The sequence below is a fragment of the Neofelis nebulosa genome, chromosome 15 (assembly GCF_028018385.1).
Source record: "Neofelis nebulosa isolate mNeoNeb1 chromosome 15, mNeoNeb1.pri, whole genome shotgun sequence".
NCBI classification, from domain to species: domain Eukaryota; kingdom Metazoa; phylum Chordata; class Mammalia; order Carnivora; family Felidae; genus Neofelis; species Neofelis nebulosa.
This window is the reverse complement of record NC_080796.1, coordinates 26,088,481-26,231,308: the sequence shown is the minus strand read 5'-3', so window position 1 is coordinate 26,231,308 and position 142,828 is coordinate 26,088,481. Positions and strand designations below refer to the sequence as shown.

The 142,828-nt window shown below is 45.4% G+C and overlaps 2 protein-coding genes and 1 long non-coding RNA gene across 16 annotated transcripts; 2 read left to right on the top strand and 1 right to left on the bottom strand.

Moving 5' to 3' along the window:
* Window positions 1–21,136: 21,136 nt before the first annotated feature.
* On the top strand, window positions 21,137–51,181 carry LOC131495236 (quinone oxidoreductase-like protein 2). 8 transcript variants are annotated; one of them, XR_009253846.1, is made up of 11 exons: window positions 21,182–21,537; window positions 21,622–21,730; window positions 23,809–23,905; window positions 25,866–25,924; window positions 26,481–26,546; window positions 27,330–27,439; window positions 28,222–28,303; window positions 32,922–33,103; window positions 37,094–37,322; window positions 38,239–38,385; window positions 38,524–47,940. XR_009253846.1 is itself a non-coding variant. In XM_058699977.1 (11 exons), exons 1-11 carry the CDS (start codon window positions 21,197–21,199, stop codon window positions 51,103–51,105), a joined length of 1,374 nt encoding a protein of 457 aa, XP_058555960.1. In that variant the 5' UTR covers window positions 21,182–21,196; the 3' UTR covers window positions 51,106–51,181. The 8 variants fall into 8 exon arrangements, 6 of the variants coding, with proteins under 6 accessions (XP_058555966.1, XP_058555965.1, XP_058555960.1 ...); XR_009253847.1 differs by having other exon boundaries at window positions 38,239–38,390; XM_058699977.1 differs by lacking the exon at window positions 38,239–38,385 and adding an exon at window positions 51,055–51,181 and having other exon boundaries at window positions 47,852–47,899.
* A 14,492-nt stretch (window positions 51,182–65,673) lies between these two features.
* Window positions 65,674–120,563, top strand: SEC16B (SEC16 homolog B, endoplasmic reticulum export factor). 7 transcript variants are annotated; one of them, XM_058700117.1, is made up of 28 exons: window positions 65,674–65,918; window positions 78,943–79,080; window positions 79,457–79,936; window positions 82,029–82,382; window positions 83,948–84,060; window positions 84,830–84,920; window positions 85,663–85,771; window positions 87,134–87,278; window positions 88,195–88,346; window positions 88,719–88,780; window positions 90,142–90,277; window positions 90,746–90,980; window positions 96,750–96,843; window positions 98,757–98,838; window positions 102,863–102,980; window positions 104,183–104,294; window positions 106,161–106,266; window positions 107,927–108,067; window positions 109,119–109,229; window positions 110,261–110,330; window positions 111,673–111,945; window positions 112,683–112,747; window positions 115,732–115,884; window positions 116,056–116,151; window positions 116,486–116,591; window positions 116,721–116,800; window positions 118,753–118,851; window positions 119,487–120,563. In XM_058700117.1, the coding sequence occupies exons 4-28, from the start codon at window positions 82,087–82,089 to the stop codon at window positions 119,553–119,555; spliced, it is 3,114 nt and encodes a 1,037-aa protein (XP_058556100.1). In that variant the 5' UTR covers window positions 65,674–65,918; window positions 78,943–79,080; window positions 79,457–79,936; window positions 82,029–82,086; the 3' UTR covers window positions 119,556–120,563. The 7 variants fall into 7 exon arrangements, with proteins under 7 accessions (XP_058556100.1, XP_058556094.1, XP_058556097.1 ...); XM_058700111.1 differs by having other exon boundaries at window positions 110,258–110,330; XM_058700113.1 differs by lacking the exon at window positions 65,674–65,918 and adding an exon at window positions 72,906–73,428 and having other exon boundaries at window positions 110,258–110,330.
* Window positions 95,678–100,533, bottom strand: LOC131495294 (uncharacterized). Its single transcript, XR_009253874.1, has 2 exons — window positions 96,366–100,533; window positions 95,678–96,135 (listed from the first exon to the last, which is right to left on the bottom strand). It is a non-coding gene; the product is annotated as an uncharacterized LOC131495294 (long non-coding RNA).
* Window positions 120,564–142,828: the final 22,265 nt, after the last annotated feature.

Sequence of the window (142,828 nt, the reverse complement as noted above, 5' to 3'; positions counted from 1 at the left end):
GTCACTTCCCCCTCCCCTCCTAACAAATGACTCAAAACCTGCTGATAGGGAAAGTACAAGCCACCCAACGACAACCAACTCAACTTCCCACCACCATTTCTAAACCCTGACCCCCCACCACGCCTATCCCATCCTCCTGGGTAGAACCCAGGGTTTGGATTCCAAACCTGCTCACTTTCTCAGGAATCTTGAGCTATTGATATTTCCCCCTCTCTTCTGTGAACACCTTTCCCTCACTCACTAAATCCATTCATCGATATTAAAATGCTTAAATCTCTGGTTAATGGATACAAACAAACAAACAAAAAACCCAAACACCATCCCATGACCCCTGCTTTTTTTTTTTCTTTTCCCCTTCTCTGCCACAAGTCTTAAGGAATTGTCTACACTCGGGGTCAATCCTTTTTACCTCCCACTCCGCACCCCACCACATCTAAGTTTACGCTACCAACGCTTCTCTCAGTGTGGACATTAAGGACACCAATGACCTCCTAATTGCAAAATCCTGGGGACACTGCTCACTCCATTTATTTCTTCACCTCTCAGTATTTGACACTATAGTTAACTATTTCTTGAACTATTCTCTTTACTCAGCTGAATTTTCTTTTTACCTCTTTGGCTGTACTTTCTTCTTCTCCTTTTTTAAAGTTTATTTATTCATTTATTTTGAGAGAGAGAGAGAGAGAGAGAGAGAATACAAGGAGGGGAGGGGCAGAGAGAGAGAGGATTCCAGGCTGGGTCCACGCTACCAGTGCAGAGCCTGACATGGGGCTTGAACCCATGAACCATGAGATCATGACCTGAGCCGAAATCAAGAGTCAGACGCTTAACCGACTGAGCCACCCAGGTGCCCCGGTACTTTCTTCTTTTTAAGCTCCTCTTCTACTGGCTATCCCTTTTCTTTGGGTTCTATCCTGAGGTCTCTGTATTTCTCAATTTTTTTTTTTTTTAAATTTTTTTTTTCAACATTTTTAATTTATTTTTGGGACAGAGAGAGACAGAGCATGAACGGGGGAGGGGCAGAGAGAGAGGGAGACACAGAATCGGAAACAGGCTCCAGGCTCCGAGCCATCGGCCCAGAGCCTGACGCGGGGCTCGAACTCACGGACCGCGAGATCGTGACCTGGCTGAAGTCGGACGCTTAACCGACTGCGCCACCCAGGCGCCCCTGTATTTCTCAATTTAGACACTTCCCCGGGGTGGCCCCATCTTCTCCCTTATCCTCAGTTACCATTTATTTGCGTGGGACTTCCAAATCTCTAATTCTGGCCTGGATCTCCCTTCTGAGCCTTATACTGAAATACATATCAATCTGTCTCCCCAACATTTCCACTTAGATATCCTATAGACACTTTACTTCATGCTCAAACTCAGCTGTTCCAAACTCACCTGCTTTTCCCTCCCAACCTGTTCTTCCTGCTGGTTTTCCCGTGCCAGCAAGGAATGGTCCTACCATTCAACCAGTTGCCTAAGGCAGAAATGTGGGTGTCATTCTCAGCTACTTCTCCCTTATTTGTACCCCATTTCCAATCAAGTCAGATAATTACACCTTTATTTTTTTTATTTAAAAAATTTTTTTTAACGTTTATTTATTTTTGAGACAGAGACAGACAGAGCATGAATGGGGGAGGGTCAGAGAGAGGGAGACACAGAATCTGAAACTGGCTCCAGGCTCTGAGCTGTCAGCACAGAGCCCGACACGGGGCTCGAACTCACGGCCCGCGAGATCATGACCTGAGCCGAAGTCGGCCGCTTAACCGACTGAGCCACCCAGGCGCCCCGATAATTACACCTTTAAAAGAAGATCTGCAAAAAACAATTCCCTTTTTAAAAAGGTTTATTTATTTTGAGAGAGAGAGAGAGAGAGAGAGCAAGTGGGGAAGGAGCAGAGAGAAAGGGAGAGAGAGAGAGAATTCCATTCAGGCTCCACACTGTCAGCATGGAGCCAGATGCAGGGTTCAAACCCACAAACCACGAGATCATGACCTGAGCCAAGATCAAGAGTGGGACACTTGACTGACTGAGCCACCCAGGCACTCCAAGCCTGAAAATTGTACCTTTAAATATCTCTGAGGGCACCTGGGTGGCTCAGTAGGTTAAGCGTCAGACTTTGGCTCAGGTCATGATCTGAATCCAACCCCACATCAGGCTTTCTACTGTCAGCATGAAGTCCACTTCAGATCCTTTGTCTCCCTTTCTCTCTGCCCCTCCCCTGCGCTCTCTCTCTCTCTCTCTCTTTCTCTCTGAAAAATAAACATATATATGTGGAATCCACTCTCTTATTTCCATTTCCACTATTGCTGCCTAGGCAAGCCCCAACCTCCTCTGACCAAGATGACTGCAATCATCCCCTGATTGGTCTGTCTGCCTCCAGTCTTGTCCTTCTCTAATCCATTCTCTCTCCTGCAGCCAGAATAAGATAAGACCCAAACTTCTTGGCATGGCATTCATGGCCTTTTGTGACCTGGCCATCTGTTACCAAGCACTCCTCGCTCCCACATCCCCCACACAGTCTTCTATCTGGCCTTGATGCACTGATAACTGGATTCCCTGCTAGAACTCTGTCCTTAGTCTCAATCTGACTAACTCCTCCTCTGGGACATCTCTCCTTCAATAACCTGTATGTCTGCATATGTTTCTACCAGCGTGGACTGGGCTGAAGTACTTTCTAGGCATGGTTTTCAGTCCCACACAAAGCTGGGAATTTGGTTAAAAATGTATGTCATGGTCATGTGTAGTGTGGATCAATATATCAAATACTGCCTGCTTTCCTACACTTCCTTTGATCATAGTACATTTGTCTGTTTTCTCTCTTTAGACCTAAGGCACTTGAGACCATGGCAATCAAGTACAAGGGTTAAGAACTCAGGCTCTGGAGCAAGATGGTCTGGATTCAAATTCAGACTCTGCAACATCCTGGGTCTGTGATGTTATACAGCTTGCTAACTTGTGCCTCAGTTTGGCCATCTGCAAAATGGAGATCCTAACAGTATCTATCTTCTGGAGCTGTTGTAAAGACTGAATGAGAAAAGCTACTAAAATATTCCAAGTAGTGTCTGGCATACAGCAAGCGTCAAAAAGAAGGCTGTTGGGGCCCCTGGGTGGCTCAGTCGGTTGAGCGTCCGACTTTAGCTCAGGTCACGATCTCGCGGTCCGTGAGTTCGAGCCCCGTGTCGGGCTCTGGGCTGATGGCTCAGAGCCTGGAGCCTGCTTCCGATTCTGTGTCTCCCTCTCTCTCTGCCCCTTCCCCGTTCATGCTCTGTCTCTCTCTGTCTCAAAAATAAATAAAACGTTAAAAAAAAAACTAAAAAAAAAGAAAAGAAGGCTGTTATTATTTTGAAGGCAAGTACTGTATCATTTATCTCTATAGAGATATTCACTAAACATGTATGAAATGAATACATGAAGATGTTTGTATCTAAACTTGTCACCCAAGTTCTTAAGGTTAACCCAAAAGTGAATAGTAAATACATTACTCAGAGCACTCTGCATAAAAATTACACCAATATGGTCGCTGGTCTCTTGGAGCTTTTTGGAAATGAGGTCATTCTATTTCTACCCAAGCACTCAGGGAATTATACTCTCTTGAGAAGGGAGGGATGTAAGAATCAAACAGGACACCTCAAGGTTCCTGAAGGTGGCGTGACTGACTGAGGTAATGTCTTCTTTACATAAATGTGAGGCTTAAAAGCAAGGAAACATGAAGGTAACTGTTTTAACTTGTTTTCCAGTAATTTAAGATGCCTGGGCCCTCCGTTCTCCCAGTGTAATAGACACCTGTAATCTCCCTCATCCTGTTCAAGGAGAGGGCTGTGTTCTGTGGGTGCCTTTCCTTTTAGAGTCATACGAGTAGGCTTCCTTCGGGGCAAGCTTGCGTGACTTAAAAGTCGATTGTTTAGAGGCACTCGGGTGGCTCAGTCGGTTAAGCATCCGTCTCTTGATTTCGGCTCAGGTCATGATCTCATGATCGTGAGATGGAACCCCGCGTCAGGCCCTGCGCTGACAGTGCAGAGCCTGCTTGGGATCCTCTCTCTCTCTCTCTCTCTCTCTCTCTCTCTCCCTCCCTGGCTTGCACGCATGCTTGTGCTCCCCCCCCCCACCGAAAATAAATACATAAACATTTTAAAATTAATTTTTAAAAAGTCAATTTTTTAGAAGTAGTGCCACCAGATGCTTAGTTCAGTCAGGCATGAGACAGAAATAAAATTGTTTCACAGGATAGGTTTGTTTCCCCAAAAAATAGTCCCAGGGGGAATGGAGGTGACCGAAGAGAAGTTTTCAGAGTATGAGAAAACGCTGGACCAGATATATGTGTGGTGCCACGCTCCATATATATACATGTACATGTATATATATGTGTGTATATATATTTATGTATATATTTATACATTTATATATGTAAATAAATGAATACGCATCCCGCTCATCACTGCTTACCTTCCTCATTGGCTTGCCGCCTCTTCTAGGGATAGACAGACACTGACACAGTATTTCTGTCTTCATAAAGAAAGGCTAGCATCTAGGGAAATAACCTTGATAGACTGAGCTATAAATATACTCTTAATCAGAGCAATTTGCTCTTGAAGTGTGCCCCCTTTCTCAATATCCCAAAGCAACTCTAGGAGAGAGGTAAAAAAGCACAATCACTAGCCATTTAATGAGTGTGCAAGTAAAGGTCAAAAACCCCAACAGGAGGGAAATTACCAGAGTCCTGTCTCTGGAGAAAGTGATTTCTCAAATCCTCTAAATCCAAAGAGATCCGGCAGGCAGTGCCCCTTTGCCGAACAGTCCTAGTCTCCTAGAGCAAGGTACTAATGAAACAAGGTTAGCAGTTTAATCCACACATAACGAATCACCTCTGCTCTCTGCCAGAGTGATGGGCACCACCCTGACTCCTGGGCCAGCCGTCTTGCAAATGGCTGTCCTCCAGAATGTCTGGGGCAGGAGACTGGCTAAGGATAAGTACCAGCCTGTTGTCATTAACGGGAAAACAAAGTAGCAATTCACTGTGCCGGGCCCGTTGACACGAAGAATGGCGTGTTGCATTGATTTGTTCTGTACTCTCATTGGACCTGAGCATTGTTTTTCAGGCCAAATGAATGCTCTGTCTCCTCCAACACGACCAGTCCTCTAAATGTCCCCACAATAAATGTCATCAAGTGGACATTCTACCCGGTGAAAAGACTATGTTGGGTGTGAAGGTTGAGCACCGAAAGGGGAGCCCCTTATTCCTCCTTGCAGAAGAAAGCGGCTCTACGGCCGGCCGATTTAGCTGCTATTTTACAAGTCAAAAGGTGGCCTTTCAACCGCCAGCACTGGTCCCTCCACGTGAGACTAAGAATTGAGCTGCTCTCTCTCCGCCTCTAGTGACCTGCTGAGTAATAAAGGTTTGTGGAGTTGCTTTGTTTCTTTCTCTTTTTTTGTTTTTAAATGAGAACTAAGCTGACAGTCTTCCTGACCGTGGGGAGGGCGAGGGCAAGTTAAAATCCTCCTCCAGCTCTGCGGGGAAGGAAGACGATGAGGCTCATTCCTGTCAGCAGGTGTGAGTCAGACACACAGGGAGCAGCAAAACTGAGTAAGTAGGTGCCATTTTGTCGCCAATGTTCCCACCCCCACCACACAGAAATAAATAGTTTGAGAAAATGATCCAGGATGGCTGGGAGTCAGACTGAATAGAAGGTTCCCGTTGAATGCGGCTTCATTATGCAACTTTCCCTTTCATTGAGGGATTCCAACTCTTGGTGGAACCGATTATGATGAGGAAGGGCTGACAGCCCTGGGAACCAGCAAAGCTGGCCTTTGATTTGTCGCTTTGAGGCCCAGTTTTATCACTGAATTGTTAGTTGAGTGTAAGCATGCGAACTTGGCCTGCTTGAGTCTCAGTTTTTCAATCTAGAAACTGGCACCCGCAACCTTTACCATTAACGTTTATAAATAGTGGCTGAGGTGACGATATCATCATGCCATTTTTTAGTCAGCCCCCAAACCTCCCTGGAGATACTCTTGTCTCCCTGTTTATTTTACACCAAAGGCTTACCTTTCCCTCTGTCCTCCTGTGGTCACTGCAAGAGGACGGTGCTTGGCTACATGTATGCATAGCCCACACTAGGTGAGCCTCAAAGGAGCCCACTCAGGACACAGCTGTCCCATAACCAATCTTCTAGTGCGAGAGATTGGAATTGAACCTCGTAGCTTTATTCTATATCATCTATCATTTCTGTACGCTTAAGCTTTGTTTCATAAGCTATATGCAGTTCATTCTGAATAAGTTTTAGAAGGAGGAGTTGCAGTACTTAGTTCATTGCAGAGAGGGAGAGAATTGTCTATGAACCTTTTCACCCGTGGGGCGCCTGGGTGGCTCAGTCGGGTAAGTGTCTGACTTGGAATCAGGTCATGATCTCACAGTTAGTGAGTTCGGGCCCTGCGCCGGGCTCTCTGCAGTCAGCGTGGAGCCTGCTCGGGATCCTCTGTCCCCTCTCTCTGCACCCCTCCCCTCTCTCTCTCAAAATTAAATAAACACTGAAAAAAAAAAAAAAAAGCCCTTTCACATGTCTTATCATGAATTTCAGAATTTTAAGCACAGAATCACATCAGATATTATCTTACAATTCTGCGATTCTCAAAGTATACATCAAATACAGGGGCACCTGGGTGGCTCACTCGATTAAGCTTAAGCATCTGACTTCGGCTCGGGTCATGATCTCACGGTTTGTGAGTTTGAGCCCCACTTTGGGCCAAGCCTGGAGCCTGCTTCCGATTCTGTGTCTCCTTCCCTCTCTGCCCCTCCCCTGCTCACACTCTGTCTCTCTGTCTCTCTCTCTCACAAAAATAAATAAGCATTAAAAAAAATTAATTTAAAAAGTGTACCTGAAGTACAGACTTTTGGGCCCCACTCCAAATCCCCTAAAGCAGAATCTCTGGGGCTCTTGGGCAAACGTAATTGGCCAATCTGCCACCATGTCATTCTGAAAGGCACACTTGGACAAGAACCACAGAAAACGTTACTTAGATTAAATCCCTCCCTCCCTGCCCCCGCCCAGGGGCCCTGGTGCAGCCTTCCCTTTTCTCAGGTAATGCTGATTTCCTTCTGGCAGCTATGCAGGCCCAAGGCCTCAGTATTGCCCTTGACTTAACTTTTATTCTCACACCCCATTTGGGATCTATCAGCCAATCTTGTAGGTTCTGTCTACTTCCAAAATAGATCCAAGGGATAAAATAGATGTTTATATACTTAGGATTCATCACTTTCGCTGATACTCTTATATGGCCTTTTTTTTTCTTTCTCTCCATAGCAGCCAAGGTGACTCTGTTAAAACATAAGTCTAATTATTTCATTCCTTGGCTACTCCTCCTGTGGTTTACTTCTTTCATGCAGAGTATCCTTAGCCCAGCGTTCGGGGCTCTTCAGACCTGCCACCTGTCTGCCCTCTCCTCCTGTACACACGCTCCTACTTCAGCCGCACCAGCCTCTTTGCTGTTCTAGGCATGGTTTCACCTCAGGTCCTTTGCACGGGCTCTTCTCTCTTCCAGAAAGGCTGTCCTCCACTGACATCCACATGGCCAATTCCATCACCTCCCTCTAATTGTCCAATGGTCACCTTCTCAATGACCACCTCCTGACTACTCTGACCACCTATTGCAGCCCGCCTCCTTTACTCCCAACTCTCCCAATTGCTCTTTGATCTACTTTTTCTTTTTCCCCGAAGCACTTATCACCCTTTCATATCTTACATAATGTATGAATTGTATCTTCCCTGGCTAGAATATAAATAAGCCCACAAGCGCAGGAATCTGTGTTTGTTTCCTAATATATCCCAAGTACCCAGAACACTACCTAGCACATAGTAAATGCTCAATCAATATTTGTAGCAGTTCATGAATGAAGACTCTCGAATCCCAACAGAACAAACCAGGAAAGCCATCTACCTTCCAGAATGCTGTCTCAACAAAGTTTGATTCTAATTCTGTTTGCCACTGTGGCGACAATCAGAGCTTATATGATATTTTAAGAACTTTACAGTGCAGTGTGAGACACCGTATAAGACACTATTCCTGTTTTTCAAATCAAGAACTGAGAGTTGTGGGACTCCTTCTAGGATGACAACAAACAGCTAAATCAAAATAGTTGCTAGAGTGAACTATACTTCCATTAAAAATAAAAATAAAAAAATTTTTTAAATAGCTGCTAGAAATTTCACATTGGCCGCAGGCCTGCATGTTATTATGTGAGAAATGGGGTGAAACAGAATATGGCATTAGTCCCGTGACCTCCAGCTTGTACCAGCTAGGTAGGGGTTGAAAGCCAAACTGTTGCGGGGGGTTGGGGGGAGGGGGCTCCTTTTCTGAAATGAGTTAGTAACAGAAAGTCAATTCGTTGCAGAGAAAATGCTAAGAAAGCTGAGAGAGATCCCACTTCACATATCTATTTTTATTTTATTGGACTGTATCACAATCTCCCTGCGGTTAGCTCTGCAGGCCAGAGAGATCGAGAACATCCCAACAGTGGTCCGAGATGGTGGCTTTGACCCCTGGTTGGAAGCCGTGTCTGGAACCTCCCCCATCACAGGACAATGCTCTTCATTAACCCCCTGCCACATTTCCCAGAGAACAAAAGCTCCCCACCCCGCACCGGAAAAGCTTTTCCAGGAGGTATCTCGTTGGGGAAGCGCCAGGCACACCATGGGGAGAGGAGAACATACAGGCTGTTCTGAGCTCTGCAAAGAGACACAAACTGTGGATTCTCTGGGGACTCGCAGAGGTTAGCGGCACATTTTATTTCCACGTGACAAGCGTGTGCTTCACACACGCTGAGGTGGCCAACTTCAGAGGGCCCCTTCTCTCCTCCCTCACCCTCAGCTGCTAGCTGGCCCGGGTTAGGAACCTTGGGGCAGAGGAAACTCGAATAATCTTTAGAACCGAGCATCGGCAGGAGCAGTAGGGAAGGAACGGGGAGTTTATTTCAGGTGACAGACATTGAGCAGGCCCCTGTTTTTTCCTGAGACTATAATAATATTTCTGGAATGGGGATGCTTGAATCATATGTCTCTTCACATCACTGTGTGGGAAGTCTCAGTTATGAGCCCAACAATTGAAGAGAGGGGGGGTGCTTTGTAGGACGTGGTGGGGGACCATGCAAAGAGTCCGGAAGCTGGGGGCGGGAGGGGAGCTGGGTGCCAGCAGAGAGGGCAGGTCAGGGGGAAGGTCTGCCTCACCTGAGCCTGTCTGGGGGAAGAAAAGTCTTCTCTTCACAACAACTTTGCTTCCCTTACCCTCCCCTCCACAACCTCCTCCATTAAATGTGTATTTTGAAAAACACAGAGGAAAAAAAATCTTGTTGAAGTGTCTCTTCCTGAGTAAGTCCACCGTCAGGAAAGGAAAATCCAAACGCTCCAATATTCTATTTTTGTGCCCAAGGCTCCAGGCCCTGCACACAGACCCTTCCTTACTCTGAAGGAGAGGAAACTGGGCATGAGGCCTGCTGTCCTTACAGAGGCTGGAATTGAGGAACCTGTATTACTCGAAGGCCTGTTCTCCACAAGTCTCCGTTTTAGGAAATAAAGATAGAGTGCAGGATGCCTGGGACGGGCCTGAGGGTGGAGTTAGTAAGGAGAAAAAAAAAAAGTGCCACTCTGATTGTTCTCTAGGTAAACGATTGTGGAGCTAGACTTTAATTGGAGCGTTCAATCAGCTGCATTAGCATTCTGCTTCTTTTGGTCATTTAGGTTTGCTGCCTTCACCTGCCTCTCCGCTGCCATGTACATAAGGATGGGAGGCCTGCTTAAGGGTTCTACGGTTTGATGTGTGGGCCAAGTGAAAGTAATAAGTCAGTAATAAGAGCAATAAAACAGCAGTTACCCAGGCAGATAAGGCCTCTCTTTGTACATTTTGCATGAATTTTGTGCCTCGATTCACAGGTCTGTTGTTTCCCCTCTGGATTGCCTTGAACCAGCTCAACGGTGGTGCTTCCAGCCTAGGAAATGGGGTTCAGACCACTCTTCCTTTCGGTCTGGTGTGGCCCTTCCCCCCTCCTCCACTTTGCCAGAGATCGCCTTTTGTGAGGACCATGGTGCATGCCGAGGATGACTGTCCAGTTTGTGACAGTCACGTCTTTTAGGTTATTTCTGCCTCCTCTATTATCTGGCATGTGAAGCAGACCTTAAAAAGAGACCTCCATGTTCCAAGGGTTTCCTGGGAAGCTGGCAATCGAGGATAGAGGAAGGAAACGAGAAAGTTCCAATTAAAGAAAGAGACTGATGCCTCTGGCTCTGTTAGCTTATGAATACACTGAGGTAGCCCTAACCCTGGCACAGGCACAGCCTCCTAAAAGGCAGATCTGGTCACGGCACTACCCTGCTCACAACCCCCCAGTGACTCCCCAGTGCCCTTAGGGTAATGTCTGGATGTCCCCATGAGGATTTACAAGGCTGTGCGTGAGCTGGCCCCTGCTTGCCTTGTGACCCAGCCCCCACCCTTCTTCCCCACCACTCCGCCAGTTCTACTGAATTTCTTTCAGTTCCTCAAATGTGGTCTGCGTCCTCTCTTCCCCAACTTCCAAACACGCCTTTTCTTGCTGCTCCTAACTCATCCTTAACTTTTTACATTGAACATTTCTACCCCAGGGGAGCCATCCTTCACCCCGCTAGCTCCGGATTAGTTTTCTCTAGGAGCTTCCACAGACCTCCTACTGAACCTATCACTTACACGCTACTTTGTAATTACGCGTTTGCTTGTCTGTCTCTCCCCCTGGATTGTAAACACCCGAGGGCAGTGCTAAGGCATCTGCCTTGCCCACTGCTGTCTTCCCAGTGCATGGCCAGTGCCCGGCACATGGTAGCGCCCCACAAGTGTTTGTTGAATACGTGGGCATTATGCCAGTATGACAATAGAAGTCCCAGTGGTCCTTCCCATGTTTGCATTGGCCATGTTTATTTTAGTTAAGTCCCTGCTGACACATAAGGAAGGGCCCTGAATTAGAAAGGCATGTTGTAGTTGGGCTGCCCGGACCTCCATTCTCCTTTCCTTCTCCCATCCCACCTTTTTTTCCATGGTGCCTTCCCAAGGATCCTTGGTCTTTCCAAGTTATCTCAGCTAGCTTAGGCCCCCTGTGGAGTTCCTTGTTCTCATATATACTGGCACCTGTCTCAGATTAAGTTATTAGCTATATTTTTTACTAATTTGAAAATTAATATCTTTAAAATTTTTTTAATGTTTATTTTTATTTTTGAGAGAGACGGAGCACAAGTGGGGGAGGGGCAGAAAGAGAAGGGGACACAGAATCTGAAGGAGGCTCCAGGCTCTGAGCCGTCAGCACAGAGCCGGACATGGGGCTCGAACCCAAGAACGGGGAGATCATGACCTGAGCTGAAGTCAGACACTCAACCAACTGAGCCACCCAGGCGAGCCAAAAATTAATATTAATTACAAATATTTTTAAGTGATTTCATATTTATGCCTCATCTTTCCCACATTTTTCTTGAGAGTAGGAAGAATGTCTTATCAATTCTTCCAATCCCTAATGTTGCGGTACACAATTTGTAAATATTTAATGAATAAATGTAGGATGATTGGAAGTCTAATTTTTCTCTACAAGTTGAATTTATTACAGCACCACTGTGGAAACGCATGCTAGATGTGTTTGGTGATGTGGCAATTGGACTACAGTTTCTTAAAGGAAACTGTGGTTCCAGGATGGGCTTGGAAACTGTAGCCCAGAACTCTGTGGGCGCAGCAGCCCTGCTTGGTTGGCAGGAGCAGAGAGGCCACAGCCTGGGAAAAAAATGTTGTTCCAGGGTGCCCTCTAGTGATCCAAGGCACCACTAGGTCATAAACCAGGGCCAGAGGCTCTTGAACTTCAGCAGGAAGCCAAATTATGGTGGGAGCTGATAAAGCTAGAGATGCCAGGATGCCAAGCCAGAAGGGAGACTAATCCTTTTAATCACCATCTTTTTTTTTTTTTTTTAATTTTTTTTTCAACGTTTTTTATTTATTTTTGGGACAGAGAGAGACAGAGCATGAACGGGGGAGGGGCAGAGAGAGAGGGAGACACAGAATCGGAAACAGGCTCCAGGCTCCGAGCCATCAGCCCAGAGCCTGATGCGGGGCTCGAACTCACGGACCGCGAGATCGTGACCTGGCTGAAGTCGGACGCTTAACCGACTGCGCCACCCAGGCGCCCCCTTTTAATCACCATCTTCAGGGACCTGATGCACAGTCTTCAGATCACACTGTGAAATACCGAATAGGTGATGCCCAGCAGAGAGAATGTTCCAGATAGGTAATCTGAGGACACCCAATCTCGTTCTTCTGCTTATAGGGTTGTATCACAGACTCCTTGCTCACTGCTCAAGTGTGGCCTTCAGTGAGAAAGAGAGAGTACAGATACACAAGAGCAGGAAGCAGCATTTTTAGCTGGACCGTTGAGCAAATGTCCTAGAAAGGATTGTGTTACCTTCTTTTGATGTCTGTTCTCTAATCGAATAGAAGGAAGCCCCCCTTCCCTTTTTGTGCCCCCCTTTTGTGTGTGTGTGCCCTTTCTTTTTTCCTCTGTTGAACACATGTCCCATGGCCAACACTATGTCAGACTATTCACGCATATCGTCTTTGGAAATCCCTGGAATCATCACAAGTGAAGCATTCCTTATGCCATATAAGCAGAGGGAAGGATTGCCAGACAACTGGTTCAAGCATAGTCAACAGCTAGAATTTGCTTTCTTGTGTTCTGTACCTAGGCCCCATTGAGCAAACACCTAGAAAGATAAAGCAACAATCCCATCCTTTTCTCTATTGTAAAAAGAGCTAATTCCTGCTCAGAAACCCAGTAGACAATGTCTGTCAATGACTGAAAAAAAATTGTATCTCTGAATCACCACCCGTACTTCCTCCTGCTTGATAATTTCAGTTGAAGGCTGTTGCTTTAATTAGGGGCTGTTAGCACATTAAAATGTTTGTTGAACCTTGAAAGGTGAGAAATTACTCTGATTTGCAGTCTAATACTCAAGTCTAATTATTTTATGTGCTTTTTCACGTACTAATGGCACCCACTGAATTCAGTTAAATGGTAAAACCACATTTATAGAGTGTCTACAATGTGTCTGGACACTGTGTTGGGCTGTGAAAATATAAAGGAGGCTAGGTAATGCTGAGGGCCTACCTCACTGGGGTCAGAGCTTAGAGGGGACACTACCTCTGATGCAATGTAACGAGTACCTTTCCAGAAACATGAACCCAGAGCTAAGATAGCACAGAACAATGATGTCTCTCCATGGGAACCAGTTGATAGAGAGATGCTATCACAGGTCCACCATAATATTCTAATAATTGATGCACATTAGTATTTGCATAAGGGATGGTAAACCCATGTCATTCATTTTAAATTGTCTTGGGCAAAAGAGTTATCATATCTCTCTTTTCACAAATAACAATGTTTTCTTTCACACCCCACCCCCATGATTATATCTTTAAAACAAAACATGAGGTGCTGGCCTTACGCCATGAGATTTCAGCCCTGCTCATTTGCTTGCCTGGAAAACTTTAAGCATAGGCTCACAGAGCCCTTAATGAGAAAGCTCATTAAAAAGCCGTCTGAAATGGGGAAACAAATTGCATGCACAGCACAGTCCCCTCTTTCCTCTTCGTTTCCTTCTCCCCCTCCCAGTGTTATAAATGACAAGGCGAAGTGAGTCATCAGGTCAAAACAAAGCACTGCAGAATGGGTTTGTCTCTACCTTGTTGCTTTGATGACATTTATCTTGCTTCCCCGCAGCACTAAAATGTTGCCCAAACAGCAGGAGGGCCTCGTGCGTGTAATGATGGCCTTGGTAAAAGCCTTTGATTGTGTGTATTTGGGTGGAACTGGAGCTTGTAATTGGATGCACGCTTTGTCTGATTTCAGAGCCTCTCCCTAGAAAGCTTGTTTATTCCCCGTGAAGGGGGAGGGTTCCTTCCTTCCAGGTGTATCTGTGACTACCTTATGAAGGTTTCCTCAGGAGGCTCACTTCAGGATGGTAGTGATCGTATTCAGGACTGGCCCAGCTGCAAAATGTCATATTAAGTCACTCCCTACCCCTTCTTAAATCAGGAGTTTCATGAGCGAGGAAAGACTTCCTGCCCTCCCGGCCCAAGCGGAAGTGATGATGATGACAGTCCACTGGGAGGAAGAAATGGGAGGTGGGTTTTTTTCCCCCTTCCTTCTTATCCTGTAGTTTGCAAAAGGAAGGCTACAAACACCAAACAATCCTTCCACACCTGGTAGCAAGGCACTGTTTGTGGGGAAAAGGAAGTCCTTCCTGCCACTTTGCCTGTTGATTTATACAATTTGCTGGGGTTGAACATTTCCAGTTACATACTTACAACGTGGCTCTTTTCTGCTCTGAGGTAGAGAAACTGTCTCCTTTAAAGTCAGAAGACGGGGCGCCTGGGCGGCTCAGTCGGTTAAGCGTCCGACTTCAGCTCAGGTCACGGTCTCGCGGTCTGTGAGTTCGAGCCCTGCCTCGGGCTCTGGGCTGATGGCTCAGAGCCTGGAGCCTGCTTCCCATTCTGTGTCTCCCTCTCTCTCTCTGCCCCGCCCCGTTCATGCTCTCTCTCTGTCTCAAAGATAAATAAACGTTAAAAAAAGAAAAATTTAAAAAAAAAGCTTTAAAAAAAAATAAAGTCAGAAGACTCGGGTTTATCACGTGTTAGCTGTTTGATTCTTGAGAATTTGCAAAACTCCTCTAAACCCGAGGAGTTTACATGTCTACCATGTGCCAGGCCCTGAGAATGCAGAAATGGGGAAGTCACTGGCTCTGTCCTGAAGTTGCTCATAGTTTCCTGGGGAGCAGAGCCACAAGAACAGTCTCAACACGACGTGATCTATGCTTTGCCGGAGCTTGGCTGGAGCCAAGAGAGCAAGGGGAGGGGACTATGCGTCTTTCTGAGGTGGGGGAGAAAACCAAGAAGGTGAGAGGTGGGGATACTGTGGTTAGGGAGGCCCCACAGATGGGAAGTTTGAGCAGGATCTTGAAGAAGAAAAGAGAGTTCACGTAGAGAGAGAGAGAAGGGTGGTGGGAGGTGGAAAGGGCATGACTGAGAAGGAGAGGGCTAAGTAGGAGGGAACTCACAGAGACCAAATGCTACTGGAGGCTGATGACTGGTGTCCATTGGACTGACTGGGCATCAATAGTGACTGCAGCAAGAACTTCAGGGCACTTAGGGGAAGATCCCAGAGGAGACCGAATGCAAGGAGAGTAACGGAATAGGGTGTCGGCTGGAGGGGGATGAGGGATGAAGGAAGGTCATTGTTGTTTTTGTCTGTAATTGAACTTGGGCGTGGTTCTATACCCCAGGGCAGGAGGCAGCGGAGAGGGAGCAGTTAAAGGCGAGAGATGGGATTAAATAGGGTTAATTCCTACCAAGTAGAGTTCTTCTGAGGATTAAATGAGATCCCCCTAGGTGAACCCTTTTTGTAAAGAGATACACATGGTGAAATATGATTATCCTGCTATTGAAATAAAATCTCCACACATCACAAGGCTGCTGAGTTGGGCAAATCTCCCTTATCTCCCTTATCACTTGGAGGCTCTGATAGGCAAGTCTCCCTCTCCATAGCCTTTTTGTGCGTGTGCTGCTTTCCTACTTCCTCTTGCCACCGCTTTAGACTTAGAGCCCAGGGATGAATGAGCCCTCCTTGACATTTCTTCCTGCCAACAACACAACTCACCATTCCTCCTGGATCACAACAGGAAGCCGGGGGCTGATAAGTGAGAAGCATTAAGGCAGGGGCACAAGCCTTCTTATTGTTAGGAGGTGGGGCTCACATCCAGACCTCTTGGAACCTTGCTTTGTCAGTTGATCAGCTTTTCATCAACCAGTGATGACCAGTGGCCCCCTTTTCCTTCTTCATTTATTATTATTATTGTTGTTTTTTAAGTTTGTTTATTTGGGAGAGAGAGCAAGTGAACAGGGGAGGGGCAGAGAGAGAGAGGGACAGAGAGAATCCCAAGCAGGCTCTGTGCCGTCAGCACAGAACCCAATGTGGGGCTCAAACTCGAACAAACCTCGAGGTCATGACCTGAGCCGAAACCAAGAGTCAGACACTTAACTGACTGAGCCCCCCAGGCTCTCCTTCCTTCTTCATTTATGAGCTGCAAGTTCCACTAGGGCAGAGATTTTTGTCTGTTATGTTTAGTGCTGTATCCCCAGGGCCTAGAATAGTGTCTGGCACATGGATGGTATCTAATAAATATGTATAAAGTAAATGAATTCGCCCATTCATTCATCCTTTCATTGATTCAATCAAAATGAGGGTGTCCTTTGGACCAACCACCAAGTTCATTCTAGATAAATACTGATAAGTAATACTTGCTATCACTTAAATGTATATTCTCGGTCGGGTACTTTACATACATTAGCTCATGTAATCACAATCACTTTTCAAATGGGGCAACAGAGACTTGGATGAGGATATGTGGCTGGGAAGTGGGTGAAGCTGGGATTCCCGACTGCCCCACTCCAAAACCTATGCCCTTTCTACATCACTATCTGCTTCTGCAGCCTGGTCTCTCAACACTCACCAGCCAGCTCAAGCCATAACTTCAGTCACAGCTGACCACTTACAATTTCTTGAACATGCTACATTCTCTCTCCTGCACTCCTTTGCCTGGGACTCACTTAGCTGTGCCTACTGTCTGCTGAATTCTTCCTCATCTTTCCTCTGGGAGGTTCTCTTGAAATGATGGTCTCCAGCTGGGGGAGGTTGACCTTCCCCTGTGCTGTCCCAGCCCCCTTTGTAGCCCTCTGTCACAGGACCTATCACTGGCATCTCTGATGCCTAATTAAATGTGCCTCGCTCCATTAGATGGTGAGAGGTTCAAGGGCAGGGACTGTCTTCATAGTAGGAGCTGCCATTTATTGGGTGCTGCCATGTCCTCTCTTACCTTGTTTAATTCTCACAAGTACCACCTGAGGTAAGGATTACTATGCTCACTTTACACATGAGTGTATGGAAGCCCAGAGAGATGAAATAACTTGCCCAAGGTCACAATAAGTACATAGCTAAGCCAGGAATCACACGTAGGTACATGTGATTCCAAGGCCCAAATTATTTTTGCTCTGCTGGTCTCACAACCATCCACGATGCTCACAGCTTAGCTGCTGGAATAGAAAGACAAATAAATACTACCCGAACAATGAAATTAGCAAGCTAATACAGGTTTCTACCAAGTTCTTTGGGAAGACATATGGAAGGGAAGAATTTGTTCTCTCTGGGGGAGGAGGGGTTGGAAAAGTTTCATAAAGTTGCCAGAATGCTTGGGAACTTGTAAACTGGTTCCATAATTATGGTTGAAGGTGGAAAATAGATCCCTGCGTCAAGCACCGGTGGTTAGTTTGCGGGGCCATGGCAGCCATTGTCCACGTCATCACTGCTTCCAGATTGGCCCATCCGGGTGCCAGGAATTTAGCCCAAATGCCTGCTGGTACCTGCCTAAGCGATGGCAACCTAGTCAGCACATTGTTTCATTAAAATCCTGTGTGTGTGTGTGTGTGTGTGTGTGTGTGTGTGTAAAAACTATTTCACATAGTCACAGTTTTTATCTCACATGCTATAAATTTAAATGAAATCAATGCATTTTCAAGCTTATGGCTACGCGGAATCGGGTAGTAACTCCTAATTATATGTTCTCTTCCTGCTCTTGTCTCTTAACTCCAGGCATCCCTGGAGGCAGCTTTCTCTATATTCTCTCCCTCAGGGAATTCGTCCATTTTCTAGGCTGGAACTACTGTAAAATTCCTATACAATTAAGCTTAAAACTACAAGCAAAGCATGGCTTTAAAACGTATCGTACAAAATCTCCTTCGTCTGCTCTGGAGGGTGGTTGTGAGGGGAGGCACGGTGGGCGGCTGGATACCCGGATACCATGTTGCAGCTCCAGCATCAGGCAATTAGGAGGCTTCTAAATGGCTCCATTTCCTAACTGCGTGGCCTTGGGCAAGTTACTTACTTAACCTCCTTAAGCCTACATTCCTAATCCATAAGAGAGGGAAAACAGTATACCAGTAGTAGGACTATTGTGAGAGCTAATGAAATAATGCAAAAGCACTTAGCGACTGGTTTGTAATGTTACCAGTTAAGAACGGCAGGGTGAAACAATTTGGGCGACAGTGATTCGCAACCTATGAAATGCTATGAAAATGTGAAATATTATTATGATGATGTATAACGCCAAGTGAATTCCAAAAAGCTCAGTAGAAAGAGAAGCAAACAGGAAATCAGGACAGCCAGATCCTGACACTACTCTTGCCACTAACTCGCAGCGTGACCTTGGACCAGTCTCTCCCTTAGCCTCCTCTTTCTCGCTTGTAAATGAAGCAGTTGGATTGAATTATCTCCAAGATCAATCCCAGCTCTGAAATTCTATGACTCCACGAATGCTGGAGCAAATAAGTGACATAGCAAATCTTACACAGTTCTTGGAATAGAAAGGAAGGTCAATATGTATTATGTGTATCAATAACCAAAGTTCATCTCTGTGGTTGATAAAAGTTAATCCCAACTGCAACAATCAGAAAGAACAATCTGCAGGAATTCAGTGAGAAGGCAAACTACTCCCACACACTTCAGGAATCTTGGAGGATGTACTTGTGGCAGAAGGTAATGATTTATATCTATTTAAAAAAAATTTTGGGGGGGGGCACCTGGGTGGCTCAGTCAGTTGAGCGTCCGACTTCGGCTCAGGTCATGATCTCACAATTCATGAGTTCGAGCCCCACGTCAGGTCCTGTGCTGACAGCTCAGAGGCTAGGGCCTGCTTCGGATTCTGTGTCTCCCTCTCTCTCTGCTCTTCCCCTGCTCACATGCTGTCTCTCTCTCAAAAATAAATAAAGATTTAAAAAAATTTAAAAATATATATTTTTTTACCATTTGTTCATTTTTGAGAGACAGAGTGCGAGCAGGGGAGGAGCAGAGATAGAAGGAGACACAGATTCTGAAGCAGGCTCCAGCCTCTGAGCTGTCAGCACAGGGCCCAACGCGGGGCTCGAACTCATGGCCTTCAAGATGATGGCCTGAGCCGAAGTCAGAGGCCTAACCAACTGAGCCACCCAGGTGCCCCTGGAGAAAGCATTTTAACTGTGGGGACACTTTTACATCTTCAGCATAGTCCTGTTCAGTGCTTTATATTGTTTGTATATCATTTGTCCATTATTCTGTGAAAATATAGCTGTTTGTATATTCAGCTCTGGCTTTCTTCTCCGTCCTCTGTCCTCCAGCAGCTTCTGGATGTTAAATATTATCTCTTCATGTGAGTTGTACCAGAAGGAAGAGTCATCTGTTACTCTTTTACTTCCTAATGAGCCCCTCAAACTGGTTTGCAGGGCAGCTATGGATTTTTTCTTCTCAGAGGACCGATCAGCTCAGATATAGCTGCTTGGTCTTAGTCTTCCTCAGGGCTCAAATTTTATTCTTCCTGTCCACTCTTCCGCTGTACCCTCAATTAAAACAAAATAACCAGAAATGATAACAAAAACTAGATGGAATGGTGTGATGGCAGCACTTTGATGGATAGGCTAAATATTTCTTTTGCTACTATAGCAACTACTGTTGCTGCCCTGTCACTTACCTTTGAAGCTCTTTGGAAATGTGAAAGTGATTTTGCATATAAATGCTTCAAATCACCTCAATTAGTTAAGATACTTTCATCTCCCTTCAAGATTCTTCTTAAAGGGACTTTCACTATTTTCTTCAGATACCGTTAGAAATGTAGAAGGCAGTATTGATAGATTTCCCCAAAACTCACTGATTTTCATATTCTCTGAGAATGACAAGGATATCATGAAAAGCACAATAGAGAAAATCTCCATAAAAATACTTAATCGGAAAGAAAAGACTTGATGCTTAAAGATACTTTCAATTATCTGGAATATTGACACAAGATAATTGAACGCTCATCCAACAATTCATTAGATAAACATGTGTTAAATGCCTAAAAGGGTTGCGTGTGCAAAGTACTTCAAACATAAAGGATATGAAGAAACGGTTGCTGCTTTCAAGGAGTTCAACTAAAAATTGCTTGCTTTATATCTCATATAAATACCTAATATTTTACAAAACATTTTCCATATGTAACAACTCATTTTGTCCTCAGAACAATCGACGCTTGTTTCGCACTTCATAGACTTGAGATTTCTTGTTGCTCACTGTTATTTGGCAACCAGAATGTTTTCTCGTCTTCTCACTTTGTCACCCTCGCTCCTCTTTGGCCTGAGTTTCCTCCTGAGGCGGTCAGAGGCTAAAATGACTTTTCAAATTCTCTGTGAGTGCTCTTAAAATAACAGTGAGTCGCTACTCCATTAGGGATCTAGTTCTTGGATTCCTTTCCCACCAAAGCTTCTAGGCCATAATCTCAGAAGTTCATTGCTACTTCATTTTGGCTACTTTCCCTTTATTCCATTCCTGATCATTCCTTCCAGGTCATTTGCTATCTTGGACCATTATTTTCACCAAAACATAGAGGATTTAGGAATTTGGGAATTATCTGGTCCCATGCTTTCCCTTTGTAGTGGAGGATACTGGGGCCCACAGCCATCAGGTGTCCTACCAAAGGTGGCATGAGACCACAGACAGGTGCTAGAGCCGGGCTTGAAACTGAGAGGCTGTGTTCCTTGACCAGATCTCTTTTAAAGACATCGAGCTGTGTTTAAAAGCCACCTGTCAAATGAAATATTCTTCCCAGGAAAACGTGCTTCTCTTGCTATTTAGTTACTGTTAGAAATCTACCCAGTTTTATAATATTTCACTGATCATATTGTTAAGTTTTCAGTTTTTCCAGAGTATTCCTGTTCACTTAGGAATTCTGTAGTCACTGGGTCAATTATTGACCATCTATGTGCCAGGCATAATACAGGCATCAGGAACATAAAAAACGACCAGCTTTGGGCCTGACTTTAATCGAAAATATTTCTTGGATCTGCGTATGATCACTCAACAATGGATCAACTACTAACCATACAGTTTTATGTTAATAGTCGTGCAAGTGTGAGAAAATTAGTAACAAGAATTGAACTCCAGTAAAGTGCTGATGCAGACATTAAAGCCTTTACCTGCGCATTTAGGATTTCCCATGTGCAGAGGACCCAACAACCGCTATTTAAATGTCACCAAGTGTGCTTTTAAAAGTCTCCCAAATTTGCTAGAAAAATGTGAACGATAGCTTAAGGTCGGATGATCTATTGCTTTTACTGTTTTCTTTCCTCTCCAGCGGGCTCCACCACCAGGGAGCCAGGGGCCTTAGGGGCTCGGACGCCCCGGGGTCCGCGCACCCCGCTCAGACACTTGGGGACGCACGGCGCCCCGCGGGTGGGGTGGCCCAGGGGTGGCCCGGGCGCGGTTCCGGCCACAGGGGTCAGCCGGGTGGGACGCTCTCGCGCGATCCCGGGGGCCAGGGCGGGGCCGGCGCTGTCCCGCGCTTCCTGCCACCCCGGGCCACCGCTCCGCGCCTCTCCGCTCCGGGCCATGGCGGCCGTGGCTTGGGGACGGTGCCTCCCTCGGGTGTGGCTTCGCAGGTGGTGCCCCGACTTCCCCTGCGCTCCGAAAGTCAGCCGGGGGCGGGGGTCTGGGCAGTAACCGACCCTTGCTCTGTGTTGCAGGAGGGCCGGGCCTGGCTGCGGCCGCCACTACCGCGCCGCGCTCTGCGCCGAGCTGAAGCAGCCCCTGGCCATCGAGGAGGTCGCCTCCCGCCCCGTCCGGCCTCACGAGGTAGGATGGTGACTGGCCTGTCCCCGGGATGCCTGACACCCACTTTCGCTCTCCGCTTGGCAGCCACCACACGCTCCGCAGGCTTCCGTCCTGAACGGAGTTCCCAAGTGCTCAGCTAGGGGGAGGCCGGGAGACTGGAGCGCAACTCTGTCTTGGGCGGGAAGGGCCCTTTCAGGGTTCACAAAAAGGCCACAAGTGCTGAAGGAAGATTGCTCCCCCAAATTCAAACGCAGGCCTCTTTCTGAAGGCTCCAGAGCTGTTGCCTTAGAAAGAGACAATTCTGATTTGCACGCGACTTTTCATGACCGCATCAGGTTATTGGTTTAACAAACATAAATGGACCCCATCAATGGCTTCCTCTTCAGCGTTAAGCATTTCCTGATCTGTCCTTTCTCCTCCCCCAGACCAGTCCGGCAACATCTGTCCTATAATTCTTCCTAAACATGTGCCTTGTGCCCTCCTTCGGTGTAGCGCAGTGATTTGGGGTGGGGTTAGTTTAGGATTGTGGGCGTTTCCGGCGAAACGTGGAAGTCACTTTGGCCCTGCCGGGTGACCACGGTGACCACTCTGGTGACACAGTGTCATCTCTAATGGAGAATGAGAACCTCTGACAAGGTGGAGCAAACAGTGAGCCTTACTGTCAGGGATCCCTGGTGAGAGGCAGAAATGCGGCTGCAGCCCAGAAGCATCACTAACAGGGACCCTGTTGCCAAATGGATTATTTGGGCGGGTGTGTGATGGCAGCCTGCTCCCTGGGATTTGGGTGCTGAAAGACATTTATTCTTGACTCATCCCCGAAGCAAGGTGGAGTGGCTTGAGGACCTACGTGTGGCATGCATGTCAACAACTGATGTGTCATGCACGCAGTGTGGGCGGGCTGAAGGCTGGGCTCCTTTGTTCTGTTATTTGCCCAGACACTGCCTGGGAAGGAATTAGCTCATGAGAGTTGGGTCTATGTGAGTTTACTCACCGTTAAATCCTCATACTCTGGAATGGTGCCTGGCACACGGCAGGCGCTCAACACATTGTTGAATGGATGCATTTTGCCCATAGAGACGCCTTCTCACCAACATGGCCACCTCTGCACTAAACTGGAAATGGAAGCAAGCACGTAGACGGATGTCAGCGATTCTGTCTCGCAGCCTTCGTTTCCTCCTGTTTCTTGGCCCTGTTCTCTAACTTCAGCCGGTGTCAAAATCACCTGGGACTTGTTAAAGCAGATTGCTAGGCTTTGTCCCCAGAGTTGCTGATTCCCTAGGTGGGGGTGAGGCCTGAGAATTTGAATTTCTAAGTTCCCAGGTAGCAGTAAAGCTGGTGGTTCTGGAACCAGACTTGGAGAACCGCCGGCTTACAAGAGTGTGGGCTACACTGCTTCAGGCCTGCCTCTGCTCTAGCACGGTCATGAAACACAGAAGCTGGGGATCTAGAACCAGCCTCCAGGGTAATTGCTGATCCCCACAACAGCTGGTCATGTTACCCTTCTGCTTCAAATCCTTTAATGGCTGCCCACTGCTCCTACTGTGAAGACTAAGATCCTCAGTAAAGACTGTGGACCCTTGGATGGTGTGTTTGGTCCCTGCTCTGTAGCCCCATCTCTTTCTCTTCTTTGTGCTCTAAGCTCACTGGTTTTTCTTTTGTTCCCATCACAGGGCCTTTGCACATGCCGTCGCTTTTGATCGTGTCAAGCTTTCCCTCTCCTCTTTTGAATGGTTAACTCTTAGCTGTTCCTAGTTCCAGCGTTATTTACTCAGAGATGTTTCTCCTGACGTCTCCAAAAGGTCAAACCACACCATGATGCATTTTCATAGCACCATATGTTTCTATAAAATTTTTGTTGTAGGAGTTGTAATTTAGCAAATAAATCATCACAATTATTTGTTTGATATCTGTCTTCTCTACCATACTCCTAGCTCCACGAAGGCAAGAACCTTGTCCGGGTTGTCTCATGATTGCACACTGGCACTTCGCATATATACTTGGCATACAGTAGACGTTCAGAAGATATTTTGGTGTAATTGACTGAACTCTGTCTCCATGGATGCACACCGCTCCACTTTGCCGCTGTGTTTCCTTTGTAGGTCAGAGTGGACGTCCATTTCTGTGGAGTTAATTTTGCTGATATTTTGGTCTGCCGTGGTCAGTATCAGGAAAAGCCTCAACTTCCCTTCACACCTGGTGAGTCTGAAGGGACGAAGTGACCGGTTGGGAAAGATGATAACAGAGTTTTCAGAATCATGTGCTTCATCTCGGGTATGACCCCGGTGGTGCTTGCCTGACGACAGTGATGCCTCTGATATGTCAGCCTCACCACTAACTAAGAAGCTCTGGGGGCACTTGGGTGCCTCAGACGGTTAATAATCTGACTTTGGCTCAGATCATGATTACATTTGGTGAGTTTGAGCCCCGCATCGGGCTGTGCGCTGTCAGATCCTCTGTCCCTCTCTCTCTGCCCCTCCCGTGCATGTGCTCTCTCTCTCTCTCAAAAATAAATAAACATTAAAAAAAAAAAAAAAGAAAGGAACTCTGGATAGTGAGCTTCTTGAGGGAAGGTTCTATACCTGTTCTGCCCCCAGTTATATCCCTGTTTTTAGCATTGTGCCTGGCTCATTGTAGATCCTCAATAAAAACGTTAAAAATGAGGAAATGAACAAATGAAGTTTTACATACCATGTCCACCAGAATTCTGATCAGAATCCTCACTGGCCCTCATCATTCCCTTTCATTCCTTGTTAGTGCCTCTGTTTTTTCACTGAAGGATCATAAACATCTGTTTGCAGCTAAAGCTCTCAGTCCTCACAAACACATTCCTAAAGAAATCTAGTATCAAAGAATCAGAAATAAGAAAAAGAGTTTATACATTTCTAGCAGTCCACTGTCTGATTTTAATTATCCCCAATCTGATTACATTTAGATCCTGAATATGTGGACAAATGACTGCTTTTTGTTGTTGAAATTTATTTAAAGAGATAGAAGTATAGCTCACTGTGTATAGAGTACATGTATATTTTATATAGACATATACTGTTAAGGATACAGCGATTGCAAAATAGTTGCTGTGTTTTGGCCTTGGGGTGTTTGGTTGTGTCTCAACATTTGGAACCATTTCCCTCTGTTTGCATTTGCTGACATGCTGGATGGGGGTGGGGAATGTCATACTCAACTGAGTTATTCCTCTTGAAGCTCAAGTGGGGAATATGTGATCATTAAATTCAGAAATTTTGGAGGTGGAAGAGGAAAGAGCAGACTACATCAGTTCATCCAAATTGAGCCAAGTACTTATGAATAAATATAGTTCATGTCCTCATAGCCCTCAAGAGGAGAACCGGAAACAGATAAATGCAATCTGATGAACATTGTAAGTGGGGTGCTGTAGGGAGCCCAAAGCCCCAGTGAGCAGGATCAAAAGTACTTGTGTGCTAGAGGCACCTGGGTGGCTCAGTCGGTTAGGTGTCCGACTTCAGCTCAGGTCATGATCTCACAGTTCATGGTTTCGAGCCCCGTGTTGGATTCTGTGCTGACAGCTCAGAGCCTGGAGCCTGCTTTACATGCTGTGTCTCCCTCTCTCTCTGCCCCTCCCCCACTCACTCTGTCTCTCAAAAAATGAATAAATGTTAAAAAAATTTGTTTAAAGGTTTATTTGTTTTTTGAGAGACAGAGACAGAGCACTAGCCAGGGAGGGGCAGAGAGAGAGGGAGTCACAGATTCCAAAGCTGGCTCCAGGCTCCGAGGTGTCAGCACAGAGCCCGACGCAGGGCTTGAGCTCACAAACCGCAAGATCATGACCTGAGCCGAAGAAAACGCTTAACTGACTGAGCCACTAGGTGCCCCTAAATGTTAAAAAGAAAAAAAGTACTTGTGTACCTGTGATTCTCTGTGCTTTTGCCCATTCTTGAAATTTCCCTTTGTGTCTGGTAAGAATAGGACTGCCATAGCTTTTCAGGTTGTGATCATGAAATCTTAAGTTCACTTTCCTGTGCCTTGGTATGAAGCTCTTCCCCTCTAGCCTGGGTGGTGGGGGAACACTTAAGCCCTCTTAGCTCTAGAAAGCTGACAGGATGGCCTGTTGATCACGCTTTTTTCATCTCCATGGTGCCAGGCTTTATAGATAACCTAGTGTTTAAACAATTTGTCTTAGGAATGGAGTTTTCGGGGACAGTATTGGAGACAGGCACAGATGTCAGCACAGTGAAAGAGGTAAATAAGTTGAAATCCAGGGAATTGATGTGTGTGTAGCTGTGAGAAACGTGCTAACCTCATTTGTAGCTGAAGGGTCTTGCTTCTCTTGGCCTTCGCCAACAGACACCAAAGCGAAAATGAGATGGAGGGGGAAGAAGCTAATTCTGAATTGGAGGCAGGAAGCCAGTGGAAGTTCCTGGCTTTGTAAAACTTTTTATTACTAAAGAAGGCAGCACCTCAGGCTTCAGTTACTGAGAGGAGAGAAAATTCTCAAGTTTCAGCCTCTTGTGGAAAAAAAATAAATAACCCTGGGATTCTAATTCCTATCAACTTTTTCCATACACTGTCCTGTCATTGTCCAAAATGTGCTCCTATTGTCTTGGCATCCTGGTGGGGATATTGAGGAGGTGGCTGAATTATTTACTAAACATTAACTCTGAATAGATGATTAAGGCAAATCTGTGTCTTATGGGGTCAGAAAGAAAGATTGTCTTTTTTGTTTTGGTGCATTTGTGAAGAGGTAAATGGCAAGGCCGTGCATTTGAACGTACCCTTAATGGTATTTTCTCTTCAGGGAGATCGAGTTATTGGCGTGAGTGGCTTTAATGGTATGGCTGAAGAATGCATCATTGATCACAAGGTATCCCCACCTCTCAATATTCATGTTTGGAGATTTTTTTCCTCCTTTCTTCTCTTTAATTTCCACCTAGCTCTCATTTCTTGTTAGCCTTCTTTCCCTCTTTTTTGTATTCGTATTCTCTTTTGTATTTGTATTTGTTTCTCAGCCAAGCACTTCTTTCTTTCGAATGCTAAACCCGTTTTCTATATTGGTGTGACAACCCTTGCACAGAGCTTTGTTTGTGTGGAGTGGTGTAAGGAAGAAGGGCATTTTGTTTTCTGAGTCCTGCCTGGAGCAGCTGGTTGGCTGTCCAATCGGACCATAGGTAGTTTGGGTAGAAAAACTGGTTTGAGGCATTGAGCTTGATACAATAGCTTTCTCCCCTGCGTGAAGCTTGTGAAAGAGTCCTGGGCATGGAGCCAGCCAGGGTGGAGGGGTAGGGTTGTACAGGATGGGAACGGTGGCCCCTAGTGGTGAATAGCATACACTTTTTTTCACAGTTTTATTCAGGTAAAATTTGTATAGAACCTTCCAGTTCATCCCCATGACAGTGTGGTTCCATTCTTTGAAAGTGGGTTCCTTCCTGAGCCAGATGCCAGCCTTAGGATCTTCGAAGACTCATACACCCAAGTTCTGAACTCTGTCGCAGCTTGCTTGGTTTTAACTTCTACCCTGGGCATGGTTCCTGACAAGCTTGGTTTCCTTGCAGATCAGTCAGTCAATCAGATCATAATATTTACTGAGAAGCCTCTGTGAACAGGTACATGTGCTTAATCCCTAAGTTACTGTTATCTCTTTTTACAGACACTGTGGCAGATTCCAGAAGGGGTCCCCCTCCGAGAAGCTGCTACCTTGCCTGTGTCTTATGTCACTGCTATTTTGGCCTTGGAGCATCGGGCCTGTACTCGGCCTGGGTAAGAGACTACGTAGACAACAGAGGGCTAGGTGGTGTCTCTGTCTGATATGAGAAGTGCCCACCAAGGCCTTGCCCCTTCCTCTCTGCTCCCTGTCCAGTCTATGTGAGAAAGGGCCAAAGGAAGGTAGTGACCCAAGAGAAGGGTCTGTTGATAGTGGGGATATCCTTTTGTCTGAGATGGAATGGTAGACTGTGAACTTGGCCAATAGGAATTGGGAGAAATCTGTCTTTCAAGCCTGGCCACTCTGGAGATCACCTCCTAGCAAACCTTAAATTTTAGAGTTGGTTTATGTAAACTCGCTCCAGTCTGGTTTTAACACAGTCCTGTGGCATTTGTTTCTGTGAAGCTTGGTTGTGTGTGCCTACCTGGGGTATTTCAAACTCAAATGTGCAGAATTTTCCCACTTTACCTGAAATAATATGCCTCTTGCCCTTTTTAGAGAGCCTGAGCATTGAATTGAGCAGTGACCATTACATGATCGATGCCTTCTAAAATTCAGCAACGTTTAACGTGAGAATGATTCTAGGGCAGAATTTCTGGAGCAGAAACCTCTAGAGAGATTAAGGAATATTTTTCCTGGGAAGTCTTCAACCAGACCAAATTCGCACAGGTCAAGCAGTCACATACATAACCCATCTCCAAAGTCTGGAGAGTGGGTGTCCATGAAGGGTTGAGTGAAATGGCCTCGAAGTTCTCTTCTGGCTTTAAAATGTTCATGAAATCATACGGTTGCATGATTTTTGAAGCTTTCCGAAGTAATATTCATCTTTCTCTGGCAGAGAAACTGTTTTAGTGACAGCAGCAGCTGGAGCCACAGGCCTTGCAGTGATAGATGTGGCAACAAATGTTCTTCAGGCTAAGGTATTTGCATGTTAGATTCTCTGTTAAAAAAAAAAAAAAAAGTCATCCCTGGGGCGCCTGGGTGGCTCAATCGGTTAAGTGTCCAACTTCCACTCAGGTCACGATCTCGCGGTCCGTGAGTTCGAGCCCCGCGTCGGGCTCTGTGCTGACAGCTCAGAGCCTGGAGCCTGCTTCCGACTCTGTGTCTCCCTCTCTCTCTGCCACTCTCCTGCTTCCACTCTCTCTCTCAAGAAATGAATAAACATTAAAAAAAAAATCATTCCTCCAGTTTTCAAACCTAGATAGAATATATTCATTCGTTCATTCATGAGTATCATGCGCGAGGCACTGAGGAGATAAAGTAACCCAGATTAGGGTCTTGCCATCTGTTTGCCTGCAGACTGATGAGGGGACCTTGGAGTAGATCACTCTTCCTTCTGGTTACCAAAACCTGGCAAAGCCTGACTTGCCCCGTGGCTTCTGCAGATTCCATTTCCTCTACCTGTAATGCTCTTCTGAACTGTCTGCCCCCGCACTTCAAATTTAAACTCAGATGTCATATTTTCAGGGAAGTATTCTTTGTCCCTCAGGAGATGGTAATCTGTCCCCACATCCCAGCCCCTGGCTGTTTGTATATGGTCTCGTAGCATCCTGTACGTCTCTTTCATGGTACACTTCAGTGTGGTCTAGCCTTTACTTTTGTCATTTTTGGATTAGTGCCTCCTTCCTACTTGACTGTAATCCCCATGAAGGTCGGAATAGTGTCTTTTTGGCTCATTTATTGTAGTCCTAGCACCTGCCATGCTACCTAGACCATAGCAGGCACTCAATAGCTATTTCTTACATACAATTTTTTTTTTTTTGAGAGAGAGCAAGTGACCACATGAGTGCATGGAAGGGTCAGAGAGAGAGAGGGAGAGAGAGAATTTTAAGTAGGCTTTACGCTTAGCACTGAGCCTGACGCAGGACTTGATCTTACCACTTTGAGATCAAGACCTGCACTGAAATGGAGAGTCAGCCACGTAACCAACTGAGCCACCCAGGCGCCCCGAATAACTTCTTTAATGAAAGAATAAACAAAGGAAAGAAAGACCCAAGTCCCTGTAGGGGTATCACTCTGAGGCTGTGGGTATCAGATAAGGAGGATTTCTTGGAGAGAGTAGATATTTAAGCTGACTTTTGAAGGACTGGTAGCAGTTGAACGGAGGAAGAAGGGAAGTGAGGGCCATTTTAGTGGTGGAAGGGCAGATCAGAGGACAGAGACATGGAATGTCACATGTTGCATTCAGGGAATTGCTGGTAGCATCTGTGGAACAAAGGGTCTGTGTGGGGAATGGTGGGAGGTGACTCCAGGGAGGTGGGCAGAGACCAGATCATGCACCGCTGAAGAATTTGAACATTTATTGGAAGCCATCGAGAGCTATTAAAGACTTTAAACTAGGAAGTACCATGATTGTATTTGCATTTTGCAAAGTTCATTCTGGTAGCAGGGGGGATGAGGAATGCGGCAAAGTCAGGGGTGGTCTGGAGGCATGTAGAGCAGCCTCTTGGGGGTGATCCAAGCCACAGGTGATGATACTGGAACCGAGGCACTGGAAGCAATGAGTTGAGAGATATTGACGTAGAAAAGAATAGAGTTTGATGCCGGGAGAGCAATCCCTAATACAGTTGAGGGAACAAGGACTTTGAAATTAGTCTGACCTAGGTTCAAATTCCAACTCTGCCTCTCGCTTAATTGCTTCAGTTTCCTCATTGGTAAAATAAAGCTTTCCTCATAGGGTCGTTGTGGGAATATTGAAATTACACGTGCAGCACGCCTATTAGAGGGCACAGCGTGTCGGCGAGAATCTCTTAAAAAGGGATCCGGTTATTATTAGACATTGAGTGGGAAGGAGCAAACTAGGTTAACGTGTGGATTTGCCATTTATTGCAGTTGAGAAGACAGGAGGAACTGGTGAGCTCAGGTTTGGAGGCATTAAATGTGAGGTTTCTGTGGAACGTGCAGTTGGGGTATCCAGAAGGCACCAAGATACACAGGTTTGGAGATAACTGGATTGCCTTGGAATTTCTTCTGGTGGCCCCTCTCCTTTCTCGCATTAAGTTCTTTTGGGGAAGCACATGTGAGTTCTGAAAGCAATCTTAGGTACCAGGAGGCTCTCCATGGAATATTAACACATTTCATGTCAAAGCTAGGGCTTTTAGCACCTCTCAGTGGGGAGACCAAAATTAGTCTCATTGTCTAGAACCACTGACTATTTAACATTTCTTGGAAGATAAAATTGCACCATTTGTTTTAGATCATTATAGTAGGTTAAGTAGAGAGAAAAACTCATTTTGATTCAGATATTAAAATTAACCTAAGCTGTATTTTCTTTAGCAGCCATAACTGTTTTAAGCAAATGCAAACAACAGCAAAATAATAAAAACAACTTTAGAAATCTCATCAGGCCACCTGCTTGTAACGGGTTGTTTTGAGAGCACCTTCCATTCACAGCATTTCATGTTGCTTTCAAAGTGCCTCCACACCAATTATCTTTCCTTGGATCCTAACACACCCCTGGGAGATGGGTAATGTGTTTATTACCCCTATTTCACAGATAAAGAAGGTGAGCCACCAGGGGAGACCATGATTCGTGTCAGGCCTCCCTGGCACCTTGTGAGAAGCGAGATTGGCCTCAAGTCCCAGACCCTAGGCTGGTGTCAGCCCTCTGTGGCTCTGTGTGCTGATGACCGTCAGTGAATTTGCAGCTACTTGAGGGTTCCCCTGGGGAGTATCTGAGCGTAGCTTTTAGTTTCAAAGAGTGGTGGGTGAGTGTGACATATCTTAAGGGCATTGATGTCCTTGTGTGTTTGAATGCATGTTCTGGATGTCACCTTGGGGCCAAACTGCTCAGGCTGGTGGGTGCTATCCAGTGATGCGGCACTTTTAGGCGGTACTTACGTGTTAGAAGTACTTCTGGAGACTTCCAAACCCCAGCCTCCTCCCACTGTGGCCCATGGCCATCTTTGCCAGGCTTTCAGCAGGGCTTTCTCCCAGAGTGGTGGAGTGGAAAAGCGTGGGCTTTGGAGGCAGGCAGCATTGGGTTTGCATAATTGTTCTACCACTTAACTGCCTGGCTAATTCTGGGTTAATTACTCAACCTCTAGATCTGGGTCTCCATCTATAGAATGGGAGGAATTATACCTCCCCCATAATGTTCTTATGAGGTTTAAATAGAATAAGTGATTGTGTATGTGTAACAATAGAGTCAATTTATCTAACACTTTGTCTTCCAAGTGCTTTATGTACAGTATTCCATTTGATTAAAAATTCTTTTTAATGTTTATTTATTTTTGAGAGAGAGACTAAGCATGAGCAGGGGAGGGGCAGAGAGAGAGGGAGACAACAGAACTTGAAACAGGCTCCAGGCTCTGAGCTGTCAGCACAGAGCCTGATGTGGGGCTCAAACTCACGAGTCGTGAGATCATGACCTGAGCCGGAGTCGGACCCTTAACCCACTGAGCCACTCAGGTGCCCCCCATTTGATTTTAAAAATAAATCTTGTTTTATAGATGGGGTAAGTTTAGGGAAGCTGGTGGACAGAATAGAGGTTAAAGCATGAACTCTGGAGATGGATTACTTGGGGTTGGATCCCAGTTCTGCCTCCCATTAACTCTGTGACCTTGGGCAAGTTACTGAACTTCTTTTGCCTTTGTTTCTTTATCTCTAAAATGGGAATGCTAACAGCGTGTATATCATTGGGCTATTAAGATAAGACTAAGTGAGTTATTAATATACATAAAGCATTTAGGATAGTACCTGGCACATAGTAACATTAAGTAAGTATTATTTCTTGCTAAGTAATTTGTCTTAGGTAACACTGCTAGTTAGTAGCAGAGTCAGGATTTGAATTCAGGTCTTTCCAACTTCAGGATCTTTCCACTGAGTCGTGTTTTACTCTCTGGGAAGCCTTTCGTGATCTAGGTCTAGATTGGATACCTCTCCTCTGCACTTCTGAAGCTGTCTGTACTTCCCCATCATCATACTGCTTTATCTTGCTACCTTGACTCTAAGCTTGGGTATCTTTATTACTTGACTCATAGTAGGTATTCATTAAACGGTGGTTTAATTCATATTTGGAGAAGACTTTCAGACTTTTTATTTTTATTTTTATTTTTTTTTGAGATAGAGAGACAGAGCACATGAGGGCGGGTGGGGAGAGAGGGAGGGAGAGAGAGAATCCCAAGAAGGGTCTGCACTGTCAGCATGAGTCCAATATGAGGCTGCAACTCATGAACCGTGAGATCATGACCTGAGCTGAAATCAAGAGTTGGACGCTTAACCTACTGAGCCACCCAGGCGCCCCATTGGGTAAGACTTTCTGAGTGTCCCCTGAACCATCTCCTAGCCAGACTCATTGGCGTTCCAGGATTCCCGGAAATGTGGATCCCATGGCCAGTGGGGGTGGGGGGGACAGAGGGGCCAGTGTGATGGTGCTGCCTGTTGGCCCTGACGTGTGGGATTGAGGCTGATGCTAGGGTAGCAAGGTGACGTTGGCTTCCTTGTTTAGTACTCTTTGTGGTTGGAGGCTGGGTGGGTGGGGTGAACCCCTTTTGATACATATTCTGGATTGTCGAAAGCTTTGTATTCTTTCTGCAGGTAATAGCTGCAGCCGGAAGTGACGAGAAGTGCAGGCTGGCGATGCGGAAGGGTGCACAGTCCATCGTGAACTATAGTCAGGGCAGCCTGAAGGAGGCAGTGAGGAAGCTGGTGGGCAGTGACGGGGTGAACGTGGTCATCGACGCTGTGGGAGGAGATGTCTTCCTGGAGGCTGTCCGCAGGTGCATGTGGTGGTCTTCCCAGAGGGGGCTGGACCTGGGGATCTGCTGAAACCTTTCTAGACCCGTCTTCCTTCTGGCCTTGCTCCTCTTCCATTTTTGCTGCTCACTTTTCCTATAGGCATTGGCATCAACGAGAACAGCTGAGTGGGAGGGTGAAAAGCAATAGAAGCAGAGGGAAAATCAGGAAATGCTTAAATATAGAAAAACAAGATATCCAACTGGAAAATATCCAAAAAATGACTGTAGACTCTCTAGTTAGCAATATCGAATGCTTTAGAAATTATTCATGTGTTAAATTCAGCTATGCCGGCCCCCATTAACTACTTTATATACATAGTGTGGGTAATTCTTGAGATCATCGTTCAGATGTTAGAATGACTGGCGTGGCCGTTCCCTAGCTATCTGTGCACCCAAGTGTGGACTCTTTTGATCTCACTGGTTTCAGAAGCAGCCAGCAGTATAGGTGTCTCCTTGGCTTGTTTTTTTTTTTTTTTTTTTTTTTGAGACAGAGAGAGACAGAGCATGAACAGGGGAGGGGCAGAGAGAGAGGGAGACACAGAATCGGAAACAGGCTCCAGGCTCTGAGCCGTCAGCACAGAGCCCGACGCGGGGCTTGAACTCACGGACTGCAAGATCATGACCTGAGCTGAAGTCGGCCGCTTAACCAACCGAGCCACCCAGGCGCCCCTTGGCTTGTTTTATTAAAAGAAAATCATTGGAGTTAAAGTGGGACTGTTGTATCTACACCAATTATCCTTCTGTTTTTATTTTTATTATTATTATTATTATTTTAATGTTTAATTTTGAGAGAGAGAGACAGAGTGTGAGCAGGGGAGGGACAGAGAGAGAGGGAGACACAGAATCCAAAGCAGGCTCCAGGCACTGAGCTGTCAGCACAGAGCCCGACGCAGGGCTCAAACTCACGGACTGTGAGATCACGACCTGAGCCTAAGTTGGCCGCGCAACCAACTGAGGCACCCAGGCGTCCCTGGTTTATCTCATTTTAAAGTTGAGGAAACAGAAGCAGAGAGAATACCTTACCCGCAGAAGGGACCCAGTTGGTTCTATAGCCCCTGAGCATCACTGCACTGTGCTGGGTACTGTGCTTACAGAAGCAAAGGAAGGGGTGTGTTGACTCAATGGAGAGCTAGGACAGAGAGCTCCTAACTCTTACCTTTCTCTTGCCTTCTAGGTAATGAGTAAAAGTGTTGTGCCAATGACTTCTTACTTCCCTCTAATGAAGAAAAGCAAAAAGCAAAAGCCAAACAAATATATATGCATTTTGGATCAAAGGTGTTTATAAAATGCATTTTTATAACTTCTTGCTTAGTGTGAAACTGTATCATGCTTCTCAGAATGGGCTGGAGGAAACTTGTGTGAATTTTCATAGATTATTCAAAATTCTCTGGAGAAGCACATAACTTTAAGGACTCCTAAAGTAAGTTTTCTTTTTACAAAGCAAATGATGTTTCATTAAGGTACCTATCTTCTTATTCCTGTTCCTAAGTTCAAAATCTTCTGAGTTGTCTTTTTTATTTTATTTTATTTTATTTATTTATTTATTTATTTATTTATTTATTTATTTATTTATTTATATTTGAGAGAAAGCAAGCAAGCAGGGGAGAGGTAGAGAGGGAGGGAGAGAGAGAATCCCCAGCAGGCTCTGCGCTGACAGTGTAGAGCCAGAGGTGGGACTCGATCCCATGAACCGTGAGATCGTGACCTGAGCAGAAATCAAGAGTCAGACACTTAACTGACTGAGCCACCCAGACATCCCTGAGTTGTCTTGAAGTATAGCATATGGAATGTTTCCTTCTATGAAGTAGAGGAGTAGTTAAATAGATAGCCTTAATTCTTTCTTTCTTTCTTTCTTTCTTTCTTTCTTTCTTTCTTTCTTTCTTTCTTTCTTTCTTTCGCGAGTTAGAGCATGAGCAGGGAAGGACAGAAAGAGAGGGAAACACAGAATCAGAAGCAGGCTCCAGGCTCCGAGCTATCAGCACAGGGCCTGACGTAAGGCTCGAACCCAGGAACTGTGAGATCATGACTTGAGCTGAAGTCAGACCCTCAACTGACTGAGCCACCTACGTGCTCCCCTAGCCTTAATTCTAAAGTCGGTCCTCTTATAAAACTGGCTCATTCCTCTGGCCTCCTACTGTCTTGCTTATGACTTATTTTTATGGTTCCTACTGAAGAATGCAGAGTGATACAGGGCAGGTCACCTCTTCCAGTTTGTCAAGTTAAGAGGAATTCCTAGCTGGGGGTTTAATGCATGCTGCTTTTTTAAGTTGTGATAAAATATACATAACTTAGTACTTATCATTTTAAACACTTGTAAATGTACAACTCAGTGACATTAAGTTTGCTCCCAATGTTGTGCAACTGTCCCCAACTGATACTCTATACCTGTTAAATAATAACTGCCCCTCTCCCCTTCCCCCCACCTCCCTGATAACTTCTACTTTTTATCTCTATGAATTAATGTAGATTGCTTTTTTTCATTCTACACTTTTTACTGTGGCTAAAAAAAACCCATAAAATTTGCTATAGTAGCTATTTTTTATATTAACCATTTTTAAGTATATAGTTCCATAGCGTAAAGTATATTTATATTGTTGCGAGGTAGATCTCCACAATTTTTTTCATCTTGCAAATCTGAAATTCTTTACCCATTAAACAATTCCTATTTCTCCCTCCACCCAGCCCCTGGTAACCACCACTTTATTTTCTGTTTTTATGACTTTGACTACTTTAGATCCCTCAAAATAGTGGAAGCCTACAGTATTTGTCTTTCCGTAACTCACTTATCTCATTTAGCATGATGCCCTCAAGGTTCATCTATGACATAGCATGTGACAGGATTTCCTTCCTTTTTTTAAAAATTTTTTTTAATGTTTATTTATTTTTGAGAGAGAGAGAGAGAGAGAGAGAGAGACAGAGTGTGAGTAGGGGAGGGGCAGAGAGAGAGGGAGACACAGAATCTGAAGCAGGTTCCAGGCTCTGAGCTGTCAGCACAGAGCCCGACACGGGGCTCGAACTCACAAACTGCGAGATCGTGACCTGAGCCGAAGTCGGATGCCCAACCGACTGAGCCACCCAGGTGCCCCAGGATTTCCTTCCTTTTTAAAGCTGAATAAGGGGCGCCTGGGTGGCGCAGTCGGTTAAGCGTCCGACTTCAGCCAGGACACGATCTCGCGGTCTGTGAGTTCGAGCCCCGCGTCAGGCTCTGGGCTGATGGCTCAGAGCCTGGAGCCTGTTTCCGATTCTGTGTCTCCCTCTCTCTCTGGCCCTCCCCCGTTCATGCTATGTCTCTCTCTGTCCCAAAAATAAAAATAAAAAACATTGAAAAAAAAATTAAAAAAGAAAAATTAAAAAAAAAAAATAAAGCTGAATAATACTTTGTTGTATGTATATAACACATTTTGTTTATCCATCCATCAGTTCAGGGACATTTGGGTTGTTTCTACCTCTTGGCTATTGTAGATAGTGCTGCTATGAACGTGGGAGTGAAACTATCTCTTCAAGATCCTATTTTCAAGGTGCCTGGTGGCTCAGTTAGTTAAGTGTCCAACTTCGATTCTGGTCATGATCTCGGGTTTCGTGAGTTCAAGCCCCGCGTCGGGCTCTGTGCTGACAGCTGAGAGCCTAGAGCCTGTTTTAGATTCTGCGTCTCCCTCTCTCTGTCCCTCTCCCCCTCTTGTGCTCTCTCTTTCTCTCTAGTAAATAACTAAACTTTAAAAAAACGTTTAAGAAAAAGACCCTGTTTTCGGTTATTTTGGATAGAGACCCAGAATGGCATTGCCTGATTGTATGGTAAGTTCCATTTTTAGTTATCTGAGGAACCTCCATACTGTTTTCCACTTGAACCATTTCACATTCCCACCCACAGTACATGAGGGTTCCAGTTTCTCTACATCCTTGCTAACTAGCCATTCCAATGAATGTGAATATACATTGCTTTGTATAATTTCTTCTTCTCTTTTCTTCCCTCAGCCTGGCCTGGGAGGGCAGGATTGTGGTGGTGGGTTTTGCTGGAGGAACCATTGCTTCTGTGCCGGCTAACCTTCTGCTCCTGAAGAATGTCTCTGCTATGGGGCTGTACTGGGGCCGATACAAAGAGCAGAACTTTCCCGTCTTCTCCAGAATCCTGTCCTCTGCTCTTCAGTACTGCCAGCAAGGGCGCATCCAGCCACACATCGGAGCGGTTTTTAAGCTGGAGGAGGTGAGATGCTCTTAAGGGATGTGATGTGCCTAATGCCAGCACATAATCTGTGTCGAACGACTGGGTAGTTTCTGTCTGGAGCCCATAAATCCTCCTTTTATGCCATGAAAAGGTGAAAATGCAATGCAGAATAATGGAGTCTCACGGGCTGCAGGGCCACAGGATTTCTCCCCATCTTCGGGTTTGTATGGCCGTAGCCTCGGGCCTAGTGAGCCACCTGGGAAACCGAATTTGCGCAGGCCATGAAGAAGCTGGATATTGAGACTGTATGTATGTCATGGGTTTCTTAAACAGGGGGAAGTGATGGTGCTTTAGAAAATAATTTACCCGTGTTTAAATGAACTCTGAACTCCACAACATACAAGCCTAAGAAGCAAGCATTTAACTTGACCTTTGATTTTAGAATACAGACGCTTTAAAGTACAACCAGATGATCTAAGCCGAGGTTCTGAGAACAAAACACTGTATCATGCCCAGCATCATAAGACTGTAATTCATCCATTAGTCACTGTAGTTAATTTTGTTGGCTGTTCACTCCCTTCTTTCATTCCCCCTCAGTCCCATTAATGTGGCTTAGACTTCCTCCCCTGTAATTGTGTGCATGCATATGCAATATAGTTGTAAATGTGAATCTGTTAGGTATTCACTGTGAATTCACTGCGAAGCCTTTTCTTTTCCTTTTTTTTTTTTTTTTTTTGGCTTTATTTGTTTTAACATTCAAAAAACTGTTTTGGTAGCTTGAGTCGGCCCTGGATGGGGCAGCGTTTTGTTCCCGTGCAGATTAGTTGAGCCCAAGCTGTCAGTGCCAGACTTTACTGCTCACCAGCCTTCCATTTTTATTTTTATTTTTTCCTATGCTGGGGCATATTCTTCTCAAACATGGTTTACTTTCTTCTTCTCCTTTTTGGTACGTCAGTCAAGAGGGTAGCATTTGGTGGTAAAAAGAGAACCTGACTGGCCATGGGAAAACTGGTTGGATTCTATTTCCACCTGTGCCTTCAGTTGCTTCTTCGGGGAAGTCTCCTCTGCCCTCCAACCATCAGTCTCCACGCCTCTGCAGCAGGTTATGTACTTCAGGGGCAGCAGTGTGCGGGGGTGGGCAGGTGACCCGAGCTGCCTGGCCTCTGGGACCCCATCTCTGCTGGGGTCTGAGTAGCTGCACATTTTTACCTTTTTGTTCATCTGTTTCTTGCATTAAAAGGTTTTGTGGCTTAAAAAACTTGAAAACCACCAGTTTCCAAAATTGCTGAGTCCCCTTCCGTCTTGTGACTTTTATCATGTGCCTGTGAACCCAGGTTTGCTTTACCTAAAGCTCATGTATACCTGTCGATAGAAGATGAGGACAGTTAGGACAGGTACGGAAACACTTGCTAGTTTAAACAGTCTCTTCTCTCCACTGACATGTTCTAAGTGCTGCTCAGGCATGGGAGAAAGCCAGAGTTGGATTATTGTTTTAATCACTCACACTGAAGTTCTCTGTTCTTTTTTTTAATTAAAAAATTTTTTTTAATGTTTACTTATGTTTGGGAGACAGAGTGCGAGCAGGGAAGGGGCAGAGAGGGAGACACAGAATCTGAAGCAGGCTCCAGGCTCCAAGTTGTCAGCACAGAGCTCGACATGGGGCTCAAACCCACAAACTGTGAGATCGTGACCTGAGCTGAAGTCAGATGCTTAACCGAATGTGCCACCCACGTGCCCCTCTGTTCTCTCTTTTTTAAAAGTTTACTTATTTATTTTGAGAGAGACAGAGAGTGAGCAGGGGAGGCGCAGAGACAGGGGGAGAGAGAGAGAATCCCAAGCAGGCTCCACACTGTCAGCACAGAGCCAGATGTGGGGTTTGAAGCCACAAAACTTGAGATCATGACCTGAACTGAAACTGAGAATCAGACACTTAACTGACTGAGCCCCCCACGTGCCCAAAGTTCTCTCTTCTCTTAAACACAAATTAGCTATCTAATTACTACCCTCCTGTCAGCTTGTCCTCTCCTTTCCAATGAGGGCTCCACATGTAGGGTTTTTCTGATTCTTCCCACACTGCTGACCTTCCTGCTATCACCGGGCCCTCTGAGACCATTCTCCCTAACAATTTCAAACATTTCATTCACACACCGTCCCTTTACTATTTCTTCTCTTTCTCTGTCTCTTTTTTTCAAGATTCAAACCACATAGAGGAATAGTAATAATATAATAATGGCAGCTCCCGTAGGTTAGGTGTATACTATGGGTCAAGAACGGTGCTAAACACTTTTACATGTATTTTCTCATTTCATCTTTGTGATGCTCCCTTGACGTGTGAGCCATTTTTATCACGTTTTACAGATGAAGAAATCAAGACTTGTAGGGGCTAAGAAACCTGCTCGATATTATATAGTAAGTGACAGACCTGGAATCCAGTCCAGGTTGGTTTGAAGCCAGATTCTGGGCTCCTTATGGCTAAGGCAGACCCTCTCCTCATACAAACGAGGAAGTTGCTTCTTAGAAACCTATTCTAGAGTATAAAGTTTGTTCATCTATCAGAGAATTATTATGTGAAAGAGCTATCTTATAGTTAAAACAACCAGGAATCTTGGATTTTTCCAAGCAGTACCGGAATTTATAGATTTTAGGTTTTTTAAAATTTAATTTAATTTACTTCTTAAATTTATTTTGAGAGAGAGTGAAAGAATGTGAGTTGGGGAGAGGCAGAGAGAGGGAGAAAGAGAATCTCAATCAGGTTCTGCCCTGTCAGCACAGAGCCCAAATCAGGGCTCGATCCCACAAACTGGGAGATCACGACCTGAGCTGAAACCAAGAGTCAGACATTGAACCAACTGAGCCACCCAGGAACTCAGGTTTTATTCTTTTAAAATGAAGATGATTAAATGAATATATGTCATTAATTTGACTTAACTGTAAAGCCTGGGTAATATTTTTTATGTAAATCAGTTCATGTATTAGAAAAAAATTATTTATCAGAACCTGTCTGGGCTTGGAAAATGACCTCTGTACGTATATATACCAGTATATACATATAATATCAGAGATGCTAGTGTTTCCTAGTTTGTGTTTTCTCCTGAATATGTGGGCTTATAGATTTGACCTTGGTAGTTGATATTAATATGACCACATACTTTGTACCATAGTCTTTTTAGTAGGCATGGGTATGAACTTCTGTAGCCCTCTGTGCTTTTTGTTCATCTACTCGTAATTACTCGATACTTGTCATTCCTATAGACTATGAACTCCATGTGGGCAGGGGCCGTGCATCTCTTTGTCTCCAGATTCCGGCAGGTACTCATGTATCTGCTGAATGACTGATTGAGAGGAGGGGGCTATAGGGTTAGACCACCTGGGTTCAGATCCTGGCCCTACCTCTTAACTGGCTATGGGCAAATTACTCACATCTCTGTGCCTTAGTTTCCTCATGTGTGATAGGGGCAGCAATATACTCTACATACTAAGGTGGTTATCAAGATCACATAAGGTAACACGTGTAAAAGCACATAACAAACTCTTAATATATTGTTTAAGGCAAAATACCTCGCCATCATAAAATGGTTAGAGTTGAGCTTTTTCACTTCCCATGAACTATAACACATATGTTGACATTTCATGGGCAAGATTAGAGAAACAGCCTTTAGATTTTGAATTTTAACTAGAATGTATTATTTGCTGAAGGGTTGCACCCGTGCTGTGATGGGTGGGCCATGAATGTGTCCCGTGATCTGTTCAGAGGATGGCCTTATTTAGATGTGTCAAGTCTGTGTTCTGTAGGGAGAAGCTCACACACATCTCAACTAGACAATATTTAAACCCTAGAGATCTGAGCTTGATTATTATACTAAGGTCAGGTGAGATCACTACATGAATAGATTTGATATATAGAAATTGTTTACTTGAAGTTTCCTGAGTGTATGTATGGAATATTCTTTTTTTTTTTCCTAAGGTACACTTTCATGCCCAGCACAGATCCCAACATGAGGCTTGAACTCACGACCCTGAGATCAAGACCTGAGCTGAGATCAAGAGTTAGATGCTTAACAGACTGAGCCACCCAGACACTCCTATCTGTGGGCTATTCTCTTTTTTTTATTTGTTAATTTTGAGAGAGAGAGAGAGAGAGAGAGAGGGAGAGAATGAGAGAGAGAGCATGAGCAGTGGAGGGCCAGAGCGAAAAGGAGAGAGAAAGAATCCTGAGCAGGCTCCACACCGCTGGTGTGATGTGGGGCTCGAACTCATGAACTGTGAGATCATGACCTGAGCTGAAACCAAGAGTTTTACACTTAACCAACTGAGCCACCCAGGTGCCCCATATCTGTGGAATATTCTTAAAAATTAAATTACTCTTTAAGTTTAAAAAAATTTTTTTAACGTTTATTCATTTTTGAGAGACAGAGAGAGACAGAGTGCAACCAGGAGTGGGGCAGAGAGAGAGGGGGACACAGAAGCTGAAGCAGGCTCCAGGCTCTGAGCTGTCAGCACAGAGCCCGACACGGGGCTCGAACTCACGAACCGTGAGATCATGACCTGAACCTAAGTCAGATGCTTAACTGACTGCACCACCCAGGCTCCCCTATGTTTAACTTTTAATAAATGACCAACCGTTTATGAGAATGGTTGTATTCTTTTGCATTCCCACCAACAATATGGGAGAGTCGAGTTGTTTGCCATCTGCCAGAACTTTGTATTGTCACCTGTTTTCTTTAATGGTGGCCGTCCCAGTAGGTTTATAGTGGTATCTGACTGTGGGTTTAATTTGCATTGCTCTATTGATCTTGAGTATGTTTTCACATGCTCATTTGTCATCTACCTCTTTTTTGGTAAAATGTATCGGCTGACTCTTAAAAGAAGATTCAGATGAACATGTATTAGAGCAATGACATGAGGAGTATAATGCAACTCTGACGACATATCACTAACTAAGCATTTTTACCTTTTGAAAACAATCCCACTCAGTCCTAGATATGGTCATTCACTCATGAGTTTATTTTCTTCGTCAGCATTCACTGGGTACCGTGTGTATGCCAGTCAATAAAAACAGACTTTAGGCGTTTGTTTTGTTGGGAAGATCTCAGGACAGGGTTACAATAGGGGGAAAGAGTTGGATTCTAAGGAGGTATGAATCAGCATGATATATTTAGGGAACTATAGCTTATTTTGATTATTCCTGCTTGATAAGCTAATTAAAAATTCTAAGAGCAGAACCTAAGACAAAAGCAATATCCTCACCCTGCCCCCATATTATTCTGAGTTGCATATCTCCAGAGACAGATTTAATTATGGCTTCACCCTGTGCGAGGGAGGGTTCTGGGAACAGCCTGGGTGTCTATGTAGGGAGCAGTATGGAACAGCCTCCCTCTCTGGGGGCAGCCTGTAGAATACAGGGGGAAAATGTCCCCAGGCATCTGAATTAGCTATCAAAAGAGTCTGGTCTGATGCCATGCACTTTCCTTCTTACTTTCTCACTCAGAGCCTTATCACACTCTGAGCATCCAGTCCGGGACAGCACTGGTTGCCTGGATAGAAACCACAAGGTAGAAAGGAGACAGAGTTGGATTATTCTTAGAAGTAGCTACAATCACAGCAGAAGTGGCAAATGGACATAGAAGTCCAGAAAAACAGAAGGGAAAATCACAGATGTTCAAAATTATGAGATCCCCAAATCATGGAACAAAAAGTTTGTGTTTCCCACCAATATTATCTTTTCAAGAAGTTAGGTAAATATGTGCTACAGTTCTATACATACATACATAAGCCAAGTGATTAAAAACAAGCTTTCGCACTTAAACGGACAACTTTCTTTGTATGTCAACATTAATCTGTAGGAGATTCCTCATTTCTCTAGGAAGCCAGTAAAAGAGGTATCGCTATCTCGAATCGTGCTTGCTTTCGGAGTATTTCCTATCTTTGGGCTGAGACAGATCTCCGGGAACAGGCAGCTTCAAACTGACGGTGAGATACAGCTAGCTGTAAGTCGCCTGGAGCTGTACCTCTGAGTGATCAACAGGGCAGGGATGCATGTTTCAAAACACGTGTCTTAGACCTCTTCAACCTTTTCTACCTCCTTTGAGTATGTCTAAATTTACGTGGATTGGAAAGGTGTCTGTAAGGCACAAAGCCCTGCAAGACAGATGTTTTTGAAACCAGAGATTTCATGCTGCAGAGAATTGATTTGTTTGATTGATTGATTTGTTTTTCTACTTATTTTTTTCTATGCTTTTTGGGAAGAGTTTCCATGGGAAGGTTGGCTATATTCATATTCCTCATTTCAAAGCCCAGTTTCTTTTTATTACTATTTTTATTTTTTTTACATTTTATTTTTTTAATGACTATGATTTATTTCCGAATTGGCTTGCATACAACACCCAGTGCTCATCCCAAAAAAATCAAAGCACATTTTCATTGTTGGGCCGTCTTCTGCTTTTAGGTCTGTGTATTTCTGGATATCTGTATCTACTTATTCCCTTTATTCTCGTTGCCCACTACCGTTCTCTACTCTTGTTTCCCTCCTCAGAGTCAGTCTCTATAATGTGTTTGATACGTATGCTTGGATTATGTTTCCTTGTAAAACATACTATTTTTTTTGTGTTAGTTGATTTTCAAGCGACACAAATACCTAACAGCATAAGGTTGTGTGGTAGACCTTGTTCCGTTTCTCCATTTTTCACTCAGTGCTGTCTTTTGAAGCGCCACTGATGTTGCTGGTGCTGTGCCCGGTTCATTGCTTCTCACTGCTGCCTAGAAGAGAGCGGTGTGCACCTGCCATAGTTTACAGACCGGCTTCCTAGTGATGCGCTCTGGCCTTGACCTGATTCCCTGCCACCATAATCAACACTATAATACACAGTCACACGGTCTCACAGTCGGGACTGTGCAATGTTGCTTTGGGAGCATTTTCCCAGGAGTAGGGTTGTTGGGTCATAGGATGTATGACAGCAAACCGCTCTCCAGGATGACTCAACTGGTTCACGCCCTCACCAGCAGTGCACGCGGATTCTTCTTTCGCCAGCCCATTGATATGTAGCATTGTCCTACTTTCTGATTTTTGCCAAACTGACGGGTGTAAAGTGGCATCTTATTATTTTAATTTGCATCTCCCTGATTTCTAATCAATGTAAGCATCTCTTTATAGATTTGGTAAACATTCAGGTTTCCACTTCTTTGAATAGCATTTTAAGCCCTTCATGCGATTTTCTGCAGGGCTTCCTGTCTCTTTCTTACTAATTTGCAAAATTTCCTTGTGTAATCTGCAGTTCTCAAATTTTAATGTGAGTATGAATCACCTGGGGATCTTGTTAAGATGCAGATTATGATTCAGTCAAGGTAGGAAAGAGCTCAAGATGGTGCATTTCTAATAAGCTCCCAGATGATACAGAAGCCTCAGGTCCTTGAACCACCCTGTGAGTAGCAAGGTTCTAGATGCTAATTTGAGACTTTGCAGAAGTCTGTCTCTCCAAATTTGTCATTGCTCTGTCATCTCTGTCTAGATTTAATGTAATCAAACACATCAATATTTTGCCTTGTGGGTTAGTGCTATTTGGGACATATTTAAAAAGTCCTTTGTTATATCTGGGTCACAGTGATCTTCTCTATTTTTCTCTACTAACTCTGTACTTTTATTTCATACTATTTCATGCTTTTAATCCATCTGAAGTCTCCTCTGTATTGGGTATACGTTAGGTAAGCAATTTTTAGTTTTCTACTTACAGTGACCTAGTTTTCCCAGACCAAATAGTTCATTGTTTCTCCACTGATTTATGTTGCTACCTTCATCTTATTTCAAGTTCCCAGATACACTCTGTTTTCTCTTCTATTCCCTTGGTTCAGATACCTGTTCCTATAACAGTATCATACTGTTGTTGTCTTTATAGTTGTGAAGTATGTTTTCCTATCTGAAGGGCCACTATTCCAACCTTTGTTCTTTCTTAAACTCCTAAAGATTCTTTGTGAATCTTTATCCTTTTAGGTAAATTTTGGAATAGATTTGTTTAGTTCCTGAAAAATATCTGACTGACATTGGAGTTGCATTGACATTAGAGATTAATTTGGGGGAGGTACTGATGTTTTTACAATGTTGTCTCATTTGCGAAGAGGGATATATTGCCATTTATTCAGATGTTTCATGTTTGTAAATAGATTTCAAAGTTTTTCTCCATAAAGTCTGTGGGTCGTTCTTAATTATATTAATTATAAGTACTTTACTGCTTTTGTTGCCTTTGAGAACACTATTTCATTTCTGTTTTATTTCCTACTTGATTATTTTTTATATAACTGGAGTTGGTGGGTGGGGCCGCAGTCAGCCCTGATGTCTGCCCCCAGCCCACCGCTGGGGCCACAGTCAGACTGGTGTGTGCCTTCTCTTCCCCTCTCCTAGGGGCGGGATTCACTGTGGGGTGGCGTGGCCCGTCTGGGCTACTTGCACACTGCCAGGCTTGTGGTGCTGGGGATCTGGCGTATTAGCTGGGGTGGGTAGGCAAGGTGCACGGGGGCAGGAGGGGCAGGCTTGGCTCGCTTCTCCTTAGGTGATCCACTTCAGGAGGGGCCCCTCTTCCGTGGGCCTCTCGTCTGCGCTTGGCTCCGGAGACTCCGTTCTGCTAATCCTCTGGCGGTTTTCTGGGTTATTTAGGCAGGTGTAGGTGGAATCTAAGTGATCAGCAGGACGCGCGGTGAGCCCAGCGTCCTCCTATGCCGCCATCTTCCAACCCCGGAGTCGATTATTTTTTATATAGATGTCAGTAATTTTTGTTAGCTGATCTCTATCTCACAATATGCTGGCCTTTCTCATTTGCTTATCTGTTGCTTTGATTAGCTTTTCTATGTAGATTATTACATTCTGTGCAAATAATGACACTTCTGTTATCTTCTACTGTTTGCTTTTTTCAATTTTAATTTTGTGCATTTGTTATTTATTTTATTAAAAATGAGTAGACTTTACTTACTTTTTCAACAGTTTTAGGTTTACAGAAAAATTCCACAGAAAGTATGTAGCATTCACATATATTCCTTCTCCCACCACCCAGTTTCCACTAATATTAACATATTGCATTGGTGTGGTACATTTGCTACAAGTGATAAACCGATGTTGATACATTATTATTAACTGAAGTCCATGGTTTACATTAGGGATCACTCTTGTGCTGTACAGGTCTATACGTTTTACCAAAACGAATGTGTACTGTCATGTATCCATCATTACAGTATCATACAGAACAGCTTCACTGCTCTAAAGAATCCCCTGGGCTCCGTGTATTCACCCCTGCTCCCAACCCCAACCCCTGACAGCCACGGATCTTCTTACTGTCTCTACAGTTTTAGCTTTTATAGAATGTCATGTGGTTGGGATCGTATAGTATGCAGACTTTTGAGACTGGCTTGTCTTACTTAACAATACGCATTTAGGGGCGCCTGGGTGACTCAGTCAGTTAAGCATCCTACTCTGGTTCAGGTCATGGTCTCACGGTGCGTGAGTTCAAGCCCTGCGTCTGGCTCTGTGCTGACAACTCAGAGCCTGGAGCCTGCTTCAAGTTCTGTGTCTTCCTCTCTCTCTGCCCCTCCCCACCCCTGCTCACACTCTGTCTCTCTCTCTCTCTCTCTCTCTCAAAAATAAATAAACATTAAAAATTTTTTTGAAAAAAAAAACAATATGCATTTAATGTTCTCCCATGTCTTTTCGTGGCTTGATAGCTCACTTCTTCTTCTTAATTTTTTTAAATGTTTATTTATTTTTGAGAGGGAGAAGAAGAGAGAGACAGAGCAAGCGTGAGGGAGGGTAGCAGAGGGAGAGTGAAGGGAAATCCCAAGCAGGCTCTGCACTGTCAGCACAGAGCCCGATGCGGGGCTTCATCCCACGGACCGCGAGATTATGACCTGAGCCAAAGGCGGACGCTTAACTGACAGAGCCACCCAGGCATCCTGCTCATGCCATTTCTTGAAACGACCGTCCCCTCTGCACTGAGTTTGCCTTTGCTCCTTTGTTAAGGCTCAGTTGACTGTCTTCGTGTGGGCCTGTTTTGGGCTCTCGTGTGTTCCGTTGATGCACTTATTCTCTTGCCAGTATCGCACTGTTTTTGTTACTGTGGCTGATTTTTAATTTATGTTTTATAGCCTTGTACTTCTAAAAAAAAAATAGGATTTGAGATAGATTGCAATTTCGGTTACACTGGAAACAGGACAATTTTAATAAGAAGATAAAAATTGTAAAATATTAAACTATTGATTCTCTGGCAGTGGCTGCATTCTTTCAAGAGCTAGAACACACAGAAATATTACAATAGAGTATGAGGCGGCCTGAGGACTTTTTACCTGCTGTCACTTATCTGACGACATTGAAAATTGTTAGTTTGGACAGAAAAATTCTGAAGTTGGGTTATTCTTAAATATTATTATTTTCCTTTCAGTTTATGGTGATTGTTCAGCTAGCATTGCATAGTTAGTTGTATACAGTTCATTGGAGACATGTCTTAATATTTTAGCTAATTTAAGACTCGGCCTACCAGAGAATGCTTATTGAAATATGCAACTGTGACCATATATTTTTGAATTTTTTTTAGGTCAATGATGCCTTCCTTCATGTGATACAGCGCAAATCCATGGGCAAGGTGCTTATCTCCCTGAAATAAACCCTCACCTCAGCAGCAAATTCAGCATGTCCAAATCTAAGCTCCTCATCTTTCCAAAAAACCTCCTTTACCTCCAGTGTTTCTAAAGGTGTGACTGTTTTCCTGATTAATCCAGGTTCAGAATCTTTTAGAGGCATCTTCGATTCTGTTTTCTTATTCCTAGTAAATAGTGTGACACATACTGTATAGTCCTAGTTTGTCCATATTGGAGAGGAAAAGGAGGCTGTTAGTAATTACACCAGGCAAGCAAGGTGTCCCAGGCAAAGCAGGATGTATGGCCGTTCTGTTCACAATGCCTCAGTGGCCGGGTTCTGTGATCCCCACCTCTCAAGATACCTCTCACCTCCGTATCCTCTTTTCCATTCCAACCAATTATGTTTCATCTGCTAATTCCAGTAACTTTCTGACTGGCTTTCCAACCTTTAAACGTCCCCCACCCCTCCGTCCTTGTGGTTATACCTTGTTGCCATGGTGACCTTCCTAAAGTACAGCTGTGACTGTGTCTCTTCTCAGAAAACCTGCAATGGCTCCCCTTGGTCTACATGGTGGAGTCCAGACTCCTCAAGCTAGCATTTCTTTGTGTCCATGACCTTGCCATGCTCTGCTCTGCAGCCTCAAGTTACACACGCCTCCGGTCCCTCCATGTGTACTTAGATTTCCTGCCAACCCCCCTTTTCTCTGCTCAAGCAGTTTCCTCTGCTCCCTTGTCCCTGTCAAACACGAACCTTTCTGACTTCCAAGACCGACCTCTGCCATGAGCCGGCCCCCTCAGGAGGCTGGTCATTTCTTCCCTTCCTGTAGCTTTTTCCCTGGGATTTGTCACATTCTGCCTGGCACTAGAGGGAGCAGCATGTCTAGTAGAATGAGCACAGGATTCTGAATCTAAGATGTGGGTTCGCATCCTGGTCTTACCACTTCAGAGGTGGTTACTTAAGGTCTGTGAGCCTCCATTTTCTCATATTACAATATCTACCTCACAACGTTGTCGTGGGCAACACAGGCAGCAATTGGGCAAATTATCCGGTGCGTGGTGAGCTATTAGCAAATGCTGGTTACTTTTACTTCTTTCTTTCCTCCTTTCCCAAGGTAGCATAAGTTTTTTGAAAGCGGGTACCATGTCTGATTCACCTTTGTACCTCCCACGATTCCTATCACAGTGAGTAGTAAATACGCCATACATGGAATTGATTTTAAATTGTCTACAAGTCTTAAATTGTGGGAGTAAGTTAAGAATACGCCAGCCTGGAAACAAACCAAATGTCCATCAACAGATGAATGGGTAGAAAAAATGTGGTGTATACACACAACAGGAATATTATCCAGCCTTAAAAAGGAATGAAATTCTGACCCATGCTGCCACATGCTGAACCTTGAAGACGTTATGCTAAGTGACATAAGCCAGTCACAAGAGGACAGACATGGTGTGATTTCACTCCTAGGAAGTACCGAGGGTAGTCAAATTCATAGAGATAGGAAGTAGAATGGTGGTTGCCAGGGGCTGGGGGGAGGACAGACGGGGGGGGGTATTGTTTAGTGAGTACAGAGTTTCAGTTTGGGAAGATGAAAACGTTTGAGGGATACATAGTGGTGATGGTTGCCCAACAATGAAGAATATAATGTCACCGAACCGTACATGTAAAAATGGTTACAATGATGAATTTTATGTTACGTATGTTTTACTACAACAAAAAATGTAAAAAAAAAAAACAAACCCACAAAAAACCCCACAACATATTATCTCACATCTAAGTGAATCCATGCAGAGAAGAGAGCAGAGTGTGAGTTGAGTGCCCAGCTTAGGTTGGTGTGAGCTCCAGTCTCTGCCCATGGCTGGTCTGCGGGGCAAGGTCCTCTACATTTGTTTGTTGTTCTCTACTCGTCCTACTCCATGAGTGATAATTCCCAAAAAAGTGAGTGGTGGGGTGGGGGTAAAACAGACGCCTGACACCACAGGGATGGGGGTACTTTTACTCATTCTTGAGGAGAATAAGTACTTTTATTTGTTCCAATAAATGCGGTAAGAGGCTTTGTTTTCTGATAAGTCCTTCAGGCCATTTGGAAACACCTATCTTCTCAGGATCTCCTCACCAAAAGAGCTCTTGCAAGGACTGAATTGTAAAATCGGGAGTGAACGTTTGGGGAAAGAATTGAAAACCGAGAAAGTAGCAGAAGGTGGGGGGGGCGGGTGTCAGGGAAGCCACCCCTGTGTCTGTTGTGGGACCTTGTGGTGCTTCTGTGAGGGCCAGAGCCCATGCTTCACCTCTTCCTGCAAGCAGGGGAGGGACGGGAGTGGGGAGCAGAACAGAGGATCTGAAGCAGGCTCTGTGCTGACAGCATCGAGCCCGATGTGGGGCTAGAACTCACAAAACTGAGAGATCACAACCTGAGCCCAAGTCAGGCACTCAACTGACTGAGCCACCCAGGCGCTCCCAACCTTACTTCTTCTTAACCTGAGCTAGTTTGTATTTAAATGAAAGTTGGTCTTCAAAAATATCAAGACACCAACTTTGAGGCTAATTTAAAAAATTTCCTGTCACCCCTTGGGATAATCAAAGACTTGCTTGACAGAGAGAAGCACGAAAGATCAGGGTTGGGAAAAGTGTGCAAGCCCAGTGGGGAGCTACCTTTCCTTCGGTTCAGAGCTGATCAGTAGGTGTCACCAGTAATAAAGATCGATTGCCCTCAGCTCACTAACGTCAAAATGACTTAGATTGAAAGAGGCAGTCATTAAAGAGAGCGAGTTTCTTCAGGTTGAACAAGTATTGGTTAGAAGCCCTAATGACTTGCTCCCTGCTCGCTGTGCTCCTGCTTCTTTGGGATGATTTGATTTGAAAGCATTTGACTCATATTTTAGTCACTGTTTGGCCGTTCCAGCATCTGAACCATTAGCCTGAAAAAAGAACCAATGCAGCTCCGAGTGACCATATTTATTCGATACTCAAGATTGTCCCCAGCTCTTCCCCGCCGGCTGGCTGCCGGAGAAATCGCTCCCACACACCTACCTCTTCTTTTTCACCAGCTGTGGGTCTGTCCACCTGCACACACTTGTCTTAACAACTCAAGTGAGGTATTAACTATGGGATGACCTTGTCTCTACATTGTCAGGATATCTGTCCCCGCTCCTTCCTCTGCAGCTGCGGCAAAGACCGCAAAAGATTTGTTACGTAGCAAGCGAAGAGAAATAAACGTGTCCTCACTCCATCGCTTGTGTTCAACAACAACAACAACAAAATTAAATAAATGAAGAAAAATTTGCACTATTACTTCTCCCGCTTCATTTTTCTTCTCGGATTGTGTAAGTGAATCAAAGAGCAGTGAGTTTTCAAAATAGTTATTGTTTATAAAAGGCATGGGAAGGGAAGGCCCAAATTAAACAAATGCTGGCATGTCTAGTTGTTCTCTTCCCCTGGCTTCTTTGTCACAGCTTATTGCTAGATGGAAGCCCTGAGGTGGAAGGATGCCGACTTCTGGAACTTTGCTATTGTTGAGAAATCCTATACAGAGTGATTATTATTTTAAAAAAATTTTTGCTGTATGTAGAAATAGTTTCTTAAACTTCAGTGAATTGCCTCGTTATTTTAAAAACGGTGTTGTTAAAATGATCACAAAACAATCATTGAAAAAAATCAAAGCAGCAAAAAGTTTATGAGTAGAAGTTGTTATCTTATTTTTCTCTAACCTGCCTGCCTTCTTTTTTTTTAATGCTTATTTATTTTTGAGAGAGAGAGAGAGAGAGAGAGAGAGACAGATTGCGAGCAGGGGAGGGGCAGAGAGAGAGGGAGACACAGAATCCGAAGCAGATTCCAGGCTCTGAGCTGTCAGCACAGAGCCCGATGTGGGGCTTAAACTCAGGAACTGTGAGATCATGACCTGAGCTGAAGTCAGATGCTCAACCAACTGAGCCACCAGGTGCCCCATCTAACCTGCCTGTCTTACTCCCTTTCTCCAGGGAAACCACAGTAAGCGGTTGGTGCTGCTTTGGTAGATCCTTTAAACACGTACACACGATGCATACACACAGAGGTTTTGTTTTTGTTTTTGTTTTTAAATAAAGACATACATAGTTTTTAAAAAATAACCAATCATCAGGGCACCTGGGTGGCTCAGTCGGTCAAGTGTCTGACTCTTGGTTTCAGCTCAGGCCATGATCTCCCAGTTTGTAAGTTTGAGCCCCACAACGGGCTCTGTGCTGGAGTGTGGGGCCTGCCTGGGATTCTCTCCCTCCCTCCCTCTTTCTGCCACCCCCACCCCACTCATGCACACGCGTGCGCTCTCTGGCAAAATATATAAACAAATTAATTGATCATAGTATGCACACTGTTCTGTATTGTACTGTTTTTAATCAGTATGTCATAGACATCATTCCATATTAGTAAAATAGACATCTCGTTCTTTTTAACAGCTGTTTAGTGCTCCATAATGAGGATATGTATCATATGCAACCACTTCCTTATTAGTGGGCTTATTCTGCACCGCTCCCTGGTGGTCTAGTGGCTAGGATTAGTGGGCTTATTCATTTATTCACCTTGATGTGATACACGTGGCTGTGCCTCTGTGTGACAAGCTCAGCACAGCACAGGGAATATACACGATTCCCTGTGTATATTGGTGGGCAGAAGTTTACAAATTTAGCGGGGGAGATGGACGTGAATTAAAACCACAAAACCATGCCAAATTAGTGTCGAATAAAGTATAATGGGGGAATCTAACTCAGGCAGGTCAGGAAAGGTTTCCCTGAGGAGAGATCCTTGAAACTCTGAAGACGGAGGCTTCTGGAACATTGAATTCTAGGAATTTAAATAGGGAAGGAAGGGAGGAGTGTTCTAGGGCCCCATGGCAAATGAAAGTCTGTGAGTGAGAGGGGTTGAGAGAAGGAGAGAAGAGGAGTAGGGCTGGAGGGGGAGCAATGGAGGCAGGTGTTGTAACATGAGGCTGCAGACAGGCCCAGATTAGGCGGGGACCTGTGGGCCAGGTATGGTTTGTGCCCTTACCTTAAAAGGATGGGATGCCATGAGGTGCTCTAGGGAGGGGTGGGGTGGGGGCGGCATGAGCAGCACAGCATGTTTGGAAGAATCCTCCTAGCTATAGTGGGAGAAAGTTTTAGAGATGAACAGAACAACGAGGAGTCCATGAAAATCCCAGTGGGAGAGGAGGGTATCTGGGACTAAGGTGGTGATGATGGGAAGGGAGAGAAATCGACAGGACAGAGAGCTCTGCGGGAGCTAAAAGCAAAAGAACAGGCAGTGTTGGTGGAGGGGGAGGGAGGGAAATGTCAGGATGTCTCCTAGCTTCCTGGATAGGTATTTGAGAGGAGGAACATCAGAAGAGAACCGAGTTGTGGTGGTGGCAGGGGATATGATGGGGTTAGATGCACAAAGTGAGGTTGTGCATATATTGAGACATCCAGGAGATGTGAGCTGTGCAGTTTTCTGTACCTGTCTCATGCTCAGAAGAGAGGTGTGGCCTAGAGATACGAATTTGGGCGTCATTTGCATGGAGGTACCATTGGTACCTGTGATGAGATTGTAGAGACAGCACGGAGAGAGAAGGGAAGAGGGTCTAGACTGACTGTAAACATCTTTCCTCTCAGTAGAACTGTAGAATATCGTGACTGCTCTGTGGACCACTCAGAGAGACTTGGACGGGGATAGTTTGGTGATTTCACATGAACCACAAGAGGTTATCAGGAAGGCTGTATTGCACAGGGAATAAAGCACCATTCTCTCAGTAGAGGACCAGCGACTGGGGCTCTTAAGTCCAGCTGTTCGGCCTTGGGCTAGACTCCTCTTTTTAATTTTCTCAGGTAAAACAATGAAGATCATAATATGTTTTTTCTACCTTGCGTGGTTCCTGTGAGGGTCAAATGAGATAATGTATGATAATGCGTGAAAGCACTTTCTAATTGTCATTTTCGTAATGGATTATGAGGTCGTCTAGCACCAGTGTGTTCAAGTTCATTTCAGAGTGGAGCAAAAATGTGTATTTTTTTTGGCATCTGCTGGGCTGATATGGAGCAAAGGAATTGTTTGATTTTTAAAAGTGTCTCTCAAGTATTTCTACACTCTATTGTAGCTGAAGTCATTGTGCTCTTTTATATGGAATAATGGACAAAGCGATGGGAGCCCCACGATCCGACGTACCTCAAAGACATACAGAACCAGACAAGGTCTAAAGAAGGACACCTAAATTGATCCAGAGGGCAGAGGGGGTTCTTTTGTGAGGGATGATGAAAGAATTGGGGCTCTTCATTCTGGAAAGACACAGGCTGAGAGGGGAATATGATTGAAATTTGGAAAATAATGAAAATCATAGGATAAAAATATGAACGTATTAAATCCCAGAGCACAAGAACTAGGGACAACTTCATCGTTTTAAAGAAATAGCTTTAGGGCAAAGTAAAAATAGTACTTCTTTACACAGGAATACTAAGCACATGGAACTTACTACTCTCAAAGATTGCTAGGACCAAAATCAATATTATAAGAGAAAGACATGTATTTCTGGAAGATAGATTCATAGATTATAAAATGAAATTAAAAACAGTTTGGGTAAGTCTCCCCAGTTTTGGACTATGGCACCATGGAGAGTGGCCATGAAGCTTTCCTGTTTCCATCTGGCATCCTTGTCCAGATCAAGATTCCCGAGTGGATGTGCCAGAGAGGACAGAGCACAGAATTTGAGCTCAGAGGGCCTGGCTGCAAGTGACTCTCGGGAATCACTTCTTTTTATTTACTTTATTTATTTGTATTTATTTATTTTTTTTAACGTTTATTTATTATTGAGAGACAGGGAGACATAGAGCATGAGCAGGGGAGGGGCCGAGAGATGGAGAGACACAGAATCCGAAGCAGGCTCCAGGCTCTGAGCTGTCAGCACAGAGCCCGACGCGGGGCTCGCGGGGCTCAAACCCCCAAACTGCGAGATCGTGACCTGAGCCGAAGTCAGACGCTTAACCAACTGAGCCACCCAGGCGCCCCAGGAATCACTTCTTTTTTATGTACCTCCATTTCCTCATCTGCAAAAAAGAAGAAAAAAAGGTAATATCAACATTAAAACCTGCTGCACTATTATAAGAGATTCAACTGAAGGGATGTCTGTGGCAGTGTTTTGTACTTGGTAAACATAGTAGCCGCAGGGGCATGAGAATTGCCACTTTTATTGCTGAATTTCCAATTCTATTTCCTTTAGGTGGGTTGACCTTCACCTTGTCCTTCCTGATCCTGGCCTTGCTGGGGAGCAATATTTGCCAGCTCAGAAATGAAGGAGAACACTGAGGATAGGGACACTCCCTGGTCCTCTAGGGAGGGAGGTAGAGAGAATACAGACATCTCTTCTTTCATCCCTTGTTCTTCCTTGCGAAGGTAGAGAAATAAAGGTGAGGAGGTAAGCAGAGGGGTGCCTGGGTCAGTCAGTTAAGTGTCCGACTCTCTCTCTGTCTCTTTTTAATGATTATTTATTTTGAGAGAGAGAGAGAGAGAGAGAATGAAGGGGGTGGGGGAGAGGCAGAGAGATGCTTAACTGACTGAACCACCCAGGTGCTCCTAGCATCTGACTCTCGATATCAGCTCAGGTTGTGATCTCATGATCTTGCAGTCATGGGATCCACCCTGAGTTGGGCTCCACACTGAATGTGGAGGCTGCTTGGGATTCTCTCTCCGCCCCTCCCCCGCTCACACACGCAAATGCGCACTCTCTCTCTCTCAAACAAACAAACATTATTTAAAAAGATAAGAAGAACTTTGAAAGCATCTCTCTTCTTTGGATGTTTTGGGTGGTGAGATGCCACCCAAAACCTGGGGTATTCTGGTCTCTGGGCAACTTCAAGGGTTCTCACAGATCTTAGGAAAACTAAAAAAGGCGGGTAGAGGGCTGGAGGAGGAAAAACCACGGGGATTGGTTTCTTTTTTTTTTTTTTTTTAATGTTTATTTATTTTTGAGAGAGAGACAGAGACAGAGCATGAGCAGAAGAGCGCAGAAAGAGAGGGAGACACAGAATCCGAAGCAGGCTCCAGGCTCTGAACTGTCAGCACAGAGCCCGATGCAGGGCTCAAACCCATGGATTGAGAGATCGTGACCTGAGCCGAAGTTGGACACTTAACCGACTGAGTCACCCAGGTGCCGCCCTGGGATTGGTTTCTTAATGGCATCTATAGGTTTGGGATTTAAGGGAGAGACAAAAATATGACTGAAATTTCCTTTCAAGATGGCCACTGCTGTTTGCTATGCTGGAAAGCCGATGGAGATCTGGAGGGAAAGAATGTGTCTTGCCTGGACACACTCTGAATATGACGTGTATCCCTAAGGAATCCAACTTCACCAGAGGAGATCCAGGAACAGCAGGAAGAGAGGACTGATGACAAATAGCTTTTTATTTCCTCCATAGCAAATATGAACGGCTTTGCCAGGCTTCCAAGCACCCCACCGTACAACTTGCCCTGACCTCATGTCCCATGGAGAAGAGTGAAAGGAGAATGGTCCACTAGCCAAGACAGCCAACGATTTGAATTGTGGCCTCGGCACTAATTAGCTGTGGGCTCTGCTTCTTGTCCATAAAATGGTGGTAATAGTAACCCCCTTGTCCTTGAGTTGTAATGAGGTCAAAACGAGGTTATATTTGTGAAGCACTTAGCATAGTGCCTGGCACTTCATGGGCCCTAAATAAATGTCAGCCTCTGTCATGACCCATTAGTACCTTCTACTCTAAGGAGATGGATTGCTAGATAATGAGCTCTGTGAATGCGGGAACCGGGTGTGCATTGTGAATTTCTCTGCACCAAGCACCGTCATTCCTTTTCTGTGCAAGTTATATCCATTCAGGGCCCGCTGAAGGCTCATTTCCTCTGTGAAACCAGCTTGGATTGATCTCGCTCTCGTAGGAATTCCCATAGCACACAGTTCAGCCCTTAGAGAGCCATGGATTTGCATAGTCGTCCTGTTGCATTTGTATATATTAGGCTTAGCCTTCAACGACTTTCAACAATTTAGTGAACATTTGCTATGATCATGGCCTTGGGTTAGAGATGCAACTAGGGAATAAGTTCCTCAGTCTCAGGACCTATATCTGACAGGGGACCCAGTGTGGGACAGCATCCATCTTGCTGTTCTCATCTGCTGCTCTGGACACATGACACAGTGGGAACGCTTTGCAGGAACCTCTCCTTTTGAGGTCCTGGGAGGCATATTTTCTGGCAATTGCAGTTTCTTCATTCCTGGTATCTCGAGTTGATGGGAAAGCTGTGCAGGGGGTTTGGATTACTGCTCATTTGTCTCAAAAAAACGTAAAGCGATACTCAGGATGTTTTTTTTCCTCTTGAGAACAGCATTCGCATGTCAATCGGTGCCAATTTCACATTGCAGGTGATTGAAAGATTCCTCTTCCTTTCCTTTTGTTCTGCAATATGCAAACGCCAGTGGCGGAAGCTGGACCAGGTCTACTGAGTTTCTTTCTCCATTACTTCTCTGAAGAAAGGATCAAGGGCGATGTCTTTTTGAAGGCAGGTGTGGGGAAGTAGCACTCGCGCGTCCTTGTCTCCTGTCTTCGGTTTCTGCTCACGTCTTAGGCTCACTTTCTGATGTAGATTCAGGCCACCTTTCTCGGTTCTGATGGAGTCAGGAACCACTGTGGTCCACCGGGGACCCCCTTGCTGCAGCTTCCAAGTGAGGGTCAGTAACCTAGCTGTTCCCATTGAATAGTTCCCTTTTGACTTCAGCTTGTAAAATTTCTGATATGTTTTCATTTTTATCCTCTCCTTTTCTTTAAAGGTTATTTTTAAGTTAAAAATAACCATAAGGAGACCTTGTGATCCTCTTCTCACTGACCCAGATATTTTAAGAGCTGGAGGACTGACAGCAGCCTCTCATCTGGGGACATAGGCTGGCTCTCAGGAGCCAATTAGCTAAATGTAATAATAAAATATTAATCCTATTTCCCACACATAAAACACTCTCCTTTTTTTTCCTTGCCTATCCAAACCCTACTCACCCTTCAAGGCACTGTACAAAAAGCCATGGACTTGAGGATAAAAGACGTGGGTTCAATTCCTAGCTTGGAAACCTACAAGCCATCTGACCTTGGGCAGGTCACTTTATGTGTGTGGACCTTGGTTTCTTCCTCTGGAAAACCCAGATGCTAATGATCTCATAGAGGGAAAGTTGAAGGCTTCGGGCCCAGCTCAATGACTGTGGTACACAGAACAGGCCCCAAGGAAATACTTATCAAACTCCAGAAAGCCCATTTTGAGTAATCCTGGAATCATTAATCTCTCCTATTTTTGGATTTCTGTATTATTGACTCTATCTACACTATAGAATTCAACAGTTAACTATACCTTGTCTTTAATATGTGTTTTCAATCCTCAACTGGTGGGTAGGTTCTTTGCAGGATGGCGCCTTTTTATTTTTCTCTTGTCAATGTTGCAATACTAGGCACTTAATCCCTGATAATTGATTGATAGAGTATATTACCCATCTTACTAAATTTGAGTTCTGTAGCACAATAGAGGTTATTTTCTTTGTCTTTATCTCTCCAGTTTCACTGCCTAATGCTAATGGTGAGAGAGTAGGAAATCTTTTAGGCTTTCATTATCTTGTCAATTTGTAGCTTCTCATCAAATATGTGCTATTCATGTGTTCAAGATATTGCTGACCTGCCATGAACACAAAGTTGATTTGAATTGCTTATCCACTGTAAGGATAGGTTTCCACTAAGTCAGCTTTGTTTTCTCACTTTGGCAGGATTGAGGACAGCCCACTATGTGCCTGGTGAGACCTCCCTTTCCCTGTCCTGGAACTGAGGTCTCTAAAGCAGGCCTATAGCTTGCCCTCTTCTGCAGTGACTGGCTTTCAGTGGATTTAATAGCAGTCCCAAATGCCTGTATTCTCTGGGTGACAACAGTGCCCTGGCTGTCACATCACCTCCACAGATTACCCCACGAATGGTTGTGGGTTGAGTTGTGTTCCCCCAACAAAAAGGTATGTTGAAATCCTAGCTTTCAGTACCCACGACCGTGACCTTATTTGGAGCTGGGCTCTTTGTAAATGTAATCAAGTTAAGACGAGGTCAGACTGGATTAGGATGGCCCTAATCCAATGACTGTCACCCTAATAAGTAGAGAGAGATTTGGGCACAGAGGAGGATGGCCATGTGAAGACAGGCACAGAAATTGGGTTGATGCAGCCACAAGCCAAAGGATGCCTGGGATGGAGGGAGCCACCAGGACCTGGGAAAAGGCAGGGAAGGATTCTCCCCTAGAGTCTTCAGAGGGTGCGTGGCCCTGCTGACAACTTGATTTCAGACTGCAGCCTTCAGAACTATGAGAAAATAAACTCCTGTTACTTTTTTTTTTTTTAACGTTTATTTATTTTTGAGGCAGGGAGAGACAGCATGAATGGGGGAGAGTCAGAGAGAGAAGGAGACAGAATCCAAAGCAGGCTCCAGAGCCTGACACGGGGCTCGAACTCACAGACCGTGAGATCATGACCTGAGCTGAAGTCGGACACTTAACCGACTGAGCCACCCAGGCGCCCTGTAAACTCCTGTTACTTTAAGCCACCAAGTTTATGACAACTTGTTATGGCCGCCTCAGGAAACTAACACACTGCCTTAGAGTCTAAATACAATACAGAAGGGAGGCTTTATTTACAATCAATTACGCATCTTCCCCTGAAAGGCCTTGGTACTAATCCCATCATGCCTTGTGATTACTCTTGTGACTCCCTCAGTTTAACACCCCTGGGCCTCCTCCTCCACACAGCGCTGTCCTATCCTTATTTGACTTTATCTCCCACCCTCTGTCCTCAGCCACTTCTCTAAATGTCCTCCACACCATTCTGCTCTGATACCTGACTCACTCCTGAGGATGGAGATACCCTGCAAGAGCCCCAGGGCCTGATGGCGGGGTAGGTGTCTGCTTTGCTCCTCATGGCCACTTTCAGCCCATTGTTCCTCCCTGACCCTTCCCCAGCAGCTCTGAAGGACAGGCCATCCATTCTCCATAAACCTCCCATGCTGGGTCAGCCACTGACAAGCAGTCACTCCTCCAGTGCAGCCCAGGACCCTGCTGGCTCACGTCCCGGCTTTTCACCACTCCTGTCCTCACTCTTGCTGGTTGGCCTGATTAGATCGGTAAGTTCCAGTCCTGGCTGCACTTTAAAATTATTCGGGGTGGGGCACCTGGGTGGCTCAGTCAGTTAAGCCTCTGACTTCGGCTCGGGTCATGATCTCATGGCTCGTGAGTTGGAGCCCTGGGTCAGGCTCTGTGCAGACAGCTCAGCCTGGAGCCTGCGTCAGATTCTGTGTCTCCCTCTCTCTCTCTGCCTCTCACCCGCTCGTGTTCTGTCTTTCTCTCTCAAAAATAAATAAGCATTTTAAAAAATTTTAAAAATAAAATTATTTGGGAAACTTTTATGTTTAAATGTTTACTTAGAGAGAGAAAGAGAGTGCACAAGTCGGGGAGGGACAGAGAGATAGAGGGAGAGAGAGAATCCTTAGCAGGCTCTGTACCACCAGGGAAGAGCCTCTGACACGGGGCTCAAACCCACAAACCATGAGATCATGGCCCGAGCTGAAATCAAGAGTAGGATACCCAGCCAACTGAGCCACCCAGGTGCCCCTGGGAAACTTAAAAAGCTCAGGCACTTCTAACCCTTCCCTGTCCTCCCAACCCATTGAGCCTGAATGAGAGGATTGGAGGCTTGTGTGGGTTTTGATAGCTCCCCAGGTCATTCTCCCACCTCAGCCGACTAGCCTAACAGTAACGCCGTGTTCCTCATGATTAGCACTTGTAGTACTAATGATTAGTACTACAAGTGATCAGTACTTGTCGATTTCTGGCGCCCCTCTTTAGCCACTGCCTTCTCACTTCTGGCTCACTCCCGCCGGAACCCCACTCCAGCCATTGTTTGGTTTCACTAGGTCCACCAGGCCATCATCCCTGTACCTTGTCACTGTCCATCATGGCCCTCAAGGGCCTTGCCTTCCACCTCGCTCACCTGAGTCCATGGAGCAGGCTCCCTTGCCCCTCTCCCCTCTCCTGCCTTTACCTGGTGAGTCCCCAGATCTGACAACACTCTCTACTCACCTGCTCATGTCTGCATCCAAGCACCAAACCTCCAAAAGCGGCTGGATAAAAATACACAGCAGGCTTCCCGGTCTTAATTTTATGAACCCAGAGCTCAAGTGGACTCTCAGTGCTGCCCGGCAACCCTGCCCTCATTTCCCTAGTTAATTCGCTTCCCTGTTTTTAAGAGGTTCTTTTACACCTTCTGTCTCCAAACCAGCTCCCTCCAGTATCCAGCCTTCTCACTCTTTCTTTAGCTGACCTTGTTCCTGTCTCAAGACATTTGCACTTACAGTTCACTGTGCCTTCCACACTTTTCCCCAGATCTTTCCATAGAACACCCCTCCCTGGATTTATCTTAGCTTCTCAGGGAGTATTCCCTGACTCATCTACCTAAAATACGCCTCCCACCTCCACCCTGACACTCCATTCTCTGATTCCTTCTTATTTTCTTTATAGCACTTACCACAGTCTGATATTAAATGATGGATTTATTTTTGTTTGCTTATCTGTCTCCCCCACAAGCACGCAGGCTTTATGAAGGCAGTTCCCTTCTGGTCTGCCTAGTTCACATCTGAATCCCCAACACCAGGTACAGTGCCTGGCGCACAGTAAGCTGACAGTGAATGAATGAGTGAATGAATGCATGAATGAATGAACAAAGGGATAGGTCTGTGTTGCGTATTTTTTTTTTTAATGTTTTATGAGAGAGCAAGAGAGAGCATGAGTGGGGGACAGGCAGAGAGAGATGAGACAAAGGATCCAAAGCTGGCTCTGTGCTGAGATCAGTGAGCCCAATGTGGGACTCGAACTCGTGAACTATGAGATCATGACCTGAGCTGAAGTCAGACACTCAACCAACTGAGCCATACAAGTGTCTGATTTGACTCTTGCTAGCTGTGAGGTTTAAAGTGCATTACTCACTCTCTCTGAGCTTTGGTTTGCTTTTTTGTAAAGAGGAGAGGATCTTCTTGGTTGGTGAACATGTAGAGATACAAGGAGAGTGGCATACAGGGAGAGGGCATGGAATAATAATAATAATAATAATAATAATAATAATAAATATTATTAGAGTACAGGTATAAACCATGGCCTGAAGCACTCTTCTAAGTGCTTTACCTGTAATGATTCAATTACAGTTGACTCTTGAACATGAGTTTGAACTGCATGAGTTCACTTGTATGTGGATTTTTAGATAAATACAGTACTATAAATGTATTTTCCTTATGAGTTTCTTTTTCTAGCTTACTTTATCATAAAAGTACAGTATATAATACGTATACCATACAAAATACATGTTAATTGACTATGCTATCAGTAAGGTTTCTGGTCAATGGTAGGCTATTAGTAGTTAAGTATTTTGGGGGAGTCCAAAGTTACACAGGGATTTTCGACTACACGGGGGGCTGGGGAGTGGTTGCTACAACCCCCATCCATGTTCTTCAAAGTCCTACTGTACTCTTCACGACAATCCTGGAGGTAGTTACTGTTAACTCTGTTTTACAGGTATAGAAACTGAGGTCGAGGGAAGGGAGATTCAGTGATTTATTTGACATCAATGGATCCAGAGAATGGCCAAGCCAGGACCCCAGCCTGGTGGTGTGGTCCCAGAGCCCACACACATAACCACTGTGATATACCACCTCTGCTCAGTCTTTTTGCCCTGTGTGTCTCTTGAGGAATTCAAGATGCTTTTCCATCACTTGACTCAGTCTTCTGGTGGGTCAACATGAGAATTTTGGTCTGCTGTTTGTAAGTAATTTAGTTGAAGGGGTGGAGCTTGTAATTCTTTCAAGGAGAAACATTTGTACTTGTTTTTGGCCATGAATTTTGGCTCAGCAAACTGAGCCAATACCTCCAATCTGCTGATGATATTTGAATGAATGTGCCTATGAGAGCCAGAAGGTCTGTATTTGGGAGCCTAACAATCTTTGCATTTTCCACTTTCTATTAGTTGTTTAGTTACATACAGGTAAGTCTAGAACTTCCCCAATTTCTCCAAGATGTCTGAGCTAGGCAAAATGCAGGTTTATGAATATATGGATGTATGCTTTTCGCACATTTTCCAAACGTGTCTTTTTTAAGTAAGGGAAAATGAGACTACAAGATTGTCTTCAGATCAGGGTCGTGAGTCCCATGTCAGTTAAGGCCCAATATTGTCAATAACAGCCTGAATAGTATAAGTATTCTCAAGTAAGAAGGCTTGTATTTTGAATATTTTCTTCCATCACTTTTACCATGGTAATTTTTCAAAATTACCATATTTGCCTCTTCCTCTCCTGATCTGTTATAACATTTATTACTGGCATTCCGCATTTGGCATTTATTTACATTCTGCTTTTTGTGGACATTTATATGTATCCTTCATTTTGTCTAGTTGAGTGATTACTATCAAGATGAAAGAGAGCAAACTAATCATCAGGCAAGATAGCAAATGCAGTTCATATTTAACTATTCTTTGCATAAATCTAAGGAGGTGATCTTTGCATACAAAGCAAGAACATAATTAGGAGTGTCTTCTCTCGTTATTACAAGTCAATTAGGCAGGATCTATCCTTTTTTAAAATCTTTTTTTAATGTTTATTTATTTTGGAAAGAGAGAGAGAGAGAGAGAGAGAGAGAGAGACAGAGTGTGAGCAGGGGAGGGGTAGAGTGAGAATGGGAGACACAGAATCTGAAGCAGGCTCCAGACATGGGGCTTGAACTCATGAACCTGAGCGAAAGTCAGACGCTTAACCAACTGAGCCACCCAGGCAGGATCTATTCTTAATATTTACAGCACAATGTTGTGGGATGGTCTCTGAGAGCCAAAGCCCTAAATTCTACCTGTATGTCTTTGGGCAACTTTTTTTTAACCTCTCCAAATCTCTGTTTCTATCTAAAATGATGGGTTGAATTAAAAATCCTTTTAGAATTAAAAAATTTTGGACTTTGGATTATTTTTGTAGTTTTTCAACTAAAAGAACAACACTTCTTTTTAAAAAGTTGTTTTTAAGACAGTTCTATAATTCAGAAATTTTACCTAATCAGTCCTTTTCCTCATTTAAGTTTAAAATCAGGACCTTCCCCACTTCCAGGGTAATGAATAAACACATACAATATATGCCTTCTGATTAATACACATATCTGCTTGATACAGAGCCCTTATGGTGATGGGACGTCGTGAATTTTTTATGATTGCCCCAGTTCAAAAAAACTTCCATCTTGTTGTTTACATAATTAAGATAAGTTAACGTCCAAGTGTATTCATCTATCTCACTTCATTTCAATTCAGAAAATGTGGTCAGGGAATACACAGTGACCTTTCCTGTGTTTTAATTATGTAGATTGTGTTGGTTACTTGGTCACTGATCAATGAGAGCTAATTTCCCAATTTTAGGCTCTGTTGCTGGAGTGTAGGGATTGGTTGGTGGCTTCCAACTTCTCTCTTTTCCCCGATTGGCATTTCCCCAAGTGATCTGTGGTCACCCTCAGGCGCCATCTGAGACACGATGGATTACTGCCCTCTTAGCAACACTGCTGTGGGGTCTTTCCTCTGCACATCACAGAAGGGTGAAGAAGTGACCCGCCTCTGACGCCAACCTCAAGGACAGGAGGGCTGTGTGAGGTCTGGGCTCGAAAAGTGTTTTACATTTCTCTTTGGCATGGCTTGTCTGTTCCACATAAGCCCGAGAACATCTTTAGAATTCTGAAGTGTTTTGGGAACACACAGAGGAAAAAATAAAATCTGTTTAAGATTCAGCACAGGGGTTCAGAAGCATAACAGTCCAGGCAAGTCACCACTTGTCAATAATTTTTACATAATAGAAACAGCTTTATTGTTTCTTTTGGTTACGTAAATAAAAATGTTTCCTTGAAAAAAGTTGAAGCATACATAAAATGATGGAGAATAAAAATCAAAGTCAGATGGCATTCCAGCACCTGGAGACATCTAATGAACACTTCATAAACTTAACATGTGCTTCTCTTTAAGCACACACACCATTCGCATACAGATAATTTTATAGGAATGGGATGTAACAAATGCTGCTTATTGTGAAGGCTTGCAAAAAGTTACTTGCGCCCTCATCCATTGCCCATGCAAATTCTCTCCCTCAAGCAAAGGAAATGTTTTAACTGCCCGGTATGTGTCTTTTATATACTTTTATCTATGCAGATACACAAATACTCATATAATTACATATATATATATGTGTGTGTGTGTGTGTGTGTGTGTGTGTGTGTGTGTGTGTATAAGGTCCCAGGAAGGGAGATTCAGTGATAGCATATTGGATAATATCATCTCAAAGATGTCATAACAACCCGAAATGGGATAATATATACTTTTTTTGCTTGGTTAAATGCTATAGAAACCCCTCCAAGTCAACTGCTGTATCTCTAACTTATTTGTTACTAGATATCCTAATAGACCATGACATAAGTGTTTCATAATATATTCAACCATTTGCCTATTGATGAGCATTCACTTTTTCATTTTTTTGAAATGAAGTTCACTTCACTCCAAGCTCATGATGTTTAAATGAACTAAACTCTATAATACTGATTCAAAGTCTCCAAATTTTACTTTTTCAGTTTCTAATCCTGATTTTTTTTTTTTTTTTTTTTTTTTTTGTCAGTGATGAACTCGCTTTCATGAGTGTTTAGAAAGTCAACCTAATATTTAGACGCACGAAGGAGGACGTGCACTTTCTTTCTCTGATTTCAGGTAGTGGGGTCTTTTACGAAGACCTTCTCAATATGGTGGTCAGATCATGTTTCCAGCCTGAGGATCTACATAGAAAATCATTCCGTTGGGAAACTGCTGCTGAAGCAGAAAGGTTCTGGGCGGCTGACGTGGCATCAGTTCACACTGTCTGCCAGCTGTGCGTAACAGCAGGCTGTCTTGATGGGATATGGCAGAAGCAGCAACAGCAGCCGCTCCTGGTTTAGGGGCAAGAGATGTAAGTACTTATTTTCACCATTAACCAAACCAAACTCAAACTGAAGAATGCTAAGGGGGAATACAATTCCCACGAGAGACTCTTCTAGCAGATTCATTTGAGAAGCATTTGGTCTTAACCAGAGTAGAAAGGCATCAAGCTGGCACATGGTTTTCAGCAAAATGAAGAACCTCACTGGGTCTTGTCTTACAAAACAAACTTCAACTGTGGCTAATGCTGCTTTCAAACTCCTTAAAGTGCCTGCATACTGCCGCAGGGGCTGTCCCCTGTGGGATGGCATGCATTGCTAATGTGCAAAGAGAACCTGGGATTTCAACTTGCATAAAAATTTTAGGCAGGTTTGATTGTGGGGAGATGGAAGGAGCCCTCAGCAGTTACAGTGTTTGGGGCAGAGAAGGGAGCCTGTTAAATATTTTAAGGAGGATTCAGGTTGGTTAGGGCTGACTTGGACGCAATGTGGAAACTTCTGTTCTCAAGCTCTATAGATGCCTTTGGGTGGGGTGTCTGCCAACCCAATGACAAATGAAACCCTGGCATGGACCCCTTAGCAAGAAGTGGCTCTACAGTTGCTGTTCCCAAGGCTTCCACCCTGGAAGGCGTGTCCAGAGTCTCTGGTATTTGCAGAGTTCATAAACCATGTGTTTATGGGTTGGTGATTTTTTTTTTTCTTTCTGTTCTGTTGAGACCTTTTACTCTGACGTTTATCTCTGCATGACCTCTGCACATCTCACAGATGACCAACAGCGGTCCACCCTGAGTGTGGCTAACTGACTAACACAGTTTTGCTTGTCACCTCTCTGCTGGGGACAGCTAAGTGAACTATGTGAAAGAGGTTCCTGGCCCTGCGGAGTTTGCTGCCCAGCAGGAGAAACAGATGTTAGGAGAGGACAAAAGAATAGTGGGTGGGGAGTCAGGAGACCTGGAATCGGGTCCTGGCCTCGATCCCAATTAGCCATGTGGCCCTCTGGGCTTCAGTTTGTGTACTATAAAATGAGTGGGCTGGAAAGGATAACCTCTTCAGTAACTGATTCCTCACCTAGGGTGAGTTTTCCCTTGCTGAACAGATTTTCACACGGCCTTAAATTTGCTCCACATCTAATTTGGGAACAGGGCTGGGAGGGCCTTTATTTATGAAACAGGCCTCACTTATCACCAACCAGGCTTTATCAGATTGTGATTGTTAGGTAATAGAAACTTGAAGGAGCCTCCTGGATGGGCCCACTTACAATGTGATATTGGTAGGAGGAAAGGTTGCTTCCAAGAAAGAAGTCCTAAAGGTGGCAATTCCATACAGATTCATCTTAAATATCTGAGTTTCTATTTTCAAATGGTTATTGATCGGGACCAGTTACCTTTTCAACTGCTGCTGATCTTTGAGGGGGAAAAGACACAAAAGCCTGACACGAAGGAAAACAAAAACTGCTTGAAATAGGTGTGATTCACAGGCTACAGCTTGAAAGAAATTAAACTGAGTGAAAAATAAGCCAGGCTGTGGTTTCAAATAAAATAGAAAAAATACCATTAAAAAAAAAGAAGAAAGAAAAAAATAGAAAATATCCACCATTGGTGACTATGCAGTGCATCCTTAGCTTCCTGAAATCTATCACCATCAGCTCAGTCAGTTTTGGCCTTGGAAATTGTGGGAGTTTCATTAACATGTTTTAATAGAATGATGGATCACATGAATTTCTTTTTTTAAAAAATCAATTTCTTTGATATAATTAGTATGCATACTTTCCCCCCTCCCCCCGCCCCCATCAGCTTTGCCTAGCCTCACTCACAAAATTAGCCACATGGTCATTCTTATGTCCCTCACTGCCCTCTCTCTCCTCAATGGCGTAAGTATACTTCCTGACCCCTGAGTAATCCCTTCTCTTGGGCTATGAACTCCATACCCATTGGCCTCCTGGGGGACCACATCCATCAGTCATTCCCTTTATTACCCCATCTCTTCTGTCTCTTGTCTAACTGGCTTTCCACTATAGTGTCTCCCATTTTATACTAACCATCCAACCAATCAGCCCAGTGAACAACCCCTCAGGGTTTCTCCTCACTGTCTACCCTTTTCAGACCATTCTGCCCACCCTATGGGATCCAGGGAATGCTTTCAAGTTCTTATAGAACTTGATCTCTTACTGCATTTTTTCTCTTTACCTCTTCCTCTTTCTTGACATGCTATCCTTCCTTGATTTTCTTGATGCTGTTCTAACTTATATCTTCTCAGTCCACACGGACTTCTTTTTCTCTGATTTTACCTTAAGTTATTATTATTATTATTATCATTATTATTTGAAATCTGTGCTCTTCCTCAACAGTCTCATCCATATCCATGATTTTAATTATGACTTGGGTGCTGATAACACCTAAATCAAAGCACATACAAATCTTTAGGAAAGAAGCAACATACAAACAAACAAATCTCACCCACCACAAATGTGAGTTCCTGCAGACTTCTCTCAGGAGCTCCTGACTCATTCACTGCCTGAGACACCTTGAGGACATTGTCCGGCAGGCAGCTCCATTTGCCACGGCCACCTCAACTTTCCTTTCCACACAAAACCTGCTTCTTCCAGTTAAATACATTTCAGTCTTCATCAGGGACATCACCAAGCCAGAGCTGTGTAAATTCAACTAACCTCTAAAATTCATTTATTCTGCTTCCTCATTCTCTCTCGAATCTGACACCCACCCCTGCTCACACATGCCTTTCCACCAGCGCTTTAGTTTGGCTTGCATGGACTTTAAAAAGAAGGATGTTGGCAACTGCCTCTTAAGGCTCACCCTGCCTTCAGTCTGGCGCTCCCCAAACCATTCTTTACATTGTGACTTGTGTGATTTTTTAAAAATGCTCCTCATAGTATTCAGCAAAAAATCCCAGACCTTCATGACTCATTCCCAGCTTGGCCATACGGACTCTTTTCTCCCATTTTCCTGAATAGGCATTACCCTCTAGTCCAATTGAATATGGTGGGTCACCAGAGCCTGCCCAGCTGAACATCCCCTCCATGTCCTTGTACCTACTGATTCCTCTTCTGGAACCACCCCCATGCCCCAATTCACCCTGTTAAGTGCTAATTATCCAATAAGGTTTCGTGAATGTTTCTATCTCAGGAAGCCTTGCCTGAGTTGGCTGTCTTTCCCGGATCATATAATAACTTTTGTAACAATTATCATATTTTATTAAAGTGATTAATTTACTATATTTGCCTTTTCAGTTGATGGTAGAAATCTAAGAAATAGAATTGTGTCTTATTTCTGTATCCTATGCCTACAGCAGCATGAGGCACATAATTTTTCTTCAGTAAACTATTATTGAATGAATGAATGGTGGACAGATGGCTGTCTGTGGCTTTAAGCTGATATTCTATTATCTCAGTCAACTCAATGGGAAACACATTTCTTTCTCAATAGTCCAAGCGTAAGTTTGGGGAGGATGCTTCTTGGATGTGTCCCTGGGCATGTGCTAATTGCTGAATTAATCACTGTAGCCAGGGAGCTGCGAGACTCTTACTATCCAGGTATGAATTTTGTTCATTGTTAGAGAGAGGGATATGGTCAGTCCCATACGTGCTATATAAACTGATAGAGGCAGGGAAGTTCATCACAGAAAAACTGATGATTTATTACCAGAAGCCAGAGGATAGGATGCTCGGCAGCTACAGCCCATGTTCGCCATATTGTGTGCAGACAGTCTAGGTATTGGGGAGAGCTGGGGCTGCACTTTGCTCCATGTGGCTGGCTGAGGCAGCTAAGAGAGTCTCTTCAGTCTCAGCTCGTATCACTGCTGTCTTAGTCTGCTTCACCATTAGATGGTGGATTATAAACATATGGGTGGGTTATGAACAATGGGAAATTATTCCTCACAGTTTTGGAGGCTGGGAAAACTAAGATCAAGGTGCTGGCAGATTCGGTGTCCGGTGAGGGTCTGTTTCCTGGTTCATAGGCGACCTGGTTCCTCTGAGTCTTTGTGTGCACTGTGTCTTCACATGGCAGAAGGGGCCAGGGAGCTCTCTGGGGCTTCTTTTAGAAGAATCCTAATCCCATTCAAGAGAGCTTTATCCTGTGGCCTAATCACCTCCAAGGCTCTATTTCCTAGTACCTTCTCGCTGGGGATTAGATTTCAACATACGAATTTTGGGAAGACACAGGCATAGTCCTCAGCAACTTATTTTTGTATTCTAGGCTCCAACCACACTACACATAAAACCCACTGATGATATGCTGAAGACACAGGCCCTCCTTTGTCTCGGAGCCATTTTAATATCCCTCCTTCTGTGGGGAACACATTCTCTCTTGCTCTCCTTCCCCTACTTCCAGGCTAATGTGCTCAGTTTCTCACCCATTTCCTGGTTATTATTAAATAGGAGCAGGGACTCTTTTGGGTTCCTTTGGCCTAGTCCTTCTGTTTTATTAGAGAAACTATGTAGAGTCAGCTGATATAGGAGAAAGCATTTTTATTACAATAAATAATGAACTCATATTTGTCTCACATATTATTTGTTGAATGATGGAAATAATTATTTTCACTCTAGGGGTAAGGCTATATACTCCAGTCAGTTTCATTTAATGACGTCATTCATTCAACAAATGACACGGGGACCAGCATGAGGTCATGGTGTCATACTGTCAATGTCATGGTGCTTGCATCTTTAGCGAGAAAGGAAATATTCTCAGGAAGCTTGTACGGAAACTACATCACAGAAACAATGTCGGGAAAGGCAGTAAGTATTTACTCAGCATGCCAAGACTCTCCAATGCTCATTTATGGGATCCTCCCAGAAAATAATGAACTTTGGCCATCTCCCTTGTGATACCTGCAGACATTTATGCTTAGAAGAGAAACTTCTCCATCATCTTGACATGCCCTTCAGTGTCCTCCAGAAACTGAAGTTTGAACTTTGTTTTTTGGCATCATAAGTGGCTCCTCTGGAAATTGCCCTGATGTGCTAAATTGAGCATTAGAACAGCACTCCTGGGGATCTTTGCTATATCTGCAGTCACTTATTCCAAACTGAGAGAACAGGGACATGAGCGCCACCAAAATACGTGTGTGCACTCACGCTCTGCACAGGCAGAGGCTATTTCTGTCCATGGAACAGTGGGCAGAGGAGGAGAACCAGCAAAGTGTTATGCACCTTTGCTGACTAACAAATGGGACGAGGAGAAAATACAGGAATTAATCTTTGAGTTCTTATTTTTATGACTATATCTATAACAGGTTGAATGAACCTATTTACACGGATAGATAGCTTTGAAGATTGTAATCATTGTATTTCCATAGAATAGATTTCTGAATAATTGCATTTTTGTGTTAAATATGTCACAAGGCTATTCCTAACCAGAATGCTTTTCATTTAAAAAATGTTTATTTGTTTATTTAGGGAGAGAGCATGAGCAAGAATGAGCAGGGGAGGGGAAGAGAGGGAGGGAGAGACAGAATCCCAAGCAGAGGCTCTGCGCTCTCAGTGCAGATGTGGGCCTCGAACCCACAAACCATGAGATCATAACCTGAGCCGAAATCGAGAGTTGGATTCTTGACCAACTGAGCCACCCAGGCGCCCTCTAACCAGTATGCTTCCCCGAGCAAAACTTTGACTAGAAGGCCTGTGGTTGGTTTTCCTCCACTTGATGACGTACTCACACTATGTGAGTTTGGTGAAATCTCCTACACTTTCTGGTTTTGCTTTTATTGTCCTCAAACCAACACACTCTCTACTGATGCCACTGGGTAATGAAAACAATGAACCAAAGATGGGCATCTCTGGGGAAAACACGTTGTGAATGTAATGGATAATTACGGTGAGAGAGAGAGGGAGGAATACAAATAGAAACCAATAGTCTCAGATTCGATTCTAAGCCAATAATAAAGAACAGTTAAGATAAAAAACTAAATATGAACTGCAGTAATGAAGACTCAGTAAGAACATATACCCTGAAGAGCGTAGAGACTAACTCTACTGCTGTTCTCTCTGAAACAATGACATTAACAACAAGCATTTGTTGAACGCTTCATACATGTAGGTGCTGCGCTAAGTGCTTTTCCTAGATCATGCATGTATTTATTCATCAAATATTAATTGAACACCTATGACATACAATGGGCTGTACATTATCTCATTTATCCTGCCACAACCTTGTGAAGATATCTATTATTATGCAATCATTTAACAAACGAGGATGCTTAGCCTGAGAGGTTAAGTAATTGGCTTGACATCTTCCAGCGAGTCATGGAGGTTTTGGGACTCAAGCCCAACTCTGACCACAAAGCCTGGGCTCTTGACTGCACCATAGTCACAAGCATGGCATGTCACGCCTTTAACAAATGTAAGGAACCTGGAAAAGGGAACGGCAAAGATTTTTTGAAAACCCACTTCCCCCTTTAACAATCACTTTGGTGTCTGTCCATAGTTCATTTCATTTCATGCACATTACAGCCCTGTGATGTACTTTCTGGACTTCATTTTAAAGATGAGGAAACTGGGTCTCATAGATAATCAGTGATTTTTCCCCCCCTGAGACACATGGCTGGGAACTGGCATAATTAAACCTAAATCCAAATTTCAATTCCTATTTTCTTTCCGCTGGGCCTTTGCTACTCAAAATGATTGAGGGAAGGAAATTTAATCAGGAAACATCAGTGGGACTGGGGCTGTGTTACCTGGAGAGGAGAAGGGGGCTGAGCGGCATGACCGCTTTCCCCAGTTCAAAGAGTTCAAAGGAGAGCTTGAATCACACATGTGTGTTCTACATCAGGAAGGGCATCTTGACTCTAAAATATTGGGGTGGGTTTCCATAAGGAGCCCGAGGACTCACCTTCATTGGAGAGCCAACTCTTCCTGCCCCAGGTAAACCGAGAGAGTTGCAGAACTCCTGGGCACCCTATGGAGTCTTATGTGGTAGAGAATCTGAATCCAGCCACGGAGCTTGGGGGAGCCAAGGGTCTGCGCTGTGAGTGAGGACTTGGCCTGAGTCCCCCTGGCGTGGATACTGCTTCACCTGCAGGGATGGATGCTTTTTAGAGATTCTTTCCAGCTCATCAGTATGTGTCTGGATGTCTGTTCTTGTTCAGAATGTGTCTCTCAAACGTTTCCAGTAAATGGCAGGGAGCGATCTGGGGGTGCAGGGCATGTGCATGGAAATGTGTGAGCGTGCGTGCATGTGTCTATTTGTCCTACTGCAAGTGTGAAATTTCTTTGGAGTCTCATGCTTCATAGTAAAAATTAATACAAATGTGAGTTTTATTCCTTGATATTCAATAATACAATATTTGTATTTGCTCAAACTTAAAATACACTTTATTTTATTAAAACATTTTTTTAATGTTTATTTATTTTTGAGAGAGAGAGACAGCATGAGCGAGGGAGGTACAGAGAGAGAGAGGGAGACACAGAATCCGAAGCAGCCTCCAGGCTCCGAGCTGTCAGCACAGAGCCAGACGCGGGGCTCGAACCCACGAACTGTGAAATCATGATCTGAGCTGAAGTTGGATGCAACTGACTGAGCCACCCAGGTGCCTCTAAGATATATTTTAAAATTGCTTATAACTTAAAATTGGTGCTTATCCTGTGGCATCCTGCACCGTCGCTGGGGCTGCACGTACTGTGCTGCGGTGTGAGAAGCACTGGGCTGTGCATTGTTGAAGTTTCTAATTCTGATGATCTTGCTTTAACTCATTCCTTTTGTCCTATGCAGTATTTGACATCATTTCTCTATTTTCCCCTGATCTCCTGGCTCAAAGAGGGGGGGGTGGCCCACTGGATTAAGAACCTGTAGATTTCCCAGTGGTAATAGATACTCAATTAATCCCTTACTAATGATTTGTGCATAACAGTTCCTAGGCACTTTACAGCATTTCCAGGAAAATAACATTTATTGAGCATTTACTATACACCAAACATTTTGTAGGTTTTAATCTCATCAAACCCTTATAATACCTCTGTGAGATAGCTTCTGTTATTATCCCCGTCTCACAGATGATGAAAAGGAGACAGACTAACTTGCCGAGTTCACGCAGCCAGGAGGTAGGGGAGCTGGAGCTGAGATTCACTTCCCAGGCAGGCTAGTTATTCTGGGGTCACCGGAATAAGTTGTCCTGCTCCTCTGGGGAATTCGGGTCCTATTAGCCTTGCTGGCTCGGAGAACACACTGAGCATATTACAGCCCTTTCTTCTCGTTAGTGGCTGTGTGAATCACCTCAGCCTGTTGGCACTTGGTGTGAGGTCAGAAGTCACAGATCCTTCTGCCCCCTGGGATTGGGGGCATCAACAAAACGGGGTGGAGGGTTGGAGAGAGGGGAAGGTGGACCACCTCCGCCAGCCCAGGCTCATAGGGAAGAATGGGGTAATTCTTTTTCTTGAGTGATGTACTTCTTGGCTCTTGGCAGTGGAGGTGGATGTAGGGAGGGCCGCCAGTTTGCAGGCAGCCGGGCAGGTGGCATTTAAAGGAGCTCTTGTACACAGTGTTCCTCGCTCCTGTAGGAAATCTGCTTTGTGCCCAAACCTTCACTTCACTTGTGGTAAGAGCAACAGCAACAGTCCCGGGGTTGGCAGGTGGCTCACGGTGCCCGTGCCAGGCTAATTGTCTCTGGCCCTCGGACCACGCTTTCCTGGCATGCGGTCTTCCTGGTAACTGGAACTGCTGACTGGCACGTGCTGTGCTGAAGGAAGGGGTCAAAGCCTTGGCAGCCAATGACCGGCTGCGGCCACAAGGCCCACATCTCCAAGGCTGGCTCCAGGTGATAGCTTTGCCGCAGTCAGGGGGCTGCTCTGTGTCCAACCTTCGCCCCTGGACTCATTCTTAGAGTCACAGCCAGGAGATTCCTGCGAGGAGAGCCTCGGCATCTCAGATGTTGTTGGGGATGCAGGTGTGGACATTATCCAGTTATTCCCGCTGTTACGAAGAGGGTTTTTTGTTTGTTTTTATTATTGTGATTTAATGTTCTTTTTTTTTTTTTTCCACCTCCCCCTTGGAGCACGTCTCTTAAGCATCTGCGGGGACCTCATTTTAACAAGGTGTGCAGATGATTTGCATCGGTTTCTGTCTCCTTTGTGTCCCACATGCCATCCCTTTAACCACTCTCTGGTCAGTCCCCTTAACTCACTGCCTCAACGTTCTCTTTTCCTTTCTCTAGAAAGCCTGTCTCAGAGTTTAGTCCTCTATTCAGGAGGTGGAAACTACTGGGTGGAATCTGACGGTTAGACTACTGCTGCCGTCGGCTTAAGGTGTCCACTCATATACAAAGAAACTCTTGACTGAGCTCGTGTCATGTGTCAGGCACCATGCTAGGCACGTGGATTGTCACGTGGAATGGAGCACAGCTGGTCAGTGTGCCCGTGGAGCTTCAGGTCTAATGACAGCTGCATTTCCAATGTGCTTGTTCCTCTGAGCCCATGTTCCTGTTAAAGCCCACTCCCACTTTCCACACTGGCTGATGCAAACCCTCCTAATGTTTCTCGAGTCTGTTACCAAATCCTCCCTGATCTCCAGCCAATGGAACTTGGCAGTCCATTCCACAGAGAATTCTCCATATCTGGTGCCTTTATGCACAAGCCTCTCCCCATGTGTGCCCATCTCCACCCCCATCCCTTTCTCAAGGAAGAGGTGTCCTTCCTCTTAGCGAGTTCACTTTGTGTTCCTATACTCTGGATCCCATATGAGCAGCCTCTTTGGGGATTTATTCCTTTAGAAAGCGTGTTTCCTTTCTCTGTCTCTATGGGAATCAGCATATAACTCTCTTTGGTCTTGTCCACACTACAACAGCTCTTCAGAGCTGAGTGCCCACGGCAGCCCCAGCTTTTGCCCCTTTTCTTCGCATCCAGTCTTCTACATACACTGATTTGACTTTCAGTCTCCTTTTTCTTACTCTCCACTCTCTGTATGAGTGACTTCTGTGTCGAATACCTCACTCCCTTGACCAGAGTTCTACCGAAGTTGCCCGTGTTATGATCATCAAATCTCCTGGTTAAATCCACTGATGCCAAGAACACTTCTGTCTGTTGCCTTTTTCCACATTTCCCTGAAGTTTGGCATTGTCGACCGCTCTCCTACTTTTGAAGCCATCACCTCCCCTGGCTCCTGAGACACCATCTACCCCTGGCTGTCTGCCTACCGTTCTGACCCTCCTTATTCTTCTTCATGGGCTCCTCTTCTGTATCCAGCTGTGGGGGGTTGGTGTTCCTCAGAGCTCCTTTCTAGGGCCTGTCTTCTAATTCTAAGCATTTTTAAGGCAATACTACCCATGCCTATGGCTTCAATCACCATGTCTCCCTCCTCAGACCTCTCTCTTGAGCTCTAGACTCTTAGTGTCTACTAGTTCTTGACCACTGATTACCTCTGCCCACGGGCCCCTCAGTTAGCAAGTCCGACACTGAAGTCATCATCTCCTTACCAAGCTGGCTCCTCTTCCAAGATTATTATCCCCCCAAAAAAGACAGTGTGGTCCCCTCTCTATGGCCTAGAAACTTGGAATCGTCCTTTACTTCTCTTTCTTCATTTCATATATTCAACAGAGTATCATTTCATGTCGATTCTATTTTATAAATATAAATACATATATATGTATATATACTGTATTTCTCTCCTCTTCTCCATGTTTGGATGTCTACTGCTCCACTGGACTGAAAGCTTCTATAGGGCAGGGATTATATGTTATTTATCTTTATCTCCTATGAATATGACAATGCTGGACATACAGTGGATGTTTAATAAACATTTGTGTAGTGAATGAATGACTTCTGGAATTTTCTTTCCAGAAGAGAAGACTGAGCACAGTTAACCAAACTTGGACACTGCCCCATTTTAGTGTAACTGTTGCATAGGGGTGCATAATTATTGCTGACATTACAATGACACATTTGGGCATAGCACTGATTAAAAATAACGTTAGTTGATTTTTTTCTTTAAAAATAACATGTTTATCGTAGAAAAGTTAGAAGAGAAAAAGAACATCATCCACAATTCCATTATCCAGACAAACAGTTACTGTTAATCTGTTGACATAGGACCTCTCAGTTTGTTTTCTAAATTTTCACTTTGAGTAAAGAAATTGGGTCAAGCCTGAGGCATGTCTCAGCCACTGAGTTGTCCCGTGCAAGAGTAAGCAGTAATTAAATCATAGTGCACACAGCTTCGTGACAAATCTGACCTGGATCTAGGTGGGTGTTCACATCCATCAGCACTAATCTGGTGGGTAGAGATGAACAGCATTATTAGCAGTGATGATACTTTTGTTAGATGTCAAACCAGGGTAGTTATTCCTGTGAAAAGCAAGATTTTCATCAGTGGTCTGGCATTTGGAATGGGGAACAGAGACTGGGAAAGGAAATTCACATAAATTAGCAAGCAGCCCGGGCTCCAATTCCAGTGGATAGTAGGAATGAAGAGCAGGAATCAGACATGAGGACAGGACACGTGGGGAAGGGATAATGTGAAATCTGTAGCTGTTCTAGCATGAGGAAGACTACGGGATGATGCAAGGGCATTGCCAAGGACTTGGGGTGTCAGGACTAATTTTAGCCCACCTCCTGGTGGGGACGAGATGCTAATGTACTGTCAAGCTGGACAAATCTGGTTAGAAACCAGGAGGAATTGAGCAGCCAGGTTGAGAGACTTAGTAACTGTAGATATGTGGGGCTGGTAAATGCAGGGATTGATAAATCCCAAACCTTTGGAGTGGTGAGATCTATTTCATTCTATGATCTATTTCATTCTATGACCCATATAGCTGTTATATGCCATATGTCGATATAAAATAATTAAAGCTAATTAAAATTAATTTTGGTTGGTGAGTGTTTGAAGAGTTTCATAATAACTCTTGAGATAATTAGAGATGCTTTGGGATGTCACAAAAGGAGCATTTGGAATAACTGGGCTAGATGTTTAAACCAGAGATGTGCAATGAAAGCTAGTAACAGAATGATAATTCTGTAGTTGGAAGAACACTGAATCAGGAAGGAGGACTTGGGGGCTGTTCTCCGTATGCTGTTAAAGTGTCCCTCTGAAATCAACAGCAGCCACCTTGCTTTGTAGCATTTGGGGGTTTCTGTGTAAAATTTCCCACCAGGGTGGATTCCAGATTACCAATGGTTTAACTACTGGCTCACACAATTCCTGAATATTTAAGAATCAGCTCTTGGAAGCCTGGTGCAAGGGAACTCCCAACAGACCATTGTAATCCTGACCGGGCATCCAGTTAGCTTTGTGATCTTGGGTAAATCAGTTCACTTCTCAGGATCTTAGTTTTATTATCAGTAAAGTGAAGTCACTAAAATAACCTCAAGGTCCCTTCCAGAGTTGGCATTCCAGTAATGTAGCTGGTGTTAAGGGTAGGACTACCATAGTGTCATAAGCCAAAAGAGTTACATCAGATTTTCATGAATGCTATTGTGATGTGCTGGAACACATAATTTGATACCTGGGTCTGTGTCATAATCAAACCTCTTCTGCTTCCTGCTGTTAATGTGTATGTCCTTCGCTAGTATTTCTTTTTAGGAGGGTTAAACATGGCAGTACAGCCAACAGCTCACCAGTGGGAGTAAGAAACCATTACCAGGGTCAGAGAATTCTACACCCAGTTCGTTGGCAGGCCCTAGGAGTCGGCTGAGGGTCTGAGACAAAATCGTATAGTTTAGGGACATTGCCTTATCTGACCATGAGATCCACCTGGGTGGTCTTCCCTAGACTAACAACAGGAGAGGGTAACCTGCTCTTGCTTTTTGAAGTCAAGGCCTGTGTCTTTCATAGTTAAGTGTCTCAAGTCCTGGTACATAACAGGGCCCCAGTAAGTATTTGTTGAAAGAAAGAATAAGTGATTTGAGGCTTTTAGAACAAATTCTGAATTTTAAAAAATTTTTCCCCAGCTTTATTGAGACGGAATTGAAATATAACACTACGTAACCTTAAGGTGTATAACATGATGATTTGCTGAATTTTAAAATAGTAATTCACAAGTGGACATAAGCTTCTCCGTGTCTGCCTGAAGAAATGCATTTTTTAAAGACAAAAAATTGTTTTCTTTTTGTAATAGAAAACTGACCGGTGCCTTCAGTTCGATACATTTTCCTTCCATCGGACAACACAAGTGATTACACAATCAGAACCCGACAGGGAGAAACATGAATGAGAAAAACCCAAACCAGACAAACCAGCTGTTTACTACCCACCAGTGAGTGTCTGCCTGCCTCAACCAGTGGAATTAGCTTATATTTTTCATTAAAAAAATTTTTGTTTTTTAATTTTGGAGAGAGAGTGAGAGACCACGAGTGGGAGAGGAAGAGAGAGAGAATCGTAAACGGGTTCCACGCTCAGCACAGAGCCCAACGTGGGGCTCCACCCCACAACCCTGGGATCGTGGCCTGAGTCAAAATCAAGACTCGACACTCAACTGACTGAGCCACCCAGGTGCCCCAGCTCATGTGTTTTGAAAGGAAAAGATCATACTTATTTATAAAGCATATATATTTCTCTATCAGGTGCCACTTTACTAACATTTAATCCTCATAGTGACTCCCACAAGTTAAGTATGGTTATTTCCCTTTTAGAGAGGAAGAAACTGAGACTCTGAGAGGTTGAGCATTAGGGCCGACAGTTGCAGCGCCATGAGTCAATGCCCCAAAGGTGGTGCTCTTCTCACAGGCCAGGCGGCCTCAGCCTTTCTGGATTTCCTCTCCCTGCTTTCTCGGTTCCTTGTTTGCTCTGGGATTTGGATGTAAGTCAATCTGGCTCAGCCCATGACCAGGCAAACAGAAGCGCCAGCCTCCGACAGGGTTCCGAGCAAATACGCCAAGTCAGGCCTGTCCCAGGCTGGGGTATCCGGGCTGTACTTTGCCCTAGTGAATCAGCTCCATGGAAGCCAGGCGGTTGCAACAGATAACTGACTGGCTGTAGGTCTGAAGGCCAGGTAAGTCTTGGTAGATGTGGCGCCTGGACTTTGACATTCTCCAAGAGGAGAGAGACACTTGTGGGCCTGGAGAGAGCTGAAGGAAGCCACGCTGACGGAAGGTGGGAAGCCGTCTGAGCAGGTGTGTGGGGATGCTCGCTCCCTTGCTTTCTTTCTCTTGGCTCAGCTGTACTGTCAGAATGGGAAAGTCAACATCACCCTTGCTGGGGCCAGGAGGGTCACTTATGTGAATGTGGAAGTGTGGCTTGTCACTGGAGATGTGATGCCTTCACTTTGAGAATCTTGGGTGCCTTTCATTTGGAGTCCTTTTTTTTTTTTTTTTTAATGTTTGTTTTATTTTTGAGAAAGAGAGAGCATGAGCAGGGGAGGGGCAGAAAGAGAGGGAGGGAGACACAGAATCCGAAGCAGGCTCCAGGCTCTGAGCTGTCAGCACAGAGCCTGACGCGGGGTTCGAGCCCACGAACTGTGAGAGCATGACCTGAGTCAAAGTCAGATGCCCAACTGACTGAGCCACCCAGGCGCCCCTCATTTGGTGTCCATAATTATAACCTGAGGTCTAACCTATGGGAGTTGATATCTCAATGATAGAATGATGTGATTTCAGTGAAGAGATTGGGTTTTGTGCCTTCGTGGTTGGAGAAGGGCTGTCTAGTGAAAATATCTGGGGACAAGACAGGCAAAAGAGGCTTTCTTCTTGTTGAGTTTACTTGTGTCCAAATAGTATTGAGTTCTATAGACCTTCAGGGAGGACCCAGGTGCCCTTTCACTGTGTTGGGGCACTTGGATTTTGCTGGGATTTTTTGGAAAAAGCTTTCATCGCACCTGACTGTTTTCAAAGGAGGGGGCTGACACTTTAGGAAGGAAGGTGGGAGTTTTTCTGAGCTGTGATAGATCTGAGGTGGAAGGCACTTCTGTGCCTTGCCCTTCTGGTATGTTCTGCTTACAGCTCTTGGCTCAGAGCTGTGGACCCTGGCTCCATGGCATTCAAGCAGAGTGATATCTTGATTTCAACATATACCCTTTGACCTTTTGTTCCGATATGATTTTTTTTTTTATATTAGGCTGGGAGTTTCAGGAGTGGGAGCAAATTAACCACATTTGATCCAAGTCTTTCAACCTAAAACAGTTCCCAGGAGAGAAAAAATGAGGTCTGATTGAGGTAATATATCTTCCTGCCATAAGAGAATCCCCAAGTCACCAGTAAGGGCTGACACGTGCTTTCTCTTTGGAGGCAGCTGGATGCAGGTTCTTCTCCATGACACAGGGTGGAGGAACTTGGAAGGCAGTATGTCTTCAGAGCTATTTCTCACTTTGAAGGATAAGTTGGGAAAATTAGTTTGATGCTAGGAGACCTCCAGATTTAAAAGTCTCCAGCCAGGAAGATTAGTGAGACGTGGCTTTCTGGCTTGCATGAAAGCAATCCCAAACTTGTCTCCCCTAGAGGAAGGGCAGGCAGGGCCACATCATAGGGCCCAGTTCTTCTAAGAGGTTAATTTAAGGATTCAGAAAAGATGTCTCTTGAGATCCATTTAAGCTTCTTTTTGTTTAGGAAATGTCTGCATCCATTCATACTGCCCTAATGTTATCTCTGATATCAAACACTAGCTACTTGTTTCATTGAACAATTACTATATACGAGGCAGTGTGTTGGGTACTTTTCATAAGTTGTCACTGACTCTGACAGTAACCCTGCAAATGGGTCGTTATGGTCCCCATTCCATTTCTCAAGGAAACTGAAGCTTGAAAAAAATGAACTAGCTAATAGGTGGCAGAGTTAGGATTTAAACTCTGGCCTGTCTCTGTGCGCACTTACTTCTCTGATAGCAGGGGACCTCCACGGTAATTGTTGAATGAATAATTGCTGGTGGGGATAAATGAACAAACATGTATTTAGTTGGGATACTCTGATGATGTTTTGGAGCTTAATCTATGACTTTTCTCTGTCTCTCCTGCCTCCTACACCTCTAGTTGCTCCAAATATTCTTTTTAATTTTTAAAGCATCATCAGTATAATTGTCTAGCCTGTTATTTATTTCATGTGTCTGCTTGAGATTTCCCCCCAGATATCTCTATATCACTGCCCAGGTGTTTTGTTTCAGATAAAAGATTTTGAGGACTGTAGATGCTTTATTCAGAAAACCTAATCAATCATCATGTTTGGATATAAGCCTAAAATGATGGTTGTTTTTGTTCTTGTTTTTTTTTGTCTGCAGGAACAGAAAATAATTACATAACTGAATAAAAACACGAGGGAAATTCTGAGGGTCAAGGATGGAATTTTGGGCTCCTCAGTGGCCACCTCAGCCATGGGGGAGGCCCACAGCACCATCAAAGGATCCAGACCGAGGGCTTCAGAGAGATGGAAACCATCGGCCCGTTCCTCGCTCTTGGTACAATGGAGAGAGGTACCATCAATGGCAAGACACGCACAGGAGCCCCCAGCCGCAGCAGGACCCCAGGACGGACAACCAGCAGCCCCATTATGCATCCAGGCCTGGGGAAAGGCGTCAGCCTGTATTGGGAGTTGACTATTATGAAGGTGGTTATCCCCGTCAGTTGTATTCAAGGTATGGCTCTCACGCTTGGCGTTCACCCAGCTCTCCTACGTGCTTCTCAGTAGATCGTTCTCTTCCTTCTTCCTTTTCCTTTTACTCTTCCTCTTTTTCTTCTCTTTCCTTCTCCATCCTATTACATTGACTTAGCCAAACACTTTCCCCTCCCAAACTGGATTTAGGTAACTGAAAATAGTATTTCCCTCCTTTTTGTTCTCTGGTGGGGCTTCTTAAAGAGGCAATCACAGCGTGACTGGGTGTTAGGGCCAGGGCAGAAAGTAGAAAGAATGATGGATCCAAGATAGCAGATGAGACCCTTTGACTCGGGGACGGCAAAAGGCAATATTGGTAGATTATGGAAAATTTGTCTTAGAGCTCCTTATAAAAACTTCTCAGTGTTGTTCACGCTGACACCACCAGCACCAAGAAGAGACTCAGTGCCTAGAACAGTACTCAGCGTGTGACTGGCATACAGAAAAAATATGCATGGGATGAGTAAATGGGAACACTTAAAAAAAATGAAATTGACCTGAAAGAAAGCAGGTACAAGCTTGTAGTCTCCAGGTTCAGAATGAAGAGGTCTCCGTGAGGTAATGCTAGGAGAATCTGGAATTCCTGTTCGTGAATCCCGATTGACAACATAGGATTTACTATTTTATGGGATATTGGAAGTCATGTATGTTTTACTTCAGCTTTTCCAGGTGGAATGATATTTACCTGCCCACAGATTTCGGGTTGAAATTATGACGATTACTGTAAGCCTTTGCTCCATGAAATATTAAAGAATTCTTAGTTAATAAAGACTAACAACGTGACATTCTTTCATCAATCTGTTTTGTATTGTTGACTTCTCAAAGAAGGTATGTCGAGGACAGAGGCAGTGAAAGCAGTCAGATTTAAGAGAGTCCAATGTGACTTCTTCATCTCATTTCCATCTGTAATATGCATGGGACTTACAATGGAGTGTTGGGTACCTACACAGTCATCTCAGGAAAGGATATTCTTTTTTTTAATATAGCATATTTATTTATTTTGAGAGAGAGAGAGAAAGAGACAGAGACAGATATATAGAGGGACAGAGAGAGAGAGAACACATGGGGAGGGGTGGAGAGAGAGAGAATCCCAAGCAGGCTCCGCACTGACAGCACAGAGCCTGACATGGGGCTCGAACTCAGGAACCATGAGGTTGTGACCCAAGCAAAAATCAAGAGTCAGAGGCTTAACTGACTGAGCCACCAGGTGCCCCAGGAAGGGGTATTCTAAGATAATTTCAGGGCAGGGTTTTCTAAAATAACATCATGTAATGTTGGATGTATGTATTTGAGGAGTAGGGGAAATCAAAGAGAATGAGACACTTGATTTTGCTCTAAAAATCCCAGCCTTGTTCTGAAATAAAGGCCCTCCTTCTGCTGATTCTGGGTCTTCTGTTTATAGGATCTAGAATTAACTGCAATTTTAAAGCGGGTTCTAGACTGAGGTCACAGATTTGTCCTCTCAAGTTATTTAGTTTGTCAAGTCCTCCAATGGTTTCTCTTTTTACCACACTCATCCCTGAATGACTGACCTTTGTGATATTTTAGGCCAGGCATTGAGGATCCGTATCAGAGCTATCACTCTCCGACCCTGAGGGAGGAATATGCTTATGGAGATTATTACTACCACAGACCCCCGCAGCAGCTACAGGAAGAAAGAGGTATGGAATAATCTCCGAAGAGCCTTTGGGGTGGTGCAGCTGATCTGGTAGACAGGGCGTGCTCAGAGCCTCGTCTTGGCCATCCTACTTGGCTGAGGTAGAACCCCTGTCCTCACCCACTTCTTCCTTGGCCAGATGAGGCCACAGCAAAGACACTACTGCCAGATGTCTTGAGGGGAAGAGACAGAAAGGGGTCATTTTCCTTTGTATGTGTCAGTGATAGCCCTGAGACTATCATTATGTTACCGGTGTTATGGCTAGTTCGTACTTCGTCCGCATTTTTTCCTCCACTCCTCGTGACAGCCAAGATTACAGTCTCTGACCAAGTAACCGTGAAATCAGTTCTTAACAATGAAGTTGTCAAGTGTGTGGCTGGGCTGTGATGAGTCTGACCGTCATTTACCTTGAGGGTGGCAGATATGCACCCACAGGAATTTATACTCTGCCAATACTGAGGCTTTAGGTATGTGTCGATGGCAGCTTCTGACCTGCCTGCAAAGAGAAATCTGTTTCAAAACTGAGAACGCACACACATGATCCCCATGATTATACAATTGTATGGAGCCAAGGTGGTTGATTCAGGAAGGACTGAGGAGCGTTCTGTTGACTCCCATTGTTAGCGTTCACGTCTCAATTTTATTCAATTTGGCAAACATGTTTTTATATCTCTGGTGCTCCGGTGACTCAGCCTCACAGCTCGCTGCTGTCTTCCTAAACTTTTAGGAATGGGAAATGACCTGTCTTGATCTTGTTTTCTCTGAGGGTGCAGTGCCAAGGCGAGAGAGTCCTTATATGTGGCAGGAAGATCACCGAGATCAAAAGTACCTCAGTGAGCATCATCACGAAAACCAGAATAGTCTGTAAGTGTGAAAGGAGAGGCCAGCTCAACACGATCCAGCCAAACTCACACTATGTTAGGCAAGTCTATGGAATCGGGTGCTCGTCTCTGTCTCCAGAACCCCCGTCTGCTTCTACTCTGGCCACGGGGTTGTGGGAGTAGCCCAGGGTGGCCCAGGCCAGCTGTCAGTGGAGTCTTAATTCTGAGAGGGGGTCAGACTTGGGGTCAGCTGAGTCCTGTGAGGTTACTTGAGGTCCACCCTACACGAGAGCCTGGATTCCTCATTGGCCTCAGAACAGATGTGGCTTGGCCGAAGTTTGCAAAATCGGGTCCTGCCCGAGGCTGGGCTGTTTCTCCTCTGCCCACTCCTGTGCGCGGAGAATGGGATAGCCCCTGGGAAGGAGTAAGCACAGAAGAGCATTTTACACAAACACCTGTTCTGGTGTCCTTCGGCCTGGTGCCTTGACCGTGTCTGACCGACTCACCAACCCAGCTGCTCTGATTTGAGTCATTGCAGGGTGTCAGGCTGCAGAGACCAGCCCTTCTCCACAGCATTTGGGTTACTTCCAGTAACTGCACTGTGGAGCCCAGGAGCTCCCGTTTCTCTGGTATTGATAGATTGGGGTGGCCGAGGGAGGACAATGCTCTTCCCTATGGCACACAGGCCACCTGACACTGCCCACGCTCTGCAGCAGAAGTCTGCAGCTCACTCTGGCTGGCTTGCCCAGGACCCCCCCTCACCTGCTCCTGTGATTTTGCTGTAGATCCAAGAGTCGGAACTCTTATAAAGACAGTCCTGCTTCTAACACTAGGCCGGAGAGGCCTGGGGACCTGTTTCCGGAGAGTCTGCTAACGGGAACCCAGAAGAATGAGGTAATCTGAAGGGACACGGGGGCTGGTGGACTGTGACAGTGCATCATACCAGACAATGAAATAGGGGCAGGGCAGGGCCCTTGGGAGTGGGGGTGGCCAGTGGCCAGAGGTCTGAGCGGTGACATCGGCCCCTCTCTATGGAGCCTCCACTCATACCTCCTCCTTTCCTTGCCTTCCTGGGGCCCTGATCTGGCCCTTTGGCGTGTGTGTGTGTGTGTGTGTGTGTGTGTGTGTGTGTGGCTGGATCAGGAAATGTCACCCAGGTTACTCTGAGGTGCTGGCAAAGAGGAGAGGCTGTCACCGGTAGCCCAGTGGACTGGCAATTTGGTTTACCCAGCAAGTGGGGAGTTGCTAGACTCTCTGAATTCCGGTCTGAAAAGCAGAGCTTGAAACCTCTCTTGACTCTTCCAGTGCTCGCTTCTGAAATCTTACTGCGTATACCAGCTGGGCCACACAATGGCGTTCTTATATATTTTAAAAATAAACTTTTAATTTTAGAATAATTTTAGATTTTTGGAAAAGTTGCAAAGATACTGCAGAGACGAACTATTGATTTTTGACAGTCTTATATCAATTTTGTTTCCACGATTAGATATGTATGATTTTTGAGAACATTTTCTCCTGTATACCTAAGGCTTAACAGTGCAGGGTACAGACTATGTGATATATGCCCATGGTATCATCAGAGAGCCTAAATCATTTGTCCAAGGTCACAGCAGCTAGGTATCGATAAAACTGGGATTTGAAGATTTACTTTTTTATTTTTTTAAATTTTTATTTATTTTTTTTAAAGAATTTTTTTTAACGTTTATTTATTTTTGAGACAGAGAGAGACAGAGCATGAATGGGGGAGGGTCAGAGAGAGAGGGAGACACAGAATCTGAAACAGGTTCCAGGCTCTGAGCAGTCAGCACAGAGCCCAACGCGGGGCTCGAACTCACGGACCGCGAGATCTTGACCTGAGCCAAAGTCGGACGCTTAACCAACCGAGCCACCCAGGTGTCCCTATTTTTTTATTTTCAAGTAATCTCGACGCTGTGCAGAGTGTGGCTTGAACTCACAACCCCAAGATCAGGAGTCATGCTCTACCAACTGAACCAGCCAGGCGTCCCGACAAAACTGAGATTTGAATTCAGGTCCCGTGGCCTCAGGGCCTACACTCTTCCCACTAGGCCTTAATTCATTTTTTTTAGCCAACACCTGTCAATTAAATGATCACTTTTTTTTCTTTCAACACATCCACATGCGGTGTATTTATTTGAAAGTTTCAATTTTGTTGCTTTGAAGGAACACTCGAGAGGACCATTTCTCTGAAAGTGCTTCTGATCCTTCCTGTGTGTTTTTATTATCTTTAACTTCCAGCCATCGCTGGCCAATGAGTCCAGCCTTCTCCGGCAGCATGAGTCTGGTCTCAGCTCTAGCGCCTACGAGCTCAGTCAGTACATGGGAGCTGACTCGGAGCCCTACGATCCCGTGGCGTTGGCAGCTTGGAGTCCAATTCAGGCTGGTGGGTACTGCCATGATCTAAGCAACTGGTTGAGTCTTGTGAGAAGAGGGCTGGGTGACAACCTCTTGGAAAGTCACCCTTCCCCTGCACTTCCAAGAGTGGACTGCGGCTGCCCCGTTTACTGCCAGGAGTTTCTCTTGGGCAGAGAGGCCACTGTGGCTCCATTTCTCACCTTTTCTCTTGTACTGGAGATTGCATCATAGCTGATTCTTGGAAGGGAACCCGGCTTGTAGGCGTCAGGATCAGGCTGGGAGGGGAGGCGCCCAGATGTACTTTTGTATAACAGGTGAAGAGAGCGAAGGCAAGAGTCAGTCTGGTAAAGCGAGGGCAGGCCACAAAGCATAGTTGCTTTGTCTGGATGTAGGATACATGTCATGAGTATTCAACTATGAGAGCCAGAGTCCCCAGCCTCTCGCCATCGCTGGGAGTCTGGGCCTGGTGTTTTGCCATTTGGACCAAACCAGCAGATTCTCATATTATATTCTGACATATTCTGAGAGGCTTAAATCTGACTTGTAGCATGGGCTTCTTCTTCTTCTTCTTTTTTTTTAAGTAAATGTTTATTCATTTTTGAAAGAGGGGGTGTGAGTAGGGAGGGGCAGAGAGAGAGAGAGAGAGAGAGAGAGAGGGAGAGGGAGAGGGAGAGGATCCAAAGCAGGCTCTGTGCTGACAGCAGACAGCTTTATGCAGGGCTTGAACTCATGACCTATGAGATCATCACCTGAGCTGAAGTCGGATGCTCAACCGACTGAGCCACCCTAACCCCCGCCTGGGCTTCTTCTAATTATGTCACCTGCCCTGAGTCTTATCCTGGCCCAGGTGGAATTTGGAGAGAAATATGTCAGTGGTGTACTTCTAAAGTAAAGAAAAGCAGCAGCAGTAATGCTAACAGTGTCCACCTGTGTCTGTCGGTCAGAGGATGTCTCAGCAGCTGGTCCCAAGGCACCCATGAAGTTCTACATCTCTCATGTGCCTGTGAGCTTTGGGCCAGGAGGTCAGCTGGTGCGTGTGGGCCCCAGCTCTCCCAGTGATGGACAGACGGCCCTTGTTGAACTGCACAGCATGGAGGTAAATGAGATTCTGTGTCCCGGAAAGCTGGCATTCTGCCTTCTGCTTTCCTTGACCTGAGTCTGGACATCTCCAGCAATGGGATTCAGTTCCTTGTGGGGAACTGAATCAGGCATTCCGTGGTTTGGGGTATGTTTTGTGAAAGAAAGGTAGGGATCTTCTCTCAAAGGAGTGATGCTAGATTTGTTTTTCCTGAGATGCTATTAGCTCATTTTCGACAACTGGAGAACTCACTTTTGTCCTCCTGTGTTCTCCACAAGGCACTGAGCCACAGCCCAGGGCCACAGCCATGGGTTCTGATATTGGACTTGACTGACAGGGGCTTTGGGTGGATATAGTCTGGGACACCAAATATGATTTTTTTTGTTCCAGATTATTCTTAGTGACTCTGAAGAACAAGAAGAGATGAGGACTTTCTCAGGACCCCTGATCAGGTAAATTATCTTACGAGCTGCCAAGTAGGGCTTTTGAACTTACAAAATCTGCCTGCCCAGATCAGCACTTCAGGGATTTGTTCTTGGCTTCCTTAAAAGAAAATGTCTATCCCCCTTGGAGTAGAATACTCTGTGCAACAAGATTGAGACAAATGTGGCCTGAGCCATTTTGACAAACAATTTGCTAGCTGAAGGGCAGAAAGAAAAATTAAGATTAAAAATCTGAAAACAGTTCTGTTTTGCAGGAGCTACGAGGTAGGAGGTTTTAACTTTCTCCACACTTAACAGGTACTGGCAGAAAAGTGGAGCACAGCCTGGGAAATCATAGACAAGTGGATCACAGTGGAAAAAAAAATTCTTGCCTTTTTCTAGAGAGGACTAGCATAGTCTGTGTTGTTATTGGACAGTGTGCAAGTCTGCCCTCTGCAGGACTGAGCTAGAACTGCTTTTAAATTCTTAGTCAAGTTTCTGATAAATATTTAGGGCACTCTGGTGGAGAGAGCCCTGGCTGGAGTCAAGAGGAGCTGGGTCCTTGGCCCACGCATCCTACTAACTAGAGGTCTCAGGGCAGACAGATCAGCTAGTCTTCTTTGAGCCTTAGTTTTCTCTTTTGGAAATGATGTAACACTGGTTGTGCCTACTTTAAGTGGTGGCTTTGAGACGCAAGTGAGATAATGCATATGGAAGCCCTTTATGTATCATCATCGCTATTCTATAAACCTATCCTGAGGCTTCCCCCTCCAAGAAAAGCCCATAGTATTTTGACAGTTCCTTCAAGTAAAAGTGAGTGTCAAATCTATTTCTTACACACAGGTATACAGATGGGGGATAGAACGTTGAGCTGGCTGTGTGGACACTGGGGGTGCTGGTCCCAATTGGATTGATTTTATTTGAATGACCTGGAGCAAATAATATTGCCCATTTATTGAGCACTTAATATACGTTGTTAATTCCTTTTATATGGAGGTAGTTTTATAAGGTGAGACGTGGCAGGCTAGATTTAAATGCAAGGTGGTCTGACTGCAAAGTCTGTGCCCTTGCCTGCTACCCTGGGCAGGGTACCCTGTGAGTCTCAGTTTCCTCATCTGTAAGTCTGTGCCCTTGCCTGCTACCCTGGGCAGGTACCCTGTGGGTCTCAGTTTCCTCATCTGTAAAATGGGGAGGGTGTGTGAGAGAATTTCTGAAGTCCCTTTCTGTTCTTCAAGGAAACTACGGACTCAGTACCCCAGCCCTGGGTTGTCAGGCTTCTATCTCAGTCCCCCCACCCTCTGCTAGCACCCTCCCTCTGTACAAAGAGCCTGCAGTGCTGTGCGGTGAAGGAGTCTGCCCCTCACCCTTTGCTTCCTGAAATCTCTCCATAGGGAAGATGTACACAAGGTGGACATCATGACATTTTGCCAGCAGAAAGCAGCTCAGAGCCAAAAATCTGAGACACAGAGGAGCAGAGACTCAGCTCTACTGTGGCAGTTGTTGGTTCTCCTTTGTCGACAGAATGGGGTAAAGTATTATCACTCCGACGGGTGAGCAGGTGCAGGCTGGATTGAAATTTAAGTCTTTCAGGGATAGAGAGGATTCGGCTTATGACATGATTATAAAAGATAATGTTAAAGAAGCAACAAATGGCCCTAAGTGGGAAAAAATTGCTCAGATGTCAACGCAGTTTGCTAAAGATGGTCTTTTCTCTGCCCTTCTTCCTGGCCTGGGGTTACTGTACCAACCACATAACACAACTGTAAGAGTGGGCCTATTTCTGGTAATCTTGGTGGCTCCTGACAGGCAGAAAATCACCATGAGAGAGTGAAGCTGAAGTGTGAAATACAATAGTCCAAGAAAGGGCTGTCTTGTGTTTGGAAGTTGACCTCCTCATGAAGACGGCAGGTGCTCTGGTGCCCTCCTTCTTCAGCAGGGGCTGCCGGCCCGAGGACAATAGGATTCTCCCTCAGGATGACCCTCTTTGCCTCGCAGTCCATGGTGGGATCTGACATCGCGGAGCTGCTGATGCAAGACTGTAAGAAGCTGGAGAAGTACAAGAGGCAGCCGCCAGTGGCCAACCTCATCAACCTGACCGATGAGGACTGGCCGGTGCTGAGCTCAGGGACCCCGAACCTGCTCACCGGGGAGATTCCCCCCAGCGTGGAGACGCCTGCACAGATCGTAGAGAAATTCACTAAACTGCTCTACTACGGCAGGAAGAAGGCAGGTGTGGCCCTTCCATGCTTGTTTTTAAAAAGTAACTACACCCCCATCACTCACCCCTCCTCCAATTATAGGAGTAATTTATACTCATTTTATAGCACCTAAGAAGCCCAGAAAGGTGTAAAGAAAAAAATTATATAGCCTTACCATTAAAAGCTAACATCTGGGGGCGCCTGGGTGGCTCAGTTGGTTAAGTGGTCGACTTCGGCTCAGGTCACGATCTCACAGGTCATGAGTTCAAGCCCCACATCTGGCTGTCTGCTCTCAGCACAGAGCCTGCTTTGGATCCTCTGTCCCCCTCTCTCTCTGCCCCTCCCTTGCTCTCTCTCAAAAGTAAATAAACATTAAAAAAAAAATCTGTTAACATCTTGATATACTTAATTCTAGCATTTTTCTATGCACATATATTAAAGATAGAATTAAATTACATATGCAATTATTTCTATTTTTTCAGTTAAGGTTATATGGTGTAATATTCCCATGGTATTAAAACGTACCATTTTAACAAATGGACAATATTCTATGATATGAATTTTAAATTATTGATCTAATACACTGTTTTTGAATATATAGGCTATTTATAATTTTGTCACCCATTATAAATTACACAATTTGAACATCTTGTTATATAAATCTTTGGATTATCTTCTTGTTTTTTTAGGATAGATTCCTAGAATGGAACTATAAGTTAAAGAGTACACACTTTTAAAAGCTTCTTCACATATACACTAAATTAGTTTCCAGAAAGTCTGTTTATAAATGTTATCCTCACCAGCTATATCTCAGGTATGCCTACCAATATTGAATACTTTAATTCAACAGATGAAGAGATGCCTTGCTTTTTTGATATGTAAATTAGATGATTTTTATTCTTATGTTATTTATTCAAAAAATTTAATTGAGGTATATGTGACAAAATTGCAAGATATTTAAAGTGCACAATGCGATGATTTGATGTACAAATACATTGTAAAAGGATTTTCCCCATGGAGTTAATAACATTAATCACCTCATATACTTACCTATTTTTTTATGCCTTGTTTAATTTTGAAGTTGAACTCACATTTTACAGAAGTCTTAAAGAGAGTTTAAATACTGGAATATATAATTGAAATCAATTTGAATCACTATGATTCAAAACTCAAAAGATAAAAGGCATGTAAGAGAAGAGATGATGCCCCCACCCTCTCAGCCTGTCTCTAAAACAGGCTGTCTCTAAAAGATCCAGAGATGTTTTCTGCATGTAAGATTATGTTCTCCTTTTGTTCCTTATAGCTTACCATATATTATTTCTTTTTTTAATATTTTAGTTTAAAAAATAAAAAAAATAAAGATTTTATTTTAAGTAATCTCTACTCCCAGCATGGGGCTCAAACTTAACAATCCTGAGATCAAGAGTCAAACACTCTAGTGACTGAACCAGCCAGGCGCTCCCATATACCATTTCTTCACCTTCCTTTTTCCATTTAACAAAATATCCTAGAAAACACTCTATAACATGGTTGCAGTTGTTTTCTGTAAAAGGACAGACAGTAAGTATATTAGGTTTTGCAGGCCATGGGGTCTCTGTTGCCACTACTCATATCTGCTATTGTCTGATAAAAGCAGCCACAGACAATATGTAAATGAATGGGTGTGGCTGTGCTTTATTTATATACATAGACATTTGAGTTATACATAATTTTCATGTGTAATGAGGTGTTATCCTTTTTTTTAAGTTTATCTTCAGAGAGAGAGAGAGAGAGAGAGGGCACATGGGGGAGGGGCAGAGAGAGAAGGACAGGGAGAGAATTGTAAGCAGGCTCTGTGCTAACGGGGGGGGGGGGGGGGGGGGGGCGGCGTCGGGGGGGGGGGGGCTCAACTTACCAACCGTGAGATCATGACCTGATCTGAAATCAAGAATCTGACGCTTGACTGAGCCATCCAAGTGCCCCAGTGTTATTATTTCTTTAATTTTTTACCAATCATTTAAAAATGTGAAAAGTTATTCTTAGTTTGTGGGCTGTACCAAAATGGGCAGTGGGCTGAATTTGGCCTTCAGGTCACATTTTTCTGAACCCTGTTCTTTATAATATATAAATGTCTTCCTCCTTGTTTTTATGGCTGCATAGATTTCTAAAGATAAATCATAATTTATTTAATAAAACCCTGATCAATGTCATTTGCCGTGTAGGAGAATATACATATGATTTCTAGAATAGCTTCTGGAAATGGAAGTGTTGAGTCAAAGGGTACATGGCTGGAAATTTTGAGAAATATCAACAAATTCCCTTTTTTAGAGATTGTACCAATTACTCAATGAACAATATATGAGAGTTCCTGTTTCCCTACTCTTACCAATTTGGTGTTTCCAAGCTTTTCATATGTGCCAATCTTAAAGGTTAAAAAAAAAAAAAAAAAAAAAAATATATATATATATATAAAATTTAGTGGAGTTGTTCTTTTCTCTTGTTATAAATGAAGTTGAATATCTTTTAATCTGTGAATTAAAATTTTTAAAAATATTTATTTTGGGGAGAGAGAGAGAGAGAGAGTGCACGTGCGCATGAGTGGGAGAGGGGCAGAGAGAGAGGGAGACACAGAATCTGAAGCAAGCTCCAGGTTCTGAGCTGTCAGCACAGACCCTGATGGGGGGCCCAAACCCATGAACTGTGAGATTATGACCTGAGCCGAAGTTGGACGCTTAACTGCTTAACTGACTGAGCCACCCAGGTGCCCCTAATCTGTGAATTATTTTGTCATGGATCTTCTACGTTGTTCTGTTGGGTGTTTGATCTCTATTTATTGATTTGTAAGAGCTCTTTACTTTTTAAGGACTTTCTGTACGAAATTACTTTTGTGGGGTGATATTTAGAAAGGCTTTCCTACTTTAAAACTAATTTATGAAAATAAGGTTCAAATACTTTTGTGACTTCACCTTTACATTTGAAACTTTAATCTCTGTTTATCTGTATATGATGTTATATTTTATTTTATTTTTTTCCAAAATTTTATTTAAATTCTAGTCAGTTAGCATTCAGTGTAATATTGGCTTCAGGAGTAGAACCCAGTAATTCATCACTTATACATATAACACCCTGCATTCATGTGATATTATATTTTAAATGAGTGGTAGACATGATATTCAGTGAAAATCAGTGGGATCATATGATAACCATCCCCCTGTTCACTATATAGTAGGGACCTGGAGTTTCACAATTTATTTATTTGGTAAACATTTGTCAAACAGCCACAACTTCTAAGGCATTGAATCCAGTGGGGGATACAGAAATAAATCAATAAAAATCTCTTTCCTTAAGAAAGATTAAGTAATGACCATAGCAATAACAATAACAAAAGCAAATATTTATTTATTTATCATTACTATTTGTTAATGTTTATTCATTTTTGAGAGAGAGAGACAGAGTGTGACTGGGGGAGGGGCAGAAAGACAGGGAGACACAGAATCTGAAGCAGGCTCCAGGCTCTGAGCTGTCAGCACAGAGCCCGACGCGGGGCTCAAACCCACAAACCACGAGATTGTGACCTGAGCCGAAGTCGGACACTTAACTGACTGAGCCACCCAGGCGCCCCAAAAGCAAATATTTAAAAAATACTTTCTATGTACCAGGCACTTACTTAACATCTTACATGCATTGTCTCATTTATCTTCATAGAAGCCCTGTGGGTTAGGTTCTATTCTTGTTTTATGTACTGACAAATGAGGAGAGTTAGTAAGTAACAAAACCAGGGTTCAGATCTAGGCAGCCTGATGTCTGAACTTGGGCTTCTGACCATCCACTGCACCACCTGCCATACCTATAGCCCCAGAGGTGAGCAGGGGATAGAAGGAGTACTCTGGGGGCTCAGAGTGGTTCATGAGGAACTGGAGACCAAAATGTCTTTAAAACCTTTATTAATATTGACTGGGGTCTCATTTCTGGCACTGTGTCAGATTAATATCCTCAATGTAAGTTCTCAGTTCACTTATTCCTAAATTATATTTTTGGAGATGCAAATTTTTGAGCAAAGTGGTGATTCCCAACCAATTATTAGTAATTCCCTTAAAATACTGTTGTGGGGGCACCTCATGGCTCAGTAGGTTGAGTATCCGACTTCAGCTCAGGTCATGGTCTCACGGTTTGTGAGTTCGAGTCCCATATTGGGTGAGCTCGAGCCCTCCTTTGGGATTCTCTGTCTCGCCTTCTCTCTCCCCCTCTCTGCCACTTGTGGGATTCTCTCTCTTTCCCTCTGCCCCTTGCTCACTCACACTTTCTCTCTCTCAAAAATAAATTGAAAAAATAGAAAAGCTATATTTATAAAAAAAATACTGTTGTGAATTAGTTTAACCTATGTAAAGAGTAACTCAATGTCATTTTTGCTTGTAGTGGATATGAAGTTGAATTTCCTAATGGTGGTTGTTTAAATTTGTTCTCTCCCTTTTCAAATAAGATAGCATGGGAGATGTCAGGATGATCAAGGAAATTTGTGCTTGGAAGTGGAGTTACCTCATTAGTGACTTCCTGTCCAAAAAATCACGTTATTTGAGGGCACTAAAGAAATTATTAATACCAGGTCAAAACCTCAAATATATAATTCTGAAAATTGAATGAAAAGATGAGTGTGAGTGTGTGTGTGTTAAAACTTACAGCCTCTAACCCATCTCACCAAGTTAATGGTGTCATTAATTTGGCATATGAAGTTGATAGATAACAAGCACTAGATAGTTAACAAGCAATTAGTTATAATATTAGGTGGGGCAGGTCGACTGCTATGCAAACTGGCTCAAACATGGTGGCAGCTACTTTCTCTTCATGTGGGCATCCTGGGCAGGTGAGCAGAACGGTGGGTCAGCCCTTCTTCCCGGAGTGGTTCAAGGCATGTAGGAGGCTGTACCACCTGAGCATATAGTCTATATGGAATGAGAAGCCATCTTCATTCCAGCCAGCCAGATGGGGAAAAGGGCATGGGGACCGGGCACAGGACTTCTATGCACCAGATCTGAACGCAATATAACCATTTCTGTTGCCATTGTAGAGCCCGGAACTCAGTCACTTCTAGGTGCATAGGAGGCAGGAAAATGGGGTGCATTTCTTTGCCCAGGAAGGGGACAATGGCTTTTGGTGGGGAGCTAACAGTCTCTGCCACAGCTGTTAAAAAAGAAACCGTTCCTGGGGCGCCTGGGTGGCGCAGTCGGTTAAGCGTCCGACTTCAGCCAGGTCACGATCTCGCGGTCCGTGAGTTCGAGGTCCGCGTCAGGCTCTGGGCTGATGGCTCGGAGCCTGGAGCCTGTTTCCGATTCTGTGTCTCCCTCTCTCTCTGCCCCTCCCCCGTTCATGCTCTGTCTCTCTCTGTCCCAAAAATAAAAAAAAGAAAAAAAAAAAAAAAAAAGAAACCGTTCCTGTAACACGCCCCCATGAATGTCATCTTGCTACCTGTACTTTGAGACTCAGTCCTTGGGGTGCGGTGCCTCTCTCGTGTTCGGTGCTTAGGTTCGTAAAAGTATCATGTGACTTCTGCTAAAGAGATAAGGCTGACTGGAAGCTACGTTTGAGGGGCAGATGATGAAATAGCAGAATGTATTTGATAAAGTGAAGGCTGGAGAAGGGACATCTTAGAGAGAAATAGGCACCCGGTCTTCCTTTGTCCCTCTCACAGATGAGGCTCCGAGCCTTCCTGGGAGCCCAGCTTGTACAGCTCAAGGGCAGCAGTACCCAACCATCGACATTTGTTGTTGTTTGTGGGAAGGTGAATAGGGCCATGCTGACCGTGACGTGCTTTTGTTTTCAGGAAGCCTTGGAGTGGGCCATGAAGAACCACTTGTGGGGCCACGCTTTGTTCCTCGCCAGCAAGATGGACCCAAGGACCTACAGCTGGGTTATGAGTGGGTGAGCAGGCCACTGGCAAAGAAGACCTAAGGAGCAGAGAGCAGAGAGAGGCCCGCCGAGGGAGGGAGTGTTGGGAGGCAAATGCAGGATGTGCTGGGAAGCCCCATGCACCAAGCATCCTTCCAGTTTTTCTCTTCTGACCTGGACCTAGCATATCGCTTCTCCAGATTCTTACAACCTAGACATGGACACATTCTTTCTACCTGCTGTGTTAAATATTCAGTTTAGTAATATTTCTCAGGGTCTGAGTTTCCAAAAATTGCATGGGTTTCTGCAATCCGGTAGTTCTCTTTGGGAGGGGCTGTTCTAGATAGTTCCATCAGTGAGGGAATAGGTGACCACTTAGGGTTAACTGACAGAGCTTTGGGTCTGAGAGTTAGTAGCTGTCTACCACTGAGTCTTGCAGTGGGGGATGTGGGCGCTGAGAGGAAGGTCGGGATATGGGGGAGCAGGAGCTGTGCTAGGAACAGGCTTTATAGGACAGGGGATTACAAGCAGAAGTCTTCATCTAGGGCAGGGGACATGACGAGACTGAAGGAATGTGTTTAGTCAGAGATCATGCCAGCACACTGAGACCGGGAAGAATGCCCAAACCAGGATGAGACAGGAATGGAGGCTGACCACATAGCCAGGAGTTTGGAATAAGGGGAATTAAATGGGGGGGTGGGGTAGGGGTGCTGGAGAAGGGTTCCTGAGTAAGCCCCTCCAGCTGCAGCCAGATCTGTGGGTTGGCAGGGATAGACATGTGTTAGGGGTGGGGAGGGCCGGGGGGCCCTCCCATAAGGGGCAGGCTTGGATCAGACCGTGAGAAGGATGTTCCCTCAAAATGTTCTCTTCCTGTGTTAGTCGAAGCTGTGAAGCTGTGAACCTCTCAGCTTGACTTAAGTTTAAATTGGCCATAAATTGGCTGTCGGGCAGATGGCTGAGACGATGGTACCTCCCTTCAAGGCTGCCACACTACCCTTCTCCACCACGGCCTCCGTGGAGTCTCTCTTCTACTCTAACCCTCAGTCTTCCCAGGGACTGGTAACACCTCTGTGCACTTCATTATGTTCAGGATGGTGAGGAACCCTGGAGTTTTATTATGATAAGCGCTCTGAGCTCCCGCGGCAAGGGTGCTATTAAATAAAAGACCGCGTTCTTCCCCCGTCCTATAAAGCCTGTTCTGAGGGACGATTTTCCTCTGGGCTTTGGAAATGAACATCCCACAATCCCACATTGTAGCATACATCTCCGCGACAGATTTTTGCCTTGGGCCATTGATTTTTGATGGGGCCCGGTGAATTGTGAAAAATATCTCTTACTGAGTATGCTTAAATCTCAAATCAGCTCTAGAGCTTATTATATCCTTGTTAAGCATATCCCACGGTTTGTCATCAGGAAGATCATTTCTGGTCCCTGTTCTACGCCTCTTTGGTTACTGAAAATGGCTATTTAGTGCATGTGAGTAAAAGACCCAGGCTAGTCACGAGCCAGAAAACCAGCCCTGGAGGCTGTGGGTGTGGCACAAGGGGAACTGCTTCAGGGGACTAGAAGTTGAGGGTGACTGGGTAGGAGGGGCCTGCAGAGAAGATGTTTGGGTTAACTGCTGGGGCTCTCTAGGGATCTCTGAGATGTGCAGCATTTCCGTGACAAAGAAGACCTATAGAAATGGTTACTGGAGAGTTGGGGCATCAGTGCCAAAGTGCAGAAAACACCCCCCAACAGAGAGCCCCATCTGTGGTGGAATGAAGATCCTGCCGATCCCCCCAAAGTGGGAGCCAAGCAGAGGCACGGCAGAAAAGCAAAGAGAAGTTCATGTTCCGAAAGAAGCTGCTGAAGTCAAATAGAGAACTACGGGGGGTTTGCCCCGCTGGCAATGGGTCAAAGGCTCTCTCGGCTTGGTCCCCACTAACGGTCATCTCTCTCTGCAGCTTTACCAGCACGCTGGCGTCCAATGACCCACTGCAGACCCTCTTCCAGTTCATGTCGGGGAGGATCCCACAGGCAGCCACGGTATTCTTTGTGACAGACCTCCTTCAATACCCCAGTGTCCTAAGGGTTTTGGGGGGGGGGTGGGGACAGCTCAGGAACAAGGTGATGACTTTAAAGATTAAAAATAAGTGGTAATTGCACCTGGCCCAATTCATTCATATGATTTCATTTAATACACAGAGGAAGGAATTCCTACCCCCGTTTTACAGAGGTGGGAACTAAGGTGCAAAGGTGTCATATGACCATAGATCACTGAGCGAGGAGCAGTGGAGCCAGGATTGGCTCCGTCTGTCTGATTCCAAAAACCTTGTCATTTTCACAATACCATAGCTGCCTGCTCAGTGTGCGTGAATAGCGAGAGAGCCAGACTGTCCCCAGGCTTCCTGCAGTAAGGCCACCGTTCTTTCCCCCCCTGCACATCCATCCTGCAAAGTTGGACATATTTGGTCTTACATGCTGTCTAGAGTTGGAGATGGCTCAAGTCTGAGGCCAGCTTGATAGTTCCCTATGAAAGTATCTTTTTTCCCCAAAGTATCCTTCTTTACCTTTGAAATCTAGTAACTTTACCAGGATGTATTGGTGCTGTCAGGGCAGTTTTTTTTTTTTTTTTTCTTGGGACACAGCATACTGTTTTAATACGTGCATTCATATTTTACCGTTCAAGGAAGTTTTCTTGTGTTATATCCTTCGATATTTGTTTTGTTCCATTATTATTTTTTTTTTCAGGAATTCCATATGTGCACATTTCATATAGATATGAACTATTTACGTATACATGTACAGATTATATTCTCTTTAATTAAAATTTCTTTCTTTCTTTCCATCCTTCCTTCCTTTTCTTCTTTTTCTTCTTCCTCTTCTTCTTCTTCTTCTTCTTTTTTTTTTTTTTTTTTTTTTGCTCTTCTCATTGCCATCCTATGTGTCCCTTCCTGTGTTTCCATATTGATGAAAGAGTGAAAGAGACACTGTCTCTTAATTTTTGTGCCAGTTTTATCTTGATTTCTCTGATTTTTCTCTCACTTCTTCCCTGAGCTCTGCAGGTCACATTGGCCTCTTCCTGTTGTTGTCTTCTTCCTGAGCTCTTATCACTTAGCATTAGTGATAATGCCCTTGCTTCATAGAAGAAATTGTTTCGTGATTTTACTTAAATTCATGATGAAATGTTTGGTGATATCTCTTTGTTTTGTGGTAACATTTTTCCAGTGAATGTTCTTTCTACCTTCCATTAGTTTTTCATATTACTTCCTTTCTTCTATCTTTACAGTGTATTTGTACAGATTTTGTGCTTGTTCCTTGACAGGAGTTGAGTCTTCCCTGGGCCAGTAGTTTCTGGTAGGTTTGTGCTGGGGAGGGGCCAGGGCCACATTGCAAGCTATCTGGCATTTCCCACACGATCTGGGGTTTTCTGTGGGTATCTGCGTAGCCTTTCCTTCTCCTAAGTCGGCAGAGATGGCTGTGGGATCCTCTCCTTCTGGAATTCTCTCTCTGCTCCCTCCTGCACTCTGTTCAATTTCCACTACCTTTGGCAGCCTTTTCTTATATTTTGAAGTTTGGGTTTTTGCTGTCACCCAGTTTTAATGAAAATGGACTTCACATTTTTGCTTTTCTGTTCTTCTTATTGCTTGGGGACGATTCCTAGAAAGGAAAAGAGAGATGATGACTTTCATGCCCCATCATCAAACCCACTGGCTATACTGGAACATGGAGTGCTCACAGTTCAGCGGAATGCCATGCACCGCCATGACGGTGCATCATGTCACAAAGCACTAAATGCAGGAAATTATGTAATCAACATATGGTCCACTGGGTCTCACTGCAGTGGTAGAGTTAACTAAATGTTCCCTGTGTTTAGGTGAGAAAACCGAGGAGCAGGAGGTGATGTGCCAAGGCGGTATTTGATCTCAGTGTTTGAGAGTGACCTAGCATCTGGCACCCAGGAAAAGGCTGGCTGTTAGTTACTTGGAATGAGTGGAAAAGACACGGCGGCCGCAAAACCCAGATGTAGGCTTCTATCACAAGTTTAACCAGAGCCTGCTCCTTGCTGCTCTGTGAGCTTGGCTTGGTTACCTAATCTCAGAGCCTCAGGTTTTCCTCTTTGTGGGCATTTTGATGCCTAACCAAGAGAGTTATTGTGAAGAGTAAAGGAGAGAGAATATCTGAGCAGATCAACGACCATGCTTGACCCGTTGAAGTTAGTCAGGTGTATGCTCTCTCTTGCACACTCTTTCTCTCCATACGTCTGCTTTACGGTGATTTTTTTCAAATCACCTAGGGAAGAGATAGAAGAATGACTTCTAAATGTTTGTTCTTTTCAGCAAGGATTTTTCTTTTGCGCGTTCCTTTCGTTAGAGTGAGAAAGGGCCTGGCTTATGCGGGGATAATAATAGTACCCAATGCGTGTGACCGTTCTAGGAGAAACGCTTAGCAGCGGGTATGGTTCACAGTCAGAGTGCAGTAAGAACTGCTCTTCTTGTGATTTATCATCATCATCACCCTCATTTACACTGCATTGCCCAGATAAACAAAGAGTAACTATAAAATGGAGTTGGATAAAGCATCTTTTGTTCCTGGGGATAATTACAAAGACCAAATAATTAGGGATTGTTTTGACTTCCAAATCTTAGCTATCACTATCGATCTCTTGCTCTACCCATTCCAATAACAAACTGGAAGATGGACTGGTCTACAAATCACCTCCTTCCTTTTGCTGGGCTTCCATGTGTGTGTGTGTGTGTGTGTGTGTGTGTGTGTGTGTGTACATCTGTGTATATGCACCTATGTATAATTTATAAAGGGCAAACAAACTAAGTGCAAAGCTCTATGCTATGTGCTTTACCTAGCTATCTTATTTCATTATCAACAATAACTGTTATGTAGAATATAACTCATATTATGATCTCCACTTAAGAGATGAGGAAAAAAGTTTTGAGAAACGTGCTCAAAGTCACACAGCTAGTAAAAAGGCGGGATGCCAGTTGAATCCAGGGCTTGGGTTGTTTCTGTGATGTTCTATTGCTTCTTTATAGATATTTCCTGTCCTAAAATTCCCCTTCATTCCGGAGAAGGGAAGCCCAAGCCCCACCATTTGTGTGGGGCATTTCCCCACTTCCAGGGTTCTGTGTGCACCCTGCTGCCCCCTGGTGGAGCTCTGCTGCCCTTGCATTGTCACCAGAGGGAGCGGGCAGAGCCCTCAGCTGGGAGCAAGATGAACGGGGACTGGGTGCGGGGCTGGGCCACTTGGCCTGCTTTTCTCCAGCCGTAGGAATTCAACTTAATAGGGTTGTGAAAATTAACTGAGGTCATGTGTGTGAAAGGCCTTTGTAAAACCAGAAAACACAAGCCATTTGGTAAGGTATTAAGGGGCCTAGGGTTGCCCTGACTTCTAACAGGCTGATGTGGATTCTGCATATGAACCAAGGATGTTTGGTCTTCCTTCTCCCACTGAAACATCAGGGTTTGTTTTGTTTTCTTTTTCTGGATTTGTCCCTAGCTGTTGGGGTCAGGGGTACCAGGAAGAAATTTGAAAATCAGTAAGTGATCAAAAGTGTCATTTTATTTACCTATAGCCTGAGGTTCCTACGAATGCATGTATGCGTCCGTGTCTGTCTGCCTGCCCATCCTTCCAGGAGTCTTGTCTTTTTGTTTGTTTGTTTGTTTGTTTGTTTGTTTTAAGTTTACTTATTTATTTATTTTGAGAGAGGGAGAGCAGAGGAGGGGCAGAGAGAGAGAGAGGGAGAGAGAATCCCAAGCAGGCTCTGCACTGTGAGTGCAGAACCCAAGCAGGGCTTGAACTCATGAACCGTGAGATCATGACCTGAGCTGAAGTCAGGAGTCAGATGCTTAACCGACTGAGCCACCCAGGAGCCCCAAGTCTTGCTTTTTAAAAGGAGATCTGGAAATCAGTGACTGGCAGCAATGCAGGTGGCGGAAGCCGGCCTTCCCCGAACTCCTCGAAACCAGGAGACAGACAACAACGTTCTTCATCCACGTTGTGGCCCGTGATCCTTCAGCCAGTAAATCTTCCATTTTGTCTGCTGCCTTCCAGTGCTGTGGGGACAAGCAGTGGGGAGACTGGAGGCCTCACTTGGCCGTGATTCTGTCAAATCAGAGTGGGGACCTGGAGCTGCATCAGCGCACAATTGTCACCATGGGGGACACTCTGGGTAAGCAGAAGCCAGCCCTGCCCCCTCCTCTCCTCTAGGCTGTGTCCAGGCCACTTTACACGTCTATCCTCAGGCTTTTAGGTTCTGTGCAGGGCCTGCGTCTGTGCCTCAGGCTTTCCTCTGACCCAGGGGCCTCAGTGTTTGGGGGTCGGAAACTCCAGAGAAAGGAGTGTCATTCTTGTCTCTCCGTTTCCCAGATTTTCTGCTGCAATGCAGTCCAGACCCCTGAGACTCGGGCTGGGCTGCTGCGGAGGCTCCCCTCAGCAGCTGGTTTTCTATCCCTGGTCAGATTCCCCCCAGGATGGAGCTAACACACAGGGAACCTCGCCTCTTGTTATGGTTAGCCGCACGGCGACCCAGCTCAACCAGAGAGGAACTTCTATTTTTGCCTGAACTACCCTGAGTAATTGCGTAGGCTTTACCTTTATTATCTCTCAGTGAACATTTGCCTTATAAACACTTAGGGGTTACAGAATGTTCCAGACTGGAGGTTCTCAAATTTGGTCAAGGGGCTGAATGCCTAGAAATCATGATACTCTTTGTTAACTTTGTGAAATATTGCTCTGTTAAATGGAAAAGAGCGATGTGCAAGGTAGCACCAAGTCAGACGGCAGGTGGGTCAGCGGCCGATGGTTAGAAAGGGAGGCGGGTTTTGTTTAGTCCTTCCCGGGCACCTGGCCCTGTGCTGAGTACGTCACCTACTTGAATTAATTCAATTTTGAGGTAATGGAAAATGTATGGGAGAACATTCTGAAAATGGGAACAGGCTGGTCATTACTGGTAGTTTTTATGAGCCCTGCGAAAAGTTTTCTATTGTTTGATTTTAGCAGAGGAAGCATTAGTGCCCCCAAGGAGTCTAATTTAAAAACAGCTACTTCTTTGCTCAGGTGTAGGCATCTGCTCTCTTTTCACCCTCAGGAAGGACTTAAAATGCTTAGAAAATTCCTAATCACGAATATACTAGGAAAACACGAATCAGTGATGCATTCTGGCTGAAAAGAATTGAAATGTAATGTCCGAAGCCAAAAACGCTGGTGGGAGGGGACAGTGGGGTTTGGGGCCAGCGACTCTGGCCTTCCCTCCCCCCAGGATTCTCCCCTCGGACCCCGAGCCCCCTCTGCCATCTCTCTCCCACCCGCCCCGATGGTGGGTCCCCACACAGTCATGTTCCGTGACTGGGCCTTGCTCTCCTCCTCCTGCAGCTGGGAAGGGGCTGGTGGAAGCAGCCCACTTCTGCTACCTCGTGGCTCACGTGCCCTTCGGCCACTACACCGTGAAGACAGATCATCTGGCCTTGCTTGGCAGTAGCCACAGGTAGGGTCTCCTCGGGGAAAGGGAATGGGAAGGACGGCTTCCAGGGAATTGTTTGAGGGAGGCCTTGTTGGGTCTCATGGCTCTACTTTCCATTTTCTTGTATGCATTTCACCTACTGCTGCTCCCCTCCTCTGGGGCTGTTCTGCACAGATCTGGGCAGGGAGGTGTGCCCGGTGGGAGCCGCATCACACCTCCAGGGGGCCTCAGGCCCCAGCCCTGCTTCCCAAAACTGCGTGTGGGTCTTTGAGGTGTATTGCCCCCTTCTGACCACTTGGTGGCGCCCTGGCTCCATGACCAGACATTATCTCTTAAGAACTGTCAGTGCGATCGATCGGGGTGGCTTGAGGTTCTGTATTAGGCAGCCCTGGGCTTGTCTCAGAGTCAGCCCTGGGCAGAATTGAAAATTGCAAGAAGTTTACGTTTACTCCTTACACCCCTACACTGACGGTGCACAAACTACTCAAAGTCCAGCCTGTTACTTATTCTTTGTTGGCCATAACGTTAGCGTTTTCACACAGAAGGATCTTTTTTTTTTTAAGTTTATTTATTTATTTTGAGAGAGAGTGCGAGTGGGGGAGGGGCAGAGAGAAAGGGAGCGTCTCAAGCAGGCTCCGCACCATCAACGCAGAGCCCGACGCAAGGCTCGAACTCACGGAACGGCGAGATCATGACCTGAGCTGAAGTAAGAGTTGGACGCTTAACCAGCTGAGCCTCCCAGACTCCCCTTCACACGGAAGGATCTTAATAAGCCTGTAGACAATGAGTAAATGGACAAAAAAGATCGGTTTGCTTCTTAGCAGTTCTCCATGTTCTGGATCTCTCTTCCCCGCCCCCCCACCCCCACCCCAGTCATTTTATTTGCACTATTTCCTTTAATCAGTACAAATTTATCCTATGAATAAAGTATATGTTTAATCTTAACTTTATAGAGGAGGGAAACCAAGGCACAGAGAGGTTAAATAACTTATCTAAGATAGCACAGCTAGTGTGCAGTCACGTGGGACTTGGAATTCAGGCTGTGAGGCTGTGAAGTCCTTTCAACTGTTGCGCAAAACTGCCTACCTCTGTGGAAATGTACAGCCGTGGCCAGCTCTCTCTGGGTCGTGGTCTCTGACAGCATATAGTGGGCTTGTCAGAGAAGACCACCTGTGCCGAATGTGACAGTACATGTGCACGGGTTAATTCGTCTCCCTCCTATGTTTATATGGTACGAGGACATTTCTGGAGATAACCTGTGGTGATCGAGATTTCACACAGCACGCCAAGCCGTCAGGGCCCGTGGAGGGGTCTGGTAGCCCCTGGGATCACATTTGGCCAGCCCACTTCCTCATTGCCTCATTGGCTGAATGAACACCCAGCATAGGGCCTGTCCTTTGATTTTTGGCTCAGCTGTTGTCCCCATTCTTGGCCATGCCTTCTTTTCTGGGTGCTCTCAAGAGCACCCTCTTATGCTGTTTTGTTGGGGCCAGGAGTGGCCTTGCATAGATGCACGTTCTAGGCCTTCAGGGCACTAAGGTGAGCTCTCAGCATGTTAAAGAGCAGCGCCTAGTGCCCTTCTGAGGAGGAGGAAGGTCAGTTTGCCTTAGGTGACCCTCCAGCAAAGAAGGTGGAGGACCCCCCTTTCTGCACTTCTGGTGCAGGGCTCTGCTCTGTTCCTTCCCCAGCCCCAAGAAGGAGGAGAAAGAGGAGGCAAAACATTCACTCCGGAGGCCCCCAGTCTCTTTCCCATCTTGGAGTCACCCCAGGGATCAGCCCAGAGCAGGAACTCTATCTACCTTGTTCGGATCCAGCTGGTGCTTGTCTACTAGGATTTAAGTTCCTCCCAATCCCCCCTCAATTTCTTTTATTGTTATTCTCTGGCTGTAGTCAAGAGTTTCTGAAATTTGCAACAACTGAGGCTATCCAGAGGACGGAAATCTTCGAGTATTGTCAGATGCTGGGCCGCCCCAAATCCTTCATCCCTTCTTTCCAGGTAACTGAACCCACCCGAGGGCACCGCCTTAGCTGCGTCACATGGCCACGAGCAGCTGGGTTTCCAGAGTTGCTATTTGGCACAGGGTAGCTGGGCGAAGTCATCTACAGCACTTTTCCTCGTTAGCCTGAGCGTGGGAAGAGTTAGGATTTCTTTCTAGGTCCCCTAAAAGTCTGCATTTCAAGATACGAAAGCAAATCAATGCAGCAGCCCCTGTTGCCGGAGGCTCCTGCCTTGCCCCCAAACAAATGGAAATTGGCCCTCGACCTGTCGCACCTGCTCCGCAGCAAGTGCCGCTCTCCGCAAACAGCTCTCCCTTCTCCTCCTCCCCTCTGGCCATGCGGCCTGTGGGGGTGGGAGGGGGGGCGGGTGGGGGTGGGAGGGGGGGCGGGAAGGCCCAGCCCATGGGGGTTTGCCCAGCCTGCTCCCTCCTTCCGACGTGCTCCTCCCATCTCTTTGAGTCTCCTAGCTGCGCAAGTTCCTTCCCACTCCGTCCCTGCCCTCACCCTTCTGTCTTCCCCTCGGGGCTTCCGCTGTGCGTGGGGGGGGGGGGGGGGGGGACGGGCTCTGCAGGTTCTACTCTTCTCTCAGCTTCTCTGCTTGATTGACCTGATGTTACACCTCCAATTCATCAGGACTCCTTCAGTGCCCGTATGGAGAGTGCGCCTGGCAACACAACACGCGCACGCACACTCACAGCCCACAACACAAAAAGCACAAAAATGCTCGAAAATGACGGCCTTCGTGTATAGTAGCTTCCTTCATAGTTTTACCGAAGACTCTCCCTCCCCAGCAAAGCCGAGCAGATGAGCTCCTTTGGGAACAGGTCTCTCTTCTCTCTCTCTCTTCTTTGGTCATCCCACCTTTCGGTCACCTTTGGGCAGACTGGAAGGAAGTCAGCTTTAGCGAGTGTGTTCTATGTGCCAGCAGGGCGCTATTGTGCTTTGAGTTATTATTTCTAACCCCGCGAGGTGGACATGACTCCCTTCCTTTTGCCAAACGGGAAACTGAAGAGAGGAGTCACATGCTGTGGGCTCCTATCTCTTGCCTGCCATTTGTTCTAAGAACTTTACATGGATTGTCTCATTTAATCTTTACAACAACCAAGGGGTGAACAGTATTATCCCCATGCTGTAGTGAGGAAACTGAGGCACAGGGAGGTGTGGTAACAGGCGCAATGTGGCACACCCAGTGTAGAGCTGGGATTTGAAGTTGGGCCTGTCTGATTTCCAAACCCTCATGGCTCTACCTTGCTGTGCCCCTCATGCTTCTGTAAATAGCTGTCTGCCTGCGTCAGAGTCATTTCTTCTTCTTTCCTATGTCTCCCCCGGTGCCTGGTCCTATGCTCCACAAATGCCAGGCTTTCCAGATTACGTGGGCTTGTTTATCAGAAGTAACTAGTCTGGTGCATTCCCGTGGTGACTGGGTCTCCAGAGACTGAACTGATGTGACTCCCATCCCTTTCTCAGCGATGTGTGACCTGCAGGCTGGATTTGCAACTGTGCCCCTACGCAGACCGAGTAAACCAAATGGCACGAGGCCCTCCTTGATATTTTGGATGGCAGAGTTAGCTGAAGCTGGCAGTCAGCTGACTTATCTACATGTCTCTCCTTCTATCCTGCCCGGATGGACTAGTCACTGGCCCTGCTCCTCTCCACAGGTGTATAAGCTCCTTTATGCTTCCCGTCTGGCAGATTATGGCCTTGCGTCCCCGGCCTTGCATTACTGCGAAGCCATTGGCACGGCCCTCCTTAGCCAAGGAGAGAGCGATCACCCTGTGCTATTAGTGGAACTCATCAAGGTGAGTTTCTCAAAGGGTTCTCTGCAGGTGTTTTATCTTCAGTGTTCAGAGAAAGCTATTGTTAAAGCAGCTTAGACTCCACAGCCCATCTCCTTTGAACATGCTGGAAAATTGGAGCCCATGGCTGTCTTTGACCACGTACGCATGTCCAGGCATGATAAGCAGAGTCCTGACACCACACAAAGAAGCAGGCAGTGGGCGGGGGTTGTTGGGATCGGGGGGGGCTGGAAAGCAGGCGTGTGCTGTGCCAGGAATTTATTCTTGCATCCGCTTTTCTGGGACAGTAAAACCACATGTTCTGGTCAGCCGTTCTAATTATAAATGCTGGACTTAGAGTATATATTTTAGTGATTAAAACAGGAAATGAGCCTTATTAAAATGCTTTTAAATGCATGGAATACTTTATCACATGTGGGGTACGTTTAAAAACGACAACATAACATATCAACATTTAGTTCCAGGGGAAGAAAATGATCGGGCAAATAGTGCCAATTAATTGAAGAAAAATCCATTAGCTGGAGAGTAAAAAGACAGCCTGTTGTCAATTTTTGCTTTGCTTTAGACAAGGTCCAACTGTTGGATTCAGCAGCCAGCAAAATCTGTGGTGCTGAGCCCCCTGCCCCTGAAAAATGTAGGGGGCTCAGGGACTCAGAATGGAGGGGCTGTCCCCGCCCCATGGAATTCTGGGATTGGAATTAGCATTTTAGCAACAGTCCAGGTGATTCCTGGGGGCACCCAAGTGCAGTACTTGAGAAGCAGTACTTGAGAAGCAGTACTAGAGGAGACAACTTTGCAGAGACACAAAGCTGGGTAACAGTTTCTTCTTATATTTTATTGCATATCTAACACCAAAATGGGTTAATTGTTTATTTATGTTGCAGTTTCAGGAAGGTATCTGCTGGATTTGCTAATCAATTATTCTTGGTTATCTAATTTGCAAGGGAGTTAAGACTGTCTTTCTCCTATTCCCCTGTTGCCTCTTTCCCCATCATCTATGTCTGCTTTCCCCTCTCTTACCTTCGCCCCTGACCCGGTTGGGAACCGGGCACAGCTAGCGGAGAAACTGAAGCTGTCAGATCCCTTGGTTGTAGACAGACGCAGAGACCGGGACCTGGAGCCAGACTGGCTGGTGCAGCTTCGGAGGCGGCTCAAGGAGCTGGCGGTGAGCGGGGTTGGAGCCGGGATGGTGGTGAGACCTCTGTTTCTCTCTCCGTTCCCCTGGAACAGAGCACTGACCTTGGCAAGTCCCCGATCCCACGGAGGGCCATGAAGTCCCCCATCCGCGAGACACAGGTTGACCCGGGAGGGGGTGGCGCTCAGCCCCCCAGCTGTTGTCTGTCCCTCGGGCAGAGATGGTCTCCTGGGTTTGCCTGTGAGGCCCTGGGGCCCTCTTGCCAATCACCCTTGTCTTTGGTCCTAGAAGCTACATTTATGAGCATTAGAGCTTTCATCTCTCTGTTAGGAACAATGGATCACAGTGGACTCGTGTCACTTTCATGTAATGTAGGGCAATTGCTTAAAAGATTTCCGGACCTTTCCTTTTTGTTCTGACAACTGCAGAAGCTGCTGGTAGTAATTGTACCAGTAATTCGAACAGGCCTGCCTCCATTTTCTTTCTTCCAATCTCTATAACGACGGGAGAGGGTGGATTTTTCAAGGCACACACGGCCCTGACTCCCATGGGCTGCACGCACGGGGCCCTGGGGCCCTTCCAGTTGCCCCTTCTTTGGGGAGACGCTGGGAGATGCTGGTCTCCTGGTCCCTGCCTGCTCTGAGCACACCCAGGAGAGATGCAGGGCTGAGGCCTTGCCCTTGCCCCTCCCCCACCAGCCCTCAGCATCCGGTCCAGATTCTCATACCTCGTCACTCCCTCTGAAGTTTCTTTTTGACTTAATTTTTATTTTTTTATTTAAAAAATTTTTTTAAATGTTTATTTATTTTTGAGAGACAGAGAGTGAGCAGGGGAGGGGCAGAGAGAGAGAGAGGGAGACACAGTATTTGAAACAGGCTCCAGTCTCTGTGCTGTCAGCACGGAGCCCAATGCAGGGCTCAAACTCACAAACCTGAGCCAAAGTTGGACGTTTAACGGACTGAGCTACCCAGGAGCCCCTTGACTTAATTTTAAACCATTGTTCCCTGTTCTTGCTTTTCTTTGTGTAGTTTAAAAAGATGTTACTTTGTGTTTAATAGCAGAAGGTCACAGGAGACACTGGGGATCTTTGTCCTGCTCACTCAGATGCTTCTGGAGTCGGAGGACCATCAGGTACCCGTGCTGATGATCTGAGTGCAAATGGCTGACTCTCTGGGCCTGATCGTAGAGATAACAGAACTTAGAAAATATTCGCCTGGCCCTTCCTGGGGGGTACTTCCTTGCCTGTACAAATCTGACATCTGACCTTGTCCCCACAGCTCTGTCTGGCCACAGCCATCCTGACACTTCTAAGTTCCCACATGTTTAGAGTTTCTGCCTCACATTCAGGTTTTAATACTCACCATGTTGTATCGTGATCTCATTGTTTCACCTGCCTCCGTACCTTCTCCCCAGCTGATCTGTTGTTTCTTGAGGCCAGAGAGGGTGGATTGTCTGTGTTTCATGTAGGTGTTGGAAACATAGGAAGATTTTTTTGAGCTATCAGTTTTGATTTTTGAGCTAACAATTGCTATAGACATGTGACAAATGTTTCAAAATGTTGCCAGCACATGCCTCCTTTCCCCTCAGGATGCCCCTGAGTGCTGGGTCCAGCCAGCATTATTACCCCCAATTAGCTCTGGGCCCTTTCCCCAAGTGACCACACCCCTCCGCCCTGTGGTGGGGTCAGGACAGGGTGTCATCTCTTGATTTCCAGCCGTTTCCCACTCGCGGGCATCTTCCTCACGGAGGATGAGCTGGGGGAAGGCAAGGAAAGCGGGCCCTGCTTTCTGTTTCTCAGCTTTGCTGCTGTTTTCCAGCACCTTCCAGGCAGAGGCCTGGAGGGGAACCAGGCCAGGGCTTCTTGAATGCTGCTTCCACCGGCAAGCAGCCCTGTCCCTTGTCACCCAATTGAGCATGTGGGTCATCAGCCCCACTGGCCCAGTGACCATCAGCCAGTCATCCACACCACAGCCCATCTCATTAGCAAAGTGGGAGAGCCAGAAGGAATCCCACCACACTCGCTTCCGGGGCCGATGCTCTGGTTCATTTCTGTGGTTCTGATTTGGGTTTTAATGGAAAATTTCTAAGCTTCAAACACCCAAGTCCATTAGGAAATCCTTAAAGGAGAAAGTTTACCCCCAAATAAAAAAGTGTGGAGTGAAACAAGGAAGGTAATTTCTATCCTCCTGATGTGCTGGTTCAAGGCTCAGAGATCATACAAGGCAGTGAGGGAAATAATTTTGTAAACTCTAAGTCACAAGCAGTGACAGGTGTTACAATCACTGCTGTGTTGTATTTGTCATCACATTAATGGCAGCCACATCAAGCGGCCTGTCCTTGTGACTGCTTTCCAAAGAGGACATGGCAGGAATGACCCTGGTGTGATGGGTCCACGCTAATGTCACATTGCAGGTCTCAGTCCTTCTTTTTTGCCCTATGTCCTTAGGAAACACTTTCTACCATGATCTTTTAGGATGTCAGAGCCACTCAGAAGCCCTTGGGGACCGCAGAGCCTTGTGGCCAACACCAGAGCAGATGGGGCCAGGCCAGCCCAGCTCACAACACCCCATTCCCCACCAGCCCAGTTCCTGTCCAGCAGGAGGAGGTGTGGGGCAGATGGGGGTCCCCGTGCCTCTTTACGCGGTTCCTGAGGTCTGTCTGCCAGGGACTGGTGGCTGTATGGCCGTGACAGGCCCTCCTGGAGGAGAAGCCTGGGAAGAAACCCAGCAGATATATCCACCTCCTGGTAAGACCTGCTGGCTAGGCTGGAAGCCTGGGGTGAGGAGTGTTGAAGGGGAGGAAGCAGATGATGGAGGTGGGCGGGGTCAGAGGTGGGGTCAGAGCTGATCAAGCCCTGAATGGTGGGTGTGCACCTGACTGAGGGCCTGCTCTGTGGTAGCCCTGGGGCTGGGACTCTGCGTGCCTCCGAGGGCTTGCCCTTCCATTGCAGCCTGCCTCTCTACTGGACAATCATAGTGAGGCTCACAGCGGTCACTCCTGCCCTCCTCTTGGATGCAGAGTTCCTAGGAGAGAGGCTGCAGGGTGGAGAAGGGAGGAAAATGCCACTTGCACCCAAGTGTGATGAGCAGTGCTGAGTCACCAAGCGAATGCTGGCAGCCAGACAGGGGGATTACATCGTAGACCTTCTAAGATAAGGTCCTGTCCAAAACAGGAGACTCAAATGGAGGGGAAGGTCAGGGAGGAACCCTGTGAGCTAGCTCCACGTGACCCAGGTTTCCAGGATTCCTAAGGAACAGCCTTGGTTCAGGGTAGAGGTCAGGTGACCAGCATGTCCTGGGGCAGCTGGAAGAGGGTTGTGCCCGTGGATTCACATTTACGCGATCCAATTGGTTTGGACTGGATAGGCTGGGACCTCCAGCTGCTTTGCAGTTAGAAAAGCCGACAGTAGCCACGTTCCTTCTTCAGATTAGATGGGAAAAGCACAAGTTCACATCACTGTGTTTGTGTTTTGTGCCATAACAGAGAGTATAGTATCTGAAGGAAGTTTCCAGCATCCGGATGGTCAAAAGGCTGTTTCCAAACCCCAGGTGAGAGGACAAAGCACAGCAGATGCTGACGCCTACTTCCTCTAATGCTTCTAATGCTTCAGGTTTTTTCCATTTGCCCAGATTTCTTAGCCATGTGCAAACTCCTTCTTCTGCCTGGCCCCAGCTCTCCATTCCACAATGCAACTTGTTTCTTGCTATACCAAATCCTAGTGGTGGGAAGGAGGGCCGTGTTCTTGTTTCTGTTCAATCCTGCCAACCGGTGTCCATGGGGGGAGGGGTGGCAGGGCTGAGTTTAGTTTTGGCCTCTGAGATCTCTGACACCTCCCTCACTGTCCCACCACACACTCACCATGCCCTGCCCTGTCATGGGAGACTCTGATGCTTATTTCTTTAATTTTTTTTTTTTAATGTTTATTTATTTTTGAGAGGGACAGAGACAGAATGCGAGTGGGGCAGGTTAGGGTCAGAGAGAGAGGGAGACACAGAATCCGAAGCAGGCTCCAGGCTCCGAGCTGTCAGCACAGAGTCCGACGCGGGGCTCGAACTCACAGACTGTGAGATCATGACCTGAGCCGAAGTCGGACGCTCAACCGACTGAGCCACCCAGGCGCCCCTGATGTTTATTTCTTTATTGTAAAGTTTACCTTGCTTTTTTCCCCAAGAGGGACCTTTGTCAGCTGTGTCTTTTCTCCTCAGTTAGGCTGGGAGGTCTTGGAGGTGGCCATGTCTAATTGACCATTCTATCTAGCTGTCGAATGTGCTCTTCCCCCAACAATGGCCATTGCTGGTCCCAAACTTAAGATGTTCTTCAGCTTTGCCTGGTTGGAGGCTTACATTGTATACATTTGAGCATATATGTAGTGGTTATACCTAAAAATGTCTCAAGTAGGTACTTGGCCACAGGACTTAAAAACTTTTATGCTTTACTTTTTTTTTTCTGACTGAAAAAGTAGTACATTATTGTTACAGAAAACTTGAAAAGTAAAGAGAAAGTATCATATAAATAACCAAATATCGCTCATGTGTTCTTAAATGTGTATATGAAGTTTTATTTCCTATTTGTTATTTAATACTGTAAAATGAGGTTTTCCATGTCATTCATAAATGATTTTTAAAGTTTTATTTGTTTATTTATTTTGAGAGAGAGGGAAAGTATGAGTGAGGGAGGGATTGAGAGAGAGGGAGAGAGAATCTCAAGCAGGCTCCACAATGTCAGCAGAGAGCCTGAGGCAGGGCTTGAACTCACGGTTCATGAGATCATAACCTGAGCTGAAATCAAGAGTCGGATGCTTAACCAACTCAAGCACCCATAAGTGATTTCTAATATTGGTATGATAAAGTCCATTGTATGAAAGCACCATCGTTCATTGGTTCCTTCGTTCACAAATCCCGAGATCCTGTCGTATCTGTAGCACTATCACAGGGTTGGGGAGACGCAGGGAACCAGACAAATCCTACTTTCAGTTTAGTGGAGGTGACTGCAGATGAACACTGTATGCATAATGGATTTTATCTGAGATGGGGTGTCAGTAAGCATACCTCTGGGGAGGCCTGGAGCACAGGTCAGAATGGGGGGCCGACCTGAGCCAGGGAGGTGTCTAAGGAATGATCCTTCAAGGCAGAGGGAGTAGCAAGTCAAATGGGACTCACTTGGTGGGTGAAGGAAGGAGCAAGGGACTCACTGTGTGTAGACAGTAGGGAGCAAGGGGCTGAGAAGTAAGGCCAGGGCAATAGAGGCCAGACCAACAGGGCTTTGTAGGCCACAGGAAGGAGCCCCAAGTTTTGCTCACCACTCCCGCATTGTTAAACATTTCAAGTGTGTGTCTCTTCCTTTTCTTTCTTTCCTCCTCTCTCTCTCACTGCATATTGCCTTCCTTTCCCTTCACATATAAAACACAGCGGTGGACATTCTAGTGATGGACGTGTAAGCCTGGTCTATTTCTTGAATTATTCAGTCAGGAGAAATTTCTAGAAGGAGAGGCTGCTTAGGTTGGAATCCTTGCTCTGCCAATTGCTAGCTCTGTGGCCTTAGGTTGCTTAATCTTTCTGTGTCTTAGTTTTCTCCTATATAAATGGGATGATAACAATAGTACCCACCTCGTGGGACAATTGTAAGGATTAAATGAATCACTGTATGTAAAGTGCTTAGAAACAGTATTTACTACACAGTAAATTCTATGTTCAGAATTAAAAAATGAAGCTTTTTCTAGATTTGCCAAAGCATTTTCCAAAGGTTGTACCAGTTAAGCCTTTTTTTGAATATGAAATGGAAACATAACACAAAGGGACAAACATTATATGGTTCTACTTATATGAGGTACTTAGAACAAGCAAATTAATGGACAAAAAGAGTAGAGGCTATTAGCGGATTGGGGGAGGAGAGAGTGAGGAGTGTTTAATGGGCACAGAGTTTCTGTTGAGGTTGATCCGATGTTCTGGAAATGGATATTGGTGGTGGTTAGCCAACATTGTGAATGTACTAATGTCACTGAATTGTATGCTTAAAAATACTTAAATTGGTAAACTTCACGCTATGTATATTTTACCACGCACACAAATAGAAAGGCCCATGGACACATTTTGCTGCCCTCTGGTGCATTTGTTCACGGTTGATCTTGAGCAAGTCTGCCAGGAATGAGCTCTAGGAGGTGTTAGGGCCAGTGTATTAGTCTCTGTCCTCTTGGGTGTGTGGGTCCCCACAGGGGGTTTCCTGTTCTCTTCATCTCCAGTGGTAGCATTCCATATCTTCTGCTCCAGGCCTCAGCATCGTTGTGGAAATCTGATGTGGGGAGGTAGCATGGCAGCCAAAAGCCCATCCAGTTAGGGATACCACGGGGACTGGGATTGGGCTCTGGCCTGGTCCTAAGACCTTCCGCAAACCATTTCTCAGCCCTGTGTGTCCTCATCAGTCAGGTGTGATCCTGGAAGGCCTGCCTGCTGATGTACTGAGCGGGGCTGGTGATTTGCCTTTGTAGCCTGTCAAGTGCTATGAAAATATTAGTTCTTATCTTCTTTAATTCTAGGTGCCGCTGGTTCCCAGATCACGAAATGTTTCTGAGAGTTCCACCGTTTCAGTCAAGGAGGATGAGGAGGAATCCTCTGATGAGGCAGATAAAAAATCCTCCCCCAATCCAGCACAGACGGAAAAGCTAGGAGATGCGAAAGAGAACACAAAGGTGGCAGTCTTGTTCTGTTGCCATCATTCCCTCCACCCCCAACTGGGGGGCAGGGTTGGGAATCTGGGCTTTGGCCGGGCCTCTGACAACCCACCATCAGACTGGGGTCGGCTAATCTATTCGGCCGGAGGAGGGTACCACAGGCCTTAAATCTCCCCTCTTCCCTTCCAGAGCTCAGGGTTTGGCTGGTTCAGCTGGTTTCGCTCGAAGCCCAGAAGCGACGCATCCCCTTCTGGAGAAGACTCGTCCGACAGTCCCGACTCTGAGGTGAGCATGAGGGTGTGAGGGCAGGGACGCTTCCGCCCTTTGGAGGAAGTTTCCTCAGAACCTCTGAGGCCTGGAGGTCTCATCTGGCAATTGGCAAAGGCAGATGATGAAGGGTCTTAAAAATTAGGACGAAGAATATTAACTTTAGGGGGCCAGCGGTTGTCTGATCATTGAGCAGAGCAGTGGCAGGAAGAAAGTGGAGTTTTGGGGTGAGTGCCCGGCCACAGGTCACAGGTTGAGGCCGCTGTTGAGGGCATGGCGGGGATACAGCTGCCGGCATGAATTTGTTAACCACTGGCATCACCAACACTGCCTTTCTTTCTCCACTAAGCAGGAGACCTCCGGAGAATCTTCTCCCCCTCAGGCCGGGCCTGGCCTCTCACTGACATCTCTCCCAGAGCCCCAGTCTCTGCCAGGAGGCCCCTTCTCTGGGGCCACAGGTACTGCCAACCGCATGCCCTCTGGGCTGTCTGTGGGCTCTCTGCACTCCTTGGCCATTGGGGGTGCCTCTGGGAGTGGGACTCCTCAGCCCCGGGCAGTGGACACAGCCCCCACTCGTTGTCTTCTAGGCGAGGGCGGAGTGCAAGGACCCGCATCCGGTGACGGAGCGGCCGAGGGCACAGGCAGTGGAGGCTTGTCTGGGCCTGAGGTGAGCCGTCTTGGGGCCGGAGCCTGGGGCCCCACCAGATGCCTGTGTGAGGACTGCACACTCGGGGTGGGCTGGAGGCGCCATCGTGTGAGGGTCTGACTCGGGGAATCAGAGAGAGCTTCTGCACCAGTTTGCTAGGGCCACCGTAACAAATGCCCCGGACTGAGCAGCTTAAACAGTTACTTCCTCACGGTTCTGGAGGCTGCAAGTCTGAGATGGAGGTGTGGGCAGAGGTGGTTTCTCCAGCTACCTCTTTCGTCGGCTGGTTAGATGGCAGTGGTGTCACATGGTGGCTCTTCTGTGTGTGTTGGTGTCCAGATTTTCCCTTCTTATAAGGACACCCGTCATACTGACTCAGGGCCCACCCTAATGACCTCATCTTACCTTAATCACCTATTTTTTAATTTTATTTTTAATTTTTTAAAGGTTTTATTAGAATTTTTTTAATGTTTATTTTTGAGACAGACACAGAGCATGAGTGGGGGAGGGGCAGAGAGCGAGGCAGACACACAGAATCCTTAGCAGGCTCTGCGAACCCACGAACCCATGAACTGTGAGATCATGACCTGAGCTGAAGGCAGACACTTAACCGACTGAGCCACCCAGGTGCCCCTTTAAAGGTTTTATTTATTAAAAAAAAAAAAAAAAGTTAATGTTTATTTATTTTTGAGAGAGAGAGAGAGACACAGAGTGTGAGTGGGGGAGGGGCAGAGAGAGAGGGAGACACAGAATCAGAAACAGGCTCCAGGCTCTGAGCTGTCAGCACAGAGCCTGATGCAAGGCTCGAACTCGCGAGCCATGAGATCATGACCTGAAGGTTAGACGCTTAACCAAAAAGCCACCCAGGTCCCCTTTAAAGGTTTTATTTTTAAATACTCTCTACACCCATGGTGGGGCTTGAACCCACAACCCCAAGATCAAGAGTCAGATAATCTACCACCTGAGCCAGCCAGGCACTCCCTTAATTACCTCTTTAAAGACACTACCTCAGGGGCATCTCGGTAACTCAGTCAGCTAAGCGTCTGATTCTTGATTTCGGCTCAGGTCACGATCTCATAGTTTTGTGGGTCTGAGCCCCTTGTTGGGGGCTCTGTGTTGACACATGGAGTCTGCTTGGGATTTTCTCTCTCTGCCCCTCCTGCACTTGGACTCTGTCTCTCTCAAAGTAAACAAATAAACCTAAAAAAAAAAAAAAAAAAAAAAAAAGACAGTGCTTCCAAATACATTCTGAAGTACTGGGAGGGTTAGAATTTCAACACACGAAGTTTCAAGGGGACACAATATCAACTTCCCATATCAACTTCCTCAGGTGAGATCTAGAGAACTGCCTCTTTCCCTTCCCCAGAGCTCATTAGTGTCTTTGGCAAGGGCTGTACACAATTCTTTTTTTTTTTAATGTTTATTTTTGAGAGAGAGAGAGAGAGGCTGAACACGAGCAAGGGAGGGGAAGAGAAAGAGGGAGACACAGAATCCAAAGCAGGATCCAGGCTCTGAGCTGTCAGCACAGAGCCCGATGCGGGGCTCAAACCCACGAACCACAAGATCATGACCTGAGCTGAAGTTGGATGGTTAACTGACTGAGCCACCCAGGTGCTCCCCCACCCCCTGCTTTTTTTTTTTTTTTTTTTTTTTTTTTTTAATGAGGGCTGTAAATTCTTGATAAATCTTGCACACGGTACAAATTTCATGCTAATTGCCAGGAAAACATTTTTATTTCCTGTGGTTGGGTTAGAGCACTCTTGTAGTATTTTAGGCCTGTCAGAGAATATGACATTACATCCAGGGTTGGCTGTGTCCATGTGGGTGATGGCTGTTTGCTTGAATTACCTGAGTTCTAGCAAGAATCCCTTTCTATCTGCATCTCTTGACCAAAGTTGATGTGCAGGGAAGCCCTTGATTTTCTGGAATCAGAAATGGTGATTGATAGGATTTTCTATTGATTTCCATCACAGGGTGTTTCCTCTGAGTTTTTCTACAACCCTGGTGTTCTGCTCCCCCCACCCCCCTTGAAAGGAGGTGTTCCTCTCTACAACCCATCTCAGGTCCCCCAGGTAAGGAAGCTCCGAAGGAGATGGGTTAGGAGCACAAATTTTGGATGAAGGTGATCCAGGTTTATAATCCTAGTTTGCCACTTACCATGTGTGAGTTCTTGAGCAATGCCTTACTTGCCCTCTGTAAGCCTCAGTTTCTGCATCTATAAAGTGGGGTTGGTAGTAGCTACCTTGCAGGGTAGGTGTGGGGATTAAATGGGAGCATGCATGTGAAGGACCGCACACAGAAAATGGTCAATCAGTGTCATTATTAGTAATACGACTCTTGACCTTTCACAGGTCTTGAGACTTTGAGAGACACATTGGTGTTGGTACCAGTGGTATGGAAATACCATTACTCCAACCGGGGGGTGAGGGGATCATTGCAACCTTTGAGAGAAGCTAAACTTCCTGCTCTTCAGGGACCTGGGGCAGACCCATCCTCTAATGTGCCGAGTTGGCCTCCCCCCTTCATAAAATTGAATTTCTTCTGCCACATCCGAGAGGTATTGGGTGAAAGTAACTAATTAGATTATCACAAAAGGAAGCCACATACAGCTCGCGTGTTCAGGATCCTCTAGCTCAGTCCTGCTAGCCAGCCCTGGATGGAGTCCTGCTTGGGGCTATAATCTCATGTGACCTTTATTCTTTTCCAGCTCTCCATGGCTACTAGCTTGAACCGGCCGAATCGCCTAGCCCAGCGCCGCTATCCAACCCAGCCGTGATGAAAACCACACCCGTTCCAAGCTGGTCTCCTTCCTTGATCTCCAGCCCCTCTGCCATATTGGGGTCCCCAAGAGGGTTGTGCTGGCCTGTTGCCTCCCCTGTCACGAAGAAGGCAAGAGGACAGGGTCTTCTAGGACACAGCTCAGTCCAGTCTCTTAACATTGGCTTCAGAATGATGGAGAGTAGTCGGGTAGACTAGCAGACCGGAGGTGAGCAGAATGCCATGGGGGAGATTCAAGATGGTGGCTTCAGATCTTCAGGAAAGTCAAGCTTAAGAACCCCTTGGCTGGAATCAATGAGAACCCACTGGGCTCTGAGACAGGAAATTATTTGGGGGAGGCTCTCAGAACAATATTCACAACTAACTTTGGTTCCTCAGTCTTAGTTATGGACCAATCCGTGCCTCTAGTTAGCAGAGCTTTTATACTGAAACTTGATTATTGCTTCCTGTCATAATTCCCTCCACAGTGACATTTCAGCAGTTTCCCTCTTGGTCCTAGTTTTGTGCACATTTTTATGTGCTTCAGATTAATTATATTTCTCTCACTTTCTTAGCTGGTCCTATTTTTTCACATTCTGGCATCTGGCTATCAAGTTAGATTGCTATAGGCATCATATTGTCATGGTAACCGCTGAACCTAGTGATGCAGATGGATGGAACATCAGTATAATAAATGATGGGGGATGTTTCCTAAAAATGCACCCCTTCCCTGAGAGAGGAGAATGCGTGCCTGATAGTGTTAACCCCGCCCTTCCTACCTCGGGCCTCTGCGGATTGATGTTCGCAGGGTCACGGGAGCCAGAGGGAGGCGGGGAACATCTTGGAAGCTTCCAGTTCTCTTTTCAAACCCAAAATAGGAATGACTCTTGCTGTTTGTCAGATTTGCTGAAAATTGCTCCTCACAAAGAACATTTTTTGTATGTGTAATTGTACATACAGGTTTTGTACTCTAATGCAGTACAGTTCTGATGTTGATAGCGATTAAACCAGATCATTTTATAGCAAATGCTTGTCTCTGGCTGATTTTTGCAGAGGGAGAGAGCATCCAGAGCACATTCATCCCTGAAGTGCTTCTAATAATGGTTTCATTGTGTGATAAGGTGCGTATAGCTGGAAAGAGCCCTTTGTTAACAAAGAATCTGGGGACTGAGCCTCTTAACTTCCAAGTCTAGTGTTATTTTTTCAATTGAAAAAATATGGACAAAAGCGCCTCTGATGCAAATCAGTCACTCCATTAACTAAATATTGCATACTCTGTTCTCTAAAAAGTTTATTCATCTCTCAGATTAAATTAGGAAATGTCTGCATAAGTGTTTTCTAGACTGAGAAGGCCCTCAGTCAATGCTGTTTCCTTACTTCCCCTAAAAGACTGCTGCTCCTTCGCTCTGGTGTGCTGACACCCAGTGGCGGTACTATGGCAGTCGTGTGTGAGTTTCACAGGACCCAGACTCGGATCTCAAGGCATCTCAACCTTGTAAACTTGGGCAAGGTTATTTCACTGACTGGTGCTTCAGTTCCCTCAAATATAAAATGAGGATGAGAATTATGATAGTAGCTACCATATAGGGACATGCAAGAATGAGAACCAAAGTCTTAGAAAAGTACCCGAGGGGCGCCTGGGTGGCTCAGTCAGTTAAGCGTCCGACTTCGGCTCCGGTCATGATCTCACGGTCCGTGAGTTCAAGCCCCTCGTCGGGCTCTGTGCTGACAGCTCAGAGCCTGGAGCCTGCTTCGGATTCTGTGTCTTCCTCTCTCTCTGCCCCTCCCCTGTTCATGCTCTGTCTCTCTCTGTCTCAAAAATAAATAAAACGTTAAAAAAAAAAAAGTATCTGGAACAAACCAAGCACTCTATAAGTGTGGTTTAAAAAATTATTGGTAAATAATATAAGTAAAATCTAGACTGTCCTGTCGCCTACCGAGTTAAACTGTCATTTAATATATTTTTTTAATGTTTATTTTTGGGAGAGAGACAGAGCACGAACAGAGAAGGGGCAGAGAGAGGGAGACACAGAATCCGAAACAGGCTCCAGGCTCTGAGCTGTCAGCACAGAGCCCGATTCAGGGCTCAAACTCACAAACCGTGAGATCATGACCTGAGCTGAACTTGGACACTTAACCGACTGAGCCACCCGGGTGCCCCTAAACGGTCAGTTTTTCATTCATGATATAGGTAATGGAACAGGAACTTAAAACTACTTTTCATTCAGTGTCCTTATTACTGAGTTTTTCTTCATGCACCTATCTGCCACCAATGCCAGATCCTGTGGCTTAGTGCCCCTGGGAACAAGGGCGTAAGGGAAGTCCTACCCCATAAAAAGAAGCTCTTGAGAGGAGGAGAGTGAGGGCTGAAGAGGAAGGCAGAGACAGCAGATGCTGGTGTGCTCACTTCCTCCTCCCGTTGGCGTTATTCATGGAAAGCCAGGAGTAAAGCATCAACAGAGCAAGCACTGAGCTGAGTTACTTCCTGGGCAGAGGGATACCCAGCAAGGGACTACTTTTCCGAGGGTAAGTCAGGGGGTTTTATGCACTAGAAAGGGAGGCCGTCATGCTATGTTTGCTAATTCATGATTGAAAGCTTGTGCTCTGCAAAGTCAGGTGCATCCATTAGTCTGTACATGGTTGGTTAAACCAAGTCCTGTTGTTCCTTGGGCAGGAAAGAGCCCTCAGCTGGGTCCAGTGAGGTCTGATGAACCGGGGTCACTCAGAGTTCTTGGTTGTTTATCAGCTCTTTTTACTCGTGGTGATGGTGGGGAGGTTGCTGAAGGTCATGATTCTTTTACAGCTTCAGCTGGCGGAAACCAGTTTTGGTGAAACAAAGCAAGTGCAGCTGTAAGAGGAAAGTATTTGTTTCCTTCTTTAGAAGGTGGAAGCTTTGGGGACCAGAGCAGGTTGTGATAGAAATCTGCTGCTAGGGGGCGCCTGCGAGGCTCAGTCGGTTAAGCGTCCAACTTCAGCTCAGGTCATGATCTCACAGTTTGTGGGTTTGAGCCCCAGGTGGGGCTCTGTGCTGACAGCTCAGAGCCTGAGCCTGTTTCAGATTCTGTGCCTCCCTCTCCTTCTGCCCCTCCCCCCACTTACACTGTCTCTTTCTCAAAATAAAGGCATTAAAAAAAAAAAAAAAAGATGCCTCCAGGGCTGGGGAGCCTGAGAGCTTGGGGCTTGTGGCCTCTTCCTTATCTGTAGCTTGGGAGAGGCTGCAGGGTCTGAGGGGAAGCTGGCTCTGGCCTAGCAACTTGTTCCACATGACTTGAGAGTCCTAACAGCTTGGCCTCAGGGACGGTCAAGGTCTGAGGCAGAGCTTCTAGCGCCCTGCAGCCTGGTGCACGTGGACCCCAGCAGGGAAGGATGGCTCGGTGTCCCTGAAGGCCACAGGGGGCTGGCTGTGCCCCAGCCAGACACCTGCAGAGAAGAGGGCCCACTGTATCAGCCACAGGCCTGCCTTCCCGTCACCATGAGCCATGGCAGAGAGAGAGAGTAAGCGGAATTCTCTAAGGGAAAGCTTTACCCACAGACACTATTTCAAAGGGAAGAGCATGAGACATCAACCTGCAAGTGTGTTTCCTCCCCTGTTCTTCAATGGGGTATAGGCTCGGACAAAGAATACTTACAGGGAACAAAGATGCTACGTTTTCCTTAAAAAACTGAGCGGTGATGTGCAAATTTGCGATCCTGCAATATACATATAATTTAATATTTATATGAAAACATTTAAACTTAATGTTCAGTAATTTGCAAGAGAACAAGCCATTAAATTCCCATTTAAGTGTCTTTATCACATATCACCATTCCAGCCCTTCTGTCTAATCCCCTTACATGCCTATAAAACTGCAGACCAGCCGGGCTTCCTCAGTCACCTGCATCTACTCCCCTGTCAGCCTTAACTCAAGCTTCAGGTTGTGCAGGATCAAAGCCTCCGCGAGCTTTCCTTCCCCCCTAGAAATCTTTTTTTTTTTTTTTTTCCTCTTTGGTCTCTTCCTCTGGGCAACCAAGACGAAGGGCAAGAGACTGTCTCCACCTCTCCACAAAAATCAGAATATTTTCTTCCCAAGAGGAAATATGCAAAACAGTCTTCGGCTTGAAAAGAACAATAGGGGTGTAATTTGGGTCTGAGCGCTCTCTGGGGTTTCTCTGATACTTTCTTCCCACCCCTTCCCAGAGAGTGGAATGGAAGTGATGTTCGCCTCTTCTGTTTGCCAGCTGAAGCTGGAAACTGCACAGATCACGATCTGCACGCCACAGGGTGCTGGCCACTTACCTGAGGTTGCAGCCAAACGTGGTCCCCAACGCTGCCGGCTCCCCGTGAGCGCCTGAATCAGCCACTGCCCATTCAGGTCCTCCAGAAATGGTTTCTTTATGAGATGTCAAGTTATTTTGAATGAGGATTAACAGCACAGTGAAATGTTCTCTTACAACCTCACTAAGTAGAGGAATCTGCTTCCCATGCTTTCGTCCTTTCTGTACGCATCTCTGGGTAACAGCTCTTCGCTGGAACTAGGTCAACGGCAGCATAACTTGACTGACCTGTACAAACTGCCTGCTACTTGAACGTGAGGCGTTGTCCTGGTCTTGATCCGCCTTAGAGCCGATTAAGTATCCAATTTTTAAAGAATCTCAAGAGAGGGGGATTCCTCGGCAGCCCAGACTTTCACACCCTCGACATTAGGAAGTTATTCCTAATACTTTATACCCAAATCACTCATGTGGCTCTTTAAGACTCTCAGCCGGTCCTCAGTGGAAATGGAGAACAGCTGCTTGCTGCCACCTGTGCCCAGAGTTCTTTCGCATTCTGGAAGGCCATTAAATCCTGCCTCAGCTTGTGAAATGAAGGTTCACAAAATGGGGTTTTCTTGATTAGAATTGGGGGTGAAACTACCTAAATGTTTGGAGTCTCCTGGTAGCTACAATGGCCAGACATTCCGAATTTCACTAATAACAATACTTCTTGACTGTTTACTTTGCATCGGGTACTGTGAAATGCAGTCCGTGAAGTGCCCAGTATTATGCAACATTTTATAGAAAACTCCAGAGAGATTAAGCGATTTGTCCAAAGGCACACAGCTAGTAAGGAGGGAGCTGGGGTTAGAGTCCAGGTAGTCTGAATCCAGCCCTCAGAATCTGGGCTTGAAGCCACATTGCCCCTGGCCATACGTACATTCATTTGTTCAGTCATTCATCAAACGGTAATTGAATGAATGACGTTTCAGGCACTGTTCTGCGTTCCCAGCATGACAGCCTCGACAGTTAAAATACTCTTAGTCTAGTGAGGGAGACAGACATACAGACACAGCATTTACTACATAACATAAGAACTTTTAGACTTAAAAATGTGTTCGGGGGCACCTAGGTGGCTCAGTCGGTTGAGCGCCTGACTCTTGATTTCGGCTCAGGTCATGATCTCACGGTTCGTGGGGTTGAGCCCTGCGTCAGGCTGGGTGCTGACATCTCGGAGCCTGCTTGGGATTCTCTCTCTGCCTCTCCCCTGCTCGTGCTCTCTCTCTCTCAAAATAAATAAATAAACATTAAAAACCATGTTTGAGGAGCTTAGTACCTCGCTACCCCTTAATAATATAGGGGTTTCATCTATTTATAGAACTTGGGGCCTAACACGTAATATGTTCAAATTGCACCACCTCTCGTAGGCTAAGATCAAAGTTAAATTCACTGCTCGCGTATACAATAGTAAGTGTGTTGGTCAAAGTTTAAAGTGGCATCGAGGTGTGGGTGTGCGGGAAGTCTGAGGGAACAAGAGTAACAGTGCACTGTGATCACAAGTGCCGTGGAGCAATGGCATCTGAAAGAGAGAGAATCTGATTCTGACCTGCCAGACTGCCCCAGAATCCCCTGTTGCTTCCTGCCCTTTGCACGATTCTGAGGCAGGAAAAGACTGACTATCGCAGTGGCGCTTTCTGAAGGGCGGCGTGCGAGGTGGGGCCTGTGTGTGATTTTGTGTGTGTGCACACATGGGGTGGCCATCGCGTGAAGATGGCTTCTGAGTGTATCTCTTCACCTAAGTTCCACCTCTGCCTTACATTTCCTCTTCTTCACAATTACTGCTTACTCTCAAGAGAGGATTACTTAGAAGCCTCTTCATTAAGCGTCATCCAAGTGGCTGACACTATGTAGATATCCATGGAGTCTCACTGTACTAGAACAGGATGTAACAGATCATATGTCAATAACTCCGAACACTTGGCTAGGAAAGTTTAGCTACTTTCTTGCGTTTCTGCCTACCGGGTTCTTGGAAATCAAAGGTCTTGACTTTGAAAACTTGTCTCTGCGTACCAGGGGCCCATTTTGGAGTGTAAAAGATGATCACCAAGTGTTTTTTGTTTTGATTTTCCACTGTCCTTGCGTTCTACAATCATGATTTAGGGTCCCAAGGAGATCTCATTGTCCTGGAGCAGAAATAATTTTGAGTTTTGGGCTTCAAGATTTTATTGCCACTTTTGGGATAGTTAAATACCTTGAATTAAGGAACAAATCGAAGCCCCATAGTCATGACTTCATGTTAGTTTTCAGCTTCTTCTCTTTGCAGACAGCCACAACTGCCCCCACCCCTCCCGCCACAGATGGTGTTAGCCATCCCAATAACGCACATCAGTTAATATCTTGAGTCAGGATCCAATTGAAGGAGCTTGTCTAACAGGTACATTGCTGACAACCTGAGATACATTGACACTTGCTAAATTGGTTTTTAAATGCACTAGAGTAGTTTGCAATTTAAAAGCAGTGGATGTGAGGCCCCTAAAATAAAGAATTATTTGCAAAGAAAACAATCACTCCCAATTTAACACCCTGTAGAGGCTGACTTTGTAGTCTCAGGGAAGAAGATTAAGAAGATTTTCATTCTAGGTTCCCACCCCAGTAGCTGAACTGGTGACCTGAAGTAAGTTAATTGAATTTTTCAGTGTCCCCAAACTTGTCAGTCAAAAACTTGGATCCACTCATTCAACAAACATTTTTTAGGACCTTCCATGGGATAGAGAAATGAAAGTGACGTGCTAGCTCTCAGAGCGCACAGAGTTGTCCCAGGTGCTATTGATGTGTTGCACCCTGGTTCTGCCTACCTGGAAGGAGGTGGTTGGGAAGGTTCTGGAGGGGGTAACTTTATCCATGAAAAGACCATGGCCCGGAGAGGTTAATCAATTTTCCCAAATCCCCTTAGTTAAAGTTCTGATTTTCAGGCTGATGAGCTTTTCCTTTGAATATGAAAACACAATTTAAAATGCAAAGCTTTTTATTGTCGCAATGAGGGTGTGGGGTTTTTTTTTGTTCATTTTTGTTTTTTTGTTTGTTTGTTTTGTTTTCTTTAAAGAGAGAGAGCATGCATGAGGGGGGAGGGGAAGAGGGAAAAAGAGAGAGAGAATCCCAAGCAGGCTCAATCCCCACCATGGGATCATGACCTGAGCAGAAATCAAGAGTTAGTAGCTCAACAGACTGAGCCACCCAGGCGCCCTGCATGTGTGTGTGTGTGTGTGTGTGTGTGTGTAGTAATAAAAGCATTGACAACAATAATAATAACAATAGTATTATGTGCTAGGTATTGATACAAGAGTGTAAGTTTACATGTGTTCCTCATTAAATTCTTTTTTTTTAAATTTTTTAATGTTTATTTATTTTTGAGAGAGACAGAGACAGAATGCGAGTGGGTTGGGGCAGAGAGAGAGGGAGGCACAGAATCCGAAGCAGGCTCCAGGCTCCGAGCTGTCAGCACAGAGCCTGACGCGGGGCTTGAACACACAAGCTGTGAGATCATGACCTGAGCCGAAGTCGGACGCTCAACCGACTGAGCCACCCTGGTGCCCCTGTCATTAAATTCTCTTAACGATGAAGTGGGTGTTCTGAAGAAACTGAGCACAGAGTTCAAGTAATTTGTATAACGTCACACAGTCAGTGATGGAGCTGGGAAAGCATTGTGGTAGGTGCCTCTTCTTTAATCTTTAAAACAACTCATCGAGGTGGATTTATTAGTCTCACTGCCCAGAAGAGGAAATAAAGGCACAGAGAGTTTAGTAACTTCCTCAAGATCACACAGTAAGTGGAGGAGCTGGGATTTGAACCTATGTACTCTGGCCCCAGAGCCAAGGCTCTTACCTCTTGTTCACCTAGTTTAAGGCGGTTGCACCTGTTCTGCAAACCCAAACAGGACCACTGACCCTCGTTCCCAGCCTTCCAGTGCTGTCTCAGCCAGGGTAAAACTCTGTTCTTCTGTTTCCCATGTGCAGCTGAGGAATATTACTCATTATCTTGAGTGTTTATGCGTATGTCTGTTTTGTCCGTTAGACTTGTGACTTTTCAGGGACAGGGTGATGTAACTTATCCATCTTTGTAAGTCCAGCACCTTGCACAATGCCGGTACCTAATACAGCCTCAAAATTCAAAATAGACCTGAATGAATCGTTTCTCGTCACGAGAACCTCAGAACTGTTCGTAAGGAAATGCCCACAAATTATGTCTGGCCTAGAGGTTGCCATATGGGATCATCTTATTGTTAGAATTTGATCCATTTCTGCATCTTTAGAAGCTGGGACAGCTCTTGGTATATAATAAATGTGAAAAAAAAATCTGTGAATGAATGAATGGCTTTGTAAGGGAGGCCAAATGAGAGGATCGCCGCAGCTTTTGGGAAACTGTCTACAGGAGAGATGATAGATGTTTGGAAGGAGGAGCCCGGGGCCCCTTGCAGAGACCCCCCACGCAGGCAGCCTCTGTGGCAGCTGATGGAAGAAAGGTGCCCTGTTTGAGGTCAAGGGAAGGGATGTTCTGCGTTTACGACTCTTCATTTGACCCTCAGGGGTGCCTAATTTTGGCAGAAGAATGTCTTGGTTTTAAAAGGTACTTCACCCCTTTACAACCAGTATAATTGCTGTTGCAATGCTTTGCCCCAGCAGTGTCTTAATTAGGTCAGATTTCATACCCTGGGCTTTAACTTAATCCTCCCATATCTGCAATTCTAAGGTTCCCTACTCTTGGCATTGCCAGGAAGCGTTCCCATTTTCTAGATGGGGTGGGGGGGACACTCTGCCCTAGAGCCTGTTTTTGCACTCTTCCAGGGGGTGCAGATGGGGTCCAGGGGAGCTAGGGGGAAGGAGATGAATGTGCCAAGCGAATCATCTAAATTCTTCTAAAAAAGAAAATCCCATTTCTTTAAAATTTATCTTAATGTTTTTATTTATTTTTGAGACAGAGAGAGAGCACGAGCAGGGGAGGGGCAGACACAGAATCTGAAGCAGGCTCTGAGCTGTCCGCACAGAGTCTGACGCGGGGCTCAAACTCATGGACTGTGAGATCATGCCCTGAGCCGAAGTCGGACGCTTAACCGACTGAGCCATCCAGGCACCCTAAGAAAAATCCCCTTTCTAAGTCGCCCTGTTCTAAGCACTGTTTGGATATTGCTTGGATAATTGCAGGATCCAAGGCTCTTCGTGTTTAGTTAAATTATATAGTTTGGCACTCTGTGCGTTAAAAAAAAAAAAAAGCCACCTTTTTATTACCCGCCTTTTATCAAGCAGAACACGCCCCTAGAGTTATATCCTTCCTCTCCCCACCATGCCACCCAATAATGAGAAGTAAGCCATTTGCCAAGAAAACAAACACAATATAAAAATGACACAAATGCATAATCCCCAACCCAGAAGGAAAAGAGCATCTGCCAGCTGGCGGTGTAATATTTATCCAGAAGAGAAGGTGCCCCAACAGACTGAAATTCCTCTGTGGGATGGGGGAGGCTGAGGGGAGGTCAGTGATGGAAATCACCTGTATGGGCCTGGCCCAAATGGGGACACGGTGGAAATCAATTCAGCGAGCTCCATGTGGCTGTCCCCTGTTATGGGTGCATTCAGGAAGCACCTGAAGAGGACATCAATCGGTCATGTGAAAGGGGAGGGGTGGGGGGGAGAGAGGAGGTAATTGGAAGTCAGCTTGACTGGGGACTTCTCCTCCAGCAGGAAGTGTAGCTAGAGAAATACAGGACAGAGACATCCCCAGGTAAGGCAAACTGGAGCTTTAGCCCTGGCCTTGGGGAGCAGCGTGGTGAGAAAGGAAAATCCACTCTGGCTGTAGCATTTCAGACGAGCCTCTTTGCTAACTCATGGTCTGCTTCTGGGCTGGGACAAAATTTTACTCCTCCTGCCTGAGAAATGCACTTTCCGTGGCCTCAGCTGACTCAAAGCTCGCACTGATTTATATATAACTTGCATCTAATTCCTTAATCAAATGCTCTTCGAGTGAATAGAAATTCTGTTATTAGAAATTGTGCAATGCATGGAAGCCAGTCAATCTTCCGTTTTATTGATAAATTGGAATGTTAAAACAACTATGCTGGTCGGTATGACAGTTCTGTCTAAGAAAGAGGCAGTTAACAGAGCTGTGTAAATCAGAAGGGTCCTGAAACTGTGGCTGGGGAGACATGATATGGCAAAACGTCTACCAATAAAGTGGAGTATTACAGCAAATTACCCAGTTTATACATGCAGGCAAAGCTTCGCTTCTCATGCCATGTTTGAAAGCCAATAAAGCTTGCAAATGTGATGGGAGCCACTATTTCTGCCTCTGTGCAGCTGTTTATCAGCAGCTTTTTAACACATTTTCACATATTAATGAGGCAGCATAGCAGTTCCAGAATTAGAACAGTGGGATGTATCATTGTCTGCCTTATCTGAAGATACGCCTGCTGTCAGCGTCGTTACCAGGGTGTGCACAGTGGGAATGGAGTTTTGGTGGGTGTTGCACAACCCCTCCTTTCCTGGGTCCCGAACCCCCTCATCTCTGAATCTGCTCATCTCTGCGCTGCTTTTGTGGCATTTGGGCATTTTGCAACTTTGCCTCCTTGTTTCATGATTTATGCGTCAGTAAGCCTTGAAAATTCCTCAGTTGCTTTCCCATGTGTTTCCTAAAATAGTCCCTGGCATTCAGTAGGTGCTCCATAAATGTTGAATGAAGGAATGAATGAGTGGCCAGGTAGATAGATGGATGAAAGTGTTCCTTCAACTATACTTCAAAAAAGAATAGAAAAGAAAGTGTTTTCTCAGTGGCTACCCTCTGCAGGCACCCATCACCTGTCACTGTGGCTTCAAGAAGCAAAATACATATAATGCGTGGCTTTCCTTGAATTTGCATACAGATGGCGCAATGGCAAATGAGATCTCTAAGCCAAGAACTGTCAAGGACGTAGGAGCCTTTGACACAGAGATTCCCAAACACCGGTCTGTGTTTGCTGTGGCCAGAGCGTTGCAAAGTTTTAGCCCTTCTTCAGTGAAAAGAGAAAAAGAAGCAGTGAGTTTTCATAGAGCTAACATGAATTCTCTTAGATTTCTGAGATCGGGTCCTTCTCCATTATTTGACATTGAAATGCCATTTCTTTTTTAAAATAATGGTAATGGACTCTGGCATTTTAAAAAATGCCCTGGGGCGCCTGGGTGGCTCAGTCGGTTAAGCGGCCGACTTCAGCTCGGGTCACGATGTCGCGGTCCGTGAGTTCGAGCCCCGAGTTGGGCTCTGGGCTGATGGCTCAGAGCCTGGAGCCTGCTTCTGATTCTGTGTCTCCCTCTCTCTCTGCCCCTCCCCCGTTCATGCTCTGTCTCTCTCTGTCTCAAAAATAAATAAAAAACATTAAAAAAATTTTAAAAATGCCTTAACTTGGCAAAACAAAAACTTCCTGAGTCTCTCACTTTTTTTTTGTTTTGTTTTGTTTTGTTTTTGGTTGGGGGAAAAACTGGCTCATTTCAGCGAATGCTAAGACCTGTCAAGTGCTAAAGTACGTCTCTGTCCTGTCTCTTCAGAGCAGGCATCCGGGCAGGATCACATGAATCTTGTGGGAATGCCGTCACTAAGCTATGAGAGATTTCTGAAATCCAGGTCAGTTGCTGTAAGAGAGGAGCCAAGAGGCCAGTAGACTCATGTCTCATGCTTCCTTTTTTGCTGCACATGTAGTTGCTGCTTTGCCTTTAGGCGGGACATATATGTGCCCCGTCGTGAAAATACAGAGCACCTCTCTGAGCTCTGAGCATTCTAGCTGGTGTGAATTGTGGGAAAAGAAAGCGCTGCGTAGGCACACCTGCACAGTCACGCCTCCTTTCTCTGAATTCCCACGGCTCTTACCGTCTGCGCCACAAAGCACAGCCCTGGCTTTTTCATATTGTCATCTGTGCCGGGTTTATTATTCTTACCTCCCCTAAAGGATAGGAACACACGACTTGGATCCTGTTCCTAATTGAGAAACCGGTTTGTTAGTTTGTTTCCTTTTCTTGAAAACACAATCTTTTCTGGAGGCTGTTGGCCACTCATGGTTCTACACATGTCGGAGAGATGTGAGATTCTGTTGACCCGGTTTTCCGCGCTGGGTCTGTGACTGATGGATGACACTGGACGAGTGAGTGCTGAATCTCACGGACTCCAGAGCCCTGTCGCTAAGAGGAAATGACAGTCCTGACCTGCCTCGCTGCGAGAAGTGTCCTTTGCATTAACTGCCTAATGATGCTAATGCTCTTTGAGAATATAAATGTGAAACATTATCATTATGGGTAATACTAGTCTTCAGTTTTTAAATGTTTTTCCTCAAAGGGGAGAGGCAGAAGGATTATTTAAAGAAATAGTGAATAGAAGGCTACCGTTTGTGCTTCATTTATGACTGACTTTGATCAGGATGGCATAAACAGTGGGAATGCGGTCTTGAAGTCCTGAAGGTAATTATTTCTACTTCGGGGCATGAAGTCTTTTCTTTCTCCTCCTCCCAACAGGGAAAAAAGAAAGAAAGATAAAGCTAGGAAAGCTAATGCTCTTAAAAAAATAAGACGATTTCTCTATGTCAGGTCTGGAAATAGTGTTTGCTAAAGTTGCTGCTACAAAAGCAGCCCAGCTGAGTAGACAGGAATTGGCACAGAGCTGGCCTCTGCCTTTACCATCTTGGCCATGGAAGGAGCCAGAAGCAGGAGAGGTCATAAGATTTTTTTTTTTAAAGCTCCTTTAGGTTTTTAGAATTTTAAGAGTAAAAGGATTCTTGTAGATCCTGTAATCCTTGTCCAGTGTCCTTTCTACTTGTGACAGACATTTGTGGCTCCCTGGTGGTATGTTTCCTGTTGCCACTGTAAAAAAAATGATCACAAACCTAGTGGCTTGAACCAATACAAATCTATTATCTTACAGTTCTGGAAGCAGAAGCCTGCTGAGTCTTAGGGGGCTAAAATAAAATGTTAGCAGGGCTGGTTCCTTCTGGAGGCTCTAGGGAGACTCTGTTCCTTGTCTCTTCCAGGTTCTGGGGACAGCCCACATTCCTTGGCTTGTGGCCACATTGCTCCAGCCTTGCTTCCATTATTGCATGGTCTTCTCTTCTCTGTCAAATCTCTCTCTCTCTCTCTGACTCCGCCTTATAAGGAGTCTTTGATATATTGGCCGAGAAAATGCCAAGTGTAAGGGTCCTGAGGTAGAGCATGCTTGGTGTATGAGTAACAGTTGAGAAGTCAGGATGCTGAGGGTGATGCAAAGGGAAGGGGCGGTAGAAGAGCTCAGAGATGGGGGCAAGGGCAGGTCATATAGGACATAGAGGTCAGTGTAAGATCTTTGGCCTCTGTTCCACAGGAGAGGGAAACTCCTACTGGCTTTGAGCAGAGTGACTGATGTGATCTGACCTACATTTTCCGAGGACCACTCTGGTTGCTGGGTGGAGACTGTGACCACTCAGGTAATAGAACATGGTGGCAGGATCGAGGTGGTGGCTGTGGGGATGGTGGTAGGAAGTGGTGGAATTCTGTATACGTGTTCAGGGTCGAACTATTAGAATTTGCTGATGGGTTGGCTATTGGGGTGTGAGAGAAACAAAGGCATACAACCTAGATTTTTGGGTCTAGAAGGAGGAAACTGGGGGAGGGCCACAGGAAGAGCAGATGTGGGGAGAAGATCGAGTTTGGTCTGGACATATTCGGTCTGAGATGTGTGTGGGAATTACAAGTGGAGATGTGTCAAGTCTGTGCAGCTAGATTTGCTAGTCCCAAGTTCAAGGGAGAAGTAGGTAAAAAGTCTTCAGAGAATACATACTTAAAACCTATCATGTCTGCTTATTTGTCAGAGGGCAAAGACCAAGTCCTTTAATATGACATTTAAGGTTTTCTATGGGCTGGGGTCACTTTCTTCTCTCAGTGAGCTTCTCCTACACCCAATGCTTCAATCACTGATAATCTCCAAACCCTATTATGGTTTTCATGCTTCATAGTCTCCACTTGTGTTGTGCCCTTGAGCTGGCATGTGCTTCCCTCCCTTGCCTTCAAAATCCTGTTAATCCTGATTGCTTCTTCTGATTTCTTTAGCTGAAATCCACCATGCCCTCCCCTGTGTTCCCGGGTAGACTGTGTTCCCTGTCTACTTATATTTGACTACTCACATTTAAGTCTATATCCCCTCTAGATTGTAAGTTCCTTGATGGTAGAGAAGGACCATGGTTCACTGATCCTTATATCTCTAAGACATCTCCATGATGGAAGTGGACATGGGTGTGGGATCCTAAAAACCATAATCCCCAATCAGTCACTCTTCACCACTACTGGTTTCGAGGTAGACTTGTGTGGAGGACATGGCCAGACAGTAGCACACTATTGATTCCTATAGGGGTTGGTCAAAATCCCCATGTGGAACTCATGGCCTGGGGGAGCTGGCTTCAACATGTGAGTCACGGTGTTGTCTTGGCCTCCTGAAGAGCTCAAAGGCTGGACTTCAAACTGGCTTCCTGGGTCCCTTTCCCTGACGCCCACCCACAAGTCTTGACCACTCTCTGTGAAGGTAAGAGGGCAAGGACAATTGAATCTCACAGGGAGAAGATCTAGGGAAATATAGCCCAGAGCACAGCTGGCTTGAGTCATGTCCATGAGAGACTTGGGAGAGGAGAGTTGGTAGGAAGCCAGAGGCATAACTCATCACGCTAACCAGATATGAGGACACGATCTGGAAATAAAATCAGGGACTAAATAAGGAGGAGTGAGAGTGGGTCAGGGATGCAAGGGCATCTAACTTCTTGCTCACTGCACGGGCCATTCCACTTTCCATGATTCTGTAGTGTCCCAAGCCATGTCCCGCATGAGCTGCAGTGAGGACAGCCCTGAGTCCCACCACCAGGTGGAGCCTGTCCTTGCATCTAACCCTGATTTTTCTCCTGGCAAACGCTGAATAAGGTTTCATTGGATTTGCTGAATTGGGTAAATCCTCAGAACACACGCATGTTCCCAAAGGAAAGAGCGGTTAGTCTGCGTCAATGATGGCAAGTGCGGTGAAAATGTAAGAGGCTTTCCCTGAGATCCTAATATAAGATATGGTATAATGTAGTGGGAAAGAGTGAGGGCTCTGGAGCTCTGTGATCTTGGACAAGTTAACCTTCCAGGGCCTCAGTTTGCTCATCCATAAATGGAAGTGATGCCATTTCTCACATCATAGGATCTGGTTTTTTTTGTTTGTTTGTTTGTTTGTTTGGTTGGTTTTTTTGCATTAAATGAGTTAACATTTCTCAATACTTAAAACAGTGCTGGGCACATAGTGACTAACCAATAGTCATAGCTATTCTAACTATTTCATAAAAGCGAGTTAGTTATAGAATGGCAGAGGGTAGCTATGTCAGAGGACCTCTCTAAATCTTTGTTTTAAGGAGGTTTGAAACTTCTAAGGAAGAAAGATACTTTATCACGTCGTCCATGTCTCTTACCTGAGTATTTCTCACTGCCATACAGCCTATTTCTTGGCAGCTTGAATGACCCTTCTCATCCAGAGGGAAATCTTATTGGAGCTGGTTATGGGGCTGTTATTTAGACAGCTGCTTTTTGGCATGATCCCAAGTGAAATGTTTGAGCTGGCTCCTTCCTCAGGCTCAGAAGTCACCTGGTTAATGTGAACTTTGATGGTCGTGGGATGCTCAGCTGGCGTCTCTGGCTTGTGTCACACCAGGCAGGTGGTCTAGGACCAAGGGCACAGCAGTTGGCAGCAATGGGCGTTGGAAGGTTACCAAGGCCCGGGCACACTCTCATCAGTCTGTGTGTGTGGCCTCTCCAGATGGGTAAAAAAGGATCTTACCAGGAATCTCTGAAGCAGTATTTTCTTCCCAGTTTTTCTGGCTTTCATGGTTCAGAATTTCATTTCCATCTGGGTAGTTTGAGGGTCTTGTGCCATGCAGGCTTTTGGTCTTCTTCCTGTTAACATTTGTCTGGCCAATTAGAACTCTGATGTGGAAGTCTTACATGCCTTTCTGATGGTGTCCTTTGAATTCTTCTATTTACTTTTTTAAACCACACTTCCCCCCCGTTTCTATGAGGATCATCGTTCATCGTAAGAGGCAGCTGGCAGGGGCAGAGGGACTCTTAAGTACATACAGATTTTTGTTTTGATACCTGATTAATTCAACCCCCCTCTCCCCATATTCCAGTGTCAATATCTCCTGTCACTTTCTGAATTCCAAGAGGGGATTTAATTTTGGAATCAGAAAAACAAAATCAATGCTTAAAGGCTTCTCTTTTTTGGACCTTATTTAGGTGGATCAGTTATAATCTTTTATTTCTATGATATGTTTTACATAAGAATATTCATTCAACAAATATTTACTAACTGTTGGGGATGAGACTGGTTCGAACACTGAAGGGGAATATCAGGTGTATATTTCCATCTCTATGCCTACACATTTAATAGAGATTACGATCTAATAGGGAAGACACAATACATGCAAAAGTGGGGAGACCAGAGTGAAGAAAAGGCTGAGACATAGTGCTCGAGGACCTCGGGACTTTTGCTCAGTTTGTAATAAGGGGACATCTTTTCCTTTCCTCACAGGGAGGAAAGAATTCTGATGTCACTAAGATGTGTGAAGGCTCATTTCTCCTTCCTAGAGTGCTCGTTCGGAGGGGGTGGCCCATACGTAGACTCTGCCCGGAACATTGCTGCTTGCTGCCCACCAGCCCTTCGGGGTGACCCTGTGGCCGCCTGCGGGGTCCCGTGCCATCTTCTCCCATGAGGCAGCTGAGCATGAGCAGATCTGGGTTCCACTCCCAGCTCTTCCACCTGCTGGGTACCCTTCTGGGTACCTTTGGGTGGGTTTCTCAGCTTTTGTGAACCCCGTTTCACTGCATGCAAACCCAAGATTGTGCACTTTCCTTGTGATGTAAACGTGAAAATGAGACATCTGTACCATACACGGTACACAGAAGATGAGCGGTTCACATGAGTTCTCTCTGCTCTTATACCAAGATTTCCTTCCTTCTTCTTCTTCTTCTTCTTCTTCTTCTTCTTCTTCTTCTTCTTCTTCTTCTTCTTCTTCTTCTTCTTCTTCTTCTTCTTCTTCTTCTTCTTCTTTCCCCCCTCTTTTACTCAGCGTGAATGTCAATGAGTTTTTTTTGGGGGTTGCAGGCACATCTGAGATTAATATCAGCCAGAACTTGAGCGTGGTTGCCAAACCGTGAGCGCCTTACGCTGACACGTGGACCCCAGGAAGGGACTTTTCTCAGTGTTAGGTGATGCTAATTGCCATCTGATCTGAAGCCAGAGTTGCTTTCCTTTGTTTAATAATTTACATCTTCTCTGAGAACACCGAGCTAAAGTTTAAAATTACAGAAAGGGATGATTTATCTAAATGCCAACAAAGCTAAACAGCAGTAAAATCACCCAAACCCCCCTCTGTGGGCTGCCACTCACTCACCACCCGAAATGCCAGGTGGCACTTGAGGGAGGGTGCACACGAGACTGAGAGAGAGTTAAGCCCCCGAGATGTTGGGTCTCCATCAAGGCTCGCTCTATGGGAGCCACGGGCTCGTGCTGGTGCAGGAGCCTGGTGGGGCTCCTCGAAACAAGCCCGCGACAGCACTGTGCCCCATTGCATGTCAGTTCCTGCACTGTCATTTCCGTTTATTCTTTTATCAGGCATTTACTGAATTCCTACTAGTGGCAACCCTTTGCTGGGCATCATCACAAACTTGGAGATTGGTATGCTCAAGCTGCTCACAGTCAGGTGCAGAAAATGTATATTAATGGCCAAGGATCCCTTTCCTCCCCCTCCCCACCCATGCTCCCAAGTAGCAACGGGGCAACAGCCTCCTCCAGTGTTTTTCCTTCTTTGTGGCATTTTGGAAGAGTGGGAGTTGAGGAAGTTGAGGGAATGAGATTGGAATAACAAGAATCAGCGTTTAAAGCAATTATAATGTGCCAGGTTTGGCACTAGGCTATATGTAAAAATATATATCAGTTAAATATGTATATATGGTATATCTGGAAGGAAAAAGAGATTTATGACCTGTAGGTGGAAACATCTGGAATTTTCAGGAGTGTCCCTTCCTCATCAGACTGAGAAACCCTGTTTCACTCTACAAACACGCATTAGATAATAAAGGGCTCTTTGTATTTGTGCCTTGACTTTGCGGGAAAACTCCGTACCATAATCTGACTTTGATCACTCAGGCGCTGAACGAAACCCTCTCCACTTTCATTAGGACTGTGATAGCTGAGGAGTCACCTGTCAGAACACGGTGACAATGAGCTGATCTTTGCACTTTCAGTTCCCTCTATCTGGAAGGCTGTTCCCCAGCATCCTCATGGCTGGCACATCCTTCCTTCCCTGGCTGACTGCAAGGATACCCCTCTCAGGTCTCCCCCGGGCACTATGGTTACACCAAATATCCCTGCTCCCCAACATTCTTGCCATTCAGTTTTTCTCCATAGTGTAGATCCACATCTAACGTGCTGCGTTTTACAAATTCATTTTGTGGTTTCATTTGTCTTCCCATAAGAGGCAAGCTTCATGAGGTCCAGGAGTCTTCTGATGTCTGTCCCCTGCTGTCTTCTCAGGACCCAGGATAGCGCCTGGCTCGGAGCCTGTGATCAATAATTATCTGTTGAATGAATTAACCTGATGCTATTAGGAAGCGAGGCCTCTGGGCTGCCTGAGGGTGGAGTGAGGCCTTTCCTACCATGGCAGGGTTAGGGCATGTACCACTCATTCATTGATTCGGGTCTTTATTGTGCCTGGCACCGTGCTGGGCTTTGGGGCCACAGATACAATGAGACCTGGCTCCTGCCTCCAGAGAACCCAGTTTGCTGAGGGAAAAAGACACGTAAATCGTAGGAATATAGTAATAATGGTGATGGCTCACATTTAAGGGAGCACACAGCTGTGTGCCAGGTGCCGTTGAGGCACCTTCACATACACAGCATTACCTCTCCTGCTCACAACAAAACGAGGCATTGCTCTTTTGCCCCTTTGGCAGATGAGGGAACAGAGGCACAAAGAGGCCACACCCCCAATTACAGAGCAGTGTGGGAAGTGTTGTGAGGTGTGAATGGGTGTGTGGAAACAGCTTACATTTTAAGGCATTCCCGGCGTGGGGAGGGGCAGCGGGCAGCTCTGAGAGACCTTGGGTGTAACCCCGCTCGGCTGCCCATCTCCACTGACCGGCTCCTTTAGTTGCTGGATGCTTCTCCCCTCCTGCTCCCCTGCACTCCCGTTCCTGCTGAGGGGCTGGGCGGGGGGTGGGGGGGTGGGAACCTGGTCTCCCCCTGAGCTCATTAAATGCTCTACTCTGACCATCGTGACTCCCTGCTATTTTGATCTGAGTCTGGGGCCCCTCCGGGGCGTTAGAGCAGGCAGGATGATGGCTGAGCCCAGATATTCCAATTCCCCACTCTGTGCTCTCAAAGCTTGTGACCTTAGACACCCCGTACTGAGTCCTGGTATCCTCTGTGTGAGGGGAGAGACCATGAACAGCCCCACATTCCACAAGGGCTCGCTCTGCAGGGGCCCACCAAGGTCTGCATTTGCCCAAAGGGTCTTTTGGGAGTTTCCAAAATGAGAAAGTTGAACACCTTCAACCTTCTCACCTTGCCTGCGTTCTCCTCAATCCCTTCTGGGTCTTGGGTGACCACCCTTTGTGCTTCAAAACTTTAGGAGGTCACTTGTCTTCCTCACCTAATGATGTGTTAACAGAAAACAAGCTTCCGTTACTTGCAAAAGTGTGACGGGAACATGAATATTAATAACTCCCATGGGTTTCCTGCGAACATCCATCACCACGGCTTAGAAGGCTTGTTCTGACTTGCCTGGTATGGGGGTAACTGCTCAGCAGAACAATGATAAAGCATTCATGAACCCAGCTTACGCAGAGCTCTTTCTGGGGCTTTGAACTCCTGTGCTCCTGTGGGGCTGAGGTGCCGAATGTGCTCTCCTCCATCTGGGGTCCGTCATGAAGATGTTGGACTTCTGTCGGGGACAGGACCTGACAGATGTGCCAGGACCCAGTGGACCTGGAGCAGGGATTTCTCTTTATCAAAAAGAAAGTTCTCCTTGTTGACAGCATCTTGGAGAGCAGGTGCATTTGATCTAAGCCGCCTCAGGTTGGAGTGATGCTGGAATCCAGAGCTGGAGAGCTGGTCCAGCACAGATTCAGAGAACAGCAAAGCTCAGAGACCTTCATGTTGGGTCAACTAAGGCCACAGAAAGAAGAGGGAAATCAGCAGCAGGGCCAGGATTAGAGACTCTGGAGGTGACCGTTTTCCTTTGAGAACCCTAGGACAAGGGACATCAGGACAGTGTCACTCTTGACATTTATTCAGGGTTTCCATTGAAATTTGTTACATGTCTTCTCAACGAAATTCCTTTTCTTCTGGAACTGCCCCAATACATGGCATTTTGTGCTGTCTGGGTCTCTGGATGCCTGTTGAGGATCGCATAGGGTTGATCCAGGCTGTAAAAGAGTTCATAGGATTTCCATCTCAGGCAGTGCTGTTCTAGTAAAAAGTGCTCCCCGGATCTGAAGGGAATTCCCAGAAGGGTTGTAGAATGGTTACAGTGCGAGGAGATTGGAGTCCCTGGGGTTGAGAAACATGACTGCCCTGTTTCTTGGGTTCTGTTGCCCCAGGAACCCCATGTAATCTTTGGGGGTTGGGCTCCTGGTTTGATGGCTAGTCAAGAACACTACAGCTTGGTTCCCCTAGCTGAAAAGCCACTGTTGAAATTTATTTTAATGTGTATTGTGTGTGCTTTTTTAAGATTCAGGATTTAAAGATCATCCATATCTGTAGCTCAAAGAAATAAAATTTAAAACATCTTTTGGATTTTCTAGAGAAAAATGTCTTCTTAGGTAATTTCAATGTGATCAAGGCAGCATCTGTTTTGCTGAACTTTAGGTCACTCATCAAATCTATGGTATTAATGAAAATGCTCATTTTCTCGGGCAGAAGCATGCAAAATCTCTCTGCAGTACAATTAACAGTGGTGGGAAAATATCTGCCATTTCTTCTGTCAGATTTTCCTGTAGTTGGAGTTCCAATGTCTCGCATCAGAGCAGACCATACCAATGAAAGTCATGGAGACAGTCATGCTTTCTCTCTAAAAGACTTAATTGCAGGAGACCACTCCCCTTCAGAGTTCTGACACAGGTTGCTTTGGGTTACAGCCGTTTCTGCCTAGCAACGTTTACGTGGGAGTAAGTACCAAGTCTCACTTGTGTCACGGTGAAAGGAGTGAATGAGTTCGAGCCAGAAGATCTACAGAGTGAATCCTGGTTCTGAAAGTTGCCAGCTGTGTGATTCTGTTCTTTTTGACCTTCAGTCTTCCCATCTATAACATGAAAATGAAAATAATTTAGAGAATTGTCCTGAGGATAATATGAAACATCTGCATTGCTAAAGGGTTGTTGGTTTGCTGGATATTGTATAGAAATAGAGTTAGTCAAATTTCTTCTCAGGATCTCCAAGAACGTTCTTTGAACCACCCATAAAATGGTTACTGGGTATGTGCACTTAAAGCTTATAGTATAGGAAGGGTACTTTTCCAGTCAAAGGGGAAAAATTGCCTTGGTGATTATAGCAGATGGCTATCAATTCTTTGCCCCTTTCTCCTTGGCCAAATAACCCTGATTTTGTTTACACATACACCCTCCTTCATCATAACCACAAGTTTCTAGGGAGGTGAGCTTTAAGAAGCAAACCTTGCTTGGTCTTAGCCAGTGGTTCCTAAACTTTAATGTGAACCAGAATCATCTGGAGGGATTGCTGAAACACCAGTTGCTGGGGTCTACCCTCAGGGTTTCTGCTTTAGTATGTCTGGATGGGATGAGAGAGAATTTGCATCACATGATGCTGATACGGCTGGTCTGAGAAAACCACACCTTGAGCGCTACTGTCTACATCAGTCATGGTGATCCCATTCTCCTTGCTAATCATTGGTTGGATACAGATACATGGTACAGTGCTAACCAATGAGGTGTGATAAGTCCACTGGGGGCTTACAGGAGAGGTTTCTCCACTCTTCAAACGCAATATGGGGAAGAGATGGCTTCCTTTTTACCTCTGGACCTTGTCTCTGGATGGAACACCTGGGACTACTAGATATTTGGGATTATGAAGGAAGCAACCCTAAGGACAAAGTGGGCACTCTGAGAATGACGAAGCAAAAAAGGTAGAAAGCTTCTGGGTCCTTAATAATGTCATTATGTTGCCCAAATAACTGGAGCTATACATTTCTTATTTGTTGAGACACTTTGAGTTGGAGTTCTCTGTTCCTTTCAGTCAAAGGGAACTTAATGGAAAAAGTGATGATGTTATACTTTCTTTCCCTTCATGGGGACATCTGGGTAGGTTATGTGACAGGAGTGCTGAACCTTGTTAGAGGTGATGGGAGGTGCCTGGCACTAGCAATTGTAGTCATCCATGAGCCATGTACCTATGTCAAGTTCTAACAGGAGAAGAGTCAGGAAGGGAATGATTTTAGGGAGGGGAGGAGGTAGTGAGAGTGAAGGGCTCACAGGCTGTGAGATGTGACCGACCATATTAGAATAGCTTGGGGGCACATGGTAGGTGGAGAGGTGTGCTGGGTGCCTTAAGAACAACACACTTTTGAGGACTTCATGGTCTGAGTAGGCCATGATGGGTGGGAAGGGGAACCCAGAGTTGAAAACGACAGCTGAAGAAAGGCAGGCTAGGTGGGTCAGAAATGGAAAACAGAAAATGAAAACATGGCAAGGGGACTTGAGAGCTTGTGTGCTCAATGAGATGTTATGTCCCCAAATGATACATTATTTTCTGCTGTTTTGACACCAGTAAAGATTTTCTCAGTTAAAAGAGAGCATGGGGTCCTGAAGTGGCCTTTATCCAGTGGTATATATGTTATCTGAGGCAGCCAGTGATATCATAATAGTTACTAAGAATTCTGTTTTCTTCAAACTCTAGGACATGTTGCAAATGTGTCCTTCAGTCACCTGTAGGCTTGACCTGACCTTTCTGGTTGTTTGTCCCACTTCCTTCCTCTTACTCTCCCGGGTG

Bases quoted from the DNA above. Each gene is read 5' to 3' on its own strand.
- LOC131495236 (XM_058699977.1), top strand. From the start codon at position 21,197: ATGATCTATTGCTTTTACTGTTTTCTTTCCTCTCCAGCGGGCTCCACC. The intron at 27,440-28,221 runs GTAAGAGACTAC...TTTCTCTGGCAG, and splicing joins CGGGCCTGTACTCGGCCTGG to AGAAACTGTTTTAGTGACAG. The intron at 28,304-32,921 runs GTATTTGCATGT...TTCTTTCTGCAG, and splicing joins CAAATGTTCTTCAGGCTAAG to GTAATAGCTGCAGCCGGAAG.
- SEC16B (XM_058700115.1), top strand. From the start codon at position 82,087: ATGGAATTTTGGGCTCCTCAGTGGCCACCTCAGCCATGGGGGAGGCCC. The intron at 87,279-88,194 runs GTGGGTACTGCC...TCTGTCGGTCAG, and splicing joins TTGGAGTCCAATTCAGGCTG to AGGATGTCTCAGCAGCTGGT. The intron at 110,331-111,672 runs GTACCCGTGCTG...ATGATCTTTTAG, and splicing joins TGGAGTCGGAGGACCATCAG to GATGTCAGAGCCACTCAGAA.